The sequence below is a fragment of the Hemibagrus wyckioides genome, linkage group LG27 (assembly GCF_019097595.1).
Source record: "Hemibagrus wyckioides isolate EC202008001 linkage group LG27, SWU_Hwy_1.0, whole genome shotgun sequence".
Taxonomy (NCBI): domain Eukaryota; kingdom Metazoa; phylum Chordata; class Actinopteri; order Siluriformes; family Bagridae; genus Hemibagrus; species Hemibagrus wyckioides.
In genome coordinates, this window is record NC_080736.1 from 7,981,118 (window position 1) to 8,125,296 (window position 144,179).

At 39.3% G+C, this 144,179-nt stretch overlaps 9 protein-coding genes and 1 long non-coding RNA gene across 16 annotated transcripts in view; 4 read left to right on the forward strand and 6 right to left on the reverse strand.

Moving 5' to 3' along the window:
• Positions 1-4,875: 4,875 nt before the first annotated feature.
• Positions 4,876-35,341, reverse strand: smad3a (SMAD family member 3a). Its single transcript, XM_058381897.1, has 9 exons — positions 34,652-35,341; positions 18,086-18,279; positions 17,707-17,841; positions 15,498-15,572; positions 15,227-15,277; positions 14,407-14,619; positions 13,692-13,829; positions 12,647-12,791; positions 4,876-8,906 (listed from the first exon to the last, which is right to left on the reverse strand). The coding sequence occupies exons 1-9, from the start codon at positions 34,852-34,854 to the stop codon at positions 8,783-8,785; spliced, it is 1,278 nt and encodes a 425-aa protein (XP_058237880.1). The 5' UTR covers positions 34,855-35,341; the 3' UTR covers positions 4,876-8,782.
• A 12,895-nt stretch (positions 35,342-48,236) lies between these two features.
• smad6a (SMAD family member 6a) lies at positions 48,237-56,688 on the reverse strand. The gene is made up of 4 exons (XM_058382281.1): positions 55,325-56,688; positions 53,815-53,871; positions 53,554-53,631; positions 48,237-49,246 (listed from the first exon to the last, which is right to left on the reverse strand). Exons 1-4 carry the CDS (start codon positions 56,028-56,030, stop codon positions 48,711-48,713), a joined length of 1,377 nt encoding a protein of 458 aa, XP_058238264.1. The 5' UTR covers positions 56,031-56,688; the 3' UTR covers positions 48,237-48,710.
• A 2,745-nt stretch (positions 56,689-59,433) lies between these two features.
• lctla (lactase-like a) lies at positions 59,434-92,451 on the forward strand. Of its 3 annotated transcripts, XM_058381473.1 has the most exons (16): positions 59,434-59,549; positions 60,902-61,042; positions 86,689-86,855; positions 87,413-87,573; positions 87,758-87,845; positions 87,935-88,044; positions 88,305-88,433; positions 88,675-88,770; positions 88,913-88,967; positions 89,188-89,353; positions 89,960-90,230; positions 90,336-90,462; positions 90,556-90,755; positions 91,376-91,439; positions 91,733-91,806; positions 91,935-92,057. In XM_058381473.1, the coding sequence occupies exons 3-15, from the start codon at positions 86,729-86,731 to the stop codon at positions 91,804-91,806; spliced, it is 1,668 nt and encodes a 555-aa protein (XP_058237456.1). In that variant the 5' UTR covers positions 59,434-59,549; positions 60,902-61,042; positions 86,689-86,728; the 3' UTR covers positions 91,935-92,057. The 3 variants fall into 3 exon arrangements, with proteins under 3 accessions (XP_058237456.1, XP_058237454.1, XP_058237455.1); XM_058381471.1 differs by lacking the exon at positions 91,733-91,806 and having other exon boundaries at positions 91,935-92,451; XM_058381472.1 differs by lacking the exons at positions 60,902-61,042; positions 91,733-91,806 and having other exon boundaries at positions 59,487-59,549; positions 91,935-92,451.
• Positions 81,379-83,353, reverse strand: crybgx (crystallin beta gamma X; the record flags this gene model as incomplete). Its single annotated transcript, XM_058381378.1, has 5 exons — positions 81,379-81,587; positions 81,738-81,877; positions 81,972-82,107; positions 82,842-82,963; positions 83,300-83,353. Coding segments are annotated over 5 exons (585 nt in total), but the record flags the coding sequence as incomplete, so codon positions are not given.
• Positions 92,452-94,211: 1,760 nt separating the features above from the next.
• Positions 94,212-98,047, forward strand: tipin (timeless interacting protein). Its single transcript, XM_058382193.1, has 8 exons — positions 94,212-94,241; positions 94,722-94,914; positions 94,992-95,082; positions 95,176-95,251; positions 95,333-95,455; positions 96,695-96,761; positions 96,843-97,028; positions 97,216-98,047. The coding sequence occupies exons 2-8, from the start codon at positions 94,725-94,727 to the stop codon at positions 97,431-97,433; spliced, it is 951 nt and encodes a 316-aa protein (XP_058238176.1). The 5' UTR covers positions 94,212-94,241; positions 94,722-94,724; the 3' UTR covers positions 97,434-98,047.
• dis3l (DIS3 like exosome 3'-5' exoribonuclease) lies at positions 97,948-107,299 on the reverse strand. Of its 2 annotated transcripts, none has more exons than XM_058382192.1 (17): positions 107,073-107,213; positions 106,148-106,301; positions 105,860-106,020; positions 105,650-105,785; positions 105,082-105,249; positions 104,865-104,943; positions 104,596-104,772; positions 104,296-104,465; positions 104,017-104,178; positions 103,505-103,755; positions 103,203-103,295; positions 102,297-102,821; positions 102,071-102,225; positions 101,113-101,291; positions 100,801-100,946; positions 100,519-100,690; positions 97,948-99,464 (listed from the first exon to the last, which is right to left on the reverse strand). In XM_058382192.1, the coding sequence occupies exons 2-17, from the start codon at positions 106,178-106,180 to the stop codon at positions 99,135-99,137; spliced, it is 2,937 nt and encodes a 978-aa protein (XP_058238175.1). In that variant the 5' UTR covers positions 106,181-106,301; positions 107,073-107,213; the 3' UTR covers positions 97,948-99,134. The 2 variants fall into 2 exon arrangements, with proteins under 2 accessions (XP_058238175.1, XP_058238174.1); XM_058382191.1 differs by having other exon boundaries at positions 97,951-99,464; positions 105,860-105,988; positions 107,073-107,299.
• Positions 107,300-108,803: 1,504 nt separating this feature from the next.
• muc15 (mucin 15, cell surface associated) lies at positions 108,804-112,580 on the reverse strand. Of its 2 annotated transcripts, none has more exons than XM_058382200.1 (4): positions 112,434-112,580; positions 110,527-111,229; positions 109,490-109,657; positions 108,804-108,949 (listed from the first exon to the last, which is right to left on the reverse strand). In XM_058382200.1, exons 2-4 carry the CDS (start codon positions 111,209-111,211, stop codon positions 108,828-108,830), a joined length of 975 nt encoding a protein of 324 aa, XP_058238183.1. In that variant the 5' UTR covers positions 111,212-111,229; positions 112,434-112,580; the 3' UTR covers positions 108,804-108,827. The 2 variants fall into 2 exon arrangements, with proteins under 2 accessions (XP_058238183.1, XP_058238182.1); XM_058382199.1 differs by having other exon boundaries at positions 112,337-112,522.
• Positions 112,581-129,932: 17,352 nt separating this feature from the next.
• fibinb (fin bud initiation factor b) lies at positions 129,933-131,903 on the forward strand. Its single transcript, XM_058381847.1, has one exon. It carries the CDS (start codon positions 130,293-130,295, stop codon positions 130,914-130,916), a length of 624 nt encoding a protein of 207 aa, XP_058237830.1. The 5' UTR covers positions 129,933-130,292; the 3' UTR covers positions 130,917-131,903.
• Positions 131,904-133,836: 1,933 nt separating this feature from the next.
• LOC131347615 (uncharacterized) lies at positions 133,837-141,441 on the reverse strand. Of its 3 annotated transcripts, none has more exons than XR_009203810.1 (4): positions 140,548-141,441; positions 140,324-140,464; positions 135,796-135,884; positions 133,837-135,692 (listed from the first exon to the last, which is right to left on the reverse strand). It is a non-coding gene; the product is annotated as an uncharacterized LOC131347615 (long non-coding RNA). The 3 variants fall into 3 exon arrangements; XR_009203809.1 differs by having other exon boundaries at positions 140,324-140,461; positions 140,548-141,439; XR_009203808.1 differs by having other exon boundaries at positions 140,324-141,433.
• bbox1 (butyrobetaine (gamma), 2-oxoglutarate dioxygenase (gamma-butyrobetaine hydroxylase) 1) overlaps positions 135,563-144,179 on the forward strand; it is a 13,123-nt gene continuing 4,506 nt past the window's right edge. The window contains exons 1-3 of the mRNA XM_058381846.1: positions 135,563-135,922; positions 136,553-136,667; positions 142,525-142,723. Coding sequence (XP_058237829.1) covers positions 135,563-135,922; positions 136,553-136,667; positions 142,525-142,723 — 674 coding nt within the window. The remainder of the gene's footprint in view (positions 135,923-136,552; positions 136,668-142,524; positions 142,724-144,179) is intronic.

Genomic DNA, 144,179 nt, shown 5'->3' on the forward strand with positions numbered 1-144,179 from the left:
GCCTCTCCCACATACTCTACTGTTCATCGGATACAATCAACCCAAAGCAACCCAGAAGATCATCCAGGTCACCGTTTTCCCCTACCGCACACAGGATTGGTAAAGCCTTATAAAGATTATTAACCCTCTGGCCTATTCACTCATAGCCCACGCCACTATCAAACAGCACAATAAACAGTGGTGCTTTTCGCTCAATAGCCTGCTCAAGTGGAAGGTTATTAGCTGTGGGTCACTGCCTGGATTTCTCCGCCGTTCAAAATGGCTGCCTTTCAGCAGGCAGGGAGATGGGCAGCCATTAATCAGAGCTCTGGCAGCTGCTGGAGTCAAAATTGAATTCTCGTGATTTTTTGTTCAGACGACAGAAATGCTGCGAAGGATCAGTTTACACAAGTAAAGGAGACTGGTGAAACCTAAACCAGGTTATTGATGACTTTTTGTACTAGTTATGAAGAACACAGAGGGAAAAAGATTGGCAGAAGTTAAAATGGCATGGCGGATGCAGAGTCTATCCCATGAGTCCGGCATGAGCAGGGCTCCACAAAGACGCACATTTCCAGCTAAGTGCATTTTAGATTCACAAATGCACTGATCTGTGTGTTTTCTGCAAAGGTGGACGAAAACCTCAAGAAGCTGGAGCAAACCCAAAGTGGACATAAATAGGACATGCAGAGACAGTAACCTGATCACAGGATCAAAATAGGAACCCTGCAGATATGCAGTGCTGTAGAAGATTTCCTGTTTTATTCCTATGTGATGTTTAACTCAGAGTGCAGCATAATTCCTTTTGCTTTAAGTTTCCTGAAGAGGCAGGCTGTAAATTCCACTGTGGAACTGAGCAGGTGGATGGAGATATTTTTACTTTTTTACACAGGAGAGAAGACAGAAGCTTCTATCTCTATTGTGAACAGAAGGCCTAAGGCCTAAGGCATGGAGTGTTGGCCAGCAGCATTCACCGGTGGGCAGGTGTCCAGCGAGCGCCAGTTGGAGAATCGAGCACCATTCCGATTGGCATGCACGAGCCGGTAGCGTCTTCTGTCCCAAGACAGCTGTGGCGCAGCAGTGCGCGACGCCGCCATCAGGTGTGTGTTAGTGCTGCAGAATGCTGATAGCTCGGCAAAACTGCAGTCCACTGGCGAGATCTAGGTTGCTGACAGATTTTCCTCCTGAATGGAGATAGGAAGGAGAAGGCGGCACAGCAGGACAAATGGTGACCTTTGGGAAGATTAATTTGTTTACCAACAAAGGCAGGGGCTGTCATCACTGTGTATGGTTGACCTTTATGTTACTATCAGCAGTTTGGGATGGTTTGCAGTTTGAGTCATCTGTTCATCCTGATCATCAGCTCAGGACAGTTGGACAGTCAGTTAACGAAGTGTGTATGGCCAATTTTTAAAAGATGGATAGACCTGAATGGGAGACATCATAAGTAAAATTGTCACTTCCTGGAACAATACAGGCAAAAAGACAGCAATCCTGAAGGTAGATTTATTATTTATTTATTCTTAATATTTTCGAAACACTCATATGGTATTATTTAGAAATAGATTATTGTAAAATGACACGTCTGTAGAAGGTGATTATGAACTTGTGGTGTAATTGAGATCAGAGACGTACAGTTCTGTACATGGCAAGAACATTCATTTAACTTGCTCATAAATGTCTAGCTACAGTAATACAATACACAAGAGCAACATAAGGCATTAATGGCCTACACTGTAGCTCAGCAAGAGGAAAACCAGGTGCTGGTGAACAATAGCCATCAAACAATCAGCTGATGTGTTGAACGACTCACCAGTACCCTTTACCCCTGTGTGTCAGACATGTATGTCTTGACCTGTCTGCCTGCTGGGCTTTCCCTTTTGCAATCAGAAATCTGAGACTCTCTGTAACTGATTTAACAGCAGGCTGTTAGGACCTGCTTTGGCCAACAGAGGTCACCATGAGCTGCTGAAAGAGAAGAGAATTATCACCTAATCTGTTTCCCTGAACACAAGTTTGGACGTATCTTTCGGATAGTGAGACTGTACAGCTGAGAAGTGTGAGATTTTAGAACAAAACACATAGCAGTTAAACATTCCTGTCTGTACGATTGCTGAAGTTTGGGATCAGTTTCAAGAGTGATAGCAGGGGTGTATTTGACCTCTGGCTACTGACTAAATCATCTATCAAGCTTTCTGTATGACCTAATTTTCCATTACAACCAGTTCATTCCAGGTGTATGAGTCCACCATCTTTCTGTCATTAAAAAACTGATATAACATTTCCTTAATCTACTAAAAAGATTCCATCGTTCTTTACCCATGTAAGCAGCAGTGAAACTGATTTCAATGCTATTTGAGTTAATATTGTATTCATTAAAATGAAAAAGATTGTTTTAAAAGCAAGCAAAGGTTTCAGTAAAGGTAAATTACTCTATTGGACAGTTCTTTAGAAATGGACATGTAGTATAGGAACCAACTATTACCTGTCTATTATAAGACTTGTCTCAGTTTTAAATAATGTATCCTTAACTAATCTAAATCAATTTAACTAGTTACACCTTTGTATTCAAACATAAACGAATAAAAATATAAGAATATAGAATATAAGGACAAGGACAAAGGCTTTATTGTCATTTGGACGAAGAAGACATTTAAAAAGCCATCCAATATATCCAGCCCGTCTTTTTTTTTTATAGTGTCAGTGCTTAAACGGTGGACCTAGAGAAAACCATGGAAAGATGTTTAGCTCCTAAAATGAAACCAGATATATAATCCGACATAATTTGGAATCGTAAAAAGATATGATATCTGCAGTGAAATTTTACTAGGAGAAATTTGTATTCCAGATATGCACTAAATTAGGACATTTTAAGGGATCATAATAAACGGCAAAACAGTTTTTACTAGTTCTAACTCCAGCTTGATATACCTGCAACGTCTACTATAATCCATGATGTCTGTAACTAAGCATACTGTGTCGTAAATAAACATTATGATGAATCGTAGTAAAAATTAGAATTATTTAACTTGAGCTAGACAAATAGTTGGAGGCATTTTAAGCTACAAAGACTTGCCTATAATTAACTGTGATGTACACCGATCAGCCACAACATTATGACCACTGAGAGGTGACGTGAATAAGACTGATGATCTCCTCATCATGGCACCTGTTAGCGGGTGGGATATATTAGGCAGCAAGTGAACATTTTGTCCTCAAAGTTGATGTGTTAGAAGCAGGAAAAATGGGCAAGCGTAAGGATTTGAGCGAGTCTGATGAAGGGCCAAATTGGGATGGCCAGACCACTGGATCAGAGCATCTCCAAAACTGCAGCTCTTGTGGGGTGTTCCCGGTCTGCAGTGGTCAGTATCTATCAAAAGTGGTCCAAGCAAAGAACAGTGGTGAACCGGAGACAGGGTCAAGGGCGGCCAAGGCTCATTGATAGATGTGGGGACTGTGTAGTCTAATCCAACAAACGTGGCTACTGTTACTCAAATTGCTGAAGAAGTTAATGCTGGTTCTGATAAAAGGCTGTGAGAATACACAGTGCATGACGGGTCAGGCACACAATATTAGGCGGGTAGTCATAATGTTATGCCTGGTCGGTGAAGTTCGGAACACTCTACCAGCTTGACATTTGACCTCACAGGAACCAGAATTGCTGCCTGTGCCTTTCCTGGGAAAACGTTCTCACGAGTCTTGTCTTTCCTAGCTTTAGGGTATAAATGCTATCTGACAAAATCAACCCAAATCCTATATGCTTTGTGTAACGCTTCAGCGCAGACAGATTAGCGTATTTCAAAGTATGTCTCATGTAGGGACGATTTATCCATTTGAATAAACAAGTTGAGATGTAGTCACATAAGTGGGCGATTAAAGCATGACATGAATCATCTAAGTGCACATCTGTAGTGCTGAGGTGAGAGTGAACACTCAACCTGTGTCCCATTATTATATCACTGGAGTGTGTGAGAGCAATAGATTAGCAGGTTCGTCTCACCCTGCCCCAAGGGTTTCCTGAACAAAGACTCCTGTCATTTTTTTGAATAGAAAGCAGTGTCTATACAGTCTGGTCTTAGGGACGTAGCTATGGGGTTTTCTTACACGTAACCAAGCAATACAGACTACACAGCAGGGGAGCCAGACACCTGAACACACCAAGCTTAATGTTGTCATGGAATTCAACTGCCTGGAATTCGACCATTAGATATTCGAGCTCAGAGTCACAGTGAACCCTGATGAATCATGTGCTACATAAACCCGATATTCCTAGCTTTAGATCTCCCAGGAGTCCCTACCTAACCCTGTCTCTCTTTTTATTTTATAACAAATTTATGAGAGCCATGTCAGTGGAGAATAGCCAGACATGTTCAAGATGCCTCGAGTAATAACTCTCTTTACAAATACGAGCAGGAACGCATAACGTGCTGAACCTTGAAGTGGATGGCCTACAATAGCAGAAGACCACACCGAGTCTATCAGTAAAGAACACGCATCTGAAGCTACACTGAGCACAACGTGACGTTTGTGTCGGTCTCTGCTTTGTACATGATCTTATGTGTTGCATACATTACCGCCACATGATTGGCTGCTTGGATAATCGCATGAATGTGCAGATGCACAGGTGTACCTAACAAAATGTCTGGCGAGTCTATATTCGCTGCGTATGCAACCCTCAGCAACCATAAACCACAATTACACACGACAGAAGATGGAAGTTTCCACATAGCGACCTTTTTTTGTTGTTGCATTCAACGGGTTAAGTATTTCACAGGGTGTCAGACTTTGATCTTAAAGGAATAAGACGTGCTGTCTGTCTCGAGACAAAGGCGTTCTCACGATTCTCTTCACTTCCAGCTAACGAACCATGATCGAAAAAAAATAAAAACCAAACCATTTGATATATATCTTTTTATTAAAAGTACATTGAAAACAAATACAACGACATTTATATCCGACACTTTAAATGCAGGGAGAAATGATAAAGTATATATATATTTATCTTCATAGAAAAAGAAAAAGACATTTAAAGCATAAGCACAGCTAAGCACAATGTCACGAAATCAACATATGACAAGCACAATAATGCATACTACTCAAAGTTAACTCAACAATTTGCTGATGAACTTCAAATAAAAATGGGTATTCTTTTCTCAAGGATAAAAATCTTTTTTACTGAAGTCTGGTAAAAAGGATGGTTAATCCATACTCCATAAATACCAATAGCAGGATCGAACTGCTGTAAATAATCACAAATCATCATCATCATCATCATCATCATAACAACGCATACTATTATTCATTATAGCATAAATGCCTTAAGCATGGAATGAAGTTCAGAGCTTGATTTCTATATCTGTCATTTTAACAATGTTGACTGTTCTGAAATAAAATTTTAAAAAAAATCCTGCAATTAATGCAGTAATGAAATATGATAAAATTTTAATTACTGAATATCTGACAGTACGTGAGTGACACTTGGCATGGCTCCACGTGACAAATTAACGCATTCATGCGGAGGTGTACTACAGGAGTAATAGCAACCTTTCATTTTTCAGGTGACTAGTAACACACTCCCTCTGCCCATCATCATCACCATGCGTTGAAACAGTCTTTACATAAGAGATCGTTCATGCACAGTCCTAGCTTAGATTTCATAGTCCCTCGAAATTCGGCTAGATTTCGTACAGCCTTTGCTTAAAAAGAAAAACAAAAAAAAACCCAACACATCCTCACAAATGTTTCCCTTTTAAAAGCCCTCTCCCCATTTCTGTCTGCAGTATAAAAATACATGACTGTCCAAAAATAAATCTGTCAGCAATTCTTTTTTTAAAACTCTCCCCACCCTTAGCAAAATAGTACTTGGCTAGAACTCTGAAAACAAGCATGCTTCAATCTACAAAGCTACTGAATACTTACAAACTACTGAGGAACCATGAGCTGATTAGTACCAAGAGTAGAAAAAATCCATGCGAAGGCACACTCTGAACGGAGCGGACTGTTTCGGGACGATCTATACGTGCATGCTTGTACATAACTGCTGCTTTTGTGGCAGATCTTTAACAAAGCCACACACTTGGGTTGAAATTATATAAATAAATGTACCTGAATATATACACACATATACCCATAGATACACTTTCATTCAGTTTGCTTCATATCAAATGCAAAAAAAAACAAAAAAAACACCACAAGCACCGCAGAAACCTAATTTAAATATTCCAAAAAATTCCAAATATTATTATTTAAACCAGAAACTAGAACGGAGGTACAGTTGTCCCAAATGTCCAAAAGCAAATGCTTTGTATTTTTTTGGGGTTCAAATGCACCTCGAAAACTGATGTCTATGAAGAAAAATGCGTATGCATTGCTTTGTCACATCAATGTACCAATGGACACTACAGAGGTCAGCGCAGTCTAGTTTAGAGCTTGTCCTGTTAATGCTGCTGTAGTTGTAGTTCCTAATGTTCCATACGTTTACGTTAACTACCGGTGTGGTAGAATAGATACTGACACAACTACTGTTAAAACACTAACACGTGTATATTAGAATTAAGCTTATGGTATGATATACTGCATAACAGCACCTTGTAGGACTATAAATAATTATATACTTGGAGATGAATCAACTCTATCATGAATGTACAAAACAACGAGAACCTATATCTCATGACTGAGGATGACTTTTCTTTCTGTATAAGTGACAAACGAAATGAAATCAGATTCGATCTATGTTGAACGAGAAGCAAGGTGAGCCTCTACGACAAGCTGTCAATTGATATCCGAGATGCTTTTCAACCTAGTCAATGTAATGACCGTTTTATTTGTTGTCTACAAAACACCCTGGGACCTGCTCCGAATTCCTGCTGCAAATATAGAACCCACTCGTACAATGCCAGAGCTTAAGCACGGATATCGCTTACACACACCTTCCACACACAGGAAGGAGGGCTGAGTGTCAACTGTTCCTTGCAGACGAGGATATCTGAACTCACCAGGAGCCTGGCCAGACACATACAGACACACAGCAGAGACAGCTGGCACACAGATTAAACAGCTACCATAAGCACATCTTAAGAGAACACACACATGCACTGTGCGAGACTTGGCACGACTCCATGTAGACAGATTAAAAACACTGATGTGAGGCTCTACCACAGGAGTAATAACAACCTTTCATCCGTCAGTAATCTACAGTGACACCCTTCCCCCTCCGCCCTCCATCGCTGTGTGTGCTTAATGCCGCAAACTATGTGGTGGTGTAAAATGCTTATGGCGATGCCGAGCCTAAATCATTGTACGGCGCTCCAATAACGTTTAAGGGAAACTTTCAGAACCGCACTTGTATCAACTGGAGGTGCAAGCGTATATGAGATTACCACAAAGAATTTCCACACATTCTTCTGAACTGAGGAAAAAAGGACGACTTATAAGGGTCTAATAACCCTGGGAAAACCCTTAATGTGACATTTTCTATGTATATATAATTCTCCTTCTCTTTTACATGCACCTCAACCACAAGCAAAATATATAATCTACGTTTTTCAGCCAATATCTGATATCACAGATAGCTAGTGATGCTTAAACAAAACTTTTTATCACTGTGTTTTGTTACACTGACTTGAAAATTTTATGCTCTGATTAAAGTATTATAATTTCCTAAAGTAGAGGTATCGAATTATGTTAAAAGCAGGAAGATGCTGTTATCCCTCTTTGTGACTATTTGCCAGGGCCAAGAAGGATTTCCCTAGGCTATATTTTGTTTAGAAATATGCAACTATTATGCAAAAAGCCTTAATAAATACTTTATAATGCTTTACAATGTGCAACAATAATACAGTATAATAACTTGTTGCACATTAAGAATGTGGGATGAGACAAACAATACAAGTAACACAAGTCTGGAGCCTTATACCTTATATGCTAAATACCTTCGAGTGAGGAGATTGTGAAACGCACAACCGTTTACTGACACTGAAAACACCTGCCGTTGGACCCGCATCAAAGGTGAGTTTTGAGTAAACAAGGTTTCGGTTTTTTACTCACTTCAGTGAGACGTGCTGAAATTCTCGTCTTGAGAAACCACACCTAAGCTTCAGATGTGGTGAGCAGACATTAGGTTGAAAAAATGCTAGTGCATTCCTTTTACAATTAATGTTCGTTGCAACTCAAGGCACTGAGGAATTATGGCTATAGATGGGGAGGGTTAATGTTTTGAAACGAAATGAATGAATGTGTTCAGTTCTACTTCTCCAAAATAATAGATTAAATCAAATGGCAAGCATGCAGCTGACAAGACGACACCTCTGACAGTTCTCAAAGAGCTCACAATAACACTTATAATATACTACATAATGAGTTTTCCTCTCTTATTTTGTTCAAAGAAATTTAACCAAAATATAGACAACTACAACTTTAACTAAAATGTATAAAAATCCATGAATATTTCACTGTACACAAAAAAACAACAACAACAACGACAACAACAAAGGGAAATCTACAGTACACATGATCAAACCAAATTGATTCAGTTCACCAAAATCCGAGAAGCTAGAAAGGACATCGGCGATAAACAACATGGACAAAGCGGGAACAAAAATTGTTCGGTTTAATACACACTTCCCTCTTTGCGCTGAACGTGCATGAAAGTGCTACTGAAAGTGGGTGGGTTTTTTGTAAGGCTCTAGTTTCCTATTCACTCATGGCTTTAAAGATCTCAGTTCCTACAGGAATATGTATGGGGTTTTTTTTTTTGTTTTTTTTTAGGTTGGCTACTTCCTGTGGTGTTAATAAGAGGATTTTCCTAGGACTCGCTGGAGCAGCGGATCGAGGGAGAGCCCATCTGTGTGAGAACCTTGTCCAGCCACTGCAGGGGTCCGTTCAGGTGCAGCTCTATCCAGCAGGGGGTGCTAGTGACCGTCTGCCGCCTGCAAAACAGAGTGATGGAGGAAAAGAGAGAGAGAGAGAGAGAGAGAGAGAGAAAGAGAGAGAGAGAGAGATGGTTAAGGTTTGAGAAGAAAGAAATAATGTTTAATTTTCTTTAAGAACAGCTCTGAAAGTAGAGCCAGCTGCAAAACAAGTAAGAGTTTTATATTAAAATGCTCAAATTGACAGGTTATTGTTCTATAGCCTACACAGGATATGCCACATAACCAATGAACAAATGAAAAATGTGTGGTTATAAATAAATATAATCGTTGAAGAGATGTTTATTGAATGAGTGTCAGTGCTTTCTAACAGTCAAAGGTTTACGTTTTCCACCATAGGAGGTTTTTCTTAATAACATGAAAAGCTGCAGTTTTTTGCCCACGAGGTAGGTGAACTGTTTATTGCTGCTATAATGTAAGTGATAACAGAAACTTACGTGCATTCACCAACCTTCAACCATATTAAACATAACTATATATGGTTAAAATATACAACATGACGTTCTTTAATAAATAAAACAAATTTTCATGTCGGAAATTTGCCGTGGTGTAAGAAGAATAATGGAAGTGTGGTAATGAGAACGCATCACATCATCCCGTCCTGTTGTGTCCTTTACTAATTACAGCTACTAATCTTTGACGATTTATTTCGTTAATAAATCAGCATGTCGTGACACACAGCTGAGTGGCTGCAGCGACACTAGGGTGTCTGGATTTGAGCTCAAGTCTGTGTGTAAACACTGCTCTACACGACTCCAGCCTCTCACAGGGACCACCATCACTGCCAAACACACTCTCCTAAATTCCACTCTGATTACACAACGGCCCAGTCTCTTTCTCTCCGTTATACACACACACACTCTTCTGTGGTTCTCGGAGACCTTGACTCTACGCTTCACCTTGCTCCATTCTTATTCTGCTCTTCTCCTCAGAGTTACTTTTTCTCTGTCTGGTTCACTCTTTCTCTCACATACTCACTCTCCCAACACACACACACACCAAATCTGTCTAATTGCGGTTTCCGCTCTGTGTTCCTAATTGAGTTTAATAGCTGCTTTGACACTTGAGGAAATGTTGAAACAAAGGGCAGCTCCCTCACTCTTTTCTTCCCTGAGCGTCACTGTTCAGACGCAGGCGCCTATTCTCTGCAGCACACTTTTAACTCCTTCATGTCTCTGAATGACTCTCAGCTTTGAGATTCTGGCAGCTCCTCCACCACTACTGAAAACTGAGTGGGCATCAAAGAGATGGAGAGGAAGTGCGGGGTGGTGTAGGGACAGTAAGAGGATGGAAAAGGGAAAACACGCTGAAAGATTAGTTAAGAGCGGGAGTGACAGACGAGATGAGGCTGTGATTTAAAGGGATTTATTGCCTTAACTTCAGTTTAAGGTTTGCGCTGCTTTAAATTATTCGATTCAACCTGTGAGCAGAATAAATGACTCACTGACTGCACTAATGGAGAGGAACATGCCAGCCCAAGTACTGCTGCAGGCTCCGGGCTGTATGTGGAATTCGGTTTAATATGAGATGAGGGTGAAAAACTGTTCGAAGTATTCCAACATAAATAAGTCATAAATCATATTTCACATACTTATTCTTTTAAAATTAGAAGCTGTATATTTGACTTCCAGAGACTGACAGCTTGTTCTCTGGGAATAATGGCATAGGAGGACAACAGCAACACCGTGCACCTATTCATTGATTTACATATTTAAACACAGAAAATAATGCAAAAGCTTCGGATCATTTTCACGTCAGTACTGCCTAAAAGCTTCAATGGATTTCTTTTGTTTTCTGCAGGATGTATAAACTCTATAGACTACTGTCTGATGAAAATCTCAGGAGAAAAGCAATTTCTGACCTACACAAACCAGGCCTTCTGGCATCAACAACCAGGCCACAGTCAAAGATCACATTTTTCCCCAATTCTGATGGCTGGATTCTTCAAATGTCCCTAAAGCCAAACACATGTGTGTATTTGGTGCCTTGCTTGGCTATTCAGATCACACCTCTGCAAAGGAAAATAAAGTTGAGAGCTACTACCGGGTTCTAATTAGCCTTGAATCAGTTCATAGCTCGTTCCGTTAAGCTGCTCTTATGTAATATTTGGGATTTTCACCCTCTCTGCTGATTTTCCCTTTCCGCCTACAAGAGCTCAAACAGACTGGATCTCCTGATGAGTGTTTCCCAAAAGTAGTATAGGGACTGGGATGTGACTCAAACCAAAGAATGTAATTATCTGCTGCGATCACCGTTGTGTTATGGGAATTAAAAACATTATAGTGACTCTCAGTTACCTATTTATATGAGCAAACCCTTTACTCCTTTAACAAGAGCCTGTCTTTTTGCTATGGCTAAACCGTAGCCAAGCACAGATGTGCTTTTCTGAGATCTCACAGCGCTGTGTATCTCTTCACTGATGCCAGTGAGATCCCAAATGCAGCACAGAGGCTAGTCCGTTAATGCTAGCTAAACACAAGGTCTGATTGAATACATCTGTCTGTTATGGTCTGTTTTTGACTCTGTGTTAGCTACTATGCTACTATTGGCCTCTGCTATGGACTCACTCCCACTCAAAGACGAGGGCAAAGGTACCTCTTTCTGGGGAGTATTTAGTCGGGCACAACGATTCTGGACATATCTGAGCTGGGTGTGCGTCTGGCAGCTCAACGGTTCGGCTGGGAATGGAAAAGAGAAGCAGATTTTCTCTGTTTTCCCGTAATTACTATTGCAGAAGTTCTAGGACGCAGCAGCTCAGGACCATCATGTTATAGACTATTTTTCTTCCCTGACTCAATAATGTTTTTTAAACAAAAAAAAAATCCTAAGCGCTGTAGCTGTGTGTTAAGAAAAGGTACATAGAGTGAAAGAGAGAAAAAGATTAAGGGGAAATGTCTACTTAAATACAGAAAGCTGTTTGAGAAACAGACTTTCTCTATTTTTACTTTCTTCCTTTCTCTTTTTTTTTGTCTCTCATATGTCTTTATGGTGAATTTCCCAGTGGAAATCCTCAACTGGTTTCAATTATGGTCTTGGTTTCTCTCATTCCAACGAAAGATTAGTCACGAGAAAAAGTGAGACACAAAGGCAGAGTAGACAGTGAGAGTGAGAGAGCGAGAGAGAGAGCAAGAGAGAGAGAGAGAGACAGAGAGAGAGACACCAGGAAACTCTGACACTTCTCGGAGCAGTGTGTGTTTTCAGAGCTGTGTGACTTGCTAGCACAGACCTAACACTTTACATAGGTGATATCTGGAGGTTTCAATTTGTTCATCCTGTGGTGATTCTAGTTAGTGAACACCAAAACCACCCCAGGAAAAAAAAAAAAACAGCTCAGACAGACAGGCAGACAGACAGGCAGACAGATCTCTATCCAGCATTTCACCAAGAAACTTCACCAAGAATCGCTGCACTGTATTCAGAATCCCAAATTCAACCACTGGCCACATTTACTGCCTCACTGTGCTTCATCAAAACTAATACCGACTAATGACTTCCACATAAACAGCAGGTTTAATAATAAGGGGATAACATGCAGAAAGGTTCTATAAATAGTCAAACCCTCACCTGCTCTAAAAAATATATATATATAAGTGCTAACAGCTTTCAGAAGTCCTTCTCATGTGGCTCCTGAAAGCACTTCTGACTAAGCATTAACCAGACTTTAGTCATAATGGCATCTCTTATTATAGCACAGTGTTGAAGTAGAAGTCGGTGGTTCAGGTAAGGCAGTTTAGACTCACCTGTACTCGGCTCCCCAGCCCTTGACAAAACTCATGCGGATGGTGCACATGCGGGTCAGCTGATACACAGCCTCGAAGCCTTGGTTCACTGATTGGGCCAAAAGAGCAGCGAACTCTTGATTATTGAAGATCTTCAGGTTACAGCCTGACAAAACACACACACACACAATAATTATTACAGATACAGGACTCTGGGAGATGACACCATACCAATACACCATACACTGACATATCAGTCCCACAATATATTGGAATGTGACATGATTCTGAATAAAGTCAGTATACTGACTAGCTTCTTTATTTCTTTATGGCATTTGTATCACTAAGTTTGCTCACAACAGCAAAAAAAATTATTAATAAAAAAAAAATTATTAATTAATTAATTAAATAAAATATAATAATAAACATTTATGTTAAATGTTTTTCTCATATTTATAACTTTTCATCTATAAAAAAAAAACATAAAAAAGATTAAGAAGCTTCCAGTCAGTTTTTAACTATAACAAAAAAAAATCTAATTAAATTTAATATCAAGATATCCATGATATCACATAAAAATGCATTATAAGTTAATTTATCAGGATACTAAAATGATGCTGATAAGGATATTATTCTGGAGCGCTAATACCGACCAGCTGTAGCAGATTAGATCATTTTATTATTTGTTTCACTTTACCTCATCTTCCTGGACAAATATTTAATAATATAAACCATGCCTGGAGATGTTAGCTGTTCCAAATGTAATATTTATGCATCTACAAATTAACTACTGTGATATATTTTTTGTCAAACTGACCATCCCTAAAGGATGGGAAACAAAAAAGGACACACGAGCTTGATCCTAGGCCAAGAATAAATTAGTATTGCTCTAATCGTTCATACAATTTAAGTTTTTATCCAACTAATGATGCACGAGAACGAAGGACGAGGAATAACTGGACCAGCGTAACCATGACAGGGTACGGCCCCCAATTTTTCTAAATTGTAATATGTGAAGAAGATGGTTTATAATCCAAAAACGTGTGTGTTTAGAGTTGTATCTGACCTGGTGGGATCTTGCAGACGGTGGCTGGGTGCCAGCCGTAGCGCTGGTTGCAGTTGGGACTCTGAACAAAGATAGCGCTGTCACTGAGACACTCAGCAAACACCTCACCTCCTATGTAGTATAAACGCACTCCCCGGCCTAGACACACACACACAAACACATTTCTAATATATTCTAATATTTCAAATATATATCACTAGTATTTCATTTATATAGATGCAGATACTGTTTCAGACTAGGACCCATTTTATACATAAACGTACAGGAAAAAAAAAGAAAAAGTAAACCAGTCAGAAATCATGGGACAACTGGATTTGGATGTGGAAGTGGAGAACTTACTAAAGTTTTCCAGAAAAGTGGTGAATGTAGTTTGATCACTTATACTATCAGACTGAGGCTCGGTGTGTAAGTAAAAAACAATCACTGGTAGAATAAGAGTACAAAAAAATTTTTTTCTAGCTAAATTTGATACCAGGCATTACTCAGCGGGAGCAGTACTTTTATGGTTACAACATGCTCGTCACATGAACCACAGAAAGTGCTCCAGGCACTGCTTTTTCTACACAAAATGCCTGTTCTGATCACAGCCTTGGGGTAAAATGTTGTTTTGATGTCTCCTGTCAAGAGGAGGTGAATCTTGTCAGTTTACTGTTTTAATCTTAACCATTTCTCATTGTTTTCTTTCTTTGACTGAAGTATGGAAGTCAGTGTGTACCAATGTGTCTGCGTGTCAGCTCCACGGCAGCGTTGCGGTTAATATTGGACAGCAGGCCCAGGCAGAAACGCTCCGAGTTGGATGGATCGGTAAAGCCGTCTACTGTGAGAGAAGGCTGGGATGCGTGGAAGATTTCCCCCACCCGCTGATTCAGCTCATAGTAGGATATGGAGCACCAGAACGCTGGCTCACAGTACGTCACAGGTTGCAGGTCTGACGCAGGGAAAAACAGAGTCAAAATACACAGTCAAAATATCAAGAAGGCAAAACAGATTGAAAAAAATAAAAAGAAATGGGTGGAGATCGGAGACACAGTGAGGTTAAAAGCGAGTGCAGATTCCCAGAAACGGGGCAATGGAAACACCAGCATTACTTGGGGAAGAAAATTATTGCCTTACACCGCCAGCTTCATAAACACACCACAATTCCTGTAACTGCTTCAAAAAAATAAAAAAAGGAAAAAAGAAAAATAAATAAATAAAAGAAAGAGCTTTAGGAAATGGGCCGGATGAACAAAACCCCTATGTGCACCATATGGAAGTATGCTATTTATTATTCCAGCAACAAGGGGGAAGACAAGCCCCAGGATCTTCACTTTGGATAATAAGCAACAGGATACTGTCATGCATGTGAAGTGTGTGTGTCGTGTTTGTCCAAGTGCTCATACAGAGATCAGACCAGAGGGAAGACAAAAGGTTCATTCAGCTGTGCCTTCCTCTGGGTCAGTGATCAGAGGGAAGAATTCATAACACAAGTATATAAACACTCACACATACAAATATGAACATACACTAAAGTATAAACACTCTGAAAATCATACCTAAGTTGCTCGGCGGTGGAGATAAAGAATTTGGTGAAAGGCTTGGAGATCCTACAAAAAAAAAAAAAGGAAGCAGATGGTTAGAGATGAAGAGATAAATAAATATGATGGACTGCACTGACAAGTATGTCGAATCACAATCATCTCACACTCTGAGCTCTAAAATATGACCTAATTTATGAGACAGTGTGAAATGCTATACATGTGATGTTTTAAAGACATTTGTCTGGCATTCGGACTTGTCTCTGAGGTGTTGATAATGTTGACTTACCTGTGTCCATGCTAGGGTTCAGGGAGTAGTCGCTGGTCTCCCCATCCTCACTGAGGTAGCCTGGAGGAGGTGTTTCTGAAAAACACAGTCTTGCTTTAGTGTATTTGTGAGACACTTGTTCATTAGTGTAGCTAAAGACTGAACACTAACCCTAGCCTTAACCTGAGTAAACAGGCTCTGTTATTTTTCCTTGGTAAAATGCTTAAATTACTATGGATTTGGTCTCAACACACACACACACACACACACACACAAAACCTAACCCTCTTTTTTTGCTTTAGGACTAAAAGCTGATGTGTTTTAAGTAAAAACAGAAACAGAAAAAACATATTACTTTGCTTCTGGAGACCCCAACATTTGCATTGTGTGCATTTCACACCTAGGCCTTCACCGGTGTCCTTCCTGAATTAATCCACCTCTATATCATCATTAGGACGCCACGGCAATAGATACAACGGGTAAATAGCAAATTAAAAAAGAAATTAGGCTACAGTATTTCACACCTCACAAGGAATAGTCAATTTTATTACAGTCTGCCTTGAAAATGCATTTGTAAGGATGTCTGCGACCAAATTGATTTCTTCTCCTCTGTCAGCCATTGTGAGTTAAAATATATATGTTTTATTTAGTTTGTGCAGTTCACTGCCTCTGACTACTCCAATTATCCAATCAAAGGACGAGAAATTGCTGACGTAATCATATGCGTACTAGATGGCCCCAGTGACGCCAACTCGAAATCTGATTGGTTAATGGAACAATTTCATTACCACTTATTTTAAGCTAAGGGCGCCTGCACTATTGATTCTGAAGGCCTTAAGGCAGACTTCCTTCACCCTGGCAACACATGATGTCAGCTACTGGCTGAAATATGATTGGATAAATACTCTTATCATAAATATACACTACTGGAAGCAGCGCAACCAAGAGAAAAGCTATAACATGTAGAGAGTAGACTATTGGGAATAATTTAATACACATTCATGGAATATTAAATATATTAAAATGCAAGTCAGTGATTCAGATCACTGCTGTATAGGCCAGCAGAGAAGGCCTTGCTGGCCCTGACGGCTCATCACTGTTCTACTGTATATAATACTACATACAATGTGTTACAAGCTCAAGTCCTTTCAAGCACTTCTCAACAAAAAGAGCTGTTTGTCTGAACTTCAACTGAAGTTCAGACAACTGAAGGTATGAACCCTGTCTCTGTCTCACTCACACTCACACACACACACACGGACCTGCTAACAGGTGTAGCACTTGTGACTCATAATATCTTGCCTCAGACTGAACTTCCTGTTTAGAATACATTTATTTGCAATAGCAGCAGAGCAGCATGGCTCTGTCTCGGAAATGGAAACACAAACTTACTGTAACTGACCACTTTTCCAAACCCGGAATTAAATACCATTCTGATGACACACATTCAGGGAACACCCTGAGTTGATGCTGCCAAATGCAGCACAGATTAGATCTTTCCCACATGTACGACACATGGTTGGTACAAGACCGGTAGCTTAGTTTAGAGCCTAGAGCCTGACCCTGCCTTAAACCATTCACACTTAGTCCAATCTGTATATGTGCATGTGCCACCTGGTGAATGAAAGGGTGTATGAACAGGGTGTGAAGATTACAGTAAGATAAAATACTGATTTGTTTCAGTTTTTTAAAAAAAAGTCAAGCAATAATGATGACTGGTGAACAGTAGTTGTGGACTAAATGCAAGAGTGTGTGTGTGTGTGTGATAATTAGAGAGAGAGAGAGAGAGAGACAGAGAGAGAGAAAGAGAGAGAGAAAGTGCCTGCCAGCTTTTCAGACTGTTCCCTGTGGTGGATTCATTGTATGTATGTGTGTGTGTGTGTGTGTGCAGCGTTCCTGGTGCTTGTCCTTGCTGGCCTGCTTGAAGTAGACTCTGCTAAACAGCTTCTTTGTCTGCATTTTCTGTCTCGTCTGTCTCTGCCAGCTCTTGTACTCATTCAGCCTCAAATGTACAGCAATCAGCTCGAGTGCCCAGAGAATACTGTGGTAATACATGATCTTTAACTTCAATTTACTGTAAGTTTTAGCGGTTTACCATTCACAGGTGGTGAGGAGAGGAGGTTTATGCTTTGATGTCGGTTTCTAACACACATGTCTCTAAGGGAAGGGGTACTTAGATATTTTCTGGGAGAAAAACACACGAGATAGATGCTCTTTCTCATACTCTTACCTGCAATATAGTTGCTCGGTGGCTCAATGCCGGCGGGGAAGTTGGTGTTTTCCGGGATGGAGTGACTGTAGTCATCCAGAGGAGGAAACTCACTGGGAATCTCAGTGTGGCGAGGGACCAGAACTGGTGGAAGAACTACAGAGACAGAACAGGGATCCTGGTTATACCTGGACAACCAATCCCATATGACATAACTATTTAAAGGACAGCACAAAAAGCTGACATGAGCATTGTCTAGTTTCCACACTGCTCCCAAACACACATTCACTCTACCTTCTGCGACATATATATATGTATATATATATAAAAAATATGAAGATCAAGGTCCATTTTAATCAAGCGCAGTGCATCTATGAAAACAGAAGGGACTGTCACTTACCTGGCGTCTCTACGCGCTGATAGTGGTAGGGGTTCACACACACCTCGTCCTTCTTCATATGGAAAGCGAACTCACACAGCTCCATGGCTCTCAGCTCGTGGTGGGACTGAAGGTCTGGCCAACGCCACAGCCGGCAGTAGATCACATGAGGGAGACCCTTCCTATGAGACACTTGTAACCTCCCGTCCAGAGACCTGACACACAACACACGCACAAAAAAAAGATATTAAGACAGATGGAAAAAAAACAAGCAGTTAATTTATTTGATTATCAAACACAACACTATCAAGATTACAGCGTAGAAAACCTGAAAATATAAAACACATATATAAATTATATAACAAGAAACAAAATCTAAAACAAGCTTTGAGATCTTTCTTTCTCCCAGTGAAGGCACTATGAACATATAATTTACATTTAAAGTGGTCATATGGCATTTTAAGAGGTCATTTGGTGTTTCCCAGAACCTTTAAACATGGTGTTAAATATCCTCTAGAAATGTAGGTGTGGCTGAAACAAAATTCCCGACTGCATGAGCATCATTCCTTCCCGTAAAAATCACAGAGATGTCTAACCTACCAGGATTAAATTGATCCAGTCTTGCCAAAATACAGAAGATATTTCAGAATGGAATTTTGGAGTGATAAGAACAATGATATTACAGATCCAGACAGGAGGTAAATCACAGAGCTGCACTTGTAAAGGATCAAATTCTCACAGCTCCCCATGTAAAACCGACACTGACCAAATACGGCTTTACTGACAGACGATGCTGATAGAAAGAGGGTGTTTTTTCACCGTTTATAATTGCAAAAAACATTCCCGACAAAAAGTTACGTGATTTCATACCATCGGTATGAAAATATAAAGGAACAGGAAGTGAATACACAGTGAAGAGACTTTACGGGCAGGCGTATGGTGAGTTTCACATAGACAAGTTTTTATTAAGGACAAGGTCCTGAGCAGAGGTTTACATGTCATATAGCTGAATGCTTTTAATTCTGATCAAGCAAAGTCTGCCTTCTTTATTCTCCCCCAGATTAGTTGTAAGCCTCCAGCATCATCCGAATCCACTCAGCCATGGAAACGCTATTGTGTAGAGATATAAGAGACACCCAGAGGCATCGCTCGCTCTTATACATACCGCATATGTTTAAACAAACTTGCACAGACACACATGTGCACATAAACTGAAACACTTTAAGGCACCATAATATCAAAGCCCGAAAGCTCTTTAAAAGATGTCTGTTAGACTGTAGAAGACAAATGCTCTTTCAGTTTTTAAGCCTTGATTTTGCTGCCAATTAGGAAGGGGAAAAAAAATGATGTAAAAAACAGAAAACCAGACATCCTACTGAGAGACAGTAACAGTGAGGGTCTGACACACACACAGAGAGAGAGAGAGAGAGAGAGGTTGGCTAAAAGACAGGAAACTAGAATTAGATCAACAAATCTACCAACTGCAAAGTCTAGCTAGAAATGAATTACATGCTGCAGTGCTTTAATTTATTCAGTGACAACCTAATTTTCAGTAATCTACAGCTTGTATTTCATAAACACAACAACACAATTAAGGCGAGGTCCCTCATTCACCCTTCTACAGACACACAGACACACACACACACACACAAACAAACACAACCCCCGCAGTGTCAGGGTCAGAGGCTGGACTGAAGGAGGAAAGGCAGGGCTATGATTCAAACTGTGCATGTACACAAGCTGTCATTTCTTCTGGTTTACACTTCAGTGGAGAGGGAGAGAGAGAGAGAGAGCGAGAGGATACAAGGAAAGACAAACAATATACCGTGAATAAAGAAAAAGTTATCTAGTCTAACATTAAGCCTATTTCTAGACATATTGATTGAGATAATTTGACTTCTTTCTAGAAATATTCTTGAAGCTTGAAATTAATATAAAAGTAAAAATGATACAAAAATATCTTACAGTAAACTTAATAATTCTATTTTGTTTACCTTGTGTTTATGTTTGGGTCAAATTAACCCTGGATATTATTAGGGTTTTAAATGCACAACAGGAAATAATTAAAAAAATATTTTTAATAATTAATTATTAAAAATAAAAAAATATTTTATACATATTGTCTTCATTTTAATCCGAAACAATATGAAATAGATTGCATAAAAAAAAATCAGGGCAGCACGGGGGCTTAGTGGTTAGCACTGTTGCCTCACAGCAAGAAGGTCCTGGGTTCGAGTCTCCCTGTGCCATGGGTGGGTTTACTCCGGGTACTCCGGTTTCCTCCCACAGCCCAAAAACATGTACATTAGGTTGATTGGTAATGCTCATAGGAGTGAGTGTCAGTGTGATGGACTGGTGACCTGTCCAGGGTGTACCTTTCGCCCAATGTGCGCTGGGATAGGCTCCAGCAGATCCCTGTGACCCTAATTAGGAATAAATTGGGTATAGAAAATGGATGGATGGATGTATACAGAATCTATATAGAATATCGATAAGACATGCTTTCAAATACTAGATCACATTTAACAATAAAAGTGTCATTTGTTTTTGTGATAAAGTTATAATTTGTGTAAAAAAAATATACATAATAATAAAGACCTTGGTATAAATTTATAAATAAAAATTAAATGGGACAATGTTTTAATTACTGTTTATTATTTTGAACTGATTTGTCAAATACAGGTGATGAACAACAATGCAAGCACGGGAAACAAAAGATTATTCCAGTCACTGACTATAAAGTAAAGCTCTTCTAAATGCAACTGTAAATGCGGTTGATTTACAACAAACGTAATATACTTCCATTAAAAACATAAAACAGGTCAGTTTGACCCGAACCGAACAATCTAAAACTGAGTAGTTGATATTGGATTTATTCACAGTGCCAGAGGCACAAAATGTAGCTATAATCCATGGTGTTTAGATATTACACATAAAAATATCACTTGACTATAACTAGTGTCTTTATTTTCTTTCAATAGATTTACCCATGCAGTGACAGAAGTGTCTGTCATCCATGCAGGCTGATTAATCCACTTAGTCACTTAGTACATGTGATTTACCATCAACACTGTGCACCAACTATAACACTCACTATATACAGCATCAGGAGCTTATACTGGACATAGCTTCATACTTTTTACTGGCAATCAGTTTGTTTTTTTGAATAAATGAATAACTAACAGCCTAAACACAAGGAATCCCCCACTCTACTGACTTACCCACCACAAGAGCACATAAATACACTAATCAGGCATAACATTATGACCACCTGCCTAGTATTGTGTTGGTCCCCCTTTTGCTCCCAAAACAGCCCTGACCCATCATGCACTGTGTATTCTGACACTTTTCTATCAGAACCTGCATTAACTTCTTCAGCAATTTGAGCAACAGTAGGTCATCTTTTGGATCGGATCACACGGGCCAGCCTTCGCTCCCCATGTGCATCAATGAGCCTTGGCCACCCATGACCCTGTCTCCGGTTCACCACTGTTCCTTTCTTGGACCACTTTTGATAGATACTGACCACTGCAGACCAGGAACACCCCACAAGAGCTGCAGTTTTGGAGATGCGCTGATCCAGTGGTCTAGCCATCCCAATTTGGCCCTTCATCAAACTCGCTCAAATCCTTACGCTTGTCCATTTTTCTTGCTTCTAACACGTCAACTTTGAGGACAAAATGTTCACTTGCTGCCTAATATATCCCACCCACTAACAGGTGCCATGATGAGGAGATCATCAGTGTTATTCACTTCACCTGTCAGTGCTCATAATGTTATGGCTGACCGGTGTATGTGGTCTAAAAAAAAATCTTTATAGTTTACATACAATCTCATTATACTAAAAAGTAAATAGTTAATAAGCTTAGACTTAAACAAGTTTCTTAATTGCTAGATTTAATGATCATGATTAATTCATGTAGTAGTATTAACATAAACTATTACATTATTAAATCTCATAAGGAAGTCAGCGCTGAAGGGAACTATATCCATAGCACTAAATTTAGGTGAATAAAAACATGTTAGATGAGTGTAGTGGTAATATGTCAGTCGCGACACACCACCATTGTGGGTTTGATTCCCAGCTCAGGTGTGAGTTTGATGTTATTCAGGATTTTGATAATAAACACTCAAATCATGTTGAATGAATGAAAACGAATTGTGTGAGTGTTACTCGATTCAATCAAACTTTTTCTCTCCAAAAAGAACCACCATGTGCTCATGAATGCTTTGTTACTGGCTTTAGAACCCTTTAGGAAATGTGGATATGTAATCAGTGATGGGCTTTATAGCTAATGATACGGCTGATCTTTAATATAAAGAAGATATGATCTCTTTACACTCTTTCCAGAAAGTTCTAAGCTTAAGTAGGTCAAACGCATTGCCCAAATCCAAGACTAATCTAAATGTGAAAATGTAGACAATTTGCTTTTCTTTAAGGCGAAATGAAATGAACTGTTTTAGCCATTATAATCAATGCTACGAATGAAAAAAAGAAAAAAAGAAAAAGCTATACCGATTAATCATGCAGCAGCAGAAATACTTAAAAATACTTGGAATTGTAATGACATGATGAAACTAAATGCACAAAAATCCACATGTTGGGAGTGGGATTGCAGTCCCCTGAAGTTCTGACCCTCTGCTCTTCTCATACATTATGCATGACTATGGCATTATTATGCATTAAATATGCATTAGCACGCTCTTACCCCTCTTACCCTGAGTGATAGAGAGACAGAGACAGACAGAGAGAGAGAGACTAATGAAAAAGGTTATCCTGGTTCAGCAGAGCTCCCCAAGTCCTTTTCAAATCCAAGGCACAGACACCATTCATGTCACAAACACTTAATCATCAGGAGAGTGTGTGTGAGAGAGAAAAGAAATAATAAAAGGAAGGAAGAAAGAAAAAAATAGAGAGCAGCACCCTTTTCATATATTCAACAACTTTGTGGATGAATGATGTTTATGGCAATGGTGAAATGGCTTTGAGATTCTGCTCCAATGTGCAGAAATTCTAAATATGCTAAACTTTGTTTAATAATAGCAGCACAATGTGAAAAGCTTCCTCACATAAATGCTCAGTGTTGCCTTGCATCACTTTTCAGTTCATTTACCTTGGAGTCAGAGCACTCAGACTTTATTGTCAGTGCATACACCGTGGGCGAAACTGACTTGGAAAATGACTGCTGGCTGACTGTTGAGAGGAAAGTTGATTAACAGGACTGTGGACAAACACACACATAGATATCCGGAGGGTAGGTGAGCACCACTGCCCCAGTTCAGGACAGAGGCTGTCACTTCAGTACAGAGAGGGGTGAAATTTAGGAAGAACAGAGCGGGAGGGAGAAAACGAGAGGTAGGAGTGGAATGCAGAAGTGGAACCAGGGGGAAATGAAATGATAGCAATGACCTGACAAGATCTAAAGCTGGCAGGCAGATTTAATCTGTACAGCAGAAACAAGGGGGTTTTCAGATTCTGTAAGTGAGACAGGGCAAACTCCTATGGTGCTTTCACATATACAGTACTGAGTCCATTTCAATGGGATATGTGCGCTTTCCTTTGTGGTGTAGTCCTTTGAGACCGTGATCACACTCAGACCTGCAACAAAATAATCAGGCTGAGCGAAATAGTCTTAATCCATTTCCAAACACAATGGGTTCATTCTACTAAACTTACATCTTGTATCTTACAAGATCAAACTTAGCCAAAAGTTTAGTGCTGCAGGGAATGTGATGTTTTCTGGAAATTTGGTCATACAAATGCTGCATTCAGCCCAAAAACAACTAAAATTCATATATATTATTACCCAATCGTTGAGGCTTTTAGGACTGTGTTCTCTATGCTTTTTGTTGTGGGGCTTTTTCTTCAATTTTGTACGTATCATCAGCGATCCACGTTTCGCTAACACACGTCTACCCACTTACTGCAAATATAGCGCAGAAAGTATCGTGACTGGTTTAGCTGCAGCTATCAGAACATATTACAATGACCAAAATTCTCAGGCTGAAAGTTCTGGGCATAATTACAGCTTTAATCTACTTTTAACGTATGATATAAACATTGCAATCACTTTTTAGCTAAATGCATACCTGCAAATACTAAGCTACATGTTGTTAAAGCAAGATTAGTATTAACACTGATAAGTACGACATTATTACCCATGCAACGACAAAGTGAGAAAATGTGGACACTTTTACGAGTTTTAGAAAGACCTTTGAGATGTTTGTGATGCAAATGTGATGCACAGAAATAGGCTGGGGGAGAATTGGAGACCAGACTGCTTCCAACACACACACATGACCCCTGACCTTGAACCCCAAAATACCGAAACTCCCTCCACAATGCTTGCGGCTGCCCCTCCTCCAACCCCATTCATTAAAATGAAGCCATGAAGGTTACGGTCAAAGTCTGGGCAGCTTCCCAATTCAGCATAATGACAGACAATTTCACTTTAGCCCAAATTCACACCAATCCCTAAAATTCTTCCTCCATCACATCTCCTCTAAAGAAAACTACTAACAATACAACCATAACACAAAAAAAAAACCCCACCAGACCCAGTTTAAACTGCATACTGGGTATCAGAGTTAAATCTAAATAGAGATTATCCACTTAAACTGCAAGTGCAAATGCACCCAAGACACAATAAGTAGATTTAATCTGTTATTTATTTTTTTCTGGCCAGACGTCTCGCTATCGCTAGAGTCTGGAACTTTTTTCATCAATAAACATTAGACCTTAAGTAGTCTAATTTTGACATGCAAAACGTGCAACGTTTCCGGTTCACACAAGAAATAAATTGCTTCTGAGTAATTTGGACAGCTTGATTTGTGGACTGTTGGAGCATTTTCCACACCTCACTCCTGAATTCAGCAGTCTAAACATCCTCCTACTAAAGACTGACCGCCAAAATGAAAGTGCCAGTTCATATTGCCGGTACTGACCAACCCGAAATGATGAAAATACTCTCAATATGCCATTCAGATCTTAGTCCAGCTACCCAGAGACACTGACAAATGACACTGCATGAAAATCATCTGAGGTATAACGAGTATAAGTGTTAAAAATGGGAACTATGGTACATATTTAAGCCCAGCCCAGTCCACAAGGATCCTCTGTTAAGAAAGACGATACAAAAAAATCCTACTGGCACCATTTATGGTCTGAAAAGCTGGACTGGTATGAGACTGAAGGTGCCATATTGACCTGATTGACAGGACATGCACATGAAGACAAGACACTAATTGACCTATCACCTGTGACATTCCACGTTACTTGCAAACTGCCGGTCTGCTCGGATTCTATGAATCAGACTCGTGAGTTATTCTGTCCAATTGCAGAACCATAACACAATTCCTAATACTTGGATTTCCGAAAACCTGCTCAATCCTTTGCTGGCTTTGTTTTTTTCCCTTTCTGTTGAAGCCATTAAGGCCGTCCTTGTGTAAAATAAAGTGAGCTGGAGTCTGATCCACAGGTGATATTCCTGGCGGTACTTACACAAGCCCAAATCTCAGTGGGGGTGTGCAACATGGAAGACTTGAATACAAAAAAAAAAAAAAAAGGCAGACAGACTTCCACTATAGGCCTCATATCAGTCATGCCCTCTGCTGTGGATTTGTTCCACTTGTGCTAAATGAATTGGCACATGCTCAAATTAGCTATATTATCCGGCAGCGTGCACCACAAGGGAAGCATGACATTATAAGAATGAGAGAATAATCACATCCTTTTTTTCCCCACTGACAAGGTGCTGATGACTAATCTTGAACAATCTGGAAGAAATGGTTCTCAATCAGCAAAACTGGTTTGGTTCCAGCACCAAAATACTGCTGGTATGAGAACAGGGGGAGTTATATCTTTTCGTCGCCATAATGACAAACTTTAATTCATTCATGCTTGCCGTTAAAATGAGAAAGCTTCAAGGGGAAAATAGCTGACAAATTGACAACATGAACTAAATATTGAACTATACAATACTAACGTTTAATCCAAAACCTCTCCAGACTACACGGGTAAAAGCTCGGGTATAATTATCGTCCATGATATTATATCAGTTCTGATAGATGCTGGAAAGTTGAGGCTGATTATTTGACATGTGACTGGATGGTCACGTTACTTCTCAGTCTGACGTAAAACTCTGTTATTTTAATGTCATTTATTATTAAACTCCCACATATGGTTATGTGATGGTTCAGCTTCCAAACTGGTCAAAGCCCAGGCTGGTCTTATGGTTTCCTGAACCCACATCAGCTCTGGCACCTTGTCAGTGGAAAAGGGGTCTCAGATGTTCCGTCTGACCAAAGACTACATACAGGGCAAGGCAGCTTAGCTGTACTTAGTCTTCAGAGCAGTCTAGCAGATGCTATTTCTGTCCATATTTGCCTGCTTTACCAATTTTTAAAGATTCAATCTTCTTTAAAGAAATGAAGTAGACATGCTGTATATCCAAACCTTTCGCATCAGATGACAACCTGTCAATGACATATTGACATCATCGTGTCATGTTTATTATGGCGTGATGAAGTCACAAATCTAAAAAGTAATTCCTTAGACCATATACGCTAAAGGACTGGTCCGAGGAATCATTCGAGAAATTTTTCCAGTTCCCCCCTCACAACCTTTACACTTTCTTGGACAAAACTGGATGTGTACTGAGAAAAACAAAGCTTGGACGACAGTGACAGAGATTTGCTGATGCCTCCATAGCTAGTACAGTACATAGCTAGTACACCAACAAACGTGGTGTGTATGAAATCTAGAGCGAGCTCTCTGAGCATCTCGCTCGCTGGTGTGAGAACAACTGATGATGAAATACAACAAAAACAACAGCTGTGCCTGTAAATCATTTAGCTGCTCGCACATTTCACAGTAGCTTATGAAAATGCATGAAATGGGTTCACATTGTGTTCGATTCACACCGCAAACACTGCTATGACAACATGTGGAAATAACATTACTTAAAGCAAACAGCTGTTATATCCGTTGAATGAGAATGGGACGGACGGCTCCAGAGATTACCTGGATTAGTGTATGTACACTTGCTTCAAACTCTAAAGGAAGTTTCCCAAAAAGCTCAGACAAACTTCCAAACATCCCTCAGAGGCTTACACCCTCCCACCCCCCTCGCCTCCCCATCCCCTCCCCTCCCCATGGCAAACACACACCCACACACACTTCAGAAACACTCAACAGCCTTAAAGAAGTGCTATTTTGGCGCGTCAGTTTGGGAGTGGCTGTAGTAGTGTGTGTGTGTGTGTGTGTGTGCACTGGCCCTGATGACAGAGCAGCACAAAGCGGGCTTGTTGTCTGCACTACAGAGCGTATTTAATCCCGGCAGATAGGAAGGCGGCAAGCAGCTTTTTAAAAACCTTCAACCCCAGAAGCAACCGCAAACCGAGCGGCAGCCCACTCCCAACCCTGGGGTACGCACGGCATTCCACAGGGTTGACTAACCCCACCTCACACAGGGTCTGCACACCCACACACAAACACAAGGGTTTCACCCAGTCCACCACACAAATACACACGCAAACGCCACAGACAATAAAAGCTGTTAAGATATTTACGTGAGCAAACGCAAAACGTCAGCATTCTAAATTTAGCTGCCTGACAACTTTTAAACTTTTGGAAATGCCTCTTGTTAGTTTAAAAGAAAAAGACGTGCCATGTGTATACAAACTTGATATTGATTTTTTTTAAAATATGAAAAATATAAATGAAAATTAAATAAGATAAAAACAGAAAATAAAATAAAAATACATCTCTTAAAACTGATATTAGATGAATTTCCAAGAAGATCTTACTGGAGTTGACTGAAACTGCTTTTATATATATATATATATATATATATATATATATATATATATATATATATATATATATATATATATATATATAAATAAATAGTAGACCATATCTGAGTAATACAAATCACTGGCATTTATTCATATTTGTACATTATTATATCTCCCTTCATGATATTCACAGACTAATAAAGCCACATAATGTACTTTCCATATGCATTCATATATGCCGATGTATAGTGCAGCCCTCTATCTTTCCAAGCATCCAGTGGTATGCTTATTAAAAACTATTTTTCAATGGAATTCAATTAGCACTCAAGCAGACACCGACACGACTGCACAAAAGATGTACAGAACGAGCATAGGTATACACGCGAACATGTCTGAATAGCGCAGTCACACATGCCAACAAAGTAGTTATTCAGTCTAACGTGTCCAGACGTAAGTATACACACATCCAAAACGCCTACATGCTAATACTGTACATGCGCATGGCAGTCAAAGTGCGCATCTAATCCTCACCACAACCGCAGCCAGACCTGGCATCTGCACTCAACCTCGTCAATGTGGTCAAACAGGCTGCTGTCAGTGGACCCACAAAAACACACACACACAAACACACACACACACACTTCTACTATTGTGGAACCATAGCACAGACTCACATACTAACATGCTCAGACAACTAACTACACGGGCTTTAAATATCTTTTCAGTACATATAGTGATGCCTAGAAGTATAAGCACATTCTTTTCTTATTTATTAAATAATTTTTTTATTAAATCATTTCTGCCATTGACTTGACATCTTTGAGTATAATCTGATGATGCATGTTAGATTCATTTAACGAGAAAAGACAAAAGACTAACGCAATATCTTGCCTCCTGTACAATGTGTCATCATTGGTCAATCTCACACATCTGCTGAATATTATATAGTGCAGAATCTTGCTTCAAGATGAAAGATATTGAACATTTCCTTTTTTGGTTTGATATTTTTCGAAATTCTTTTTCATTTTCATTTCCGAAAATGACATCCAGACATCCATCGATGTGGCCTGGGACGATCACTGTATTTAGAATATTTTAATAATAATAACAAATGATGTAAGAAAAAAAAGGTTACCAGTTGCTAAAATGATAAAATATTTAATCAATAATAAAAAGGTTCTTGATTTTTTTTTTTTTTTGGCATCTAAAAAGCATTCATTATTCAAACAGAGAGTAAAGAAAAGTCTTACTTTGTACATACAAAAGCTTAATATGTACCATGCAAAAGAATAATGACAAAGAAGTTGAGTGCAATTAGCTGATTCCCATGTTGATTGTTCAACTGATTACTCATCCATCTTCAGTAAGCACTTTATTCTGGTCAGGGTTGAGGTGGATCAGGGCCTACAGGGCCTGATCAAGGTCATGAGATGGGAATACACCCTTGAAGGAACAGCAGTTCATCCCAGGACACCACACACTCATTTACAGCTGTGGCAATTTAGAGTCGCCAAACCCTCCCAATGGCATGTGACCCAAACCCAAACGGACATGGGGAGACCATGCACAGACACTCCACAAAGACAGTAACCTGAGCTCAAGATAGAATGATAGACTTTTGAGCTGTGAGATATTTGTTCGTGTATGCCTTTTACTTAAAAGAAGAAAAAAAATAAATACAGGATCTACCCAGACTACAGGGTCAGACTGATTTTACTGTCTGTCGCCAATGAACAACAATTCTGAGTCATCTTTCATCTACCACAGACGACCTTCGCATTGAAAACGTGGCCCTCCCACACAAAACAGTCGGCAGATCAATTAAAACCCAGAGAAATCGGATCTATTTAATCTGTATCAAAAGAGTCTCCGGTTTCAGGAAGATGAACCTGATGCCAGGCGTCTCTTCGGGGAGCAGACAGATTCAGCCTCGAGGAGAAATAAACGCTAAATGGTCACGACACCAGACATCGCTCGACTGGGTTCACTGATAAACTTTCCTGTTTGCGCAGTCACCTCGACACGCTGAACAATGAGCTTGTGGGCTCTTTCACGGCTTCTACAGACTTTGAACTTTTGCACTGAGTGTGTAACCCACACTGAGAGTGTGGCTTGAGATACAGCAAGTTTCAGAAAGCGCATACAGACAGACGCAAAGTGCAGATATCCTCCGCTGCTGGGTCAGACAGGATGTGAGACTGATGGAGAGCTCAAACAGTCTCTCGTTTTTTTTTTAAAACGTGTTTAGATTAGCTAGGACTAGTTTACAACATTAACAACAAGGTTCCTGACATTTAAAATAAGCTTGGTCATAGAATCAAAAAGTCATGGAGTTCCTGTTGGTAAAGAACAGCAACATTTTTTCCATTTCATTGTCTGTACTGCTTATCTGATCCATCCTCGGGTCACGGGGAGCCTGTGCCAATCTCAGGCGTCTTAGGGCATCAAGGCAGGATACACCCTGGACGGAGTGCCAACCCATCAACAGGGCACACACACATTCATGGCAATTCAGAGACTCCAGTTAGCCTAGAAGCATGTCTTTGGACTGGGGGAGAAAACCCACCAAGCATGGGGAGAACATGCAAACTCTACACACACAATGAGCAGGAGTGAGACTCAAACCCAGGATGCTGGAGGTGTGAGGTGAATGTGCTAACCACTAAGCCACCGTGCCGCCCAAACAGTAAAGTGAAACTTAAAAGGCTGCTTTTTTAAACATATAGATCATTAAATAACAATTCAACCTAATTTTCTTACTTTCTGGACGGTGTATTAATATATTATTCCTCTATCTTTTAGTGTTTTACAACCTGTATCGAAAAGCTGCTAAGGTAGACAAGAGTCTTGAGACGTTTCTCAGCTTGAAAGTTTACTTAGAATGGAAATCTAAAGGAAAAATCTGTGGAATCTGTGTAATTTGTCTGTAAAATTTTGCTTTTGTGAGGAGCACACAAACAACCAGAATATCTATTTACCGTACTGTTGGAAGCTTGGATGAAGACTTTCTCATATCTCTCTCATCCTAAAAACAATACTGTTCATTTCCGATATGCATATTTTATGCTTTTATTGATCGAATTTAACAACATCCTAAGTGATTTATTTTTACCCCTCGTAGCACACATATGCTAAATATTTGTATCGTGGCTAGATGTTGGACCGAAAAAAAATAAATATATGCTTTTAAGTCTTTCCATTGTACAGTGGAGAAGCCATGCTGCGAGGGAGGGGGATTTTGGTAGACTTTAAATAGGGAAGGTTCTGTTTATAATAAAACATAAGAGAGTAAAATGTACAATGAAACGTAGAGAGTGCATTTGAATGGACATAATGAGATAAATGAAATGGTTTGCTTTCTACTGACATGGACGGCATAACAGTTTTCTGGAAAATAAAGAAAAAACTACTTCAGGATATAAAAGGCTATATTCAGATGCCTGTGGCTTCTTTGTTTGTATTGTTATACTTGTATATAGTTAGCATAATGAATACCGCACAGTTTCATGCACACAAGTTCCAGCATTTAACTACGATAATATAACTATATGGAAAATGATACCATGTGCATACACAGACATTAAGACAAAGTCTGCTGTTCTACTTTCCCTTCAGTACTTTATGAGTCCTCATCTCCACCTACTGATATCAAAGCAATCTCTGTGCGTCTCTCTGAGCGGGCCATGACAGATTTTGAGCAGCGTGTACAGACAAGACAGTGCTCTGTAGTACGGCGGTGAACTGCGGCCTTGCTCCGTCTGTAACTTATTGCGTGTGAGGCGAGACGAGGCAGAGACGTGTGAGGAATCCGGCAACTCAAACCCGAGTGGTTAGGAGAAGAGTCAGGGCCAGGAATAAAGGACAGGTCTGAACTCTGTGCTGATTCAGAATACCAAAATGATCAGGGGAAGAAAACCGACATGCAGACGTCTGCAGAAATTAGAAAAAAAGAAGAAAATACACCATATATAACAAGCACCATGAATATATCAACAGAGTAGTGTTGCTTTGAAATAAATGGATAAATAAAGCAGAACAAATCCATCATTTCTATGAATAATTGTCATCAATATTAACAGTGATTATATATCTATTAAATAACAATAATAACAATAGCAGTAATGCTTTATAACAATGACTAATATAATAAGAAATACCAATATAAGAATTTTAATGTATAAGATCGTTATTATTTGAGTCACCACCATGCATCAGTAAAGGCGACTTTATTTAATTCAAGTCACATTTTATAAATCCTAAACATTTATTTCTATAAATAATTTGACTCTAATACTACCTTATTTTTTTGCAGCATTTGGGTTTTTTTTGGATTAAACTACACTGTTTACTCTTAACTTTTTGTTTGTTTTTGTTTTTTTGTTTTAACCCAACGGCTGATGTGTTGAAGGCTACAGTTTCTTTCTCAGCATCGCTTCACCCAGAGACTAGTACAGGGTTAGACCACAAGCCACAGGCTTACTCCTGAGTGACTGAGTCGGCTCAGTGGCTCGGGGCTCTGCTTTCACTTCGCTATCTGTTGAGAAACAACAACCACTCTGCAGGCTAAAACCACCAGAGGCTTGGCCCTCTACAGAAACACACCTTCCACCAACACACACACAGTTCAAAATACATGAGGAGATGTCTATATAAAGAAAAACTGTGAAAATATTATAACAGTTGCGTAGCACTGCTAGAGTGTGTGTGTGTATGTATGTGTGTGTGTGTGTGTGTGTGTGTGTGTATATACTTATAAGACCTTCCAGGCTCCAAAGAACATCATCATGCTCAAAAAAAACCTACTGGAACAATCCCAGCAATATTTTTTAACCCAGTCTAATCTCTATCCAGCACATCTGTATGTATTCGGGGTTGCCATAGAAAGAATATATGTTGTCTGTGATAAGCTGTCTGTGAACTGAAACTTGTTGGGGCAGCTGCTAACTTCCTCTAAACCTGCCCATAGGCTTTCATTTAAACCCATTTTGACTAAACAGGTTTTTCATATAAATCTAAGCACAGGAAAGTGGGTAGAGATTAACACTGGTCAAGTACTGAAATGTCCCTCAAAACTCAACTGAAGAAGTGATTCAACAGTAATGATGTGTACTGCCTGGTACTGTTTGTGGTACTCCTAGCTCTGAGTACATGAAATGTTTAAACGGAGACAAATCATCAGATAACACAAGCTGCTACATGTTGACTGATGGAAAAAGTGAGGCAGACGAGATATTTGCACTGCAAGATGCAAGAGGATGTCTGAGTGCCATAAAACAACTCTGCTCCTTCTACTCTACCACTGACTTGTAACTTTTTTTTAGGGGATAATGGATAGCAGTGACAGTAGATACTGATTGACAACTAACTTCCAGATGTTAAACATCAAGGACTAATCAGTATAAAATGTAGGCTGGTAAATAATCTGGTTGGAACACCCTCACAGCTGCAGGGTCCTTGGTTCGATCCTGTGCTCCAATTACTGTTGGGTTGGAATTTCACATGTTCCTGTGTCCACAGGGGTTTCCTGTGAGTACTCTGGTTTCCTTCCACCTTTCAAAACCATGCTGCTAGGTACATTGGCTATGCTCAAATAAGTATGTGTGTGTGCATGTAAGATGCCCTGTGATAAATCGGGATCCCATCCAAGGTGCTTTCCCTCCTCATGCCCAGTGATCCTGTGACATGCTCTAAATCCACTACAACCTCAACCAGGATAAAACAACAAATCAATGAATCATCAAACGAATACTATGTCCCACAGCACGCAGGTTTAAAACCCTTATATACCTAAGATTTCCACACCCATAGACACACTGCACAGTAGCCAGAAAACTCTGCAGATTAAAGGTTGGTGTTATATAACCTTGTCAGGCAACAGACCAGGGTGAAAGCCCGAGGCAGTGTGGCGCTGTGCTTTCTAAACCACAAGTGCCTCGTACTGTGTAAGTTAAAACACTGGAAACTAACTTGACTGAATGACAATAATGATAATTCAACTTACACAAGTAACAGAGCTGGAATGTGTATAAACATTTTGACCAAATGGCCAAGACTGAGACTGACAAGTCGAGTCCGAGATCTGATACACACTCAAAACAAACAAACAAACCTGCACTTTTCTTGTTACTAAGATAGTATCTTCAAGAGTACACTTCTTTCGAACGCATTTAGTATTATCACTAGGATTATGCATGTAGTTTCGGTTTAAAAACTATCCATCTATTTTCTGTACTGCTTATCCTAGTCATGGGGAGCCTGGAGCCTTGTCCCCCCGGGGGCCTCGGGGGACAAGGCGTGGATCCGACTTGACAGGACGCAATCACACACTACAGACAATTTAGAGATGCCTTTCTGCCTAGGTTTTTTGACCGGGGAAGGAAACTGAAGTACCCAGAGGAAACCCCAGAAGCAGAGAGAGAACAAGCAAACTCCACACACACACACACACACACACAAACCCTGGAGATGTGAAACAAACATGCTGTGGCCCCTGTCTAAAAACTAAACCATAGTTCAGATGCACTATATTCATGAGTCGATGAGAAAGAGATGCAAAAACCAAAACAAGAGGCAAAAATATACTTAAAGTCAGTCTTTATCTGACTTTAATAATGCTGTGATTGTCCTATTGTAGGTCACTCCATCCAAGTAAATCACAGAAGCGCTCCGGCTGTCCAAAAAAGAGCACACCGGTACAGGACACACCAGTGAAACCAGTGAAAAGAGGACCCATAAGAGGACACCCCAGCTTTATCTGTGTTTTGTCGAGGTTTTTACCCTCGGACTCACCTCGGGATGGTGATACACTTGGTGTTGGCGTTCTGGGTGGTGATGGCTTTCTCCAGTTCGTCCAGCTGTCCGGTCTTTTTCAGCTTCTTCACCAGGCTTTTAACCGCCTTCTCGCACCACTTCTCCTCCTGGCTGTTTTGCTCTCCCTTTTTCCACCCCAAAAGTCTTTTCACGATGGGGGGAGTAAAAGGTAAAATAGACATTGTCAACTTCTAAATTCGTTCTCTGTGTCTCTCTGTCTCTAACGCGCACTTTTACACGCGGAATTGAAAGGAGGGGGGGGGGAAGTGCCTTTAAATGTTTACGGTCCAAAGATGTCAACAACAAAAAAATAAATAAAACAGGAAGGATTTTAGTTGACAGAATGATGAGCTAAAAACACGTTTCACGCAGATTATTCAGACTTCAGCAAAACAGACGTGCCTGCGTTTACGATATCTCCGCGTGCACGCTGTAGCACAGGCTCCGTATCCTTCCGCGAAGATATATAGTCCCGCCGTCCCGTCTAAGTACGTATTTCCTTCAGTCAAAAAAAACAAACAAACAAACATGCAAATAAAGCACCAAAAACTGTATGTTGTCTACCATCTATACGCGGCCATACGTGTATGTTCAGGGCCTCTTATTAAACACGCGACTCGTTCTGAAAGTTTGTACAAGTTTAGAGGCTTCCGCTACAAGTGCAGTGATGCGGCTCCCTGACGTCTGCACTGAGTCTGCTTCTAATGCAAATAACCCACTGGCAGCGACAAAATGCCCCCGACTCACATAAGAACAGCCGCTATTATGTTTCCTGTATGTGAAAACAATTATTTTTCCAGAATGTTTGTTCACCCAAACATTAAAGTGTCATACACAGTAACCCAATCCTTTTTTTTTTTTTACGAAGCAAACTCACAGAGGTAGTATTTTTCATCTGACAAGTTTATGAGCGCATCATAGGTTATGGTTTCATCATTCTCGACACTTCAGCCTACCTCAGGACTGGATATGTTATGTCATTATTTTGCTGGAAAAAATCACCATCCTGGGAGAGAAATCCAACCACTTTGACTTTGAAACTGCAGTTTGACCCAATTGTACGTTTTATTACCTCTTTTCAAACCCTTCTCCATTCAGAACACTTCTAAAGCCTGAACAACCACTGCAATTAGACCGGACTGTGAAGCTGAAATGCTCTGAAATTTCTCTAGGAAAGGGTAATTAGCTTCACCGTCCCCCTTTTTTTCTTTCCTGCAAGTCATTTAGTAGTGTGAGGAATCTTTCATTCACTATGAGGGGACTTCAGATGCTGAAATCTATCTGATACCCTACACAGGCAAGGGGGGAATGGACTGCTTTTTTTAGTGAACACAAGAACGGGTGAAGGGTGTCACACCGGGCATGTAGGAAACCTGCCCCAGCTTGCCCCGTCATAACATAGCGCAATCCGCACAGCTCTCTGAACTCATGCAAAGGTCTTGTTTGGGAATGAACAGAAGGCAGAACCCACTTGCTCGTGCCTATAAGTGAGGCTCATATGATGTGTCATGTTATAAGCGAGGATCATAAGACACAAAAGTTCCTTCTTTTAGATTTATATTTAGAGAAACCATTAGTTTCATGTACAGCTGATACTTCAAGATTCACTGCCGAGTCCAGTGAAGAGTTCAGAATGACACCAAGTTCTATATTTCTGTCAATATATCCCATCTCTCAGGGACCCTTGTGTTTGCACATGTGCACACATATAAACACACGGTCCCTCAGAGCATATTGGGACTGGAGGGAAAAGGTCAGAGGGCAGACGAAAGAAGTGTGCAGGAGAAGGCCAGATGTTACTCCCGAAATGCAAATGAACCAACACAATGACAGAATTAAGGCTGTCTGAATTTCCACAAAGGAGATTATTTTTTTCCTCCATTTACTATAATCACATTTTAACTATAATCAGCTTAATCGGTTGATTATGTTTATACAAGTTACAAGTTGCAAAGCTCATGTTTCATTCGTATATATTGAAAATTGTTCACTGGTGATACAAATGCGGTGTCCATGTAATAACTCGGAATCTTTCATTTCGAGTCACATGACACAGTCTAAACACACAATGTCTCTAAAATAATTTTATGCGAATTATGCTTCATAATAGACTTTCTAAATGATCACAATCCACAAAATGCTGTATATATTATCTATATATTGTGATTAAAATGCACTACACAAGTACACTAGTTTAGAAACTGGTCTATTTACGATTATTACAGGCCGGAGTGAGGAAGTGTACAAGCACCTCTGAATAGAGACACACTGTGAAAGCTTCATTCTCTTCCTCTCTTTGATGGTGTGTGTTCCTCTCTTAAAAAAAAGCATGTTAGTGGTGCTAAAAATAAACTGGGCTACCACTCAGCATGGCTGAAGCCCTTCCGCTTGGCTATATTTGTGGACCACCAGTGTATATTTTCACCTCTACTAATGCCTGCTCTTTTTGTCCATTAGAAGCTACGAATAGAAATTTGACCTCATCATAATGACAAGAAACAAGCCAGTTAAATGAATAATTATTCGCTATTAACTTTATAACAGATAATAGTTCACTATTAAGTGAACTATTCATTTACCATAATTAAAAGCATTTTTTCCCCTAATGAATAATCCTGATTCCTAGTCATACTGAAATGTAACTTTGGTTGTTTCTATTAATGTCTTATTACCAAAACATTACATCATGCTCTGTTGAAGCAATCAGTGGAGGAAAACTGAAAAAAAAAGCCCAACAAAAAACCACATATAATTCTTGTAAATATTTCCTTTTAATGTACCGTGTGTGTGTTTTGTTTGTGGTTGGGATGAGGTTATGAGCTCTACCATGTGCTGTCTGACTCCAGAAACTAGCACGAGCTTAGCACCTGTTTATTCCCTCTAGACCTGAGCTCCAGGACAGCTGGTTTGGTGCATGTGTGTATGTATGTGTGTGTGTATGTGTGTGTGTGTGTGTGTGTTTGTGTCACAAGCATGGGAACGTATAGAGGGAGTGGGGCAGATGGGATCCAGCAGAGAGAAATAGGAAGTAGGAAGGGAATGTGGTGTGTGTGTGTGTGTGTGTGTGTGTATGTGTGTGTGTGTGTGTGTGTGTGTGTGAATAATTGCTCAATACAAAAGGCAACGTGAATGGATAATGACCATGTACAAGCTGACTGGTGATAAGTCCATTGTGAATGCCTGGACTCTAAGAAGCATGGGTGGATGGATTGATGATTGGATGGATGGATGGATGGACAGAGGGGTAAATGGAAGGATTTTTTTTTCTCAATTTTATTATGAGAAGTATTTTAAGGAAAGATAAGTAAACTCAGTGGTCTGAGTGGAAAATTTGAATCATTGTGTTTATTTTATAGTCAGTTATTTGCCCAATTTTCTTGAGTCAAGCTGTGTGTGTGTGTGTGTGTGTATTTTTGAGTGCAAGTCAGATATCCACAGCTATTGTGTTATTAAAGTGTTTTTTTTTTTATGGAAAGACTGAGGAAAGTGTGAGGTTTGAGCAGCAGCAAAAAATGTACTTAAAACTTTCCTGGAAATGAAACACACAATAAAGTGAGATGTTCTCCACTCCAAGGCCATCAATCTTGTCAGAGCACAGACAGATTCAATTCTGCTATGGCACGTGTTGTTTTGAGCTCCTCTGCCTATGCACACTTTTCACTTCTGCTTTTGCATAATGACTCTTGACCCTTTTAGCGAAAATCTCAACCGTGAAAGCCAGCTGGTCCGAGGAATATTAAAAACATGGTGTGATATAACCCCCCCCCCCCCCCACACACACACACACACACACACACACCACCACCACCACAAACACACACACACATGTCATGTACCTAAATATGCTTAGCCATTTTTATTGAATGTAAATCTTTCTGGTTACACAAACACTTTACAGAGTATCTCAGTGCTAGGGTCGGTAAAGTGAGCTAAACAACAAACAATTTCTAAAATCATTGATTATTATGCAATAGCAGGAAATGGGAGTCATAAAACTAGATATTTATGTGGTTCCTGTGAAGCAATAAGCAGCCCCGAGTCTGAATGAGTCAACACTATGAGGTAATACTAATGTGAATTCATCTTTTCTACAGAGCACTTAAAAAATCCGTTAGTAATAAATAGTAGTTTCTGAGATTTATGGGGTTCACATGAGGCAATGAGCAGGCGTAGAGCCAAGGTGACTCACGTCATTATTTAGTCCTGACGAGGTGAGCTTTTCAGTATTGTCAAAACCTCACGTCTTTTAACAGACAACCTCATGAATGAATAACTTTAATGTTTATGCTTTTACTAGTCATTGATGGCTTGTGGGCTTGCAGTTTTGCAGCATGCAGCTGGATTGCACAGTATTCCCTATAAGGCTTGGATTGCTGAAGAGGTTGTGTGTGCTATTATTCAGTGTTTGTATTGCTCCTGTTATTCATTCATTCATGTTAAATAAAAAAAAAACATAATAAGAGCCAATTTGAGGTCACAGAGGGCACACCTTGCGTAGTTCCTGGTATAGTTGAACTGTAATAGCAGTGTGGGCTTTCCTACTCCAGGATGATGATTCAGATGTTAATGTGTACACAAGCCTGGACTCAGCCTGCTGAGCTGACTGTTCTATTGTCCTCCACCACGATACACGCTAGCTTTAGCACCAAAGTCAGACTGTAGAGTTTACTGAGTGTGATGGAAACTACAGGTACAGGATTACCAGCTGCTGACTCAAACCTCACAGATACACTGGAGCCATATATGGTCAGTGTCACTGTACTGACTCAAGGTGTTGTCCAAGACATTTGTTACTTATTGACAGCCTGTAGATTACATGCACATTCTCACAGATGAAAAGGTACAGGAAAGAGATGTTACAGAAAGGTAAACGGTGAGAGAAAATGGGCTTTCAATTATGTAGGGCCCCCTTGTGGTGAAAACTCTATAGTTAAAACAGAAAATGAGCAATAAAACTATCGTACAAGAACCAGTTGTAAAGCATTATACTTATTCTATATATTTAGCTATTGTTATGTTTTTTATTTAAATAAAAACATTTAACCTTTAACCTTTGTGTACTCATTGTGACCCATTTGGTACTGTTCCGGTCAAACTGACGAGGACATTAGTGGGGTATAAAGATATTTTCTTTATCTCAATCCCAAACAATATTGATAACATTTGTGATTGGGCCACATGTGAATGTTTGCAATTATTAGATCACATTTAACAATGAAAGTGTCATTTGATTTTGTGATAAAGTTATCATAAAAGGATATCATAAAGACTTTGGTGGCAAATGGAAATGGAACAATGAATGTTTATTATTTTTGAACAAATACAGGTGATAGATAATAATTGAAGCACCAGAAATGAAAGATGATTGCAGTCACTGGTTATTAAATAAAGCAAAATAGTTTTAGTAAAAATATAAAAATGGGTCAATTTGACTCGAACACCACACAAGAGTTAAATAAATAAATTGTAAAAATAAATAAATAAATAAATAAATATAATAAAATAAACAAATAAATGAATAATAATAATAATAATAATAATAATAATAATAATAATAATAATAATAAAATTAGTCCATATTTTTATTAATCCATATTTTTATTAAGCCAACCTGGGCCTTAAAAGGCCATATTCAAGAATTATATCTAAGAGAAAACATACATTTCTGACCAACATATTCTGATCAAAAAAGACCTATTCCACATTTCACTGAATCTCTTGAGGACACCACATATTCCAGGGCCGATGTCCATAGTTGCTCACCGTGAACTCCAATGTGACATGAGCTGGGGTTGTGTGCTTTACACTGTTTGTGTCATGGTGAGTCTCACGCAGATCTCTGAGAGACACACTGCTCTACTGTATTAGTGGGTGGGGGCATAAGCACCAGGGCTCTGAGAAGGGGGGGTCAGAAACAGTCTATATTATCTATAATTAAACACACACACACACACACAACAGCATTGTTAAAGTAAATAACAGAGCATAACAAGAATAAGAACAAGCATGGCATATCATTTACCCACCATCCCCTGCTCAGAGTGGAAGGGTGTTGATTTTAGGTAAATTGCATGTTGCTAAATTACATGATTTGTGACTATAATTATGAGTTAGCCTGATTCAAAATAAAATATCACAAAATGCACAGCTTGTTTTACGATGTTGTGTATAAAGTACATTAAGCATCATGTAGTGCTGAATTGTATTAACGAAATGACTTCTTTTATTAACACTGATTATTATTACCATAAATACCATCAGAAGGAAATAAAGTCATTTACACCTAGGCTGAAGGCTAACGTTTACACAAATACTATGCATTTATAAAAAGGCATCTTAGGAATATTGCGCTTCACAATAAAGCCATGCAGTGAATCTCACCAGTTGTTTCAGGGTTTTGTTTCTGGCCTGGAAATAGACTTCATCCCCAGCCAAAGCATCTATACAGGGCCTCTTTACTGTAAAGACAACTGATGAACAAAAGTAGTAACTGAAAGGGGTGGAAGTTAGTTAAAGGGGAGGGGAAGGCTAGTGTTTTTAGTTGCGATTATAATTCTATTCCTAGGCAACAGACAACTCTAAAATACAATTAAAAAGTCTAAAAGTTTCAACATTTTATATTGTATACATGTAAAAAAAATAATAGGAAACTATGCAGTGCACAGACCTTAGAAATGGTAGCCGTGAGCAATCGATAATGTTTTATTTATTTATTTATTTATTTATTTATTTATTTATTTATTTATTTATTTATTTATTTATTTATTTAATATATGTTTTTTTAATAAAAAAAGATCCTGAATTCAGTCAGTCAGTTCCTCATAGGACCTTGTAATCAGGATCTGGCTCACAACTGTGTACTTGACTTTGGGTTATTTTACTCTGCCTACAATACAAACATTAACTTGAACCTTCGGTAATACCTAGAAATCCTAGAATTATTTGGTACCATATCGAATTTCTCTGCATTTACATGTAATACAAATGAAAGGTTTTTTTTTTTTTTTTAAATCCCTTTTATAGTAAAGGATATACCTTTAACAAGGACACAAATCTCAGAGCAACAAGTCTCAAATTGGGAGCCTCAGTATATTCATCATGATTAGGAAGCGTTTGGATTTGGTGGAAACGTTTGCGGCATCTGCTAGTGTAATTCAGCAGATTAAACAATAGGCCTTCTGCACGGTTATAAATCACCAGTGTATCCCTCAACTATTTAGGCTTCAGTCCAAATCTTCATGACTGGGCGCAGAAAAGGCAAAAGAAAACATATGAGGTGGCTTAGCTCCAGTGAGCATTCAGATCTCATGTTTCTTTCAGGGAAATATTGACTAGTTATGTGGCTGGAAGCCAGATGCTGATGCCAGATATTGTCCTGCTCCTTAGACTAGACGAAGGTCATTATTAGATAAACTGTTCATCAACTTGTCACTAGATGGCAGCATACACTGAAAATGACAAAGAAGCTCTGAGGCTCTGAGTGCAGTGACTTTTGGATGAAACCGTGGCCCAAATATTATGGCTTTCTTAGAAAATGCCAGCAAGTATCATTATATGAAATAAATGGGGCTGTAATATAAATAAGAAAAGTGGTCAAAAGGTTTTCAAGGCAAAAGGCTTAATCTGTTGAAGACAGAAAATACTGCTGTAATAACACAAGTGAAAGGGTGAGAGGTAATGAGAGCCATTGTAAGAGATACCATTACATGCCATATCATTTAATTCATTCTTCCTTGTTATTTTAACGGTGTTAAATAGGCAGCTTAGGTTATGATAGATCCAAAACAATGTATATGACCTGGTGCTATCTCAGGTTAAATGAAGCAAAGACCATTTTTTTTATTCTTCTTTCTATTCTAATCATATTTTGCATTTGGCCTTTTTCAATAAAATATTGCAAAATTACAAAACTGAAGTCTGCTAAATTAATATTGCAGTAAAAGTGGAAGTGAAGAAAGCGATGTATTCCTAACAGGTAATCTGGGAGTTGAGAAAGTGCAAGAATGTGAACCATATGATGGAAAAAACCCTGCCTTTAGTCAACTGTTAGTGTCACTCAGACAAGAAAAATAAAATCATGTGAAAAGTAATTCAATCCCGTCATTATATAATTATCCAGGTAAATACTTTTAGGGCTTAGTAGCTCAGGCAAAGAAAAAGATTCAGATATCTGTAAAAAGAAATATTTTATATTGTATTGCAGCAGCTTAGTATATGCCCTGTATCTGTGAAGGACAAGTTTTAGGCCCTTTTTACAAAATCTGCATTCACAGATGTGTGTATTTATTAGATCCATTCGCAGTAGATGAATTCAAGTGTCACTGAATACTACTGAATAAGTGACACTGAATAGCATTCTTGAATGTTATTGTTAAAGCTTTAAAAAAAAGAAAAAAAAAGAAAAAAAGTCCCATTTTAAACTGGATATTTTGCATTTCATTAACACTTCATACTATAGATCCTATATATATATATATATATATATATATATATATATATATATATATATATATATATATATATATATGTATATATATATAGAGGATTTATATTGATGATATATAGGATATATTACATATATAATTGATATACACTGCCACTGCCCAATCTCCAGATATGAACCCTATTGAAAACCTCTGGAATGTCATCAAGAGGAAGATGGATGGTCACAAACCATCAAGCAAAGCTGAGCTGTTTGCTTTTTTGCTCTTAATGTTATTTAGCCAAAGTATTAACACAATTATTTGCATTTTGTTTTATTTGAGTTATTAAAGCTCTGCAAATACTGCACGATCTTGGGTTATTTTGATGTGTTGTCATTTCCTTTAAATATACACTCTAAATAACAATAGTTATATTTTGAATTTAGGAGAAATATTGTCAGCAGTTCACAAAAAAATGAAACAAAACTGTTCATCTCACCAATACATGTACCTGTAAGAAAAAAAACATAAGAAACTGATTATTTTGCAATGCTCTCTCTTTTTTTCTTTCTTTTTTTTTTTTTTTCCAGAGCTGTATGTAACAACACCAAGCATAACAATAAGTAAATGACTTCCCTTCGGCAGTGGTGCACAAAAGGCTCCACCTTGTGGACAATATTTTGCTTGCTATAGTTGCTGTATGTGTTTGAGAGTGAACCAGCACGAGCGTGTGAGTGTGTAAGTGAGAAAAGCAGTCTAGCACTGCATGCTTGAAATCTAGTACCCTATGCTGTACACCTGCTCGTGCAAAACAGAGAACGTCTTGGGTTTAATAATCTGTGCAGGCATGTACCAAATAATGTGCATATTTGGATATGCTGTACGTATATGTGTGTGTGTGTGTGTGTGTGTATTTATGTAGGTATATATGGTATATATGTACGGATGTATGTGCAAGATTATGTTTGGAATCAACAAGCATGTTCAGTTGAGTCCAGTGAAAGTAAAGCAAATGGGAAAACGTCTGGCTGCATGAAGACACTCGGCGTAATGTGGAGCCAGTCCGTCTGCCGACCAACTGCCCTCCTGAAGACACAGGAACATCCGATCCTGATCCTACTGCAGTGAGAGAGGGAGAGAGGATGCACTCACCTTTTGTCAGCTCCATTCTTTTAATCATGTTCATTATGTGTGATAAAGTGAACCATGCAAATGATTTATAATACAACATGTGCCTCAGAATACCTATCTGCTTTATATAGTTCATGTATATCTTAGGAAGACCCCAGAGGAATACTCCAGGTTGAATAGGGAATGAAGAAAATGCTTTGCATCTAATCTTATTTCCAATTCCAGTTCTTCTTCCTTGGCAAAGGAGATTTTCCCTTGTTCCCACAGCGGAATTCAGAAACCACCATGTGTCCAAGATTTTTGTTAAAGATGTGACAGCAGTCAAACTCAGTATCAACTACTATTGATATTATTTAGCCTTGATAATTATGAGCCACGTTAAGTAGAATTTTATTTGAATGATTTGACATTTAATAGGAAAAGTACATTCCTGTTTAGCACAGTGTAACCATTAAAGGGTTTTTGTAAAAGTCATGGAATAAAACACTGTAGCCAGACTGCAAACATCATAGTCCTAATATTTTAATATTCATGGTAAAATATTAGCTGCTATTATAAATGATTAGGTGAAAAGTTCAAGAATAAATAGAGCGATTAAACATTTAGAAATGCATTTTATGATCTATATACATAATATATTTGCTAGTCTATTTGAGTAATTGGATTATGGTTAGAGAGAGAGAGAGAAAGAGAGAGAGATCAAGCTTAAGCTTGCACCTCCCATAAAACCAAGGTTAAAAAGCATTTGTGACAGTGTATCTGACCGGTGAGGCCATTAGACCTAGCTGGCCCCAGTGACTTTTCTTGACTATCTGATCAATGCCAAAGCAGAGCTGGAGAGCTTTACTGGGTCCAGCAGTCCCCATATTGATCTCCTCGCTGCAGAGGTATTGACAGCATGCACAAAGCAACACTGTGTGCACAGAGGACACCATTCAGACTTCCTCAATTTATATTTATACTTTCCAACCTCAAAAAATCGTATACAATTGCTTGAACTCAAAATCACAGAATGGAATGCAAAAAATATCCTTCTGAGGCAAAAGCTAAGACGTTTACAGAAGAGCTTTTCCAAGGATGGGGGTGGACATAAAGCCAAATGATTTTGGGATGTCCGAAGGAGTGAGAGATAAAGAGCAAGGAGAGAGGAGGGTTGAGCTGAGAGAATAGCACGGGGGAAGAGAAATGTTCTTGGCTGACTTTCAAGAGCAGAGCCTGAGGAGTGCTGTGGTTGAGAGCTGTTGAAAGAGTGGGCTGTCCCGGCCCAGTCTCTCTGTCTCTCTATAATTACCACAGCGGCTGACAGACATAGTGCTTAAAGAAACAAAACAGAGCCTGGATTAAGAATAAACACCAAATGCAAGTATACACAGAGGACGTTTACCATGCAGAAATCTATATATCATACTACAGGGCATATGACATTCTTAGATACACATGAGTTTAAAATGCTATTGGCCAAAGGGTTATATAGACTGGTGAAGGATTTATCTGGATAATAAGACAGAACCAGAAAGATACATTAAGATGCAACACATATCAACAGACCTGAAATTAATGCAGTATATGACAGTAGGTAACTTGCAGAATATGTGGCTATATTCTGAACTCAGGATTAATGGTTGAGGCCCTAACAGTGGCCACTGGTGTAATACACAATTTCACGGCAATTACTGACTTACTGACTGACTGGATTCCAACTGAATGACTTTACTTGCGCTTATAGCTGTGCTATCTCATTCAGTAGTTTCTCTCTGGGACACATTTGGCGTTTGGGCCATACAGGAGTTTGTGTAAAGAAAAATAATGATATCACTAGCTGTAACATGTACAGACTAAAGTTTAATCCTGAAAGGTTTTCACACGGATTACTGCATTGATTCAGAGATTGTAATCCTTGGGATTAATTGATGGGAATATATTCTGATCTGTATAACATATGATAAAATATTCATGACTAGATTGCATTACGTTACATTTTTAAAAAAATTCAGTGCAACCTTACTGCCCCATTATGGCTAGTTTTAATACAATGAGGTTATTATAACTGATGAAATTCATTTTACTAGCCAATCCATAATTATGTATTTGGAACCATTAAAAACCTACCACCAGTAAAACGTAATAGCTAAGTGTTTTCTTCATTTTGTACTTCATTTTCTATTATTTTAAAAACAATGAAGATGTTAACACAGTTTAAACAAATGAAATCTATTTTTAGACTTTATTAGGAATTCTGAACTGTATTTCATAGCAAGGCGCTTCACCCAAGAGGACTTTCGTGAACTTTCCAAAACTGCTGGTTAAGGGAAACCATTTTAAATAAAAACTGCTTGTTTTGTGTCCCCTGTGGTGCAATAGAAAAGGAATTCACACTATTGTTGGGAATTGCGAGTTTGAATCCCAACAATGCCACAGCCATCCCTGGTCAGAAGCCTAGCAAACAAAACTGGCCTCTGGTGCTCTCATTCCTCCGTCAGTCACAGTGATACTAGCCAGTCGTGGGCATCTGTGAGCTCATGTATGTGGAAGAGAGTAGACAGCGTTATCCTCAGAGTGTTTTTACACGGTCCTGTGACGCAGAATAAATGTTGCACAAGTTTGAAAAAATGCAGTTGGTGGGTTAAAGCATGTTAGCATACAATAGGGAAGAGCTGGGAGAGGATGGGAAGTGACAGGTGAGGAAATTGAGGAGAAAATGCAGTACTAGTTTTAAGTGTATACGCTTCATGACTTCTTACTACCATAAGCTTTCAAAAAATGTGAATAAAGGTGCAATAGTCAATTTCTTCCTGACAAATAAAATGAATAAGCAGGAAAGCCATGTCAATAAGATAAAGAATGAAGGTTGAACCTCAGTTGAAATGTATTACATGGCCCTTTTGATAACCGTGTTATGGTCCGGAATGTATGTTTCTGTTTACAAGGCTATACTCTCAGTCATTTTACAGAAACCCCCCCCTCAAACTCCTTGGTCATTCATCATTTATAGTGTTAAGTCATATGAAAAATCATGCTAATGCTAGCTCTAGTTAGCATGCTAATTCTAATTTAACCACCGCTTTGTGTTTATAGAGCTAGCTCAATGAACAAAAAAAAACAATTCAGATTTTATTATAGAGATAGTATAGAGACAAATTGACAAATTTGGAGAAATCTTACCTTGTGCTCCTTTAGGACATTAAACAAACATGTATTTACTGTGTGTCCACATGTCTGACTAGAAATATAGCATATTCTGCACAGGGATCGGCTTTTCATATCCAATAACTGCAATACAGAGCCTGTTATTCAGCACTGTTATTCGGGGATGCCTGTTTTCAGCTGCGGTGTAACTGAATGTGAATTACAAAGGCGTTGACCTAATATGGTTCATTGTGAGGTTACAACGGAATAAAAAGCCAGGAAACAGACCATCATAGTGTATGGAACCTAACATTGAGTGTAATATTTTTTTTTTTTCAGAGGGTTAACTACTGAGCTCCTATATTCGTGGGAAAAATAACAGACAGGGTTGAAATTGAAACTGGCAAACTCTTCCTCTGTTCAAAACAGCAATGTGAATATTAGAGGAAACGGCAGAAAAACATAACTGTCCCTCCCATCCACTGAGATCTTTTTCAGTGTAAGGCACAGACACGAACCGTGTGGACGTGTTAATTTTCCCTGCCTGTCTCCACAGTCATAATATAGCATTCATGGACCTGAAGAATGTGTCTGGAGGCTGGGAGGCCAGGGCATCGTGGCGCATGCATATAATGTGCATGTGGCTTTCTGAGAGCCTTGTTTTAAAAGGGATGAGGTGGGGCCGGCTTGGCTGCTGAATAAGCCAGAGCAGTCGCCTTCCAGAACAAACAGAGGCTTTAAAAGAAAATGTTGCCTTCCCCCGACCCCGGGTGCGAGCCCTTGTACTAGACCTACAGCTTAAAACAAGGTGGATTAGAGTTCAACACAGTGCACAGGAATGCACTTACGACAAATAAGGACAGCTGACACTGAGAATATCTGAGGAATACTTTATTATCAATGTGTCCATGGTACTTAGTTTTTTTTTTTTTTCTGGATATTGATCGTATATGAAAACTATACACCAAAACCAGGAGTTCTGTACACATCCGTTAGTAAAAATGGCAAAGATTCCATATGAGCACACAGAATCCAAAGTGCATCACCTGATCATCTTGTTTTTTTTTTCCTCAAGTCCATATACACATTGCACCATACATAAATAATTACACTGTAAAAAGGACTCATTATTTACAAGTATAATGTCCTTTATATAATATGTATATATAAAATTTTATATTAAATCTAGATAGATTACATTTTGGGATTGGGATTTTGAATGTTTTTGTGTGCCTGTGTGTGTGTGTGTGTGAGAGAGAGAGAGAGAGAGAGAGAGAGAGATAAGTGTGATTAAGTAAATGGGCACAGTTTGTGTTGGTGTATGTGTGAGTGTGTTTGTAGGTGTGGGTGGTTGTGTGCTATCTGTGGTTGTTTAGCAGAATCTCCAGCCAGCAAGGACATGATGTGACAAACTGTCTCGAGTAGCATGGCCCCCAGCCTTTAGCGAAGCTGATCCTCACGCTGTTTGGATCGTACGGCCCCTCCGAGTGCATCGGGTGCCCAATTTGGCATGACTTCTCGTAGTCGAAAACCTTAACCGAGTAGCCTGGCATCACCCTTGTGACGGTGGGGCTGCGGCAGCGGGGGAGCTCCAGGGTGGGTGAGTTGACGAAGATGGGGTGCTGGCTGCGGTTGTAGGCCCACACGCCGTCAGCCTCTCGGCTCAGCAGGATACCGTGGCCGATCTTGGCGCGTGCACGCTGAACTGATGAGTTGGCGCGGCCCGTGTTGGGCAGCAGGCCCAGACACAGGCCGGTGCCCTGAGGTAGGTCATAGAAGATGCTGAGGGAGGAGTCATACACCGGATACAGGCGGCCCACACGCATCCGGTGCTCCCAGTACGCCACATTACACCAATGATTGCGTCCAAGCGAGGAAGGAGACGTGCTGGTATCTGTAATTAAAAAGAAAAGGGATGCAAAAACGTGGAAACAGTGGAAAGTGGAATCAGCACATTGTGTTTTATATAACGAAACATCAACACTAATAAAGATGCAGCGGAAGAGCCAAACTGTACTTGAGATAGCGATTACAACAGAATGCACGTAAAGTTCATCCACATATTTCTAATAGTTCCAGCAAGTAGTCGTATTGTGAAATATTTCTGAAGGGAGTACTGAGTTCAAACATGAACAAACCCACACATCTTAGCCAGGAGGATCCAAAAAACACACATTCACTAGACACTAGGAAAATATCCATATTTACCATTCCGTTAACTAGCAAGCTTACGGAAATGATAGCCTGAAACTGAAGCACCATAGTGTACGTGAACATTTAGACAATAGTCAAAATTTCATAAACATGATTTTGTAGTGAACAGAGACTATGATATACGGACTGATATGATAGCCAGACTATGATATCCAGATTTTCTTGTGGCTCTTCATTTAATCATTTTCCTCGGCTAAAACTGCAGCTCATTGAAACTACCTCCACTAACAAAAAAAAGCATGTATTATAAAATAACTACTATCTTATTATAATCCTAAGCATATGAAGTTGTTGGATACATCCAGTCCAAAATGCTGGGTAAATCTCATGAATAGAATTGATACTGATAATACAGATCTGTTATGACAGTCATATAACAACATTAATCTAAACCATATTCAAACAACATCGTCATTCTTGCATCACACTTCAAATTAAGCATCGGCTATAAGCGATCATTTTTGTAATGGTGCTGCATTTTTTCCTCTAAAGCACTCCCATCAAACAGCACAGACATGCATAATATTGTAAGTATGGTAATTAGCCACACATGTAGTTACAACAACGATTATATACATGCCATAGATTTTTACTACTAGAAAACAAAACCACAGTTTGTGAAACGTGACAAAGCTGCTCTGAAGCATTACGTCAAACCTTCTAGTCACTTTTATGTCAATCCTTTTTTTCTTTTGTTGGGCGGAAGTGCTACCTCATTTCCTTACAGTTATACAGTTCCCTTTTGAGAAGGATTTGGAACTGAAGAGGCACTGGTTCCCACTAAAAGGCCCAAATCTGTCATCTCTACCTCCAACACATACACACACACACCCCTCCCTGCATTCCAGCGGGCCACTCAGGGGCCCTTCTCCCCCTCTGAGGGCCTCCATTCAGCTCCCTGACAACTCGTGACCTCCTGACCCCCCAGCCGCCAGCCTATCAGCTCTGATTAACTGGCACACAGACTGATGGCATTATTTTGCTTCACAGGCTCCATTGAGGGGGAGGATCTAAAGGCCCGGGCCTGTGGCGCCGTTCTGCTCACACTCCTCTCCCTGAAGCAGCCGGAGAAGCGCTGCTAATGAAACGAGACTGGTTTAAGGAAAGTGCAGGAAGGCGCATTGACTCCACTATTGATGATTCTTTATGACTCCAAGTGTAATATGAGAAGGAAATAGTATTGGCCTTAGGTGTAAATATGGACAGTAATTAATATGTGCATGGGAGTGAGTTTGTGTGAGAGAGAAAGAAAAAGGCAGAGCTGTGTGGTAAATCAGGCCATCAATTTCCTGAAGTTTTGTTCTGGTTCGAGCAGGAAAAAGCATCACTCTTTTAAACTTTAGTGAACGTTATAAACAGCATTTTTGGAAAACGTTTACCAGTCCTACACTGAATAATGCTGGCAAATCTACAAAGCTTACGATGCAAAAAAAAAAAAAAATCAATCTATGAACTTTATCGGCGTTTTAAAAAAGCCTCAAAATATCAACAACAGAGATATAATATGTACTAAAAACGCTGCTGCTAATTTTACTCCTTTTTTCTTTACATCTAAATGGTTCACAGAGTGTGTATTACTATTCAAGATGCTCATGGGTGGTGAGGCATGTACGCCCATCAGAAGAGGTCTGAGCACAGCTAAGCCTAAACCAACATCGCCAAACGAGAGGAGGAGGGGAGCGAAGCAGCTCTGTGTCCTGCTGAGCCAAAAATGAGATCTCCCTGCACAGATTAGACTCTTCCAGCATGCTGGGCTTGAGAGAGAGAGAGAGAGAGAGAGAGAGAAAGAGGGATTTCTGAGGAGGGAGCAACATGCAAAAGCCAAAACCAAAAATGCTTGCAACACAACTGCTGGCTTGACAATGCAATGAGAGCTATTTTTGCTATTCTAGACCAAAAAACAAAGTTCATACTGTTGCAGAAGAAGTAAGACAGTGTTCCTTTTGTAACTCGTTTTTTTTTTTTAAAGGTATGATTGTGCTTGGAAAGCTTAAAAGAACCAAATGCCCTCTGTCACTCTGTCAACCCTGCATTTTAGACCAGAGGACAATGTCAGTGGACACAGTCTGAATGGATTTTGCAAGCAGCAGCAATTATATCTCAGCTGGTTGCCCCTTTCTGAACTAAATTTAGCACAGATTTTCTTTTTTATTTAAAGTAAGAAATGATACAATCTTATACATGGCAGATCTTTCTCTAATATAGAAGACGCCTCTGTATTAAGTAAGGTATTATATACTGGAATGGCTTTATTTTTCAAGGTGATATGTGATAGAAGTGAGCAAATAGACTGGATATCGATCCAGGCCTCAAATGAAGAAAACAAGATATGTCAGGATGACAGAAGGCAGACGCTTCACGGTGTCACAACACTCAAATCAGAGAAAAATGCTCAGTCTCTCACACACACACACACACACACACACACACACACAGAAAATCAACACTGCACCCCCTCGTCCTGAACAGAAACACACCCTTAACCGTCTCCTCCACTTTTCCAACAACTGATAGAGTCGTCCCTTGTCGACATCTGTAAAGAATCTCTGCTCAGACTGGCAGGATTTCATTAGTTAAATTGCGTGTTGGCCTGCGCTCAGTCAGGAAGAGGAAAAGCCACAGCGAGCCCTGTAATTTAAACCTTATTTTAAAATGCGACTGGCTGGCTGCGCCGGAGCCTGCGTTGCAAAACTCAGCAGGAAACAACAACATGCAAATAATGGAGCAAGAGCCATGTGTGACACGCCAAAAGAGGATCTCGTTCCTTGTCTTCAGACCACAAAAGGCGCGGTAATTATGCGGTGCTCTGAGACTTCCCACTGCTGCTGGAAGCAGCGAGGCCCGCGCTCACAAAACTGCCCATTGTTGGTCATAATCTAATTTACAAGGAGTTGCGCCTCAAGTCTGGACGCCGGGAAGTGTGCAAATGATGTTGAGGAATCTTTTCACTTCTATGAAGAATTCTTTAAAGAGTTCAACTTGATTAACAACCAGGAAAATGTTTAGCTGTGCGGCTTTTGGAAAGCAAATGGACGCACGGTCCAGGAGTGACAAAACCATGTCAGATGTAAATAATACTGTAAAAAAAATAGACAGAGAGTACATGGTAATAGCATCTTGGCTCTCCTCACAACTCGGTCCTACTCATTACTCATGTTTATTTTAATTCTCTCAGTTTCCTCTAGGGGGTGAGCTTCCCAGCAAAACCACCACAGACTTCACCAAATCTTATTAATACACACATCACTACTAATAATAACATAATAAATAGAGACCTAAGAAGCGTGCAGACAAGCAAGAATGATGTCTTCTTCCTCCTTTAAAGAGCACTCCAGCATGTCACAATGTCATCTCTATCTACCGTATCTGCAGTGTGTTGTGTCATTACTACAGACAAATGTTCCTTGGAAGTTTTAGACAGAGTTTTTACTACTTGTACAAGTACAACAAAATTCAGATTAAACTCTGTTCATAAACTTTTATGTGAAAGGCATATTTCTGTAGAACGCTTTCATGAATTGTAATTTAAGCTCTAAATCAGGATCATTTTTTTTTTGTCCTTTAAGAGAGGAATACTTTTTCCCACAGTGGATGTGCGCTAACCGATGTGATTGTAAAACTTTCAGTACGGAGTAAATAACCAGAATCACTATTTACTATTTTGTTCCAGTGTTATGTTGTTAAGAACCACTTTAGTAAGTTTACCCATGCCATGTCTCATCCAAGACCTTTATAGTCAGAATTTAATGGCTGTAGTTTTCAGTTCATTTGAAACCTTTATTGCTGGAACTGGCAGTAAAGTACAGGTAAACAAATGGAAAGTTTAGTTCAGGATAATCACTCACATGCTCCTGATATGGTGGATAGAGACAGTTAACAGTAGCTCATAAGATATAGCGTGCCATCAGAGTGAAACACAAAAGCAGCAAAAATCTCGTCACAACCCCGGCTGAATGGTATTTCGCTGAAAAAATCAAGAGTACTCACCTGAGTGACCCCCGGATGTACTGCTGGGTGACACGGTCGCCTCAATCTCAGTATAAGGCAACACCGGGTGTATAGGAACTAAAAAAGATCATTAAAGAATTAAAGGCTATGAAGTTATATTACAGCACAGAATATTCTACAAACTCAGTGTCTTGTTTGTGCTTAGTTCTTTGGTTCGAAATGACTCAATATATATCAGAAACTACTCCCTCCCCTCTCTATTATACAGCAATAAAGAGAGTGATGGTGCAGATGACTTACCCAGAGACTCCTGTCCTAGTTTGGGAGAGAGCTGTGAGTAGGGAGGAGGGGGCGAATCTAAAAGGTAAAGAATTTGCATTAGACAGTGCTTTAAAAAAAAAAAAAGCAGGACCTATACATATATATATCCATCATGATTTGTATCACATTCGTGATTTGTTTGCTATTAAAATTGTACCAGGCATAAAACATGGTAAATGAACCATAACACAGCGGCCAGCACGGGGCTGTGGATGTCACCTGGTGTAAAGTTCTTTTCTTCTGAATAGTTCCTTAAAATTTATTTGCACAAATTTCCACAAAATGAGTGGACTTGACCATTAGACTGAAATCAAAAATGCCATTGCAAACGCTGACTGCAATCAAATCACCTCAGGTTTGTTTCATAAAACGAGGCTTCAGTGGAGACACACCTGCATTACAGTGCATTTTCTGTGCTATTATCTATTTTGCATGCAAAAGCTTTACAGAAAATGATTCCCTCATTCCTCTTTTAGTTTGCACACTGCACACACTGTAACGCTGTATTTATTCATCACTTTATCCCTGCCTTATTTTTTAACCTTTTCGTTTTATTTGGTGTTACTGATGAATTTCAGTTCCTTGTAAGTAAATTCCTTCTTGGCCAATCAAACTCTGATTCTTTCTCATTTTACGTCTCTGTTGTCCCGTAAAAGTGTTTTACAGGGAAAAGTTGACAAATTAAGGGAGGAATAAATCTCCAAAGGACAAAACTGCCCTTCAGAATCACTCCCTATTACAATTCTGGCATCCAATCCTTAACAAAAAAAAAAGTCATTTTTATAAACAAACAATCTGCATATTATTGCATTGTTGCAAGAACTGCCTTAATCTTCACTTGATTGTTGGGTAGATGTATGACTCAATGTGAAGGAAAATTTGGTGCGTGCACAAAATTAGGCTTGTCTTTTATAGTCCAAAATATGGAAAACCTCTAAATAACTGATCTCATGAGAACTACTACACCCTGCCTGGGCAGCAGCCCTGAGAGCTGCTCTGTGCGCACTGACTGTGTGTTTTTGTGAATAACAGACTTGAATGAGGAGTAAAAGAACTAAGCGTCCCAGTAGGCTAATGAATTGGGAGTTCCACTTCCTGAATGAGAGAGTGTCACAGGCCAGCTCCCCTCTCTCTCTTTCTCTAATTCCCACCATGCAAGCACAGGATTGTGCAAGATTGTGCAAAATCTTAGATGGACATTTCATACAGCGTTGCATGTCCTCGAACCAATTTTTCCCTGAACAATTTAAGCCTGTCTGCAAATCTGTCACTGTAATTTCAAAGAGAAATGGAGCTGAGGTTTCATCAGACCCCTACATGAGGCTTTACTTTAGATATTTTCGATGCCAATACATTTGACAAAATACTGTACAATAAAATGTATTGGACTAAGTTTATCGCTGAGGCCTTCACTTCTCTCCATAGCGCTCTTAGACATTAGATGACGCCATCATGACCCTGAAGGATCCTTTGCTTCGAGCATCCTCACCTGGTCCACAAAGGCAGCTGTAATGATAGGGGTTGCAGCACGGCGCCTCGCCGCCTGGCGCCCTGAAACTCTGACAGCAGCACAGAGCTTTAAGTGGGGAGGCGAGCTGCAGCTCAGGCCATCGGAAAAACCTACACAGCAGGTATTGAGGAGACACAGCACAACCTCCGATATTCAGCTCGGCCTGAGGAGCTACAACACAACCACCCAACACGGCGCCTTTAGACTCCACAGCTTCCAACAAGACGCCCAAAGGTTTTTCCTTCAACTTTTTCAGGAGTGCATAAGCACACCTCTGAAGTTCTTGCTCCAATAATGTTCTACGAGTTCTAGACTCTGCAGCACTGTGGTCTCTAATCTCCCAGTGGTCAGAAAGGTCACTTTTGCTTCTATGGAGGTCTTTAAACCAACAGCAGGTCACTGTCCCGCCGTCGCTCTCCTCTGATGGAGGGAGTCCACGCCGCTCCTGGACGCACATGTCCACCTGGACGCCTTCTTGCTCTAGAACAAGCTCTGATCCTCCACTTTCCACCAGAGCCAGGGTGTCGCTCGATCCCCCGGAGTTTCCCACAGCCGCAGGCTCCGTTTGGGAGATGTTCTCCGGATCGTCGCCGCTCTTGCTGCCTCCATCGGCCTCCTCTCCGTCCGCGATCAAACGGCTTCTCCAGAGTCGCCGAACCAGAGCGCCGCGTCTCGTCCTGAACATACGACACCTTAACCGCTTCTCATGCGCGTTTTTTTTTGGTGTGTGTGTGTGTCCTACGTCTGTTCCCGATCCCGACGATGCTCGTGCTCGTTGTCCGACATCAAGGCTCCGTGTGTGCCGTGCACTAGCCTAGACGCACAGCCGCGGGCGCATTCCTCCTGACTGGAGCACAACATTAGACTCGGCGATCGTGGCAGTTTTGCAGCAAAGTGGCGGCGCTGTCACGGCGCATTAGTGCCAACAATAAAAAAAGAAAGAAAGAAACGGTGCTGCGTGCAGCGCTAAGTCTGCAAAACATGAACATAAGAAAGTTGATTTATAGTCTTGCTTGAGTCCTATGCATTCATGCACAGCCGTTTGATTCACATCCAAAACGCACTCTTGATAAGCCAGACCTCGATCACCTATATAGCAGTTTTAGATTGGTACAGGCGCGTGGATAGAGCAACTGGGCAAAAATAATCCTTTCACGATGAACATCTCCATCCAAATCCGCCAAAAAAATATTCTTCATGCAACGGAAACATCCATTAAGTCTGCGCCAGGAAGACTTGCCCTTTAAATCCTTTCGCTCCGCGCAGCAGAGATCGAGATGAACGGGATCCTACGATTGTTCCTTACGCTCTCGTGCTCTCTCTCTCTCTCTCTCTTTCTCTCACATGCACGCACGTACACACACACACATACACACACGCACACAAAACACACACACACACACACACAAGCGTGCGCGCGCGATCGCGGGGCCCTCGAAGGAGCGCGGCGGAGTCATTGGCTGTTTCTCATCATGTGCTCGTCTAGACTCGGTGGCGGCTGCGGGGCGCGCGGGGTGCTGCGCAGGCGCGGTGTCGGGTTTCTGCACACTTAAAGGGGCCACTCACAGAGCAGTGGAAAACCTAAAATTGCAGTAAACATATACATACATATACATAAACTTCAACTTTCCGTGATGACTACGCAGAGTTGCAAACATGCATAATTATTTTGTACATGAAATCAAACCAGCAAACAAGCTAAAACTAAATTATTCCCCTAAAATGCATAAGCATTTATGAAAGAAAGAAAGAAAAAAACACAAACAAGCAGTCACATAACAGTAAATAAATCATATCACAAAAATGACAACGTATTATTCATTTTGCATGCACTACGATTGTTATGGTGTTCCTGTTCCTCCCTGCAAAAGATAAACACATTTACATTCATTGCTGCAGTCAGTATTTGCATCAGCTGTAACAGTATGAATAGCACAAACTATTAAACTAAGAGCGATAACAGTAGTCATAGTAATGGTACTATTAATGAAACTGTACCAGCAAACTCCATGAAAGGGTTAATTCTTCCCATGTGGGGTCAGAGAAGAGTAAACACGCCCCATAATACACTGACTTGATCACTGTAACTAAAGTTCTGCAGAAAAGTCATCGATTGATTCTTTTGATATTGAGAAAGTCTTACGTCCACTGAGAAGGTTAGAGTTTAATAGCAATTTGGCCCAACCTTTAAAATACTTCAGGAGGCAAGGCAGACGTGCCCATGTGCTATTAATGGATGAAATCATCAGGCTGTAAATCATGACCTAACTCCTGTAGACCTATGCTTAGGCTATAGCTTTTGATCATCCTGACAGAAACTTTTCTCACACTTTTTACACAGTGTGCACTTGAATCTCCTGCAATCCTGTCTCATCTGGTTCATTTCTGAGTAAACTCGCTTGTTTACGGTCTTACAATCAGATTGACCATTTTTCTTAGTAAATGTGCACAGATGTGGACAGTCAAGATTTTTCTTTCAAAATAATAATAATAAAAAGAATAAAATACCCCAGACTTCAATTACAGTTGTTACAGAAGTCCTCTAATCAACACAGGTCTTTGAGTTGCATGAGTAATTGAACTCATCTTCATTTGGTATTAAGTTCGTGCACGCCATCTTCATTTGAAAGAATCATGCTAGCTGTTATGAAGAAACTATCATCATAAATGTTTCCAAAATGCTTTACGTGTTACAGAACTATGTGAAATCATTTTTCTGTCTCAGTGCCACTTGCTTTGTATCACGCCGCTGAAAACGTGTTTCGGCTACAAACGTAGTAAAGTACTGCATTACGGCCTTCCTCTTCATGACGATTGGTGGGATCCTCATCACAGCTCCCGTCGCTTATCAGTGCCCTGAGTGGACGATAACCGCACTCGCCTGGCGTCAGGTTCATAACTGCTCTGACTCCCATTTAGTCTCCTGTAGATAATCTATCAGCAGAGAGGTTTAGAGCTAAGGAGACAGGGAGTCCGGCACCAAACCACCTCCCAAAATAGCCCTGTGTCCACCCAGGCTCTGGGCAGCCGTGGTGCTGTCGTAAGGGGCCTAGCAAGACCCAGCACAGGAATGCCATGTCATCAGGAGCAGTAATGGGGCTATGGCAAGGTTGCAAAAAGCAGCGAGTGAAGGAAGTCACTCTGAGTCTGTGAAGGCCTGAAGTGGATTGGGGGCAGATAGAGTAGCCTTTGCTGGCTGGAATTGATCTCAGGCTACTGGAGAAAATGGATAATGAGAAATGGATACAGAACAGTGAGATGGTGATTTAAGAGGCTGGTTGAAAGACGCTGTTCTGAAGTACATTTACACTTGTACTGTGCTTGTATTGAGTTTGTAATGCAATAGACAAGAAATCAGACTTTCTGACTCCAATGCGTAGTCAAAGAATGTTCACAGCAAAAACACGTTAAGCACATGGAACATTACGAACTGGATTCCCAGACTATATACAGCGCAAAAGTTGAAGCCAACCTACATTTTCAACGTACTTTTTGTCTTACACTACTGTATTAGTGTGTCAGTGGGGGAAAAAAAAGATTTCCAAGAATTGATTTGTTTTCAGAAGATTCAGTGTTACAGAGAAATTTTATGTTTTGTTTTGCAATGGACCACATGAAGTAACAGAGCACATTTTCAAGGTTGTCTGGGTTTGTACTTGTGCAACTATAGAACTACAGTTCATCAAGAAGTCTAAAAACAGCCTACCAGACAGTTTTCTCAGAACAATGCTCCACAGTATATAGTAGTATTTATGCAATTGTCAACGCAGAAGTAAATTATAGTTTAGAATTTCTTGGTTATATTATTGTTTACTACTAAATACAATCATTTTAATACTATTTGTCAGCAGCATGATGGCACAGTGGGTAGCAGTGCTGCCTCACATATCCAGGTTGCCTGGTTTATTCCTGAGCTGACGGATGGTACTGTCTGTGTGGAGTTTCTGTACATGTTCTCTTCATGTCTGTGTGGGCTTTACCTCCTACAAACAGACAGTAGGTGGATTGGCTAGGATAAATTACTTCTAGGTGTGAATGTGTGTGTGGGTGTCTTGCAGTCCACTGGCATCCCAGCTTGGGTGTATTCCAGCTTCATTCCCAGTGATCCCAGGTTCCCACGACCCTTCAGTAAAGTGGTTACTGAAGATGAGTGTGTGTGTGTGTGTGTTTGAGAGAGAGAAACTTCATTTCGTTATTTCTGAAGGTATGTTTGCTTTACAAAATTTGTGCCTAAGACTGTTAGAAAATATATTAGTATAGTAAAATTTGCTAGATTATTTTTCATTTTGGACAGCAATTATGCAAAAAGAAATGCATTTATTTCTTTTTTAATATGATTGTCTTTCATTTACAAGACAGGAAAGATGTTATGATCTAATATCAAGCATTCACAGTATGTTTGTTTTGGACTTGGTATATATATAATATAGTCTATAATATTTGTTTGAACTCAGTAGACATGTTATTGCGTAAACCAACACATTTTTAGTCATTTTAGCAAATATTAACCGGTGTTTGATAAAGTAGTATGTACAGAATCCCTAATATCAGTGCAGTGCTTGATACACTCGCTCCTGCATGGCAATACAATCCAAATAAAATCTGGTCAGTTCTGGTCCCTTTCCACTGACAGATGGAATAAAATCTGTGCATAGCAACAGATTACAGGCTAGAGTCTGTAATTATATACCTACGAACTGCAGCTTGGATGTTGCCTGATAAAAATGGCTGGTCTACATACACATTAGTTAGGTATACGGTAACAGGATCTCTGGAAGTCAAAAGGTTTGAAGACATAACCTTCTGGTCATTAACTCGTAATCGCTGAGCTATTACTGACAGTATGCTTTATAAAAATATCCATGTAAAATGAAAACTACATGTATCACAATGACCAAAAAAAAAGCTTTTTGCTAATTTTTTGCAACTTCCCTGACAATGAAGTGCACAGTAACAGCAAGACTCAGACAGACATATTCAGTGGAATCTGTCTGGGGAAAATTCTGGCCTTCAAACCAGTGTTTCGGCACGTGGAGCCTCATTTATGGTTAAACGAGGGAGACAGCCAGAGCCCTCAATGAGTATCTGCTGGGAAAACATGGGGTATATTCTTCAACGTGGCACAATCCAGAAAAGTCTGAGGAGAGCTAAATCCACACCAAAACCATCTGATTGGTTACTTCATGGAGATTCAGGAGACACTAGGACCACTGATTAAGTAGCTGAATGTACATGTTGTTGTACTTTACAATAATGTAACACTGTGTCATACAGTATACAAATGTGGCCATGTGTTATGGACGAAATAAAACACAACAGGATATGATGTAATAGGAAAATAATCAATGGTGGCTAGATGGGGCTGTTACCACTCAGAAGTTTATTCTTTTCCAATACTGGACTGTCTTCTAATATTAATTTTACACTGCAACAATATGCCAATGATTACAAGAAACATCCTTAAAACGCTTACATTACTACCAGCTATATACAGCCACTCCGTCACCATTTTTCCCCCCTTATTTGATCACCTGCTAATTCTCTCCCACCATCCAGCTCACCCATGTCATCGGACAACTACGAACTGGGGACTATGAAGCTTAGCATCTTCCTCTGGCAACATGTGAGACAATCCAATTGCATATTTGTTGAACAGCTGCTCATGCTGTATCTCAGGAAAGTGCAACAAACTTAGAGGCAAGTGCTATCCACCCTCTTCCACATACATTAGCTCACATATCCCTGTGATTGGCTAGCATTTCTGTGATTGACAGGAGAGAGACAGAGTATGTCATCCCTCCCACCCAGAAACCATGGCTAATTTTGCTTCTTTGGCTTCCAGCCACAGACAGTGGTGACATTGTTGGGATTCAGGCTCACACTCTCTCAATGATAGGGTGAAAGCTGTTATGTAGAAAGAAATTATATGGTAATATTCTCAATAATCTGCAAAACCCTCCATCCCAAAGAATTTCTTATGTTGGAAAACCCAAAGTTGCAGCTTTACCTCTAATTGTTCCAACATGTGGACACTGAAGACTCCTTCCATAAATGCTAATTAAACTTCCATAAATGCTCACAAAAAACAGCATAACAGCTATTACAGTTTATATGGAGCTTTCACTGTACAAGATTAACCAAACAGTCTGCATGTGTAATCCTATCCCTCTCTTAGGTTGTTTGAGGGGTTTTCTTCTGAGCTGGCTGGGACAAAAGTTTTCATATGTTATTGTGTAAAAAAATAAGAGCTTCTTGTTTCAATTTATCTTCTGTCCTAATAAAAATGCATAGCCGTAAACTAAATCTATCATCACTTCTGTGTATTCAAATCAGTGTGACAGTGTAGATCAAGATCAGTACTGATTTTATACTGTAATTATAAATAAATAAATAAATAAATAAATAAATAAATAGATAGCATTTCCTAAAATCATGTTGGATAGAATTAAAGTCGTCATGCTTCTTTTTGTTTAGAAAGCTTTCCTTGAAAGATCATAAACCTTTAAAGTTCCCAGCAAATCTTGAAGCACATTTTAGTTCACAATAAACTAGAAAGGACCACAAAGTCTGGGGTACTGCTGTTTACATGGAACAATCATAAACAATGTCAGGAATATACAGTGAAGGCCCCGGTCCTGAAAGACTCTCAGAAACACTCTTAACCAACAATTATTTGGCCTGCGTCCAGCTTTTATCATGCTGGACAGAAATACAGTCATATAATATATTTACGTATTAAACAAGGGTAGGGCAACTCCAGACCCAAGGTTATGTGTTCAGCCCCTTTCATTCCTCTGGATGCTTTCTAAACATGTCGTGTTTAGACTGAGAGGGGGAAAGAGAATATCTAAGAAATTGAGGAAGGAAATGAGTTGAAAACAAAGGAAAGGGCAAGAAAGGCAGTGTGGCAGAGGGCTGCGTGGCTACTGATTGCGGCGGAGGCTCCAAAGCGCTCGGCGCCGACTGAACAGGCCACAAAGTTCCAGACAGAGAGATTAGCTTCTGCACTCAAACGGGTGCAAATACTCACTGTCTGCAGCGCTCTGGTGTGCTTATGATGCACTTATGAAGGGCGATGGGATTCTGTCTATATCAACTGAGAAGTTGGTGAATTCCAGTTAAAAGCGCCTACTTGACTTACATCAATAATTGCAAGGTACTACAGAAAAAAAAAATGGTTGGGTATGCATCTAGACTCTTCTCTGTTCTGGCACCTAGGTGGTGGAATGAACTTCCCCTAGATGTCCGAACAGCTGAGCCTTCAAATGACGAGAGAAAACCTATCTCTTCCTACCTACCTTAAACTTATTTTTTCCTATTTGTTTAAAAGAGAGTTTTAGACTGAAGGCATCCTTAGTTTGTGACCTAAGCAAACCAGTATTGATCTACTCATTGATAGAGACTCCAAAGCACTTCTGTACGTGGCTCTGGATAAGGGTGTCTACCAAATGCCGTAAATGTAAGTGTAAAAATATCATGCAGAATTTTTTTGGTTAAAGAAGAATAATGGCTGAGTAAAAAAGAGAGGGACAAAAATGACTAGTTGGCCAACAGATAATTGGAAAAAACTGTGTGCAGCACATTGTCATGGTCTCAGCACGTATCTAAAACTGTCTGCAGAGTACAGAGGGTTTTTTCTTTTTTCAGAAAAGACAGAGGGAGAGATGAAGAATTGATTGTGTACATCACTAACCTTACAAAAGCAGAGGCAGACATGTCCTGTCAACAGCCATGGCCTTTGCGTGCATTTGACCACCAGTGTTTACGTCAGCAGGTACAGAGACCATATCTAATCTCCAAGAGTGAGACGGAGAAGGGGGGCTCAAGTGCCACTACGGGCTGGGGTGCCTGAGGGGTCGACTGCTTTGAGAGAGAGAGAAGGAGAAGGAGAGAGAGAGAGAGAGAATGAAAGCAAAGGGAGGGAGGAGAAAGGGAGAGGCGGGGGAGAGAGAGTAAATCAGCAGAGGAGATTTGAGACAGGAAGAGCATGGCGTCAGTACAGGCTGGAGATAAGGACTTGAGCTCCATACACAAACATGCTTTTTTCCCTGGGCCTGGCAAATACTCTCTCTCATGCACATTTCTTTCTCTCTTTGTCTCTGGCTCCAGTAAAGGAACTGAGCAGGTGCCACTTTGCTGTTGCTCTTCATCCTGACTCATAGGCCTTCTTCTGAGAGAATATTTCAGCAAGTCCTAATAAGCACACATTTATTTAAAGTTTTAAGTATTTTAAGTATGTACACATTGGTAACTCATATACACTATATGGCCAAACATATGTGGACTTAATGATTGGGTCTCTGTTTAATGATTGGGTCCATGTTTTTCACACCCATTGTTAACAGATGCATATAATCATGCAGATAGGATCAATCATGCAATCTCAATACATAAACATCAGCAGTAAAATGGGTCATACAGAAAGAGCTCAGCGACTTTAAACACGACATTGTCATAGCCTTAGCCACCTTTGCCACAAGCAAATTTGTGAAATGTTTGTCATGTTAGATCTACCCCAGTCAACTGTAATTGCTATTAGTGAGAAATGAAAGAGTCTAGAAACAGCAACAGTATAGGTATGTTAAGTAAAACTTTGTATTAATACCCATAGTTTTGAAATGGGATGTCCAACAAGCCCATATAGGTGTGTTGATCAGGTGTCCATATACCTTTGGCCATATAGTATGCATATACTCATATATTTTTGGCTATAAGTAATACATTTCCAACTCTGACCTTTACAATTATGCTTGGCAAGAAAGCAAAAGTAGTAAAAGATACAGCAAAGTATGTGCAAGGCACAAATGGACTCCCATCTCCTCTAGTAAATCTGTCCTAATATACTTCATAGTAACTCGATCCTGCTCTCCTGCATCTTCTTATCTCTATCCTACCTATTAAATCCTGGCAATAATTTGAAACATTTCCCAATAGCTTCCAAAATATCCTTAATGAGAACCAGATCATGAAAAACATAGACTTCATCTTATAGATTGTGACCCAAGTCATGTGGTGAAGATTTCAAACCAATTTACTCAAGTGAAAGACAGAAAGCTCCTACTTTTAAATGTACCCAAGTATTAAAAAAAGTAAATGATTTAATGAAGTTAAGGTGAGGTTCTCATGTTAAAGGTAACTTTTATTACTCATTTGTTTCATCTACCGGAATCGATGCTAGTTGAACCTGACATTATCACTAAGAACAGGCTTAGTTAAATATAGTTAACGTGATCATGAAGTCTGAAAGATTTTTTACCTCAACATGCTTTTTAGAAAAATTGGATGGAGCTCATCTGGAAGGAAAAAGGAGACACCTCTTTGTATAGGAGTCTCTGCTTACTTCACAATAGTGAAACATTTTACCGAGCTAAGGCAGGGGCCCTCATCCCTTGAGGATTCCATACTGCAGTCTTGTGGCTTATCTGACTTCAAAGACACATGGACAACTATAGCTAACTACGTTGTGTAGCACGAGATAGTCATGGCTGATTGGTTACACTGATGAATGTTCATTCAAAATGATTGGATGCAAAACTAAAATGATTGGACGTTATAATATAATATACTATAGATGAATAGGGTACAGTCAATGGCTGAATGAGAGAAGGCACCTTCAAAATGTACACATACTGAGTACTGAGTACAAGTATTCAGTATTCTATTATAACTATTCTAAGTATTAAATTGATATAATACTGAAATATAGTATCTATAGGTAGAGTAACATATTATATACAAATTACTCCAATACTGTGTACCTCTGCATATTAATTATTGTTTAATAACTGAATGGAGAATGGATGAATAAATAATAAGCTATAAGTGTAAGGTGTTAAATATCTTTTGTGGGGGAAAAAGACCCTATTTGGTAGAACTTTTGGAGCTTTTTTTAATCCTCAGAGTCACTTCATATGGCTCTGGATATAACATGAATAAACGATAAAAATATCACGGCTGTCAGGGGTTCAGACTTCTACAAACATTCCCCATTCTCATAACTACAAACCTTTTCTATTCCCTGTAGGAACCGAAGATTTTATAGTTTATGCTTAAGTTTAGGACGTGAATAATGAGACGACGGGTAAATAAATAATACTAAATTGCTGCCTTTTTAATATTAGTATGGCATATTTGGGGTTAAGATCCGTGTTATTTTGAATAATACAATAACATGTTTGCGCTGTGTTATGAACCAAACAGCAACAATGGACTAGCTGAACTCAACTGTTTCTTCCTCAATCCAGCAAAGCACTACCACAAGGAAACACAGCCTCAAGCAAGCAATGTTTTGAGTCTTGGTCCCGCCAGGGGTCAGAGGAACTTTTCCTTAAAGATAAGACAGAGAGTAGGTGGAAAGGAGACATAAAGGAAAACACAGCGTCTCTTGGGGAGTGTGTTTTGCTTTGAGAACGTTGTAATTGTGATGTGAAATTGTTTAAAGAGGAATTGATGTTTTTAAGTGCGTGTGTTTGTGCACTGCCTGTGATAAGGCTGGCACTGTTACACGAAAACACAGCATGCTTAATATTGTCAGAGTAGGATAATTACACCTACTCTACTCCTACTCAACCCCCGTCTCTTGTTCACTCTGCCTCTCTATTATACATTTTCTTTTACTTACACACACACAAAAAAATCCAAGTGTTCAGTTCCACCACTTCCTTCCTCTCTTGCTTGAATGATCAGAAAACAATCCCTAAGCTGTTTTTATAACTCCGCACAATCATTTAGTATTGTTAGCACGACCTTTTCGTATGAAAAAAATTATTACATATCCTATACTTAGTATAGCCATGAATTGAAAATACTTGTAGGTATATCCCTACTTTATTGCCTGTTCATACTCCTTGCCTTACTGTAGAACTGAATACTTGTACTTTTGTACTTAATGACATTCATAACTTGCATTTTATTCACGCATTTGAGTTTTGAAAACTCTTCGTCTCTCATTCGGACACTGACAGGATGCTACACAGCAATCAAATGGGCTCAGTTTAGCATTCACTCACTTCAGTTTAGCATCATATCAAGTTCAACAAAGTAGAAAACAAATATCAAGAATTGTACCGATTCCCCCGCAGTGACTTTCTCATGCTACACAATGTAATACAATGCTACATACACTAGCTAATCGAATCTGAAAAAGCATGTTAAGCATGTTGTCATTCCGCTACTTTGCTAAAATTAACTGTCTATATTTAACTAAGTTAGCCTGTTTTCTTTGCTAATCCCATGTTAGACTTGCACTCATTCCAGCAGCTAGCATTAAATTGTCTGGATTCTAGGTAAATATAGTTAAAAAAACAAACAAATAAATCACAAAAAAATACTATTACTGTATTTATTTACTTCAATATTTTACTTCTGATTAATTTCTTTTGCATAAGTCTAACACACAACGAATGATATTTTCAGACAAAGCAGCATGCTTAAAAATAAAAAATAAAAAAACATCTTCCAGAAGTAATTAAAGTTACATTCATTTAAGCAGATTTTATAGTACAAAGTTCGTTTTTACTTTCTCTTCACTACATGTTTGGCTGGAAACATTCGCTTTTAACTGAGCATTCTTTTTCCCCAACTCTTAATGATAGCTTATATTAATTAGAGGGTAGACTTCATCAGAAACACTCCAGATTAATAGGTATGTGTGTGGTAATTATAAGTAATTTCTGGTACTTTGCATATAACTTCATCCTGATCTCATTAGGTTTGAGCAAGGCCATTGTGGTCTGAATACAAACCCAACCCCAATCTTACTCTTTTTACACAGATTAGTCATGAATGCACACATTCACAAAAAGTTTGGTGGTATTACGTGTACAGACAATACGGTTTGTGGAGCAATTCTTACGGCACAAATAGAGCGATTTATGATTATTTGAAATGATTTGATGTACAAGTAGAAATGTTGCGCAAGTAAGACCAGATTTATAAGCTGCTGCAGTAATGTGGAAAACTACCACACTGGCTTATACTACAAATGAACATAGTACTTAAAAATCATATCTATCACATCTAATCACGGATCATTAGATCAAGTATTCCACGATATCTTACATACTATGTATGGACTCCTTATAAATAATATCCAAATCTAATGGCATGCATTAAGGGCAAATATGATAGTATATGATAGTATTCCATTCAACTGATAAGAGAATCAATTTGTCTTTCAACTAGCAAAAATCATCTAATTTGTAAAATATACAAAAATGTATCACCACGGTGAAAGCTTTAAAAGAAAATAGCACAGAAAGCTAGTATGCATAAATATATTAACAGATATAAATATACCTTAATACTAAATGCAGTCAGCACATTAGTCAAAAAATTTTGAACATCTGTAAATGGATCAATGAGGTTGATGAGGAAGCGAGGCAAATAGAGAGCCTCAAGATCAGTTTCAGAAATACACAGTTAAGCTGATTCACAATATGGTATTGCAACTAGCAGACACCCCCCTCACTGACAACAAGCGGAAGCTTTTCATGAAAGAAAAGGTTCCTGAGAACATCTCCTGAACATTACCACTCCTCATCGAAACTATGACTGGAATCAGATGTTGTGGCCAAATAAAAAAACAAAACAAACCTGAAATATTTGGCCATCAGCATTTTTGGCAAAGAATGGGCAGAACATAAATGAAAAGCCTCCAAAACCACTGTACAATATCGTCACTGAGGCTTCATGGGTTGTTCTGCAGCTAGTGGTCCAGAGGATCCTGTGAAGATTGATAGCGTCAGATATTCTGCCAAGAGCTTACGACTTGGCTATAGAGGAATCTCTTAAGCTCTGCATCCAAATCAACACAGAAATGGTTGCGTGCCATAAAATCAATGTTTTACGATGTCAATCTCTGTCTGCAGACTTAAAAAAATATTGAAAACCTGTGGTCTGAATTGAGAAGAACAAAACCCAAAGAAAAAAATTCTGCATGGAGAAGAGCCCATTAAACTGTACAGAGTGTCCTGAAAGTCTCACAAAATAGGAGACATTAACACTAATTTGAGGAAAATATAACTCTACACGATTTCCAAGTCTTTGTAAACAGATTTCTCTCACAACTTTGGCTCCCAGTTTGGCAACAGTGTTGTGTGTGATGTGCTTGCCATGTTTCCTGTTGAAGTCCGTGTGACAGCTTCCTGATCCAGCCTTGAGAATGATTTCTTCTTTTGTCAAAAACGTTCTTAAAATCTATATATATATATATATATATATATATATATATATATATATATATATATATATATATATACACATGCCTTTCAGACAAAAAGCAATGATTAAACAATGATAACTATGCAATCTGCAGACAATGTACACACCAAAGAAAGTTTAATGTAACCTCATTCTACATAAATCAGACTAACAGAGATCCCAGTATTATATACACTTTACTGTTACAAGAAGAATTGTGAGTGAAAAAGAAGGGAGAGGGAAGCAAATGAGAATGTTTATAGGATTTAGGGGGAAATGGAAAATGAAGAACTAAGTGACCACTCTTTCTTGTCACCACATACCCTGCTGTCTGTGTGTGTGTGTGTGTGTCTGTCTGTGTGTGTGCTCTCTCTGGCTAGGCCCCGGCTTTCGTCTCGTCTCTGATTGTTGCTCTGCGGTAGTGTGAGGAATGCTTTGCATTCTGTCCATCCAGGGGAAGTGAGAGATTTTTCCCTCCCTTACCACACCATATACAGTACAACACACACACACCCACACACCCACACACACACACCCACACACACAAAGACTGAGAAACAAGAAGATATTCCACTAGGATAAAGCCATGTAAGTGCTTACTGTGCAAAAGATATGTTTAAATTTCTCTCCATGCCATCATTTGTCAGTCATGTAAAATATGTTATCCTAAAATGTAAAAAAAATTGTTCAATTTAACCCAGCTTCAAACATGTAGAGATCAGTCTAGCTTTCTTAGCAAGAGTTAGCTTATATGTTTAATGCTAAACATCTCTCATCACGATTGAGCTTTAGCTGAATGATTATGGAATGCACAGATAGATGGTATAAACTCTCATCATTAGCATATTGTCTATGTAGATATTTCCCAGAAGTATAAAGATTCAAGTTGTGGATTCACAGGCGGTTACATGTCACTGCAGCAGTCAGACAAAAGGGCACCTATGCTAACAATAGAGTTTGAAACTGTGCTAATCATCCCCTACAGGCATGCAGGAAGACTTAGAGAACAGGTATAGTGGGGGAAAAGTCGATCTTTCCTTCTTCAAATTAAAACCTACTGTTGTTTAAAGCAGTTTATATGACATTGGCCTGATCTCACACGATTCTTCTCAGAATCCTTGACAAAATTTGTTTCTCAGGGGAAACACTTACAGGTTCTATGTAAAGCCAGAGAGCTGCCATGTCAGAAATGTGTGGGAAGCTATACTGGTAATTAACCAAGCAACCCTTGAAGAACTCCTTTTTGTTCCGAACAGTAAAAAGAACATTATCAGAACCTTACATTACTCAGAATGGCCAGAAAACTCGACAGATTGAGAACCAAGAGGTTATGTTCTCGAAATGTTCCGCTAACCTAAAATTATTCCACCCAGCACTCCTCCTAAGTGTGTTTATATAAAGGGGAAAAACTTCTAGGAAGACTTTAAAGAGGAGGGCCAAGGTTATTATATGGTGTATAGAGTTTACAGAGTTTGTGTGTGTGTGTGTGAGAGAGAGAGAGAGAGAGAGAGAGAGAGGGAGAGAAAGAGAGAGAGAGAGAGAGAGAGAGAGAGAGAGAGAGAGTGGGAGGATGTGCTCAGCATGGGTTGAGCACTCTTGGAGAACGTGCTTTATATCACAAGTAATTGCATGTGATTCTCCTTCTGACTTCAAAGCGTGCAGCATTACAGTTCAGGGGTCGGAGGCCAGACCACTACCAAAGCGTCCCCCAATTTCCTGTCCCTCTCTGGCTTCAAGCAAGACAAGAGGCCCAGCGGTCTAGGAGCAGAGATGAGACATATCTGCACCTTGACCTTTTTGAAGGACAAATCCAAAATGTAAAAAATAGTTAAATGTTAGCCTCAGCAACCAAAAAACAAACCTTTCACTATTTGTTTAATTACTTTCAGTGACCTTTTTTTATAATAATAATAATAATAATAACGATAATAATAATAATAACAATAATAATAATAATAATAATAATGATAATAATAAACATTATGGGACAGTTCACTAGTGCTAACAAGTTATCATTAAGATGCAGCTAATAAGCTAATTCATTATGATACAGTTTCATGACTCATTAAACCTCTTAAACCTCTAGGACATAACCAGACCTTTTCTTATTAGTTTCACTTAAGATTTAATAAATAATTTACTTCAAAACGATGAACTGAATAAAAAGACAAAAGGGTCTCTTATCACATTTTTTTTTTTACTGTTCCTTGATTGAATTTATTTATATAGGATTTAAAATTATTTTAACTTTATTTACACTTACTTTATCTATTGATTTTAAATTACAATATTATCGATTATTATATTAAGTCAAGCTACTTTCTTTTGCATTTTATAGTAAAAATGGATTTGAGGAAAATATAACTAAAGGTTTTTAGAGTCACACTAATTTGCATTTGTTGTATAAACAACTAGGTTTATTTGCTGGCCATACTTTTTTCAATTTGCTGCCAAGATATCATAAATGAAAGAAAACAGACATAGAGAAAAAGATGAATATTACTTTTTGGTTTTTTTTGAATAATATTTCCCAGAAGTGGTTTATCAATATGTTCTAGATATGTCAAGGAACGATAAGGCAAATCTTTGAGCATGGGTTCTGTCGATTGTCATGTCACATCATACAGAACATTATATACGATATCTCAGAGCGTAATTTTCCCGTCATATCTGACAGAGCCAACTAAATCTCCCCATCTTTTACACCCCCCTCCTTCTTTTCCCGACATCTCTCTTTGACATTCCCTCCTTTTTAATCATTTCCCGTTTTCCTGTGCCTCTGTCACGGACACACAGCAACGGTTGTTAATTGTCAGTAAGATAAGAGCATACACAGACATCATATGCCCAAGAGAGGAGACCAATGGATAAAGAAAGGCCTCAAAGGACCAATCAAGGATCAGCTTCTCTCCTCTTGATCTATATGTATGATAAGGTCTGAAAGTCTGCATGCATTACCAAGAAATAGGTTTTATTCCATTTGCTATACTTCCTGACAACCCAAATCCAAACAGTGGACCATATTAATATATAAAACATTAAATAATGTAGTACATGATATACTAAGTAAATAGCCTATTTTGTTTAGATTTGCTAGTTCCCTGGCTCTCTCCTGTCACATGACAGCCATCACCATGGTAGTTACCTTAATGTTAACTAGCTTGCTTGCAAAGGACTCTGCTAATACTGACATTCTTAAAGTAAACAATATAATAAACATTTTAATTCTGTTTGCTGAAACAACTTGACTACTTGAGATTTTATTACAGGGAGCGAAAACACTTTCCACTTATAGACTCTAGCAATACAGAGCTTCCAAAATGATTGCAAGCAAAAATCAGTAGCTAAAGGTTAAAGAGTTAAAGCGTCTATCAGACGCAGACTGTATTCTAGACAGGAAGAGGTTTTAACACTGGGAAGGGGTTGTTCACACTGCCCAGGACATAATGACACGTACATGAGAGCAAGGATACAATGTGCAAGTGCCTGCAGTCACGTCTCTCTTAAGCGTGCATTATCTGTCTGGCATGTACATGCACATATTAACACACACACACACACACACACACACACACACAGACACAGAAATGGGTTACAAATATTGTGAAGCCATGGCACATTTATATGCATTACTTTTACTACAACCTTGTTCGCTTTCTGACAGCATTAATGTGATTATCCTCAATTACTGAAATAACATAAAACAATAAAACAGGATTTTGCTTCCCAAAAACAGCAGCACTGGCAAAGCTCAAATTTACTTTGCCTTAAGGTTGGGTAGTCCCTGCTACTTCGATTAATATTTATACCCATGAACACCCCCCCACTCCCACACACACACACATATATATATACACACAGTGCTGGTGCTCCAGATCATGGCTTCATGGTCCATGTCACAGCTCATAGCATGGATTGACTATGACATGTGAATGTGGAGCAGCCCTAATTTAGGTGGCCATGTTTTTAAGCCCATAATGGCTGCACTATAAGAGCTAAAGGAGCCAGGCAGAGACACTGCAAGCTAGAAACTATTTCCTAGCCTCCATGTAGAATCAAATATGAAAAGCCAATCTGTTCTTTGTGCATAACTGTGTAAACTGTAGTCATAACTTTATTACTACAGTAATGTGTGTCTCAGAGAGGACAGAAATACTATAGATGCTTCTTAATCTAATATGATTCAATTAGACTTGAATTTAAAAAGAGAAAGAACCAGTGAGTAACTGTACTGTACTTCAATAATAATTGAAAAGGTCATAAAATTTGTAGTACAAAAACAGACAAACAGGATGTTTTGGACAAATGACCTTCATCACCCGGAGGTTTTCACCTCTTATGGCCTCAAGAAACACTTTCAGTCAGGGAAGGACTTTTGTACTTAAGCACTTGGGCCACCACAGGGCACTAAAACAGTTTCAATGCACATAGAGAGAGAAATACTGTGCATCTGACAAACTATTCCTTCAGTCAATGTTTTAATGATAGCGGTAGAAAGTGCTGTATAAACATGTCAGGGCAAAATCTTCTATAGGTGTTCAACTAGGCTGAGATCTATTGACTCCAAAGACTATAGCATATGATTTACAGTGTTTTCAGCCTCATTAAACCATTCAGTGAGCGCTCATAGCCTGTGAGGCGAAGGCGGGGTCATTCTGGAAAAGATCCACTCCCGTCGAGATATCTGATGATATTTTTTATACCATAAAATAAAGTTGATCAGTAATTTACACTGCTTTTTCCTCTCTAAGGGGATACACGGATTCAAACCAAAAAACTTTATCCGAAGTGACCTAAAAAGAAGAAAATCTCATTAAAGGAGCTGAGGGTGAAGTTACTAAGTAATTGGAATTAAGTTAGTAAGTAAAAAGCAATGCCATAGAGAGCCACCCTGTAAACTAAACACAACGGTTCCAGGAAGTGGCTGTAATCTGTATTCCGGAAAAGAAAACCTACATAGGACACAGTGTGCAGCAAAAAGTCGAGAAGGTTAAAGTATGATTCAAAAAGTAATAAACATGTCAATCTAATTAAAAGAGGTGGTGTCGAAATTTTCCCAGTCATTTTCTCATTAAGTAGTTCAATAGTATTCATCAGTGTTGGGTTTGGTGTTGAAACACAGGAAAGGTAGCAAATGGAATAGTCACCGTTTATAAAACCGTTCCCGATAATAATAATAATAATAATAATAATAATAATAATAAAATAAACAACAACAACTTATGTAACTTATCTTATATTTTGTCATGTAAAATATGACATCTAATTCTATGGTATTTTTCTCAATTACTGATTATTAGCTTTTTATTTTTGAACTTTTTATAAATAAATAAATAAAAGGAAAAACTTTTTAGACTGAACCGCTTTTAGACAGCTCTAAACGATAAGGAAGTTGGCGTGCACAGGGGCGTCAAAGCTTTCGGAAATCCAAGGCTGAACAGTGGCTGAGAGGAGGGCTGTGGCACGCCTGTGTGTCAGTCAGTAAAGTGCTTTGGCCTGTGTTTGTGTTTGATAGGATCAGTAGCACAGTGGGTGGCAGAGAGTCTGATGACTTCAGGGCTGAGCCTTTTAAAACTGCTCTCTGGTTCACAGGCTGATCCTCACTGCCGTCTCCACATGGCTGCCTGGGCCTGAATATAAACAAGCAAACAAGCTTGTGCTCTTTTAAAGACATGCTTGAAGCTTCCAGGCTTAATTAGAAACAGACTGAATAAAAAAAAACAAAAAAAAAAACCTTCACTCTGAGATTTCACTCATTTTTGTTTTTTGTTTTTTTTTCAAATGCAAATTTCAACACCTCTGTACAGGAGTGGGTATATTACTGAAAGTGTTAATCATTTCTGATATGCTGTTATTTAAGATCTATCTCAGATATGCATTTGTGATTTTAATGTTTGTTTGAAAAAGCATCGAGTGACAATTATATTCAGAAATGTTTTGCACTTTGGCTCGAGGCACAATTGAAATTCTTGATTTCTTTGGGGCTTGGCTGGATGAAGAGGGAAATAAAAGTGTGGTATTGATGATTATACTTGGCATCCAACTCAGTGCACACGCACACGCGCACACACACACACACACTGTTATATTGAAGACCTTCCACTGACAGTTATTAATTCCACTATTTATTGCTATCCTACACCTGAATGTCACAATCACAAACTCACAGATGGCTCCTTTAAAAATAAATAATTAGGTAGTTAAATAAGAAGAAGAAGAAGAAGAAGAAGAAGAACAGCCAGTTTAGTTTAGTAAGTTGGGAGATCAGTTTAAAATCTGTAAACCAGCCAATTGACCCCAGAAGATAAAAACTGCCAGATATTCCTAACATTGTGGAACATTCGGTCCCCATTAACACAGAAACACACACACACAGAAACACACACACACTGAGTGCTGAAGGTCATTATAAAAAAGTGAGAGGGATGAGAGTGAGTCAGTCCTGGCAGTAGCACTAGGTCTGTTAGTTATGGCTGAATGGAAGAGAGCGTACAGGAGGCTTAATTGGTCTAGTGTGTGTGTGTGTGTGTGTGTGTGTGAGTGTTGGTGATAATTGTGGTTCACAGGTGGCCACAGTGGTCGCCTCACACAGTCCAGACTGAGAGTTCACATCAGGGCCTGGGACAAAACACACACACACATTCCAAAGCACAAATCTTCAGCCATGTTGCTCAGTTGCTCATTCACTTTGACTCATTATTACCGTCATTTAGGCTTAAGTTATTTTCGTAATTGCTGCAAAGAAGCTTAATGACTAAACTCATTCTGTCATTTCATCAAACAGGGTGTATAATCAGTGATATGTCTATTCCATTCTACTCTATTCTATTCTAAGCATTTTTTCACAGTGCCAAAATACGTTCAATCTATTTCCTGTTGAGGTTTTTGAAAATGCAAGTTTGGCCTCATCATGGAGCTTGCAGCTTCCCTGAGGCATTTCCTTTCTCTGTTGGCCACAGAGCCGAAAGCATGTCGTAACAAGACGCCACGCCGCATACCGGCTTGTAGCATCAAGATTTTCCTGATAATCATCCTGAAATAGCTTGTCAGACATGCAGGCATGTGCATTTAAGCCCTGCAAGGTATTTTCTCGTGAGATCATCTGTAATTAAATCTCACCGTACCCTAGACGGAGCTGGCTGAGAGAAAGCATGCAAGGGCAGTGAGATCTGCTATACCAGTATCTGGGGATCTACAGCTAGAAAATAGGTATCTGACAGGATGGGTGTGGCAAATGGGGATAAAAACCTAGTGTAATCACTGCACAATGGTGCAAATTGTCAGTATGTGGTGTTTAGGTTTCACAAAGGTGAATTTCAAACATTTCAAATATTTTTTGGAGGGGAATTTTCCTGAACTGAAATATCTTTCCCTTTTGCATGGTTCTCAATGCCAAGTAAAGTTATAAAGTGATTTGAAATGTAAAAATGAGAAAACTGCATTTGAAGAATCTATTTAGATTCCACTGACCTAATCTATTCACAGAAAAAAAAACAACCCCACCAAGATTATGGGTTTTATGGTGGAAAACTTGTAATCACTATGATCATCAGCATCATACACATCAGTCTTCCAAGCCTCATGGTAACATTTTTAAACTTAGTTACCAATCACGATCTATGCATATGCATAAATATTATTATTAATAGTAGCATTAGTATTATTTTAAGTTTAGAAGGTTAATAAAAAAAAAATCTCTGATAGAATTAGTATTTTCAGAATAAATTCATGAATTCTTTAAAATAGATGTACCAAAGTATGTCATCCTGACCTCAGCCTCAGAGACGTCTGATGAGACTTCCCGGAGCTGCCATATCCACCTTATTAGGTGTCCACCTATAGACATGCAATTATCCAATCAACTAATTATGTGACAGCAGGGCATGACCTAAAATCATGCAGATCAAGACCTTCATTAACTAAAGGATTGAAGGTCAAGAGCTATAATTAATTTTCACATCATATATCAGTGACTTTGTCCATCCAGTGAGTGCTGGCTCAGAGGGATCAGAAACATGTTGTGGATAAGAAAAATCAGAGCAGAACGGTCACACTGGTTCGAGGTGACAGGAAAGCTACAGTAACTCAAATAACCACTTCTTTTTACAACTGTAGTAAACAGAAAAGTATCTCAGATAACACAGTGTTTTGTTTTGTTTTTTTGTTAGTGTTGTTGTTTGTAGCACCATTCTTGGTAACCTCTAGAGACTGTTGTTTGTGAAAATCCCAGGTGATTAGCACTTTCTGAAATTTCCTCATTTTGAGGTTTGATGTGAAGATTAACTAAAGCTCTTGACCTGTATCTGCATGATTTTATGCATTACCTTGCTGTCACATGCCGCACGGATGAATGTATGAATGAGCAGGTTGATAGGTGTTCCTAATAAAGTGGTAAGTTTGTTGTTGTGTGTTCTTCTTAGAATCTCGTTCGTCATCAGTTTTGCCTCTGTATTGTATTTAGGACCAGTAGATTTTTACTATAAATAGTGTTTCCCAATATAATTTTCAGGCTGTAAAAATGAGCATAGGATTAAATACGTAATTTCCCAAGCCTGTTCTGCTGATTTATGTTCTTTTCTCTAGTGGTCTGTTTGGGTATAACTTCTATTTTTGTGTCGCTTTCTTGATAACATTTAGCCCCATGCAGTGATTTGTTACCCTTCAGATGAATAAAATGTCAACAGCAATGCCAGTCATTTTACAAGAGCGATCTCTTTCATCGCTTTATGACAGTGGCTGAAACTTAGGCTGTAAACCTCAGTGACATGGAGGTGCTTGTTTCCTCCTCCAGGCGAACCAGAGCTGTTGGAATTTCCCAGTTTAGGTTGAGCTAAAAATTGGACAAGGCGTCAGTGTTTTGTTTGTGCAGTGCTTGAGAGTGTGTGTGTAGGCAGATCAGAGCTCGGGCTTACTGCGACACTCTTCACACACACATGACGAAGCCTGAGGGTTGCACTTGGTCTGTGAGTGTTAGACCTCAGATGGGGAAGCCCTCTGGAGGATTGGTTTTGCCACCGTGCAACTACATTCTTCCATCCTGTGACAAAAACACAAACACAGTGCATTTAAAACATTGTGAAATGCTGTACCACACCGCATTTAGGGGTTTGTTTGAATTGAAGTGTGCGCTTTTGTGTTTGACCCTGGGCATGGACTTCAAGAGTCATTTTGCAACTATGCAGTTATTTGCTATGCATTTAATAATGCAAGCTTCTTAATGAACCACTTAAGCAATTTACCTCTTTGATTAGCATGAGATTAAAGGGAAAAGTGGCTGAGAATTTTCAAGAATTCGACCAGGCAGACTCCATATCAGAGTCGTGTTATTTAGATGCACTGATAACACACATGTATTTCTCAGCCAAGAAGTATAATCAGTGGCCACCCAAAACCATGCCAGCATACACATGCAAACTTAAAGTAAAAAAAAAAGAAGAAGAAGTTAGCACCATTTCTCAGCACTTCCCTAATAGGCTGGACGGAGAAAAATGACTCTTGAGGAATGCTGTACATAAGTGAGTTTGAAATAGGATTAATCCTATGATGTCCAGAATGCAAAATACCAAATAATGTTTAGCTACTCTAAACAATGAACCCTAAACTAGTTATAACGAGGAAACAGGATACTCTCGCTCTCAAGAACACTGAAAATAAACAAAGAATCTAAAACTATACTAAGCAGCGTACTAAACTAAACTAAACATCCTAACAAGCTGGGATATGCAAAGAAAAGAATTTCAGTGTGCTGTATTGTGTATGTGACAAATAATGTATTCATTTACAGAGACTTCAGAGCACTTTTGTACGTTGCTCTGGAAAAAGGGCATCTGCCAAATGCTGTAAACTAAACTAAACTAAAGAAATCTAAACAAAACTACAAAACGTACGAACCGAACCCAAAAGTAATCTAAAAGAAGAGCCCTAAAATATTCTACATTAAGAACCTACATGCTAAGCTAGCAAGTTAGACGTTACAGTGCATTTTTTTTAGGCTGCTGGTAAACAAATCCCAAAGAGACCTAGATGCTAAAATGCCACTAAAGTGTGAGAATGCTAGCTGTCTTACTAGCAGTCAGCTAACTGACTTAGCTAACTTTAGTGATGAGCAAAATATTGGGTGTTGTGGCATGCTTGTACAGGTTTGGCTAATCCTCTAAGAATATTCAGAATTCAGATCTAGACTCTGGTATTAAAAACTCTAAGAGCTAGCTATTCTAACTAGATAAGCTAGATGTGTATTGATGTTGTAGGCCATTATTTGTGTGCTACTAACATTCTGTATAAAGTAATATATTCTATCTAGATTGTTTTCAATCATTTAAAATGCTGTTATTTTGAGAACAACCCAAACATATTAACTCCAACACACCTCATGTTCAATGGGCATGGATTTGTCTTATCTTAGGTTATTTTGTCTTGACCGTTGACAGCTAAATCAAAGCAAAACACAAAAAAGGATGTTGCCTCCCTGTTAATGAATCAAAAAGGGGAAAAGGCCAGTGGGTTGGAATTCCTCTTAAGGTTTGCTGACGTTCGGAGGCTTAAAAAGGGTCTCTCTGGCCAGAATGAACTGCTTGAAGAATATTGACAGTGGCTTATTAACTGAAACCTATTGATCGTGGCTGGCTGATGACAGCTTGTCAGGGAGTGTGTTACTGGTTGAGACATAAATAAGTGACCATCGGTTTTACTGAAGGTCAGCTGAGGTAGAGCAGCACATTTGACCACGTAAACACACTGTGGTGTAGAAGCATCTGGGGGATTGAAGGTTTGATGGATAGCATATGAACTGTGGGCTTTGTGTGTGTGTAAACGTGAAAGAGACAGAGAAGGCGTGTCACGGAAATCATTCATAACTGCGTGTAGGTCAGGAAGAATTCAGCGTACGGGTGGTCACTTAGTTTACAGATTCGACTGTGACCAACTGCCTTACAAAGAAAAACACACAGGATCCCTCCCGTCCATCTAACCACATCATCACCAGAGCTAGTTCTAACAGAAAAATCGTACATGTGTGGGTGTGAGAGAGATAGAGAGGGAGGAAAAGAGGAAAAGACAAAGAGAGAGAGAGAGAGAGAGAAAGAGAGAAAGGAAGCTTTGTGAGGCATTTTTAAACTTAAGACAGCAGATCCACATTTTTTTTTTCTGTTTAAACTAGTTGCCTCAAACATAAAGTATGTGAGTCTAACCACAGCTTTCCACTGCTAATGACTCTCGTGTTCTCTCTTTTCTAGCCATGCTCTTTCCCTGTGGCCTAAACAAAACCCAGAGCTCATCAAAGTTGTGTATAACGAGACATTACAATACTCTTCGTGCATCTTATGCAATGTTCTGCATTACTATAAACCGTGCTTCAGTAGTGTACGAGATCTGAGTTCAGATAGTCGCTCTTTCAACTCTTTTCCCAGTTCTGTTACTCGAAGCTTACTCTCTGTGAGAAACTGCAAAACGGATGTGTGACTAGCGTAAAGTGCTACATTCCTGTCTTCCAGTCCTGCATTAATAGAGGCATCAGCTGGCATTAGCCTGTATCTCAGCACCAGTGCTGAAGACTGGATGAGTGGCGAGAGAGAGACAGAGAGAGAGAGGGAGAGAGAAAGAGATGGATCCTGGTGTCATCAGACCAACAGAAGGAGAGCAACTGTCGCTCCCACGGCTCACAGAAATACCACTTATGTAGCCTACACGGAGCAGGACCTAGCATGTGTGTAGGAGCCAGAAGCCTGCCTTAAACCCATGTGAATTCCTTATCGTATGCTCTCATGTGCACAGAAGTGCCTACAGCTGTGCTTGAAGCGTTTAGGGCATTGAGGACTTAAGCTCTTTAAGCACTGCTCAGGGTCACAGGGTGAGAACAGTGAGTTTATAGCCTACTGCCAGAGGCCCATAACAACTGATGCTATCAAGATTACGGTCAGTAAGATATGCTGATAAACTCAGATATGCCGTCACATGAATTATTAACCCTTATGTGCATGCATGGTCTTCATCGCAGCAGATGGATGATTCATAGGAGTGACGTTATCTTAATAATTGAAAGTGGTTAGAATAGTTTCATATAGCAGTAAAAAGTCGCACTTGTGCAAGGCTTTGTAGACTTGTCTTGAGCTTAAAACTTCTTACATGTTAGGTTCCTGAATTCCTTTCACTCTTCTTCATTAGACACTATATCCTGGTCAGGGTTATGGTGGATCTGGAGCCTATACCAGGAACACTGGGAGCGAGGCAGGAATACACCCTGGACAGGACACCAGACGATTAATACATAAATACATACATCTCCTACATTAATGCATGCATCTCCTAGACTTCAGGGCTAATCCAAGTTGTTTGGATTTAATATGGAGAGGTGTTTTTATGGGGATTTATTCAAACCTGAAAATCAAATCTGAGAATATAATATTTCATAAAGCTGGAAAGGAAATAACTACTTACTCAGGCAGGATCTAGAAATAATCGTTCGTATCTGGAACTGTATCGAGCCTAGACTCCACCTTTCAATAAATAATGAAGCGTCAGAGTTTCAAATATTTGTTAAAAATATAAAGAAGCCTGCAGTAACTAAAGGACTTTGGAATAACCCATTTCTCTTACAATGTAGTCAGTGATGGTTTCAAATTACCAATTTTTTTTTAATACAAATGCAAAACGTCAGAACACACCACAAGGGGGCAGTCAAAAGTGCCTATGCAGGGGTTTCAAACTCCAGTCACTTATTTTCAAACTGCACGTTTCATGTTCAGCAGTCTTTTTGTTCAAAAAAGAACCACAAGATGACCATGTTTGTCTTTTTCATAAGTTTATTACTAAAATAATGTGGATTGTTTGTGGCTTGTATTTTGAGTGTAAAAATGTCAGGGGGAGTTTCGGAGGGATTTAACAGGGTTGGAGTACAGGGTTAGGAGGAGTTCAGCTGAAGTGAATTCTGCGCATGGAGCCCACAGTGCTGTTCTGAGCTCCCCAGTCTGAGTAGTTACTGTAGTCTTTCCTCTCCAGGATATAGTGGGATCCTCTGTAATTGGGCTCCTGGTACACCACCCAGCTACACACACACATTTAAATAAGATGAACTGAGTAATAATGTATATATAGTATACTGAAAAATGATGTGAGATGATTTCTGACTGTTTCACAAAGCAGTAAGGAAGTCTGTATGATGTAAATGATGAATAAATTAGAATTAGACACTCACGCTCCACCCAGCACCCGGATTGAGGAGGCTCTGTTCAGGTTATATCTTGTCATGAGGTTAGGGATGTCGTCCTGAAGCTCGGTCTTTCTCCCGGAGAAACCTTGTCTCTCAAACAGCTGAGCACGTGGAGGGTTTGTATCCTGCATAAGCCACAAACTCATTACAGTCCAGGAAATTTTGTTGACGTAAAGCACGTTTTGAATGTATTCATAAAGGATTAAGTGCGTGTCTCACCTGCTTCACAGAGCGGACAGACGCGATGTGGTCACCTTGACCACACCACCTATCTGTGCAGTTATATTCTCCCCGATCAGACATGTCCCACAAATACTGGCGCCCACGGAAGTGCTCATGCTCATAGCCCACCCAGCTGCTCACAACAAACACACCCACATATTAGCAAAGTTTATAAGCACATCTGTAAATATGGCTATAATGGTTTAGACCACTTCACTAAAGAGGTCTCAAGAATCCAAACATATCTTCAAAAGGACAGTGACAGATTCGATCTGTGCTACATTACAGGCAGTTATCATTAAATATGCACTCGGATGCACTCTTATTAACCATTAGCAAGTGCCACTTCCTTGGATAATTACTGGTTTAACTAGCTTTTACAATATTAATGTGGCTTACTCTAATATATGTGTGACATGATTATTATTTGATTTCAGCCGTAACCAAAGTACTCAAGTCGTGTAAACAGCATGCTACAGAAATCTTTAAACAAATATAATCTTCACAGTTATATTTTAGCCAATTTATCATATTATTCCATGATTTTGTGCCATGCATCTTGTTTTTCATTTATCTGTGTTGCTGCATGTGTGCAAACATAACCTGAGCTGCCCCATAAATAAATAAAGAGATTTAGAACACAACAGAATTTGCTGTTTCATCTCCAGCGGGTTTCGACATAGCCTTGTTGATCATTATCGGATATTTGTCCGAGTTAGTCCAGTAAATGTAGCCTGTTATGATTATGAACCTATGTTGGTTAGTAATAAAAACATTTCAGTAAATACACTTGAGATTCGGAGGTGAAGACCTCCTTTGTGTGTGTGTGTGTGTGTGTGTGTGTGTGTGTGTGCACTGTATACTCACGCTCCACTATCCACCTGCACGGAGTTACATCTTTCAGGGAAGTTCTTGTCGCTCACTTTCTGGCAGTCTGAACTGAGGTCCAATCGCCGTCCGGCAAAGTTCCTCTGCTCAAAAAGGGTCACCTGACACATGGCATGAGTGCACACATTTTCCTTCTATTCAATTCATGCTTTAGAAAACGTTAAACAATGGTCTTTCAATAGACGATATATATATATATATATATATATATATATATATATATATATATATATATATATATATATATATATATATATATATAAAAGACTGGAGTGTTCTGGAGGCACACAGATAAAACCTTCCTGACTAAAAGTGTTGCTCTAGAATCTGCTTGTGCGTTTCTACAATTACACATCTTCTAGTCATAAACTAGGACTAGTGCATTTGACCCTACAACTATTTATTTCATGAAAGTGCAGTGAAAAGAAAAGACTCACCTTCCCACTGGACCCGTAAAATGCACGTTGGAGCACAGACCCCAGCTTGCTACAGCGTTATGAAAGAGGGATAAAATCACAGTCAGCCATGCAGGGACGGATACAAATACATGGGTATATTTAGATTCATATAGGCTACTATACATAGTCACATTGTAGGTGACAAATAAGCAGAGTACATGAGCAAAAATATATCTAGAATATATATATATGTATGGCAGAGAGAGAGAGAACAAGAGGGCGAAAGTGTTCAAGGTGATACTCTAACAATGAACAGTGCAAATGTTTGAGCTGCTATGTTTATAACTTTATTAACAAGTTGCAAAATAGCACAAATTAAAGAGTTAAAATTCAAATATACATTTTGCAGATACACAGTTGAATACCCTGGCTGTATCTGAGTCGATCAATTAGGCAAATTCACACATGAATCCACATCAAATCAAGTGGTATTATTATTTAAATGCATTTGGACGTCAGATCAAATCCCTGCTCACGGCCAGAAGCTAATCCAGAGTTAGCCTGCAACTTTTGGTGTTGCTCCCACTTCTGAGCATAGCACAAACATACCTGGTTTGTTGGGCTATTCCAGGGACTTTAGTAAAGATGTTCATTTCCAGTCATGGAGTGAACAAAAATGCTCCTTAAATACACCGGCATGAGAGAATAAGGAAGTACCAGAATGCTCATTGTGTTTTCATCTGTTTCTCTACAGCTTTTCTGCATTGATATGCTAAACACAGAGTACAACACATACAGGTGACAGCTTGGAAAAATTCACACAGATGTGGGGAGGACCAGAAAACACACACACACACGCACACACACACACTTAATGCATGTGAAATAATACAGTCATATGCTTACGAGAATTGGGACATTTTGTCATAACCTCTTCTACACACACACACACACACACACACAAATAAAAGATTGCAGTGCCAACACTTTTCCACACCAGTTCAGCATGTTTTCTGTACTGCTACAACAACGCTGCTCTCTTACCAAACATTACTAAGCATTAATGATTAATACACAAACTGGGAATTTTTCTTGAATTTGGAGATTTATTAATCTTTTACAACTAAAATAAATGCAATTAGAAAGAATTAAATCAAGAGTATATTTTACAGTCGAGAAAGAGCACAGGCGAGATGCTTTCGTACCACAGGCAAAATGGACCTTTATGCTTTTAATAAACTCAGATCAAATTAAACCAATGTTTAAAATACAGTACTTTTGTACAGTTTATTTTTTATAGTTTTAGTAATTCATGGTTAAACTTTTTATAGTTTCTAAGCGCTTAGTGGTTATGGTGTTGGACTACTGATCAGAAGGTTGTGAGTTTGAATCCCAGGGCCCACTGCCACTGCTGGGCCCTAGAGCAAGGCCCTTAACCCTCAGTTGTATAAAATGAGATAAAATTGTAAGTCGCTCTGGATAAGGGCGTCTGCCAAATGCCAGAAATGGAAATGTGAGTGCAGTATCAAACACGAGTATAGCTCAGATCAATAAAATGTTGCATTAGTTTAATATCAACAGATCATATAGAGCATTAATAAAGCACTGTTAATGATAACAAACTACATTAATATGCAGTACTCCATGTTTTATTAATCTTGTCCAAATGCTCATGCATTATAAAGACTGTTAATATATTTATTAGATATGTAGCTGTAATTAGTGTGTGTAAAATGGATAATTACTGTACTGTAGATACCGTCGCAGAGATACCGTGTGGTAGATTAACGTTCGCAGGTACAAATGGAGGTAAACGATTTTGTCTGGAAAGTAAATGAATACATGAATGAATGCATTATAAATCATTTGGCAGATTGTACAGTATGTTTAAAGCTTTTTTCCTTCTCATCACCTCCAGTGGAACCCTGCCAGCTGCTGGATCATCCTCATTAACATTACTTTGCTTACAGCATCAAATCTGTGTCTCTATTGAAACCTGTTTGCACCAGCACTTTTAGTTTTTCACGCCGCTGAGCGTGAATAGGGGGTATTTGTGTCAGCGTGTGGGTCATGGGGCTCCTGAATAGCATCAGGAGCTGCTGGATGTTTCGCTTCTACTTTGTGGTGGATGAACAGCACCTTTGGAGAACAATGTGAGGATGAAATAGGTCTAGAGATTTGGGTTACATTCTGGCATTTTGGGACAAATGCAAGGAGCAGAGCAGGTATGACTGTATATGTGTGTGTGTGTGTGTGAGAGAGAGAGAGAGAGAGAGAGAGACGAAGGGGATAAGTCCTTACTTTAGCAATAACTACTAAATGAGCACATCTAGATCTTTAACTGAACTTTTGAGATGTCTTTCATATTGACAGCTCTGGATAAATTGACTTACCTCCTCTCTCTGATAGTATTCTGTGTCGGTGTGTTGTATAGCTGGCTGAAATGAACACATGCTCATTTGGTCTAATTTGTGTTTGGAAGATATTTTACACTTATCAGTGACTGCAGGTGAGAAACAGTGTTCTTTAGCATGAATGTTTCACATACCTGCAGGCTCCGAATCTTTCTGAGTAAGTTACGAAACTGAAAAATCGCAAGACGCTTCTTGTGCAAGTGATTTTTGTGTTTTCTTTGTTGTAATAGATTGTAATACATGGATATGTACAGTAGATAAATACACCGATCAGCCATAACATTATGAGCACTGACAGGTGAAGTGAATAAGACTGATGATCTCCTCATCATGGCACCTGTTAGTGGGTGGGATATATTAGGCAGCAAGTCAACATTTTGTCCTCAAAGTTGATGTGTTAGAAGCAGGAAAAATGGACAAGCGTAAGGATTTGAGCGAGTTTGATGAAGGGCCAAATTGTGATGGCTAGACGACTGGATCAGAGCATCTCCAAAACTGCAGCTCTTGTGGGGTGTTCCCGGTCTGCAGTGGTCAGTATCTATCAAAAGTGGTCCAAGGAAGGAACAGTGGTGAATCAGTGACAGGGTCATTGGCAGCCAAGGCTCATTGATGCTCGTGGGGAGTGAAGGCTGGCCTGTGTGATCTGATCCAACAGGTAGCTACTGTTGCTCAGATTGCTGAAGAAGTTAATGCTGGTTCTGATAGAAAGGTGTCAGAATGCATGATGGGTCAGGGCTGTTTTGGCACCAAAAGGGGGACCAACACAATATTAGGCAGGTGGTCATAATGTTATGCCTAGTAAGTTTATGTGGCTTTTATGGTGATAATGAACAGCTTAAGAAGATTCAATCATCATTAAGTGTAATACATGTTACAGATTGTTGGTTTAATAGGCCCTAAATTAAGTGACTGATGATAAATTTACCTGTTTAGTAGATCTAGTGATGAGATTGTATTTCCTAAAGAGGTTTACATACCGAAAAGCTTGTTTTTGTTGTTTTATCTATCTGGTAGGTATAATTATTGAAGGCCTGACACATACCAACAGAACACAATGGCACAGCACACGCTTCTGAGCTTGTGCCATGTTCTCGTGTTGGCATTGCACGTTTCTTCAGCTGAGGATTTTGACTGGACCAAGAATGAGAAGGGATCCTTTCAGTATGGAACGTTCCCTACTGGTAAAACTTCATATTCCAATAAAGGCATAACACAGATTCAACAGTAACGATGTAGTAATTTATTGAGTCATAACAGATGTGAAATAATTAAACATATTTTATTTTTAATTAGTATACGTGGTGAATTCTGATATTATGAGTAACATTTAGATTTTTTTGTCTCCTTTTGAGTAACCTATCATATAGTGATTTCTAAAATCTCATGTAACATGGTCACAGTGATATGGTCAGTAGCACTGGCACCTCACAGCTCCAGGGTTTGATACTGAGCTATCGTTACTGTGTGTGTGTGTGTGTTTTTCCAAGCTCCCAATAACATGCTAATGGATTATTATCCCTAGGTGTGTGTGTGTGTGTGTGTGTGTGTGCACGCATGGTGACATATGTCCCTTTGCACCCAGTGATCTATAACAGTTCTAAAGTTAAATGAATGATGGAGTACCCTATCAGAGATAGTAATCTAATGTTTTTAAACTGGCTCCCTCTAGTGGACGAATTTATTCCTATGCTGTTTTATAAATAAAGTTAATTTGGGTTCATGTCTAATGATATGACAGGATTCTCTTGGGGTGCTGGCAGCTCAGCATATCAGTCTGAGGGAGCCTGGAATAAAGATGGCAAAGGGATGAGCATCTGGGATGTGTTTTCACATAAAAGAGGCAAAATCCACCTGAATGACACTGGAGATTCTTCCTGTGAGAGTTACTACAAACTCAAGGTGATGTACAGCGTACATGTACAGTCTGTATAATGTCTTTATGTATAATATTGCCTGTATAACGTCTGATCTTTAATGTAATATATTAATGCACACATAACGTATCAACATCCTGAAATCGATCCTTTTAGATATAAACCGGTTTGTGCAGAAGAACTGGACACTTGTTTTCCTTTTATTTTAGGATGACATCTTGTTAATGAAAGACATGAAGCTGAATCACTACCGCTTCTCTATTTCCTGGCCAAGGATCCTTCCCACTGGAATTAAATGTAAGACAATAATAAAAACGAATAATAATAATCTGCTTAGATTTCCACTAAATCAGGAGTAATTACAGACAGTTTGTTCTGTTTGATAGCTGACCAAATCAATGAGAAGGGAATCCAGCACTATGACAGTCTCATCAATATGCTCCTGGAGAATCAGATCACACCCATTGTAACGCTTTATCACTGGGATTTGCCTCAGGTGAGTACTAAAAGGCGTTTAGGCGTCTTGTTCTTAAAATTGTGGCATTCTTATCCAGGATAATAACTGCAGTACTCAGATTCTAGAGGACGATTCAGAGTTTATTTCTGTATCCTTTTTCCTGTGCAAATAACCCGTGGTGCAAATGTGCATAGCCGTATTGTCTGGGAATGGAGATAATGATATTTCCACCCAGAGCTCTGATCGAATTTGCTTCCTGTGTGATTCGGAGGGTCAGGAATTCACATGCATATTTTCAGGTTCTTCAGGAGAAATACGGCGGTTGGCAGAACAGCAGCATGGTCACTTTCTTTAATGACTACGCCAACCTGTGCTTTGAGAGATTTGGTAATCGGGTAAAACACTGGATCACCTTTAACAACCCATGGGTAAGCGTTCCTTCTGAACCTGAACATTTTTCCTATTTGAACCATGTCTAAACGTTTTTGTTTTCCATGTACTTTTTGTGTATACAGAAATCACAGGGTCATACATGGAAATTTGCGTCGAAAAAACTTTTACTTCAGGCCAACGTTTACTTTAGGCCTGTCCAAATACCATGAGTTCATATCAGAAACTCATTTTCAAAATGCACCTACTGTACATGACGCAATCTCATTTTCATTACAGTCAATTGCAGTGGAAGGTTATGAGACTGGTGAGCATGCTCCTGGACTGAAACTGAAAGGCACTGGCGCCTACGAGGCTGCCCACAACATCATTAAGGTAAACACGAACCTATAAGTTCTCATTTTTCAAGGCAGGAATACAATCACGCTACATATACTGGAAGACTATTATCATATGGCTGTTGTAACGTTTAAGACTACAAAGTAAAAGCTGAGCTTTTTTCTATTTAAACCTGCAGGCTCATGCTAAAGTTTGGCACACTTATGACATCGAATGGCGAAGCAAACAGAAAGGTAAAAATAAAAATCATCAAAAAAAAAATGAACAATTTATTCTCCAGAAAGGAAAAGTGTGCTGTTAATTTTGCACACAAAACGTCTTTAAAGGTCAGTCGTTACATCAAATGAATCTCAGGGGAAATTTTTCCAGTTTTAGTTGACTAAAATATTTTTTCCAGTCCCTCAGTATAGCAATACACAATGCCTGCATTTAAACTGCTCTGCTTGATTACAGGAATAGTGGGCATCTCTCTGTCCACTGACTGGGGGGAACCGGTGGACATCACGAATCAGAGAGACATTGAAGCAGCTGACAGATACATGCAATTTTACCTGGGCTGGTTTGCTGCACCGCTCTTCAGAGGAGACTATCCTCAAGTGATGAAGGAATACGTAGGCAAGTTCTAGTTTCTAAACACATCTGTCTAATAACTAAGAATAGGAAGGAGCATAGAGATTCAAAATATGTGCCATCTCATTTACCACAGTGCTCTATTACTAGTTTACTTACCTCAGTGTACAAAATGTTGTGGCTTGAATCTTGACATGGATCAGAATAAGGGATTGTATAAATATTAGACGTGTCCTTAAACAGGAGCTTTTCATGCCCTTGGGCCACTTTAACTCAGTGCAATGTTCCATGTATCTACCATTTTGGTCACATAATGTTAGGGAACAAGTTTCTGTTGTTTCAACTATAATCTCGATCTTTCACCCGTCTCCCATTTTTATCTATTGAACAACACAAAGAATCAGAAAGTAATACGACTTAGGAACCCAGAATAAACTCCTCTGTCCTGAACACCTTATTTTACTGACCGATCCAAAGTACTGACACCTGAGACTCCATACATAAATGTTATATAAATGCCTGGCCACAAAAAGCTTCAACTACTAGATGTTGTTCTTATAACATGTTGTAACAAGTTAATATACACTTTATAACATTCTATAACATGTTAATTCTACCATACTTGAATGAGAAGTTTATTTTATTCTCCAGGAAGGAAAAGTGCACAGCAAGGCCTGGGAAGTTCTCGTCTGCCCACGTTCAGCCCACATGAGAAAAGCTATATCAAAGGCACCTGTGACTTCCTGGGAATCGGCCACTTCACCACACGCTACATCACACAGAAGAACTTTCCCTTAAACCATGGAAGTACTTATTTTACCGATCGGGACTTAGCTGAGCTAGTAGACCCGCTCTGGCCCGATCCTGGCTCTGAGTGGCTCTACTCGGTGCCGTGGGGCTTCCGACGGCTGCTTCATTATGTGAAGGTACTGAGCATTTTACTCAGACGCTAACGCCGATGATGTTAGAGACAAATTCAAGACGTGAGATATGCGCAATGACGTAAACCTAGCCTCATTTCCTTTCTTCAGACGCAGTATGGAAACCCTATGATATATGTGACAGAAAACGGCGTCTCAGAGAAGATAATGTGCACTGACCTGTGTGACGAATGGAGGATGCAGTACTTCAGGGATTACATCAATGAAATGCTTAAAGGTCAGTGTGAAACTAGAAGACGCATATTTTACACTCGACTTGTTCCAGCTTCGCTAATTGAGCTAACGATTCCCACGTTCTTAATCCCGTCAGCGGTTAATGATGGGGTAAATGTGAAAGGATACACCGCCTGGTCTCTGCTGGACATGTTCGAATGGGACGAGGGCTACTCCGAGCGATTCGGCCTTTACTATGTGGACTTTGGAAGCAAAAATAAACAACGTTACCCAAAAGCCTCTGTTCAGTTCTACAAACGCATCATCAGCTCCAATGGTTTTCCTAATGAGAGAGAGGTATGATTTTATTATTATTATTATTATTATTATTATTATTATTATTATTATTATTATTTTGGCAACACTTAATGACGCAGTGCTAAAACTAGGATAGGAAATGAAGATGTAGTCACAAAGGGAACATCTGGTTACATTTAAGAGCAGAACAGCTCCAGTTGGCTGCTACTATATTACTTAGACCAGGGATTAAAGCGGAAAGAAATACTCATGACATCCTCATTTTCTGTGCATTTTTTACAAGCCTGTTTTTGTCCAAATATCACATTAGAAGATGTGAAAACAGAACCCCTAAGTAAGTACTTTTATTCAGATTTATCTGTGAAAAGATTATGCTATGACGCTGAAAAGATGCTGTGCGCAAGCTGAACTTTCAGTGACCTCAAACGTGAAGATTTGCAGGGAAATTTCCATAAATTATCTAGTATGAAACACTCCCCATCTACATCAATATTTTTGCAAACATACCTTAGCTTTAAGAAAAAAATGACCTTCATGAGATGGTGACAGAGAAGATGAATCTGTGTTAGACGCCTTAATCTGTCCTTGACATAACAGCTCAAGGGTTTCATTTCTGTCTGTCGTGTTTTAGTGCTATTTTATATTTATGCCCATCACAGATCGAGAGCTGGAAAAGGAAAGCGACAGAAACCTGCACCTCCAGTAACCAGCTCCTAGCAGCAGGTCAGTCCATTTGAGAAAACCTCTTTCTAAAAAAGTATAAGGAAATGTACAGCATCCGGAATCGAACCGAGAACATAACCATTGATGAATTTCTTATCAAATCTAGCTGGGGCAAACAAAAGAAATTTTTGTCTAAACTGTTAAAGAAGGAAGAACTGCTTAATTAATGGACTATGAAAAGCAGCAAGTCACAACTATGGATTTTTTGGCTTAGTGCAAAAAAAAAAAGAAAAATTTAATTAACTTTAAAAAGAACTAAATCTAACAGGAATTTTCTTTTGTTTGTCCTCCAGCTAGAAGAAAATCCAAGGAAAATAAGGGCCATGCAGAAATGCCAAAGGTTTGGCCTGCACATGATGAGGTTTAGGTACTAGAGCAATGCTTTTGGAAATTCATGGGAAAATCTTCTACTCTATATGTTATCTGCTGCAGTGGTGCAAGTAAATCTTGCATTTTTCCCCCCATCAGATTAAACACTGTAATGTTGTGTTTTAGATCCACTGAGCAGCCACATGGAGCTGGTGACGGAGATTGTGGTTCCCACCGTGGGTACGGTCTGTATTCTCCTCACTGCCGTCTTCTTAATGTTCCTCCTGAAAAGTCGGCTCTGAGGTCTTGAATTCTGCGCATGCCAATCCTTCCTGTCTTTCTGAAGCACAATCCCTCCCTTCCTCATCTCCAGACACTGGAGTTATCGAATACCTTCTGTACAACCAATAAAAGACACAGTTCTGACATTACACAGTAACAATATGACAAGAATCCGCTTGGCTGTATGTTTAATACACCGCTGAAAAAGGTCCCAGGGCAAAACTATATATTAATCTCTCAAGGTTTGCTGTTTGATCTGACGTGAAGGGTGAATTTTGGACACTCTATGTGGACACAGAGACATTCTGGGTGATATTGTAATTCCCTGAGAGATCATACTGAAAGTGAGAATGCGGGATTTCACAGTGGAAATGCGATGTGTAACATCTATATCTTAAATAAAGGTCATAACCCTGTTTCATTTTCTCTAAGGTTGTGTATCTGTGAACAATTTCTAAATCCATCGTTCAGTGAAACTAAGCTCAGTTAATCAATATGACTACTATAGTCGTAGTAGAGACTCGTAAAATAAAATAATTCACTACAAATAAATAACATTACACATTAGACAGTATGTTTGGCACAAATTACAAGAAATAATTTGTCTATAAAATGCTTGGTCTGATATCTTGGACTGGGTCACAGTGTTTTCTTCTGGGTTCTCCAGTTTCCTCTACGCTTCCACTATGTGTACCAGCAAACAGTGTGATCAAGTGCTATAGTGTGAATAACAGTTTCTTCCCTGAGGCAATCAGATCACTCAAAAACCTGTTGCTTCCCGGTTCTTACCTGGGTTATTCAAACACTTAGCCCAGTCTGACTCAATACCCCTGGACACCACCCTTTACAAAGATCATCAGCTACTTTATGAAACGTTACACATATTGCTGTTATAGACACACCTATTGAATGAATGAACGAACCAATGAACAAAAAACGAATGAAAGAATGAACGAACGAACAAATGAATGAATGAATGAATGAACGAACAAACAAATGAATGAATGAACGAATGAATGAATAAACGAATGAATGAATGAATGAACGAACAAACATATGAATGAATGAATGAATGAATGGATGGATGAATGGATAAACGAATAAATGAATGAATGAATGAATGAATGAATGAATGAATGAATGAATGAATGAATAAACAAATGAATGAACGAACAAATGAATGAATGAATGAATAAACAAATGATTGAATGAATGAATGAATGAATGAATGAATAAACGAACAAACAAATGAATGAACGAATGAATGAATAAACGAATGAATGAACGAACCAATGAACAAACAAACGAATGAAAGAATGAACGAACGAACAAATGAATGAATGAATGAACGAACAAACAAATGAATGAATGAACGAATGAATGAATAAACGAATGAATGAATGAATGAACAAATGAATGAACGAACAAACATATGAATGAATGAACGAACGAACATATGAATGAATGAACGAACGAACATATGAATGAATGAACGAACGAACGAACGAATGAATGAATGAATGAATGAATGAATGAATGAATGAATGAATGAATGAACGAACCAACGAACAAACAAACGAATGAAAGAATGAACGAACGAACAAATGAATGAATGAATGAACGAACAAACAAATAAATGAATGAACGAATGAATGAATGAATAAACGAATGAATGAATAAACAAATGAATGAATAAATGAATGAATGAATGAACGAACAAACAAATGAATGAATGAATGATCGAACAAATGAATGAATGAACGAACCAACGAACAAACAAACGAATGAAAGAATGAACGAACGAATGAACCACAGGACCCATAGGACACCTCACAGATATCAGAAGAAACTCTTCACAGATCTCAGGATCACCACGGGGCTCTGAAGCTGTGAGGCTTCAAATAAATAAAAATAAAAATCTGTAGCTTAAGCACGTGTTGTTATATAGTCTTGATCTGGAGCACAGTTTAACTCGATCATGACCTGACTGCAGAAATCTTCACTTTCTTTTTGTGTGGCCTTATGTTTAACCAAAACAACAAACCCCAGACCTTCAGCAATGTGTAATTATATGCTCCACTAGAGGACGCCATTAGCCCTGAGACACACCGTGCAGGATAACAGAAGCAGCTCACTGTGACTCTAATTGGCTGAAAGAGAAAAACCCGGCAGAAACAAGGCGAGGCTACACTGACGCGTCCTGTGGCTGAGGTACGTGTGGTTTGTTTTCCTTTATTGAAAGTGTTTATAAAGTTTAAAAAGTTACATGGGGAGATTAGTGTTGCGTTTACTAGTAGTGCTTATCTCACCGGAGTGAAGCGTAAATATCACATAATTCGATACCTAGCAAACTATATATAGAGGAGTAGCTTTTCCTACCCGTATTCAGGAAAACCCCGCCTTCTGCATGTGCGGATCGCGCTCCTATGCGGAAAGCTGATTGGACAGTTAACCTGTTGGCGGGACCGTTCTAGCCAATCTTAGCACAGGGGACAGAATACAGGTGGGAAAACAGTGTAGACTGGTAATAATTGGATGCGAGGAAATTTTAATGAAGGTTATGTTTGTGTTCTGATTTGAACCTGATTAAGATGCAGAATATACTGTTTTAGGTTTTAGCTACAAAGATAATGGTTACCATAATAAAATAAAATTTAAATGCATTTATGGCTGCACTAAAATCAATTCTAGGTGATGAAGATGGTTGATGATGTAATGTGCTCGTCTCTCCAGAGTCCATGTATGATGTATGATCCATCAGAAAACGGTCTGTTCGGCACGTCTGACTACGATCAGATAGAGGACGAGTCCTTTCCCCCTCTCCCACCACCGCTATCCCCTGGAGAGGGCAACTTTGCTGATGAGCATGCGGCCAGTGGCGAGGGTAAGATCTGTACACACTCAGCTTCTCTTTGTTTGGATGCCTGTTTACTGAATTCACCAACTTTACTGTGCTTGCAGGTGAAGAAGGCGAGCTGTCCAAGCTACCTGATGTTCCTGTAGCTAAAAGACGAAGCGTTAAGCGACCCCAGCCTAAACTAGACTCTCAGAGGTGATTATTATTGTGTACATGACCTCCATAAACACTGGATATATCAGATATATTCATCTCCGTCACTTATCACTGTACATTCTTTGTTTATAGGCTGCTGTCTGAACGAGGACTTCCTGCCTTACGTACATTATTCAGTGATGTCAAATTTAAAGGCAAAGGCCATGAGGTGACTTAAAGCATTACTTCGGTTTATATGACAAATCGGGGCATTTATTTATTGTATACCCTCTCCATCTGTCTGCATTAGGCTGAGGATCTTAAGGTTCTAATGAAGAAAATGGAGAACTGGGCTCACAGACTTTATCCCAAACTGCAGTTTGAGGACTTCATCGACAAACTGGAGGTTCTAGGAAGCAAGAAAGATGTACAGGTATGGCTGTCCATTTCTACAAACATATTTACATTAACATTTTTGCCATTTTATCCAGAGAGACTTACAATTTATCTCCTTTTTGTACAACTGTGCAATTGAGGGTTAAGGGCCTTTCTCAGGGGCCCAGCAGTGGCAGCTTGGTGGATCTGGGGTTCAAACTCACAACCTTATGATCAGTAGTCCAACACCATAACCACTAAACTGTGAGATGCCATTTAAACACATAATAGGATATCTTATTGCTTTTTCCCTGAATGAAAAAAAAAGATAAATGATGTAATCACTTTGAACAGAACCTAACCTATATTAAAACACCTGAGAGTTATTGTTATATGACTCTTTTGTTAAATGTCATAATGCAGTGTGGGTATGTACAAAAATTACATTACACCAACAGCATTGGACATATAGGACCTTACAAATATAAATCAGCACAGATAGGCCTGTATTACACAATTCGGTACTTTCTGCAATATCACAAATATATAATGAGAGTAAGTGTGTAGTGTACAATCTATGTTAAAAAATAAAATGTTTTTGTACCATTGCTAAAAATTTCTTTGCTTAGTAACATAATCAGAGCCAAAGAAAGGACAATGTCATTGTTCATCTCCAGTGCATCGACAAGTAAATGGACGAGCATAACATTATGACCACCTGCCTAATATTGTGTTGGTCCCCCTTTTGCTGCCGAACCAGCCCTGACCCGTCATGCACTGTGTATTCTGACACCTTTCTATCATATAGATATCTATATATAACAGCATTAACTTCTTCAGCAATTTGAGCTCGTCTGTTGGATCGGATCACACGGGCCAGCCTTCGCTCCCCACGTTCATCAATGAGCCTTGGCCGCTCATGATCCTGTCACCGGTTCACCACTGTTCCTTCCTTCGACCACTTTTGATAGATACTGACCACTGCAGACCGGGAACACCCCACAAGAGCTGCAGTTTTGGAGATGCGCTGATCCAGTCGTCTAGCCATCACAATTTGGCCCTTGTCAAACTCGCTCAAATCCTTACGCTTGTCCATTTTTCCTGCTTCTAACACGTCAACTCTGAGGACAAAATGTTCACTTGCTGCCTAATATATCCCACTCACTAACCGATGCCAAGATGTTTCCCTAAATATAACATACTTGTTAGTGAAAGCCTTCAACAACCATGTTCTTTTTGAATAACCACAGTTTTGAAATGGTATTATAAACTGACACATGACTTTGTTTTCCTTTAGACATGTCTGAAGCGAATTCGACTGGACATGCCTCTGACCCATGAGGATTTCATGGGAAATGATGGCGGTGAGAAACTCAGTGATTTCTCCTAATGCACATGGGTATCATGCGGTATAATGTAATTATTTATTTTGCGATTTTGTCCAGATGAAGCTGAGGTCCGTTTACAGGAGGACGCAGACCCGTTTGAAGATAGAAGCTTCTCTGAAGATCCGTTTATCCAGTCCACTCCTGCTCCTGCACCAGTGTCTCTTACAGAGGAACAGCAGCAGCGCATCGAGCGCAACAAACAGCTGGCTCTGGAAAGGCGGCTGGCTCGGCAAAAACAGCAAGGTAACGGATCGTGTTATGTTATACATCACGTGACGCAACATCACAGTATTGTTTAGTTGCATTGTATATGACATGGAATACACTCTACATATCAGTACATTGCTAAGGTTAATGTCTTGTTTTGTTCATTGGCTGTACATCACTTATCTTAACTAATGAACAAATTTATCACTCTGTGTCTTCTCAGAGTCGTCGCAGTCTGCTTTTCCGGATGAGCCTGCTGCAAGTCCCTCAGAACATCAGAACGTCAGCCATGACGATCAGCAAGAACTGGATCAAACCACAGGCACTACTGACACACCTTTAAAACAGGATCCTGCAGAGACTCCGAGCTCCCCTCAGCATAACGAAAGTGAGCGTCCAGTTCCAGAGATAACAAATAGCAGAGATGACGAGAGCGATTGATCAGTTTAACTCTTCCTGATTGCGACAGTAAGTTTTCATGATGGACACAAAATGACTGCCACCAGAGTGACAGAAAAACTTTCAGTTGTTAGACCATGATGTATTTACTTCCTCTCGTAATCAAGCCAAATTCTAACAGGCTACTTGTGGTGTTCTTGACATCCTCTGTGAGGATCTATAATGAGTAACAGTCTGGCTTGATTTATGCTTTCCCTATTTCCTGTAATTAAACATAACTATAATTAAAATGCAGAACTATACATAGAAAAAGCTGTTGCCGCTGACCCTTTTATTAGTAATTGGTGTCGAGAGGTTTGTGATATGACTTTCATTCTTAATTATCTGTCTCTATCCACATCATCAATGCTGCATGTGCTCATAAGAAATGGACCTACACACAAGGTTTCAACTAGGTGTTCAGCTTAAGGTGCTTTTATTATTATTATTATATTGTTATTAAAGCATAATTTAATCCAACCATCACTAACAAAAGGTGTTAAAAGGATAGTAGTGTTTGTTTAGGAAGCTGATTAATAATTTGAGTTTGAATATTCTTGTGCAGTTTTATGTCTTGGGTGTTCTTTTTTTCGTATAAATTCTCTTTCATATTCTATTGCGATATTCTAAATAAAGTGTTCCTATCTTGTTTAACGACTGCGTGTTAATGTCTCCATCAAAGTCGGGTACAAATGTAAGTACTTGGTTTTTGCCATGGTACTCCTTTAAATTAACCATTTTACTCTGGTCAGGATCACAACCTTATCTGCAGAGTGGTTGCTGGTTTTCATTCCACTCATGCAGGCTCCACACCTAATACCTGTTTAAGCATTTCTTCTTGGTTTTCCAAAGGCTCACGTGTGACTTGCGTGCATGGTTGGATGAAAACCTGCATCCACACAGGCCCTCTCTGAATAAGACTGGGCACCGCTGATTTCTAATCTGTCCCAGGAACAGTAGGAGTGAGGTTGGAATACACCCTGGATAGGACACTAGTCAATCACAGGGCACCATGCACACACCATGGCATCAATTAATAGATCTTAATGGATGGTGGAAGGAAGCCAGAGAACCGAAAGGAAGCCACACACAGTCATGGGAAGAATCCAGGGTTCAGGATTGGATCAGGAGCACTGGAGCTGAAACACTGCAACGCTACACATTTTATAACCATGTCAACCAGCAAGTAGTTTCTAACTTGGTTATAAAATCTAACTTGGAGTTGCATATTTATAGCACCTAGTAAGCTGTAGGTAGACTTCTAACCTTTCAGGCACTTTGCTGTTCAAAAATCTTGAAATAAAACATTTTGGGTCAGAAGATTATATCTGGCCCAAAGAAACGCAAAAGGTCACTCTATAAAGCTTAGGAAAATATTTTTTAATAAAACACTCAAATTGAAACCTGGAAAATAACAATTTATACATTTGTGTACAAAATATATACTGAACAAAACACCACAGCAAACCATAATGTTAATCTGTTAATCAGTGCAACATTAAAATCACTAAAAATGGATTTAACTAATTAAGGGCCATTGATTATCTCATGAACAAGATCTGAATAAAACCTTGGCCAAAATGCTCCAGTGCTACCGTATAAACCAAACCTGAATAATTAAAAATAATGTTTCATGATATCTATGCAATAAAATCCAATTGTTGGATTTCAGGGTGAACTTTCTCAGTAAACCTAAGGTGAGGTTCAGCATGTTGGTACTTCAGTGTTTTGTATTTGACAGAGAGCTGTATCAAACAGGGCAAGCTCACTGATTTCTTGCAGGACGGAGTAGAGATTTGGCCATTTGCTCTGTCTGAACTCCTTTTCCTCTTTGCTCAGTCTTGGTCTCCTCGTCTTCTCTTCCTCTGCCTGAAGAGACGCCTCTTCCCTGCGCACCACCTCCTCAATCAGCTCAGACTGGACCCGACTGCTCGTCCGGGACTCGGCCACAGCAGACCGATGTGGCTTGTTACTGATGAGTTCCAGATGCAAGTTGTCAGAATGGCAACGGGCAGTTTCCACAGAGATACGCACCTGAAAAGCACACGAGAAAACAAGAAGGTTGTGGGATATCAAAAGCCTTCATGGCATCTAGAATTACACAGTGGTGAGCCGTCAGAGCCAGCAAGGCCTTTTCTGCTGGCCTAAACAGCAGTGATCTGAATCATTGACTTGCATTTTAATATATTTAATATGTTTTTCCATGAATGTGCATTAAATTATTCCCAATAGTCTATTCTCTACATTTTATAGCTTTTCTCTTGGTTGCGCTGCTTCCAGTAGTGTATATTTATGATAAGAGTATTTATCCAATCATATTTCAGCCAGTGGCTGACATCATGTGTTGCCAGGGTGAAAGAAATCTGCGTTAAGGCCTTCAGAATCAATAGTGCAGGCGCCCGAAGCTTAAAATAAGTGGTAATGAAATTGTTCCATTAACCAATCAGATTTCGAGTTGGCGTCACTGGGGCCATCTAGCCGGCATACGATTACGTCAGCAATTTCCCGTCCTTTGATTGGATAATTGGAGTAGTCAGAGGCAGCGAACCGCACAAACTAAATAAAACATATATATTTTAACTCACAATGGCTGACAGAGGAGAAGAAATCGATTTGGTCAGAGACATTCTTACAATTGCATTTTCAAGGCGAATTTTTCAATAAAAGCTAGAGATCATGAAGAAAGGTCGCTGGAGGAGGACATTGTTTCTATATCCGCTGCGTCTCATTTCGGATGCTGCCTCCTACAGAGATTGCAGATTGCTGCATGCTGCATAATGCATGTCTTTTTTGAGAAAAGTAACCGTAATAAAATGGACTATTCCTTGTGAGGTGTGAAATACTGTAGCCTAATTTCTTTTTTACTTTGCTATTTAACGGTTGATTATTATCTATTGCCGTGGCGTCATAATGATGGTAGAGAGGTGGATTAATTCAGGAAGGACACCAGTGAAGGCCTAGGTGTGAAATGCACGGCCCACCACTGGAATTACATACAAGTTTACATGTATAGTATATTCAAGGACTAAAATGCATTATTCTATGTACACAATTTTACATTTAGAGGTACCGGAGTATGTGTACTCACTGTGACATGGTCGAATAGATAAAAGGTGTTTGTCCCTGTGCTGGTGCAGGAGCTGATCCTGTCTGGATACCTCTGCAGTGTCCCCACCTGCCACACACACCCGCCATCATCCCCAACACTCACCACCTGACTCTCCCGATTCTTCAGGTACACCGCACCCTTCAAACCATACCTGGAATCACACACGCATACATAAAGGGCAAATCATAAAGTGTCTTTCTTTCTATCATATCAAGTATTTGGGACAGCTTATTGGGAAACTGGTTTAAATACGTAGCTTACCGTGGTACAAAGACCAGTATGCCATTGGCCCTGATGGAGTAGACAATGGCGTCAGCCACACAGCGCTCATCAGTGAGCGGATCCTTATCTCGGAAGTAGAGGCATTGGAAAAGCTCTGTGGACTGCTTCTGAGCATGCTGAGCTGCCTACAGATTGCAAAGAAATCTGCTGTCACTCAGTGTTATAATAATTAGTAATTAACTAATATGTTAATAGGCTACTCACATTGGATATTATCTATTTAATGGATAGAAAAATAAAGCGTGATTATATAAGATCTGAACCAGTACTTTTCTAAATCTAAACATTTACTCTGTTTTTATTGTTGATTTGATGAGCCATTTCCTCCAAGTCCTTGTTGCTAGTTAAGCTCTTGTGAAAGCACTCCTCTGTCTCCGACTGGACAGCAGCCATGAGAAGGCGGTGCACTATGATGTCAGCATAGCGCCTGATTGGAGAGGTGAAATGGGTGTACCGATCCAGAGCGAGACCTGCCAGTAAGAAACAAACAAAGTAAGCGAGAATCAGATGTTTCACTCTGTGTTTAGTTTATATCAACAGATAGAGTCGTTTCCTGGACAGGGACTGAGTTACAATAGAATCCAAACATTCAAGCCCACTGCCAAGGAGTGTTTTTCATTTAAAAAATAAAATAAAGACATTTTTAAAGATGAAGGACTTCATGCTTTCACTTTTTTAAGATTTCCCTACCTGTATAAGCCATTTATGCGATAAATTTCATTCAGATGGTAACAAACGCACATTTATGACACAAAAACTTTCCGATTAATAAATATGTAATAGACAAATACGTTATTTACAAATAATTAAAAATAATAGCAGCTTTTTAGTCACCAAAGACCTTAAAATTGTAGTTCTATGTTTAGAAATGATTAGAGACCTTTAGTAATCTTATAGAAATTTTAAAGAAATCCCAGAAAACATGCAATAATAACAATTATTGAATAATACTTCCGTAGTTCCTTCATTTCAGGATTAACCTTATATTTTTCTGACCCAGAAATCAGCTCTGGTACATGACCACTTGGCTCCACCCCTTTTCCTTATACACAACTGACAAGGAGTACATACAATAGTTTTATCAGATGGGGTAGAGTGAGAGAAGGAAGCTTTTTGTTCTCAATGCAACCGCAATTTAACCTTCAGACATCAGAAAGCGCTGAACATTCTAGACCACTCCATTAGTAGGTGGGTGAAACCTGATATTTACAGTTCATAAACACTAAAACTGAGTATATAAGGTGTGTACCATAGTGGTAGTACTGATCCTCAGGGCATGCTCCTGTAGAGAAGTACTCGGCGTTAGACATGGCCTGGGTGGCCATCATCCTCAGCAGCCTATTTACCAGAGGGTCCTTTGGATCCACTGCCTGGTCCAGAGAATCAGCCAGAGATTTGTTCGACCTAAATACAAACACGCATGTTAATAACACTCTCCAGTTGCTTTATGTAATTCGTTATGATAAATTCTTTACCTCGTTTCAATGGCAAAGCCACGACTCTTAGCACTGTCAATCAACTGGTTGAAGAACTCCTGTCTTGGTGGCGGATGACGCCTGAGCAGTGCCTGGTGTGGGAAACATTCCTGGATCTTTCGTGCCACCCAGTGATTGGCGTAGATCATGCACTCTGCCACAGTCTCATGCACCTCCAGAGGTTGCTTGGGCACTAGAGCGGTAATGTTTTTGTCCTCGTCCAGCTGTGCCCTGACTTCAACACCCTCCAGCTCCAAAGCGCCACCTTTATCCCTCTGTGACCGCAGATGCCTGGCCACACGTGTCAGCTGCTCCAGGGCCTGCAGGAGCTCAGACAGTTTCTGGACCCGTACAGAGCTCTCCAGCCGAGTCACCTCAGGCACCTCCACATCTTCCCCATTTAACAGGCTCTGGGCCAGCTCATAGTGCAGCTGGTAAGAGGATCTGATGAGTGTGCGGCCGTACCACACGCTACACACTGCCAGAGACTCAGCATCCAGCTCCCATATAACACTCATGGCATATCTATAGGATTACATTAGAGGGTTGTTCAATATACATTAGTAATCTTTATACATTAACTGTATATACTTCAATAATTCCCAAATTTGTTGGTTTTGTTCACAGTAGTAATTCTCCCAGCCTTGAGATTTAAATGTACACATCTCAGTGACCACTGCCTCTGATTTTTATATAAAACAATAGAATAGTGAGATTTTTAATACCAGGAAGTTTCAATTTTATAGATACAGTAAATAGAAATAAAGTTAATGATGTATTATAGGATTCCTAAAGTTCACCCCTAAATTTCCAGCCAATGTTCAACAGTCTCTATTTCTCTACATTCATGTTTCCTTGATAGACCATAGAAATGTCTTACTGATGAAGGTGTAATGTCTGACTCACCTGTCCACTCCCCCCAGCAGTGAGCAAAGGTCAGCACTCAACACCGCCGGCAGCATGTCATACCTTCGGTCAGCCAGGTAATATGTTGTGGCTCTGAATGGACACATAAGAAGAAATTTAAAATCATCAGTCTAATATCTGATGAAAAGTTAACTTGCTTTTATGAAGATAATCAGTGACATCATGCTGTTGAATAAAAATGAATGCTATGTTTAGCTAAAGTCACTCAGAAAGAGGTATGGATGAGCTAGATGTGCTTTATTTGAGATGTAAGAATTGTCACAAAGGTATAACCCCCTCACCTGGAACGAGCCTCCAGATCAGTGAGAGAACCCTCTCTTACAAAGTGTGTGACGTCTGCGATGTGGACTCCCAGTTCCAGGCGCTTTCCTCCTGGCAGGGTGCGCACTGACAGTGTGTCATCTACATCCTCGCAGCCCAGTGGGTCAATACTAAACACCAGGTGTGTGTCACGTAGGTCCCTCCGAGAGTTTATCTCAGCCTGGTCCATCTGCCACGGCTGCTCCTTAGAGTTCACAGGCATCTCTCGCAACTGGAAAAATACGTAAGAAATAACAAAATGTAAAATAACTTTGTTAAATATGCAAATAATTGTTTAGAATTCCATCTGTGCACACATATAAGGCATACGGAGAATGCTCCAGCATAGGACAGCCATTGCTGTGTCTATTTCTATAATGCATATGTTGCTAATAACTAAAATGAATTATAATACACATGCAAGTATTAAAAACACTGCTAAAAACATTTTAATTGCTCAGTCTGTTTTTTTTACAGTCATTGTGCTGCTCACCTGGGCTTCAGAGAACGGAGGCACATGGATACAGTTCTCCACCAGAATGGTCTGAATTTCAGTCTCCACCTCACCAGCCTTGCCCAGAACTCTCACACTGTGACCATTGGGGTAGAGTGAAGTGCTCTCCCATGAGTCCACTCGCACAATCACCCTATGGTCCTTTAACAAAACATTCAAACGCCTTAGTATCACACAGTACCACGTTTACTTCTGTTCACACTGCAAACCGAATCCCAACTGCTCACATCTGAATAGGGCAACAAAGTAGAGACTCACCTGCAGTGCATCAGCCTGCTGGGTGCTGATCCGGACCTTTGGGATCCGACAGTCCCATGGAATAGCCAGAATCTTCTGAGAGTTGCGGGACTGAGACTGGAGCTCCTCTCGAGGAGGAAATGTTACCACATAGTCCCTCCAGTTTCTCTGTATGATACCTACCACTCTACCTGGAAGAGCGTGAGGAGAGAAGCACTAAACATTACTGGAAAAAAGTGACTAGTACTAGTTGTTTGGAAGGTTTTCCATTAAATATTGCTCGACATTCTATTAACTAGATGTACAGGTTTCTGTTATTACCCGTCGGCATAGGCTGACTCTGAATGTCCTCTCCTTTTTCCTCTCCTCGTCCCTCTGTTAATGCCGTACTCCGGCCCTTCCACTCACCACGTGGCAACAACTCCACAGCAACCAAATCACCGTGGATCGCCCGATTACGATGCTTCATTCCATTGATCAGAACATCACTGTTAAGCTCTGGGGACACATGCCAAAAGCAGGGAAACAATAAGTTTGCCAGGTCCAGCTAAAAGTGGTCAACAGGATATTGAGTTTTTAGGTCTGCCTACCTGCATTCTTGCTTCCAGAACCCTCAAAACGCACAAAGGCCTCATGCTGTGCACGGTGCTTATTCACATTCAATGTGCCCTTAAAACCAAAAAAAAAGAGAGGGATGAACTAGCATCAGTGGTAACTTTAGACCAACAACAATTCCAAAACAGTCCTCTTCTTTCATTAACTCTGTGTAGGCAGCACTGATTGGGACAGTGAGTGGGAGGTTCTCACCTGAATGTATCTGCCAGATTTGATCCCTGCCTCCAGAACTTCTGCAGGCAAATGCTCAGAGTACTCCTTCTCTGCTCCTTCACTCTCTCTCTCTTGTAGAGTCTGAGCAATGGAGGCGTAGAGCTCTTGAGCTGCATGCAGGTCTGGCCAGAAACTCTGCAGATATTCCTATGACACCAGCACATGGAAAATATGAATAGGTGTTAATTACTAATTCAAAGTAATTTACAAATATATTCATTTTTACACAAATAACTCCTGCATGCTTACTGACAAAGAGACCAAGAGATTTTTTGTAGTTAAGAGCAGTTTGCTCCGTAATCTCTTATGACCAGGATTTAAATAACACACATAAGTAAACCCTGAATAAAGGATCTGAATGTTAATCAGTTGCATTAACATTAGAGGAAGACTTTGATTAGATTAAATGAAGACTTTATTATAAATTTATAAAATTATCTTACTACAAAGAGACATTATTTACAAGAATAGATTAGTCACTATTATGACACAATGAAATAAAAAGCAGGGCACAGACATAGAGAAAACTAAAATACATTCATCATACCCGAGCTGAGATGACATAAACGCCACTGTTCTGACTCCCAAATTCTTTAATGGCGTCCTGGTCTTCTGTGATCATAACTACTGACATCAGACTAGCCAAGTGGTTATAATACCACACCGCTGCATGATACACACACCTACAACAAGCATTAATGCATGAGATTAGTTAACAGCTCACCAGACAAGCTTACATCACAGCAACATGTCTTACCGTGTCTGCCATTTCTCTTGTGCTTCTCCTTTTTCCCGGGCACAGTAGGAAAACTGCTGAAACTCATTGGCAAACAGGACACAGTCATACCGAGGGTCCTTCAGGAGACCACGCAGCCTGTTACAGTGCCTATACAACAACAGATGACAGCACAGAAACATCTACACTATTATGAAATACATTTAAAATGTAAGAGATCTGTACAAAAGATACATACCGTTCAATTGAGTGCTCTACTTATGAGTGACATTATTATATAAAAAATGCGTACAGTGTTTAGTGGTGTACCTTCGTCCACGTGTGTTTTGTAAAGCCTGACATGCTGTCTGTGTAAACACGACCCCGCGAAACTCCCTGAACTCCAGAACCTCCAGGAAGTCCCTCACCACTCCAGCATCCGGCACCACATAATGAGTTGCGTCTATGGACAACAGCTTGCCATCTGCATGAACATAAAGTGTGTGTACAGTGTCAGAGCAGCATTGATGACCCGTAGCTCAGGGGTCTCCAGTTACATCCTGAGCTCAGGTTACAGCGTGTGAAGGTTTGCATGTTCTCCTCTTGTCCGGGTTTCCTCCTACATCTCAGAAACCTGGCAGTAGATGGACAATGCTAAACTGCCCCAGATGTGATTGTGTGTGCAGGCAGGCCGCCCTGAGATGGACCTGCGTCTCAGTCAGGGTGTGTTACCGCCTCGGCTTTGGATTCAACATGACACTGACCAGGGTAAAGATGTGCTTACACACACACACACACACACACACAGAACCAGACAAGATAGAATGATCATGCATTAAGTGATATGCCTGAAATAAAGAAAAGGAGCAGTGTTTGGAGATATTTCACACCTACAACTAATGATAAAAAAAAAGGCAAAATGTGGCACGTGGCCGAATTTTTAATTCTTCAATACCATAAACCTGATCAAGCTTGAAGTTGCATAACAGGTGTGTTTCAAATTAAATTATTACTTAATTATTTAGTTAGTGTTAAATTAACCCACATTATCGGTGATTAGTTCTTTATTAAATTATAAACAAGACTCAACTGCACACGGAATTAATGTCACTATCTAAGCAAACTTTCACTCTACAAATAGCAATTGCTCTGTTTTATATAGACAAGACGACGTTATATTTATCTGCAATGCCAGATAATGTTTGTTATTGAATATTAAAGTGTCCTCGTGACCTATTATTATTTTGACTCCCACCTCGCGGACACTGCGCCTGACACAGCGCGCTTCCACACGGGACCTGCTCCCTCAGATAGTGCTCTCGGACCACACGGACCTTTCTTCCCCGGGAGCTCTTTAGATGCAGGATTTTTTCTGTTTTAATCATTTCTGAAGTTCAGAAGTTCATTCCCGCGCTTAGGTTACTCAACAACAACAAATAACAACGCACTGTTCCGCATGTCTTCTTCAGTAGGATAAAAAGCAGACCTCGAAGTACAGAACTCGCCTCCTGTAGGCCTGGAGGAAGCACATTCACGAGAAGGAGAGGGAATACACCATCTGATGCATGCAGAGGGGCAGATAGTGGTTACCACCTTTGGAGTTGGGAGTTCTGCCCTGTGTGTGTGGAGTTTGCATGTGCTTCAGGGGGTTTCCTCCGGTTTCCAACCCCCAGTCCAATGACATGCATTTTATTATGATTGGCATCTCTAAACCGTCCATAGTGTGTGTGTGCCCTGTGATCCCTCTTCCCCTGTGGCGTTGTGTTAGAAACACTATATTGCCAAAAGTTTTAGGACACCCCTCGCAGTCTCTGCTCTAATTCATCCCAAAGGTGTTCTATCGGGTTGAGGTCAGGACTCAAGTTCCTCCACACCAAACTCGCTCATCCATGTCTTTATGGACCTTGCTTTGTGCACTGGTGCACAGTCATGTTGGAACAGGAAGGGGTCATCCCCAAACTGTTCCCACAAAGTTGGGAGCATGAAATGTCTCGGTATGTTGAAGCATTAAGAGTTCCTTTCACTGGAACTAAGGGGCCGAGCCCAACCCCTGAAAAACAACACCTGAATTCAATGATTTGGAGGGGTGTCCCAAAACTTTTGGTGTATGTGGTGCAGAAAATGGATGGGTAAGACCTGTTCGTTATGTGGGTCTTCCCCAAACTGTTGACACAAAGTTAGAAGCATTTAACTCCTGGCCTCCATGGTGTAGATACTGTAGATTTTGCAGCACAGATTCACTTAAGGGTTTAGCTATGATTTATTAAGAAGTCATTATAATGGTATTAAAACATCATTAGCCTACATCCACAAGCTACATAGAATTATTTGCATTGTGGTGTGACTTTAAATAAATAAATAAATAAATGTAGATATGTAATGTATATAATGTAAATATAATTTCAGTATATGACCGGTCACCAACAAATGGACATAACCATCCCATAAGCTACAATTTATCCGTTTATAGGAACAGTAAGGACAGCAATAAGATTCTTTGTTGTTGCTTTTTTATTATAGAAATCTTTCCTATTAGATTTTTTTAGAAATGTATAATGTTTATACACATATTTAATCATCTTCATATTTATATATTAATTTTTATTATAACAATATTACAAGTAGCATATAATACATCATATTGCGCTATAAACAGGAATACCTCATTAATTTTATTATCATTTTTAATCATTTCTAATCATTATTACATAGGTTTTATAATATAAGCAGACACAAGGCTGTGCATCATTCCTTATGTAGGAAGTAAAACATCTAATGTATAAAATCATTATACATTCATCGATCTGTTCTGTCCAGCATTTTACCTGACATCTGTCTAAAAGAAAAAGAAAATACCTTAAGCTTTGGATCTTAGCTCATCTAGGATAAAGTTCTTTTGGCAATTTGCTTCTCTTTGTCTTGATCAGGATCCTTTACATACATCAGCAAAATACAGAAGAAATGAAATTTGAGTTTAGGATCTCAGTCTGTTTGGCATGAAACATTTTCTTTAGTTAGTGCGTCCTTGTGGAAAGTTAGTCATTTGGATGTTGTCTCCTTGCAGTCCAGGATTGTAGTAGGCAAATCCATCAAATTTCAAATCCAGAGGCTCACTGTTCTCTAGCCGGAGAACTGTAAATAGGATAAATAAATGAAATAAATAATCATACAGAAATACAGACATCGTCACTGCAACAAGGTGTGATCTGAATCAGGTTTGGACATTAGCACAAGATTAGCTCAAATATTTGCACAGGGAAGACAAAGCAAAGCTGGACAAAGTAATTAAATACAGTATTTAGTGTGTTTGGTTTGACAGATATTCCTTCATGATCGCAAAAATAATGAAAAAGGTCTTCTTTTAGTAAGACGAAAAGATTTCAGTTTCTGCATGTTATATTCTTTAATATTAATTTTCTGGTCCCAAACATTTTTTTCTGGCCAGACTGTTTAGAAAGACAGTCGTGGCAAAATTTCTTTCAAATTGTTGATTTTGCCTTATATTATGGATTGTTGTCTTGTTGCAAGATTTCATTTTTAAGTATAATTTACAATGCGTACAATGTTCATTATCCTGAATAGTTGTTAATTATATTTAACTAAAGCTACCATACTGCACTAATCTGTTTCACAGATCATAATAGATGAGGATGATGTATAGTTAGTTGTTACCTGGTTCAGGTGGCATGTCCTCCACCAGTTTCCTGTGGGAGAAATCTCTGTAGTTCCTTCGTTTCACAATGATATAGACCACCAGGGCAACAATTGCCACTCCAACACCAATACCCAGAATGGCTCCCCATGCCTGATTTTTGCTTTGTTGTTGAATATCTGAAAGACCTGCAAAATAATTAAACATGATTAGATTACGCTAAAAACTAATAGACCAAATGTTGATGAAGATATTCAATAGATGTTGCATTGTTCACATGTTGTAGTGTTAAAACAGAAAAGAAAAGTAGGCCTTTGCAGTAACTGATGGTTTTGGAAAACACCTTGATTCTATCTTTGAGTAGGTGTAATAAAGTTAGCTCAGTGGTTAGGTATTCATAGACTAGTGTGCTCCTGATCTGGGGGCACAACCCCTCCCAGGACTTGATGAGGGAACACAGCACTCATTGTGCTTTAAGGTTAGGTGTCAGTAACCAGAGAGCTCGGCCCAGCAGAAGAGACAAACCAGCCCTGAAACCGAAGCCTACGCATTGAGCCGATGGGAGTTGTATAACTGAAATGAGACACTGAAAATGTGGGGCAGCTTGAGGGTGAAAATGAGGAGATGTGTTGTTTGACTATATTGCACTTTTATTCTTAAAAAAACAAAACAACAATATCAGTGTCTCTGAAAGAATAAAGCATCCTATTTCCAGGATGCTACTGAATTTTTTGGGGCCTTGTTGATCTCATTTCCAATGAATAAGGAACCATTTCTGTATTCAGCGCAAAGAAAATCAAAAAGTCATTACAGTGTATGTGTGTGTGTGTGTGTGTAGGATGTCTACTTTAGAATCAAAGGTGAAAACGAATGTAGTTTTCCAGGAAAAGATTCACTGCCCTCATTTCATATACACTGTTTTTTAAAAGGCACAGTACAAAAGCCCTTACTGAAGCGTGACCTTGTGGCCTTTGCACACACACACACACACACACCACCCTCTCAAGTAATGCTTGGAACTTACAGAAAGCTCTGAGTTCATTTTGTAGGTTCTTACCTTTGTTCATATTTTCTCTAAAATCAAACAATCCTCCAGTTTTGTTAATTTCAGTGGTGGATGCGCTGGTCTCCACGGTAGTTGTTGTAGAGACAGTCGTATTTGTTGAATTTTCACTAGAAGTGAAATCTGTAACTTGTGGTGGACTTGTGGTGGTAGTTGTAAAGTTCCCACTGGCTGATGAAGATGAGTTGTTAGAAGCAGCAGTAGAAGTAACATTAGTTTTTGTAACTGTTGTTGTTGTAGAAGCAGTGGTGGAATTCCCAGGACTTGTGCTTGTGGTGGTGGTTCCTGTGAGGTTTTCTCGGCTGTCGCTGGTGGTTGCAGGTTCCAGGGATGGGTTCGGCGTGACTGGCTTGCTCATATCATTTTCCTGGCTCGAGTGGTTACTGATGGCGTTAAGAGTAGTCTGAGGTAATGGGGTTGTTTTCATGTTTTCGTCATGTTGTTCTGTTACTGTTCTGACAGTCTGGTTGCCAGCCTGAACTTCCCCATCCCCACTATATGTCATGGAGCCTGAAGAAGTACCAGGATCCTCTACAGGTAAGATACCATTTTGTCTGTTCCATTCATCAGGTATCCCATTGACTGGTATAGGAGTTGGTTCTTCATTGTTCGGATAAGATGTTTGAGTGGACACCAGCTGGAGTGTCAGCAGTACAGCAAAGGCAATGCCTAAAGGCATCTTCGTTGCATGCTTTCCCTGATTAAAGAAACAAAACATTATAAAGAGATGTTATAGGTTTGCTTTTGGTTAGATCAAATGTAATCAACATCTTTCACCTCTTCCTTCTGTTTTTAACTTCAGTGTTTTTTTTTTAATTCTCAGCAAAACACGTTAGGGTTGGGCACAGCAACACAGTGATTAAAGAGGAGTTATAAGTCTGTTGCATGTCCTGAGTCATTTCATGTAGAAACCAATAAGCAATTATAAGCAATAAGCAATTATAATAAAAGTTTCAAAATTCCTCACATTACACAACACTTCAACAACACACCCATGATTAGCATTTGCTAATCTCTTGATGCCAGTTAAGGAAATTCAGACATATTCATTCTGCACCAAATCATAACCTAAGTATTTCAGTACACAGTGTACCGTATAGAGATGCACAGGAATCTAGGAATTTCCAGTATGACTTGCATTGCCATGAAGAGACAATAGCCCAGGTCACCAAACTGGTTCTAGACTCAGTTATACTTTATAGTTTGGTTTCTTTTGGAAGGCGGACGGCCATGTTGTGAAACAAACAGTGGTCAATCACTATATATCCACCACAGTTATATAAATATATACAGTACTTAATATTTCACATTCCCTTAAAGATTTGGGGGGTTTGATGCACTAAAACAATAAACTTTTGGACTTGTAATTTGGGATGTTTCATACCTTAAAAGGCCAAATGGAAAAAGTGAAGACTACTAAATGTTTGTCCTGTAAATAGAAGCGGACGTATTCACGGAAGGCAGTGGAAGGGTAAAATTGTACTTGTTTGAATATATGGAAATCTGCGTGATGTGATGGGACCTTTGCTACAACCCTTGCTATTTGAGTTACATTGGCAACATAGAACACTCTAGCCTTTTCATCCCTTTTATAATAATACACCACAACACGACAAAAACCCAACACACAAAACATAACCTTTTTTTTAATCACTGCATCAAATAAATTACCACTAAGTAATAGTTGTAAGCACTCTGTAAATTTTGGAGATATCTATCACCTACTTATCATTATCATTATTTTGTATTATTACTTGAATAGTATAGTCAGAATCCATGCAATGAATAAAGAATGTTGTCCTACCTGCATTTGTTAGTTAGTAAAAACGAGGCGTTTAATGTAAAGAGTTTGTGTAGGTTCTGAAGATGAACTGAAAAGGAACGTCAGCTTTCTGTCTCACCTGAGGTTAACCAGGTACTGACTTTACTTGGTGGCCACACCTCTGTATCCTACCTCACGCAACACGTCACGCTAATGCCCAGAGACGCATGTGAGCAAGAGCTCCAGTTATATAGAGGTCACTCATTTACATACATGCTCCACTGGAAGAACATGTTCAGAGATATTTTGTCACAACCTCCAACAAACAATTCCCATGTGGGAGGAAGCACCTGCCGAACAGGTCTCTAAAGCATTGCAGCCATGCCCTGTCTCCATGGCAGCACCCGGAGCAGGAGGATCCTCTTTCGTCCAACCTCTATCCATTCAGTATATCTTATAACAGCAGTCAGAGGTTTTTTTGTTGTTTTCTTTTTTTACACAGATGATGCTGACGTGCGTCATATGATAATTGTTTCTATTGCAGCGAGGGCAGGGCAATGAGGAACCAAGCCCAGAAAAAAACGTCCAGCCTAACCACACAATGAAGAGAAACAATGAAACAAGAGGGAGAGACTTTTCTAGAGTATTCATGAACCGGTTTATGTGTGCGTGTGTGTGTGCCTAGACTAGGTTGTGTGTATTTAAGTCTTTTATATATATATATATATATATATATATATATATATATATATCTCAATTTGATAAAAGGAAAACAGCTGTTCTCTCTGATAGCAAATGTTTTTCTAGCAAAAAAAAATGTTTTGCTTTGTGTTGTTTCACAAATAAAATGAAATGATCTCACAAAGGCAAAAAGTGTGAAGGGAACCCTTAAAGGATCTAAGGCTCTCTAGACCCTCGCAGTGGTGGTTATCCATCACAGATTATTCCAAATGGAACAAGTTTAGAAAGCTAAGAACTACTACTAAATAATAAACCACTATCAGGCATATATCATTTCTATAATATTTCACCATTATCATGTTTGGTATGTATAAATACAAAGGACCAAATGCAATATATGACTAACTGAAAACTAATAAAACCATTGTATTAAATCTGTATCTATATAAATATTTAACTGTCAACATTAGTGATTAGGACGATCCTTTTAGTTTCTTTAAAATTCCAACCTCTCACGTGATTGTGATAACTGGGGATTAGTTAATGGAGGAGAGAATGAATGAACTAAACAATTTCATGTTGTTCTCTCCGAGTTCCAACAGCAGAGGGCAGAGTTTACTAGTCACAGATTGTTTATCGAGGGTAAGCAGACATTAGCCAATGTTATGGTTAGAGTCAAAGTAAAGGGTCTTGTATAAGACTTTCAGACTAATAAGATGGTTAATATTACTGTGTATTAAGGGTTTATGCTGCATATCAATTGCATATCATTTAGATACTGCAGCAATAATTGACTTGTGCCATAATTTAATTTATAAACTTTATGTGATACATAAGGGTAAAGGTAAACTCAAATAAATATACGATTAGTATACAATAAAATACATATTCTTATACATAAGAGGTCAATATATAATGAGTCCTAGTATAAAATGATGTTTCAAAAGAAACTGATAGCATGTACACATAAAAAAAATAATATATATTAAACATTATTAGCAGCAGGGCTATATAAGGATAAAACTAAATGTCCACCAATACAAGAGTACAATGTGAGGCAATAAAAAAAAATGTTATGCAACAGAGAGTGTATTACTAAGGTTGCTTTCAGCTGGAAATATTCTTTTAAAAGGCCAAGAAACGTCACTTTTTTCACTTCCATGACCCTTTTTTAAGGGCAGCACTGGATAAAGTCTTTCTATCCAACGCTGTATAAAAGCGTTACGAGACCTGTTATTTTTTTCCTCCAGAAGGATTCTGTTATATAAAAACAATTAATCGAATTAAATGTGCAAAATGCTTTTTGAAAATAAATATCTGAAAGCATCCACGGATCTGGTGGCAGCGTTCTATAAAACGTCAGCGGTGCTTGACTACTCGTAAAACACTCAGTTATATAGAGTTGACTAAGGCTGAATGAACTATCAATTACTAGCGGTGAAGCATGACAGCATCTTTTAGGAAAAAGTCAAACAATTAGTTTTCTGTTTCTGCCAGGAGAGCCGTTTTTTTAAGGAAGTCACTCCGAGGCCAGATGTAATACAAATCCCCAGGGCTTCTGTGCACTACACCGGATTATAGCGCTGTGACAGAAAATGGAAGCGAGGCAAAACACTGAAACAATGCAAACCATAAAGCTGGACAATTCAGGCACTTGGCTGAATTAAAGTTGACAGAACAATGTAAGTGAACAACACAAAATATAATCACGAGTTCCTGTGCCATGTGTTGCCGTGAAAGATGAATTAACCTTCTTTCATCAAAAAAAAGTATATCCAGAATGTTCCTTCAATCCACACTGACCCTTGAAGACTTGTAATATTTTGTACTTGTGTTTTTCATTTTCTTCTTCTTTAGTCATAAACAATTCATCACATGTACACAGAGTGTTCCAAGTTTGATTGCTGTTTTCCATAAATCAAGCAGTGGTTTATTCATTTCTTGGCTTCAGGTCACGTTGCATGTTGGTGTCTGAGTGGAGATCTGGCTCGAACAAACTATCCACTAAAACTGCAATTTGTGACTCTGGATCTTATCTGGATCTTAACTGGCTTGAATATCTGCAAGAAGCAATTTATTAAGTGATTTAATAATTGTGTTGTAAACAAACATGTTTCTGAATCTGTTCACGGCTGCAAGACAGTAAAATGCTGGATCCCGAATGTGGGTGCTGTTATTGATTTATCTGCAAAAGTGAACCAATCTATCATTCAGAGGTTTTTTGGAAGCTCCTCCAGTGGTCTGGAATGTAAAAGGAATGACCACCATCTGCAATGTTAATCCCTCTCACATCTAGACACTGATCTATGTTACCAGGAAAGGCATAACACATTTGGTAAAATGCTTAAGCAGGAGTTACAAACAGCAACGTCTTATTCCACATTCCTCTTTGCCCAAAGTTCTCCTCTTCTTCCCTAAGTTAATCATCACAATCGTAGTGATGCCTCCAGGAATGGAAAGAGACACTGTGTTCTCTGACTGTATGACTCAAGAAAACAGAATCAAATTCATTTTTACAAGCATAACAATGCTTTTCTTGCAAAATACATTAGGGTGTGACATAATGGCACAAAGATGTTCGGGCTAGAATGAAAATCATTCAGGCAATCTTGCACAACATGTTTTTTATGGAGAGTAGACATTAGATGATCCACAGTCTGCTAGTCATGCAGCTCTCCTGGCTGTCCATCAAGACTGCAGTCTGCAAGAGCAGAAAGACTTCCCTCATTTCCGAGCACGCTGTCTCTCTCCTTATATATATATATATATATATATATATATATATTTTTTTTTTTTTTTTAAACACAGCAGCTGGTTTTCCATTTATCCCCATATTACATAAAGCCTGGAAAAATGTGGGAGTAAAGAGAAGCTCTCCTGTCAAGCATCATTTGCAAGGAGAGATCAGCCTACAATTTTGGATTTCTGACATCAACCACAAAAATAATATCTCGTTCTGTTGGTGCCCGGATTTCCTCTGTCAGGAATTATTACACGGCTGGTTTTGTCTACTGGATAAAGTACTGTGTAAATTGCAGTGTAGCAGTGTAAGGGTTTTAGATAATGATAATGACAGCAAGTCCATTTAGTGTCATTGCACACTTTTTACTTCATTTTAATTAAACTTAAAATTAAATAACAAAGAAATGGGAAAGATAAAAGCCAAAGAAACTTAAAAAGCCATTCAAAAACAACTAAATGCATTTCTTATGCCCAAAATACAATATATATATATATATATATATATATATATATATATATAAAGAAAAAAACAATTAACAATCCAAATTCTTCACGTGTTTATTAGATTTGCATGCATAAAAAACCCCTTTAAACTGATGCAGAAACTGTTCCAGTGCAGACCAGACACAGACTCCAGCTCTCCTACTGAGGGAAAATGACTCCCTATGCTACATGTGTGCATTTAAACCTACAAAGAAAGAGAAGTGTGATGGGAGACATTGAGAAAAGCACTTCCAGATTTTGAAAATGAGAATTTCCAGATTTTGCCAAAGATGGACAAAGTAAAGGAGCAAAAAAGAAAAAGTGCAAGTTCAGTTTATTGCACTAACGAATGTGGCCAAGAACAGTGGAAAGGGAAATGGACATTTGGAGAAGCTGCTTTAGTTAAAAAATGATAGAAAATGGAGAGAGAAGATTCCACAGTGAAAGACTTGATGATCTAATTCCCTATCCATGAAAACACCCTGACCGTTCAGATCATAAACTGCATCAGCTGAAACAATCCTAGCAGTTTATTCAGAACTGAGAACCAAACTGACCTAAGGCATGTTCACATATGGCTTTATTTATTTTTATCAATATCCTTATTTGTGTTATTGACCCACCTTTCTGCTAATGCTGACACTAAGCTTTGATTTGGTTAATAATGAAGAAAATCCCAGCCAGAACAGCAATATTCAGTTCTGTTTGTTTTTTTGTTTTTTTTACACTTTGGGTGTGTATAAAGAGCTTTGTGATTGGTAATAGGCTGGATGATAATTGGTACAAGAACTGCATTTGACTTATGATCTGTAAAACCCTACGAGTAAGCACATTCATTTGCTTGCGGCGAATGTAATTTTATTAAGGATTTCCTCATTTCATGCTCAATAAATAAAAGGCATTTCTCTGTTCCTTATGGGTCACAAATGAATCCCAAGTTCAGTTTCTCTCAGAATCCAGTTGGTCGGAATCCAGTTCGTCTCTGTCCACAGTGGAAAGTCTTGTAACACAGCTTTTCAGAACTCGCCTGGGCGTGCTCGACTCTTTGAAGTGCTCCAGTAATAATGTGGAAAGACCAAACACATGCTAAATAAAGGCTAGCATACTGTTCTTTTCCCGGACAGAGGCTTTAAACAAATGGCACAGACTATTTTCAGAACACAACACACCCCCCATTAGCTGGAGCCCGTATCGTGTCATGGAGCTCATATCAAGACCTGAAGGAGCTTACATAGACAGTTGCAGGAAAAACCAGAGGGCTTAAGTGGCTTGTTCAGCACCACATTTTCAGTATTAGTATAAAATCCATCCGGATTAATGGTATGATGTACTCATCTGGGCTGGTATGACTCTCGGGAGTAGACTGTGATTGATGTTTATTTTGGTAATATCACAGTAAGTGGGAATATTCTGACTAACAGTCCTGTTTACCAGATTTCATTGAAACCACTTCCAGATGTGACTGCATATCATGCAGTGACGCATTGTTGGTCATCATGAACGGACACACAACCTCATTAACAATGAATTCCCTGTAATCTCATGTTGATGTATACAGCCAGCGATTTCTCCAAACTATTAACGTCGTTTGTCTGGGACTGCAATTATATAAGGACTTTTAAAATGTCTGTCTACTGTCACTTCTTCCATGTCGGTGCCTGTACAATTCTATAAAGTCTGTAGAGTATGAGTATGTGTAGTATAGTGTATGTATAGTCCTATGAAGACTGACATCTGAACCTTCTCTCTGTTTTTAACAGCAACGTTTCTGTAGGACAGTGACGATATCATGGCGTGTTGTGGTGTCTGTAAAGCCGGCACTGTGCTTGGTACAATGAGGGCATTATGGGCTACAGATGACGGAGACAGCTCCAGTCCCACGGCAGCACTGCTGGCAGACGACTTGTGGGTTTGAACTCCACCGCAGGCTGAGCATGCTCCAACCATTAGCGCACCAGTACGGGCACACAAGTCTTAACACTTACTGCATATGGAAGGCATGCAAAGGCCTCCTCCTTCTCTGGCTAAAAAGGAGAAGCCCACTAAACCACTGACTCGAGACGTTCTCAACAGCTTCTTTGTTTGAATACACTTCACACCTGTGGGTTTTTAACACGTAAATAGACACAAATGCAGGCACATACAGGAATAAATATTGCTGAAAGTCAACTATAAACTGTGGGGCTACACATTTGTCCACATTTCAGAGAAATTTAATTTTATCAGCGCATTTTGTTGATTTGTTCCTGATTGTAGCACCATGTCGCATTTTGTATTAGAAAACATCTGTCTATTAATAAAGGAAAAGCTAAGAGCTTTGGATGTTCCGCACACTTCAAACACCAGACATGACGGCATATTTTAGATTTTATCTCTATTGTGACTACTGTAATTAAACAAAAGGTCAACTTGGCTGTGGCTATGTTATTACTCCAGTTTTGATCGATTTAATTTACTTTCATTCAAGATTTCCCCTGAGCAAATTGATTCATATATATATATATATATATATATATATATATATATATATATATATATATATATATATATATATATATGTTTTAAATAGTATGTGATGGCTGTTTATAAATACAATGTCTAGTGATTTCAGACTTGATGTCTAATTGTTTCACACCTAGGAAACAAATTGCGCGATGGGTGAATTAGCGCCACATCATAATTGAGGCAGCCAGTAATGAAAGTACATACAACCTCATATAAAATTTAATATATTACCTTTAGAAGAGGTTATAATACATTTAGATTTCATTTTAGATATAAAGAATTTATGCATTAGATGGGTGGCGGTCTGAGAAAACCAGTCGGATGTCATTTTAGCTAAATTTTGGAACAGAGCCAAAATGATTTATGTTTGTTTCTAATATTGACTTGGCTGCCTTCCCCGAAAAGATCATGCTTGGTAACGCGTCAGTTTCGCTCGTGGACTGTCACGTTATCACAGAAGATCTTACACATTCATACACAAGTTTCACTGTGGTTAAATGACCCAATATAAAGCATTAATAACATAAACAGAGCTCACTGAATGAATCGGCGACTATTTTAACAAACGAGAGACGATGGCCGAGGCTCGTGTTTCAATGTTGTGAGTGACTTCAAGTGACCTCAGGTGATGAGTCAGAGACTGCTGGTTCAGGGTGAAACTCAAGAGTATCTAATTTACCATTGTAAACGTTTATCACTTTAAACTTGTAGTATTATCATAAGTGGATTAGATTATATACTGTATGTAGTGGTACTTCTTCGGTGGACTCTTTAAAGGCAATTTTTTGGGTAAACCGCACTTATTTCAGAAAAACTTCTCATTTTCAGAATTATATAATAAAAAAATGTCAAAATCAGACCATGTGAAGGGTTTTCCCAGGCCTGTGCTCCTGGGGGTAATTTTATATGCCAGCGTTGTAAATCAGATATGCCACTGTACCACTGTTTAACCACCTCCAATGTTAACATAATTTCTGGGTTTCTCGGGGTTCCTCTGGGTTTCTCTGGCTCGCTTGTCTTATTCAGTGGCAGATTGAGATATCTGATTGGAACCAGAGTAAAACATAGTTTAACAATTGGCTTGGCTGACCTGACTACAGGAAACACAATTAAACCACCACGCACATAGGTACTCCTTAAATTTGAACACCATTCACCATTCATCTCTGAAAGCTCAGAAAAGAGCCTCAAGTTACTTTCACGAATCCATGATTGCTCCAAGTCATTGGAGTCGTTATCATGACTTTTTCGAAGCATGACCTACGTGAGATGGCATTTAAGGTGCTGCTGATGTCATAAGGTGACTCTGATGTTATTACTGAGAAATGTTAATCTGTTTGTTTGTTGCTGTTTCTGTCACATGCCAGATCTATCCAGATCCACGTCATTAGGGCTGGCCTAGAGGCACTTGTTCCATGTTTCATGTAAATGTTGAACCAACACAGTATCACAGAGAACAGAAAACAAGAGAAAACAAAGAAAAGAAAAGAAAAGAAAAGAAAAGGAAACTGACTTATCTTTGAAATCCAACCATTTGTTTTGTTATTGTAAAGGAGTTGGAGTGTCATAAATACCCAACTAAACACAACAATTTAAGTGAATTAAATAATGAAAATATTTTACTTTTATACCATACTTGATTATTTATTCATATTTCAATTCATTTTTATTTATTAATTGCCACACCACATAATAATTATTATATTATATTATATTATATTATATTATATTATATTATATTATATTATATTATATTATATTATATTATATTATATTATATTATATTATATTGTATTATAATCATCACATAATAATAAATAATTATTTATTATTTATAGCCAATTATTGATTTTTTTTGTTTGTTTGTTTATTTATTTATTTCATGCAGAACATCAGACCAGACTGTACACACAAATTATAGTGCTCATTACTTGAGATCCTAATATATTACAACCTATATATAAAACACTAATTAAATTTCTGTGTCTTTTGTAACTTCTGTATCCTGATCACAGCCATTATGGATCTGGAGCCTAGCTGGACACACATCTGGGATACCAGTCAATCACAGGGCACTATTCTCACACACATTCACACACTTATTCACAATGAGGGGCAATTTAGTACAGCCACTGGACCTACCTACATATTTTTGGACAGTAGGAGGAAACCGGAGAACCCAGAGCAAACCTTCTGTGCCACCCTCAGTCATTAAAACATACTGATAATCTTACAATCAGAGAAAGAACCTCTCACCATATTTATTACCTCAGGGATAGGTCTTCTCTTCACTTCTTAACATGTCTGTCTCAACATTTGGTTTAGATCTAAAAAAAAATATCTGAGTTTATTGAAACCAGGATGTTTCCTAGTCTTTATAAGGAAACCATCACTTCAGTGCCTGACTCTGGAGAATGACCTAACTAGGCTTCTACTTAATTGCAGCACTTATTTTCTTTGCCATGAATTGGAGCCTCTGATTCTACACCGGAAAAAAATCTGGATGAGGTCTTCTCGGGTCGTCGATCCTCTGAGTTGCTTGCAATCTCCTTCTAGTTAATCTGTCTGATTCTCTCAGACATGACAAGGTCTGGCCAAAGAGAGTGAGAGAGCTAGGAGCTTTTCACTGATAGTAGCAGAGGTGGAAGGCTCATGCATATGAGACACACACAAAAGCAAAAAAGCACAAAGAAGTTTAGGTATGTATTTGTTATGTATAAATATTTTCCCTGAAGGGACACATTTACAACCACAATAATCCAACGGTTTCAAGGGGTTGTGTGGAAAATCTCATTTAGCATTATTCAGGTGGTTCATATAATCCCAACACTGCTAAATTCAGACATGGTATGCACACAGGAATAACATCAGGGTTCAGGATCAGGGAGAATTACTGCAGTCTAAAGTCAACATTTGGAAATTACATTAAAGATCAACATTTTGCTGATTTGGCCTCATTTTTGCCTGAAATACCTCCCCGGAACAACATATGAAATATCTTTCACACATGTGAACACACCACAATGTTGGAAACAGATACTATCAAAACGGGTTGTACGATAAATCTCACTGACAGCGCTTGCTGCCGGTTTGTTGTTATGGTGAGATCATTGCTGTAGCAACATTATTTATGCTTGGCATAAAATCCGGGATAGCCATAATTTAAATAAGAAAAGGAATTTGATGGGCTCTGAATTTTCCTGAAGCTCTGTTGTAATAAAAGAACAAGGCAAAGCTGTTTGGGTTTTTTTTTGTTTTTTTTGGCTAGATTTACTCTTTGACATTTGGTTTGCTTCAAATGAAGCATCCTGTTTACTAATTTACTGAAACAGGATGAATAAATGTTAATAGAATTGCAGCTGAATTAGTCTGCAGTTGTTGAATTATACACAAGAAGTAAACCTTCCCTAGAGAAAAAGGTATGTGAAGCAGACTGGGCTTATAAAAGAAATTGTTCCTCAATTAAATCTTTCTTTTTTTCTTTCTTCCACGTTTCAGAATGACAGATGGGGAACAAAGAGGCCCCTCATATCCTCATGGATGGAAACTAGCACCCTGCCAGAGTGATCACAGTTTGCCCTCGGCTTCTGGGTGCCTGCTGGTTGTTGATTCTTGTCTGTCTATCTTTCTCCACTTCTTTTTTTCTGCCTGTCTCTTCTTTTTTGACATATTCTGGCTTTCATAATAGCATACCTTTGCTTTTATTCAGCCTTTGCATTTCTTCAACTGCAAAAGCTACTAATAACTCTCATGATATAAAATCCGAATAGAAATCTTTTTTAGGGTCCTTTCTAATTATGACAGACAAAAAGGTTTGAGTCCCTAGAATTAAAGCCATGTGTGAGTTCACAACAGAAATGGTGCAGCAGTGCCAACTATCCATTAACCTTACATTGAGGAAAATGGTCAAAATCTAAATGCATGGGAATGTGGGAAAAGTGGTGGGTGGTAGTGTATGTTTTTCGGGAATCCTTTGCTGCATTTGTCAACAGACAAACACACACACACACTTTAGTAGCCAGAGATTGTGCCATTGTCAGAATGTGGGCAGCGAAAATGTTCTCAATTGCTCCATTTCATTGTTGAATGAAACAGAAAATACACTGCAGTTACTGCCCTTTTTTTCAATCCGTGACACAACAAATCCGATTTTTTTGCCATACCACTATTGATGTGTTGCTGGTTTAAAATCACAAACAAGACAAATGCTCTGTTATTTTAACATACCAAAATTTACAGGCTTTTGTTCCACTAGGAGCTAAAAATAAAAGCAGCGAAAATATTCTTTTAAAAACCAGTAATGGAAGTTTATAGAAAAGTAAAGATCTTAGAGGTATATAATTCATTGTTCATTCATAGATTTAATAACCAGGGCAGCATGGTGGCTTAGTGGTTAGCACTGTTGCCTCACATCAAGAAGGTCCTGGGTTTGAATCCTGGGTTCGAACAGGCAGGGACGTTTCTGTGTGGAGTTTGCATGTTCTTCCCATGCCTGTGTGGGTTTACTCCAGGTACTCTGGTTTCCTCTCACAGTCCAAAACCATGCATTAGGTTGACTGTTAATTCTAAATTGCCCATAGTGTGTGTGTGTGTGTGCGATTGTCTGTCTATATGTGGCCCTGTGATGGACTGGCCAGGATGCGTCCAGGGCGAAAGCCCAATGAGTGCTGGGATAGTCTCCAGCAGACCCCTGTGACCCTAATTAGGAAATAAAACAGGTATAGAAAATGGATGGATGGATAAATTTAATAACAAGTATTCCGTCAATAATTAAAGCCAAAGGAATTACACCTTTCAGCATGACTGACACAGTACTGTGATTTTCTGTCAACTGCAGAAAATTCAGATGATCTACTGTATGATCTGACTGACGGTTATGCTAGCTTGTTTAATATAATTGCAGCTGAACTGGATTTATTCAACGTACAACCGAAAGTAAATAAGTAAAGCCATCACTCCAGGTCTAGAAAGTTAAACCTTTCTCCATGTTCCAATACAACAGATTCAAATCAGGTCTGCTGAATCAAGTGTATCTTTAGGAAGAACATTTCTGCATTACTTCAGGATAGCAGGACTGCGACTTTGGATAACTGGAATAAATCATTTTGTGGTACTGAGACAGTACACACCACGTGTTTCGTTAAAGAGACAACTGATTATTACAATAAAAAGAAAGATCATTATTAAAAAAGACTGCATCCAAAAAAAGATTTTTTGTGGTGCCAAGATTTCAAAACAAACATCTGCACAAGATTGAGAAACACACACACACACACACACACACACACGGAAGAATGGATTTCATCTGAGTTTTGACCCCTGTCATGGAAAATTCAAGAGACTCAACAGAGAAATGTGAGAAAGCATCCAGAATTCCTGCTCGCATCTACACGTCCATCGCATTTTTGAAATAATTAGGCTCAACAGCGCTACAGTAGTCCGAGTTAATGCAACATGTCACATTCAAGGTTCTTTTAATTCCAAAAGTCCATCATATTTCATTTCAGAACGTCTCTTTTCGGGTTCTTCAAAGGTTTGTTGGATCATTAAGGGTTCTTGGCTTCCTTGATGGGTTTCCTTGGAACCATATTGTTGACTTTGTGTTTTTAATGAATTCTGATATTGAAACATTATGCATTCTGTCAGAAAGTGACTTCACTGCAGGAATTTAAAGAAACGCTCGTTCATGAGCCACATTTAACGAACGGTTTCCACATTTGCTCCAAAGAAGAACGGTTCTGAACAATAAATAAACGGCTCAGGTTTAAACCCAGAAGATATGGGAGAGTTCCACGGAGTTTGAGTGTGATAAAAAAAAAATACAAATGTATCTGCTCAACGGGAAGTTCGTGCATATAGCACTACATAATTATTTTTACTTGCAAAACTACATTTGCATATCTGTAAATCATAAGTATGTAACTGTGGTTCTGTGGAAACTAGCTGCGGAGAATCGATTGAGGTGGATAAGGGACCTACAAATAGGATGTTACTTAGGAAATGGATGTGGTGTATTTGTATAGTGTCCTTAACCTCATACTCACGCTGGAACACTCTTATGGTATTTTTTCCCCCCTCCAGCCATTTCCATTGTCCTTAAACACTTATTTTTTCCATGCAGTTCAGCAGTGTAGATAGACAGAACTGATGGATGGATGCCTCTGGTCTTTAGCAGCTGGTTTGGCCCCAAACTGCAAAAGCCTCAGTTTTAAAAGGAGGCTGAGTTCATAAAATAAATAAATAAGTGAATGAATGAATGAATGAATGAATGAATGAATGAATGAATGAATAAATAAATAAATAAATAAATAAATAAATAAATAAATAAATAAATAAATATAAACCTTGGATGTGTATAAATAAAATAAAATAAAATCTGTTAATAAAAAAAAGAAGGTTCATTCAGTATTAAAAGAATATAAAATTCAATGGTGGAAGCAGCCGGGGACAGATATGTTATTGGCATTTGACTCACGGATGATACAAGGCTTTGTTAATAATACTTTTGCTTTTTAATACGTACAAGTGCATTTTTATTATAGGTTATTTCCTGGAAATTGAATTTGGAGGATGCTTATTTTGTCTTTGTTTTTAAAAGAACGAATAGGAAATAAAATCTCATTACAAGATTCCCAGATTCCTAGTAACAATTCTACAAAATATCACCCACTTTCATTAACTGCTTTATCAGCTTTATGAGCTTTATTATGACCCGGCCACGGATAGGTCACGGTCATGGTGAATCCAAAGCCTATTACTCTACAAAGGGAGATTTACAAAGAGAATTCACCCGGAAGGGATGCCAGTCACTTGCAGTTCTACAAAATCTAACAATAATACTACACAGAGACATGTTTTGAGTCTGGATGTCTAAGCAGTGTCTCCCGCCAAATGCATTTTATTTGCTTTTATTTTTGCCTCTTATCCTTCGAAATTACGTAATGTCACTGTTGATTGTTTCCTTTCCTTCCCTAAGTTCCATATACACAATTAAGCCATCAAGGGCTAACGAATGTCAAAAGGAAGAGCACTGTAGTGCAACCGCTGTTTCATAAGCCACATGTGTTGGCCATTATGGTTTAACGATGGTGGCTTTCTTCTAGCACAGACATGACTGCAGTCTCTGATCTCATCAATACGGTATCAGCACTGCAATACATTAAAAAATCGCACTCCGGGGAGAGCTGCACGCTAGGAAGCAGTCGGTCTAGAGGACAACTAAATTCGGTGCTCTAGTATGCTTTTAGTCTCTCTCTCTGTCTACAAACATGTCAGAGATCTCAGACAGGAGATCCATTCAGGACTGTAATAATGTCTGTCATGTTTGTCCTGAGGAATTATGTCTGTGATTATCTCCAAGTTCCTCTGAAGTACGAGTAAGGTCTGCTATATTGCATGAACTCTAACTTAGACAAAATAACACCTGTGACCTTATACTGTGCTGCGCTCCTAAAAGTGATCCTGGTGGGTATTGGCTACAGAGTAGGATTAATTCTTTAGTTGATTTAACTTCTTCCTAATAGGCAAAGACCTTCCTAAAACACAGAAAGCTACCACTATATGATTTTTCGCTAAAATATTCTGCTTACATTAGATACGAATTGAAGTGTTAAAAATAACTGCAGATTTTTATATACCCTGGGAGCAGATAACGTACATATTATAGCCCTGAAAAATCAGATTTCATGGCCTGTCTACATTAAAAGCATGTCTTTTAATATTAATACACAACTCAATTAGTTCTATCTTGTTCTGGATTTCATATCTATTTTTTTTTTATAAAAAGCTACAAAGTTGTAGTGGCTGAATGACAATATTTTATCTCACAAAAACATAATTCAATTTTTTCTTTAATATTATGAGGCCCAGGTCTTTTGGAGTCTGTGCTTATGTGCTTGGGAAGAAATGTCTGACTGAATAAATTTGGCTTCAATATGTTTCCATATGAGCAAAAAAAAAGAAAAATGTTTTGAAGACCGACAAACCGTAAGCCAATCCAGGGGCTGGCAGCGAAGCGCTCGACCACAAATCCACTGGAAAAATCTCATGAGCAGTTGAGTATGAGTATGAACAGCTTCAGGATCTCTAGTCTCTCTCCGGCGGTCACTCCCGTATTCCCTCCTCTCTCATTACACTGTATGCCCTTGTGAGCACCGAGACGAGAGCACACCCACGCACATTAAACAGAAACACTACAGATACTTTCTGAGAGGGTTTCATCACATTAGATGTGACTGCTGAGTAAGCTTTGACTCAAGCCACATAGTCTAATAGCAGTATGCTTTGTTTTCTGTAGCAGTAGTGCGCCCCAATGCAAATGCCTTACTCTGGTTAAGAATATAAATATAATATACTTATATAGAATAAGTAATAAAATGTGATATAATTACAATGCTGTCATACATTGGCTCAGTATTTTTATGAATACAATGGCTGATATCTCTTTTCCAGTTGATGTCATTTACTTGAAGCACTAAACTATGTAAATATACTTGTCTGGATTTAGTCCCATAGTCATATTGTGGCTTTAGCTATTGTGTCATAAGGGCGTTTAATTACAGGATAAGTAAAACCAGGTTTATATTTGTGGGCAGCTGAGCTGCTATCTGAAAGCTTGCTCTGAGGTCAACGCTGGCCTGTGTTTAGGGAACATATGTGTGATAAAGTGAAAAACGCCGCTGTGGGACTAAAGCAGTCATTTACTCTCTTGCCTTATCACTGTAGCCCATACTTCACAAGATCTGTGGATCCTTCTGGATTTAATAATGGTGTGTGTCTAATATTCTGCACAGGAATATCCATTTGCTGTTCGGTCTAAATGAAAGTTAAACCGTTACTAAAACACCAGATGCTACAGTAACTTTCTGTAGTGCCTGGTGTTGTAATCTTGCCCATATCTGGATTTTCAGCCACAAGAAAAAGGTCTGTTCAGAGGGCGTGACAATGTAATGATACACAAAAAGCACTGGCTTTGCTTTTTTCCCCCCTTTCATTTCTTTCATTTTATTCCATTTGAGATCCAGTGTCAGTTCATCCATCGGGACAGGCAGGGGCAGAACCTCAAATGGCAGAGCCATGTGAACAATGACGCATCTAAAACAGCTCAAAACGAGCTGCTATACTGTATGCTGGATGACTGTACGCAATTAACTCTCAACTGGGCTTACTTTTAAAATTAACTAGACATCCTGACTTAGATTAGGTTGAGTCTATGTTGTTATTACCTCTGTCCTGTTCCACCAAAAACTTAGTCATGAGCCGCTGCTGGTGAGATCATGCTGTCTGTGTAGCTCACAAGGACTCAAAAGTAGAAAACAATATTGCTGTTCTTGTTTCTGACGGCTCTGTACACAGCACCTGCACCTTTTATTGCGCTCTTACACAAACATTTCAATACCCATGACTGCTTACAAGATGGAAAGAACTGTATGTCCAGGGGGACAGTGTTTTATCGACTTTCTGTAAGGATTAATGATCAATCAAGCACCCTTCCATAAATCCTGCAATTTCATATCCAACCTGGCCCATAGGCTAAGTTCATATGCGGTTCAATGGCATAGTTTCCAGTGCCCATTTTCTTTCCTTGCCAAGTGGATGGCTTGGATTCAGCACAACCTCAAAGGAACTGCACAGATCTGTGATTTACTTAATGTTCCAGCTACAAAATATTGACTTTAAAGACATTAATGCTACATCATCTTGGTGAAGTGTCTGGAAGAAGAACTGAGTTAGAAATAGTATCCTCAGCCTGCAATCTACCATTCCATTTGTTTACACAGTTATGTTTATATGTCAATTACGTGCTCACTGACTCCTGATTGCAACGGCTCATCAGTTCAGCTAAACAGCTAACCAATGGAAACTGGAGACTGTATAACTTGCAGGACTACTGATGGCTAATAAATACTTTCCGTTACCTCAGTTGTTAAAACATTTGATGCTTATAAAGAACTAAAAACACAGACTGAGATGCGTTAAGAAGAGTCTGAAACTGGATTTGACAGTAGAGAGAGAGAGAGCTACTCAGAGTGGATGAGTATGGGAGGAACCTCGGGGGAACCAGGTTTAAAGGGGGTTTGGGATGTCTAGGACAAGGTACTTTAGGTAATTTAGAAGAAGCTCTGAAGAAAAGCAAGGCTGGGAACAAGTGATTCTGACGGAGTGAAAAAGGAAACTAAGTACACACTGACATACACACACACAAACACAATCCATCTGCACCCCTCTCTCTCTCTCGCTCACTCACTCACTCACTCACTCACTCACACACACATACACACACACACAACTCTATTGGTTTTATGCCTTGGAAACACATTTGCTGGGAGTTTTCGGGAGGAAACAGTTTTCGTACTTTCGTGCTTAGCTGTATCAAAGACATCCTTTTTACATATTTATGACTTCTTTCTTCTCCTTTTTTTCCAGCTCTGGACCAGTATATAATAATATTCTATTGTATTATAGTGTGTGCGTGTGTGTGTGTGTGTGCGCATGCTGAAAACGTGCTGAAACACACCTGTCAGAACACCCACCCTCCGGATCTCCCCCAAAAATGATGTCATTGCCTAAGCAGTTTCTGACTTTACAGGGGTCGTAACCTTTCATCATCACTCAGCGGCTCATTCGGTGTAACTGTCATGAGGAACAGCTGGGTGAGAAGAAAGAGTCTGGTGGAAGAGACCTGTCTGTACAAATGTAAACGACTAAGTAAAGAAACTTCTTTTGTTATCACTGCTGTAAAAAGCAATGTGTTCAGTGACACGATCTTCAAGTAATATCTAAACTAAGTATAGTACTAGATGTCTAATGGAATAATGCATTCGGGTGTGGGGTGTTGAAATATATGACAACTGCTGAAGTCAGCTGCTGTGACCAATTTATCTGACCGGGTCAGTGGGTTTTATTGGTTCTCAGTCCAAAATTCAATGTTTTACTGCTACTACTTCTTCTGATACATTTCTTAGTCTCATAACTCCAAAGCTGATCAGTAGTGCAATGAAGAATATGCTTAAAAACTGATTTAGACTTAAAATAGTTGTAAGAAAAAGGTATGCTACCTTCAAGCATGTCTCAACAGAGTTACATAAAGCAGTCACATCTCTACTGTGTATTTTTGTTTAATTCATTAGTACTAAAAGGTCCTAATAGCTTCAGCTACTCTAATAACAAACTCCTGTGTAATATAGTCCTGCTGCCAGCTCTGTGCTGCTTTCTAAGTGTAGCAGTGACGGGTCTGTAATCTGAGAGCAGGAGCAGGGGGATCATTAGTCTAAACCTAGTGCTGTCTCGGAGAACCAGATGTGCAGACACTCAGCGCGAGCAAGGACTGCTCGCGTATCATCTCTCAGCTCTGATGAAATCTCACTGCAGCGTGTAGGCACCCGGTCAAAATCTATTAAGGAGCGATCTACAGAGGAAATACAAGCAGGGGGTTTCTGCACGAGCTTTCAGATCTCGTCTGGATATATGAGCGGCAGAATGTTTGTCATACAGAAGAAAAATCAGGCTGCACGCAAACCCTAAAGGAAACTTTTTCGGAGACCGGTGGACTTTTTTTTTTTTTTTTGCTGAATGAAGAAACTGAATAATGATGCTGTCTCTTAGATTATTCGCGGCGGTTTGTTTGGTTTATCTCCGCCTCGGAGCGGCGTATTTAGGTCCGCTATACCCGGAGATGTCCAACGGTACCTTCCATCACTACTTCGTGCCGGACGGCTACTACGAGGAAAACGACGACCCCGAGCAATGCCAGATGCTCTTCAGGGTGAAAGATGAGACCCGCTGCGTTCTGGAGGAAGACAACGACGCGGTGATCCGCGACGACTTCACCATCCTCAAGCGTCACGTGGAGGACGCGGCGCGCGTCCTCGAGGGCATTGGCCGGAGCGTGGCGCTCGACCTGGACGGCGATGAAAGCTATGGCGAGTTCCTGCGTCGCGAGAGCGTGCAGATCGGCGAGGCCTTCGCCGGCTCCGAGAAGTCGCTGCTCGAGCTCGAGGTGAAGTTCAAACAGAGCCAGGAGCAGGAGCAGCGCGACGAGCACCGCGTCAGCGACGACTTCCTCGCCATGGTTGCCCACGCACGCGACGCGATGCGCAACACGCTGGACGTGGCGCTCGCGCTCAAGGACAAGCACGAGCTGCTGTCGCTCATAATCCGCAGCCACGGCACGCGCTTGAGCCGCCTCAAAAACGAGTACCTGAAGGTGTGAACGCAAGCGCGTGCGATCTGCCCTCAACCGGGGAAATAAAGCGACGTCCAACTACTTGGGCATTTTGGCTAACACAATGCAGCTATTTTGTGCAATAACTAAAGACAGTTTTCATTTAGAGTATAAATGAGCTGATGAGCTGCAGCAGACTGGACAGGATTCAACAAGTCCTTTCTTAATCTATCTTTTAAAGGATCATATGATACTCAGGCATTGTGACAATAAAAAGAACCAGGGTTTAAACACCTGTTCCATCATTTAGATGATGTCCAGGTATTTATATGCAACGATGATAATAATAGTTTGTTTTTCTTTTGCTAGTATTTGTCCAAGTGATTTTTAGTCATTACTTGAATGTGCATATTCTGCAAAAAAAAAGAGCAAATGGTCAACAGATGAAAGGGTGTTTTTCTTATCTAAAAATTCATACTCGTATTTAGTTCCTCAACATGTCCAGCTAAATCCCCAGTGTTGAATTCTCACCTCCAGAGTCCACTCCTCCAGCTGGATGGAGCACATAGTAGGTGTCAGTTTAACACTGAGGACTTTGCTCTGTATTTGCAACAGTTAAACATGCAGACTAACCTCCTGAAATACACACTGCTTAAATATATTATGTAAAATAGCGTTTAATATTATTATTATTATTAAAAAAAAAAAGGGAGGAGAGAATATATTTGTTAAAGCTTTTGTTCCATAGGAAACTTTTTTTCAATGTTAATATGAGCTTTGAAAATGTTATACTGTGAGTGTCTATATTTTTTAATGCAGAAACTGGCTAAGGTATTCGTGGAAGCAGTTCTTGCAGTATGAATATATTTGTGCAATTATTCATTGAATGGAAAAAAACAAGACTGAGATGACGTACCCTCTGACCAACCAAGATAACTGCGGGCAGAAATATTGGACTTCAAAGCTTCTACCATGTGTAGTTGCATTCCTGAGAGGCTGTTTATTCCACTTTGTAATAAAAAAAAAACCTTTAAAGAGGGAGTGTGCGTGCGTTTTAGTGTTGGAATGCTACAAGCTGTCTCTTACACATAACAGTCGGAATAAATGTGGAATCTTGAACCATAAAGTGCTAGGCAGGCAGATAGATTTATAATTGTGTGAAGAAATCTGTTTAATAAAAAGAAAACCCTATAGGCTGTGGACTGTTGGAGGAAGGATTAACTGTAACAGCAGTAAGACTTTCCATTCTGATCATGACGTGTATAAACTACAGATAATTCTCCTAAGCCTGTGGAATTTGTTTCTCTGTGGGCTTTTATGGGATTTAAAAGTGGTCTTGCGGCACACATTTACATTTAATCTTTGTGCCAAGGCAGCATCTGCTAGCAGACCACAGAGATTACAGGCAAAGCCTAAGAACAAGTTTTACAGAAAGACTGAAAGATTTCGGGTTCTCCGTGAAGCCGTACAGGTGCTTGGGGAGCTCACTCAGTCATGCAAACCACATCTGAGGTGCAACCTTTTTGTTTTGCTTTTTTCTCTGTACAGACTGTGTGTTTTTGTTTCCCCCTCATAAAAGTGTTATTTCAGGACAGTCGTAAAGTGGAAAATGTCACTGGTCAGTGTGAAATGTTCATGCTGCAGGGCACGGTGTGTGAGTGTCAGGGAACGCCATTAGGTTATTGCATTTCAGGCAGATGAAATGCCTGAAATCCAAAAATAAAGTTTCCAGAAATATTCCAGTGTTATTACATAAATCACAATTAAGGCCAACAGGTCTTCAGCTTTGGACAAATTCATGATTAAAAATGAGCATGTGTGCTTATCTATTTATCAATCTGAAGTCCAGGAAGTAACTGCTTCCAGAAAAACTAAGATTTTTTTTGGAAATCTATATCAACCAATACATATTACAAATATATTTGCAAAGTAATACACAAATGACCATATAAAATGACTTGTGGACATGCGTATGTACCTTTGAATTGAAATAATTTCTCATCACATTTTTCATTCATCTCACTTTTCATCCTTCATGGATTATTTTTGTGATAATGAGGAAGTCTATGAAGAAAGCATGCTTATAATCATAGAAAAGCAAAACAGTGAAACAAACAAACAAATGAAACAAAGTTGTTCATAAATACGGGAATATTTTTATCTATCTATCTATCTATCTATCTATCTATCTATCTATCTATCTATCTATCTATCTATCTATCTATCTATCGAGATAAAATATCTGATTTAAGATAATCACTCAAGAATAACATTTAAAAGCAGCAAAAGCACCTCAGTGAACTCAAAAACAAAAGCATTCATAACTCAGTGAAACTTATTCCGTTAAAATCTGATAATGTAACTGCATTTGTTTCAGATGTTTCTGCTAAGCGAATCATTCCATGATGATAGAAAGCTGTCTCAAATGTCAAAAAAAAAAAAAAACTACTAATGGAACAACGAAATAAATAAATATGACAGGAAGAATGTAAATTGTACACCAAATGGCCAAAAGTTTGTGGACACCTCACCAACACACCCATATGTACTTGGTAAACATCCCATTCCAGAGGCAGTTAGTTCCCCTTTACTGTTATTATAACCTTCACTCTTCTGGGTAGGATCTCCACTAGATTCTGGAGTGTTTGGGTTTCATCCACATGAGCATTACTGAGGTCAGTTACTGATGATGGGTGAGGAGGCCTGGTGTGCAGTCAGCATTCCAGTTTGTCCCAAAGGTGTTTAGTGGGTTTTGAGGTCAGGGTTCTGTTCAGGACACTTCCACACCAAGTCTTATTGGAGTTTGCTTTATGCACAAGGACACTGTCATGCTTGGACGACTTCATATCAGTGAAGCGACATTATAATGCTACAGTATTCAAAGACACCAACCTCGTGACAACAGTTTGAGGAAGACCCACATATAGGTGTGATGGTCATAAACGTTTGGCCAGATAGTGTTTTTCCCCCCCAACAAACAAACAAACAAACAAAGAACATTCACAAAGAATTTCCTTATATACAACAATCCCTGTCTATTTGTCTTTGGCATTGAAAGCAGTAAGGAATCAGTTATTTGACAGAGAATGAACCTCATAAATATAAATACAAATCATTTCAGGACACAAAGATATCAATTTATCACTTAAACGATCCATATCGTTTATTGGTGCTATTTATAATCTGCACATGAAACCTGAAGCAAAAGGAGTTTCCGTGTAGTGGGTGTGTATTGATTCACAAAGCACAGCGACCTTTCACACACTTCCCGGTGTGCGTCTTCCTGCATTCACACTCACAGAAGCTTCTTTTCCCTTTACACACGGTAAGTTCAGCTTCCCATCTCCTCGTGCATTAGACTGTTTTTCCTCTTTTTCCGTTCACACGTGCTCGCCTTAATTCCGCACGCGCACAGGACATCATAACAAACAACCCTACTCTCACTAACTCACTGGCTTAGCTGCGGCTATTGTTTGTTAGCATGCTCGCGTAGAGACTACTTCTACTAACAAGGCACTTACATGTATTCTGTGTCCGTTCGAGTATAACTACAGCTGTGCGTTAAAGATTGCGTGATTAAAAGCGCCTTCTGCTTACAGATAACATAGCGTCTATCTGGAACCGGTCAGAAAATAACCGGAAACACAGCCGGTGAATTGCGCGACCTTTCACCTACTTCTGCCGCCGGCGAGCGCGTGCGGTGATGAGCTGACGTCATGTGGTGGCCGCTTACGTAACTTTATTATGCAGCGCGTGCTCTATGACCCTTAAACTCACACCGTGTCACTGCACACGTAATGCATGTGATATAGCTTTATGCACGCCGGATCTGTTGTTTATTAGTGTGACTTCTGAGTGGTGTAGCTGGGAATTTCGAATTGATGGTCCTAATTGTTCTTTTGAGGCTACTTTATGTTATTTATTGCAAATCCAAGGTACATTTTTATCACACCAAAGGAACATGGAGACATTTCCAAACAGATATGTTTTCAGTAGTCCGTAGTAATAATACAGGATAAGTGATCTCTGTGTAACTCAGTGTCTTCATGATGTATGCATAGTTGTCATAAAAGAGTGGCCTTCACAGAGCCCTGACCTCAACCCCACCTTTAGGATGGACTGAAACGTCGACCTTCTTGCTAGACATCAGCGTCCGACTAACATCATCGCTGCCTCACTAATGCTCGTGTTCCTCAGATCTGAAAGCCTTCCCAGTATAGTGGAAATTATTATAACATAATGGGCTGCATTCAACAAGCGTTATGGTCTGCTGAACAAATCCTTGGCCATATAGTGCATGTAGGCTTTTACATTTCTAGGAACTACTGTTCCAAAAACCTTTTTACACAGCACATTTTGTGTGTGTAAGATTCGCAATTAGTATGTGTAAGGTTACCGGTCATGGGTGACGTACTTTTTATAGCACTGTTATAATGTTTGGTCATTAACTTTTGGGGAAAATCAATGTAGGTTTTGCGTACCGTTCTAAACGTTTACATCATACCATTGCATACCATGCTCAATTCAGTTTACAGTGAATAAAGAGATTATCATCATGTAATAAAGATGTTGTTAATTTGTGCTGGTATCATAAACAAGGCTGTAAAGCAATTATGTAACCACTTAACCCTTTTTATATGTTTCCATGAAGACAGTCGACATCACACTGCTTACAGGCTGCACCTCGGATCAGGATGTTCTCTAGTCTGGCTCGCTGTGCCTCCAGAGCGGCTCTGCATGTGCTGAAAGGAGCCAATCGTCCATCCAAGCCAGTAAAAGCGCCTTGTTTTGGGTATCAGACGCTGGCAGCGGTCCCACTACCCACTGTTGGAGGGAGTGCAGTGGTTAGACATGCTCAAGTGCTAGACCAAAAAAGGCTGCTGCAGCTGGAGTGGGATGATGGAAGCTATAGTTTTTATCCGTTTACCTGGCTTAGGGATAACTGCCAGTGCCCTCTGTGCATGCTGCAGTCAGCACAAGCACGGAGTCTCCTCCTCACTGAGCTTGATGTGCATACTGGAATGGACCAAGTGCAAATAACTGAGAATAACAAGGTACAGTTTTTATATGTTTCATAGAAGATAAACAAATAGGAGTTTTCTGATTGTATTGTTACATATCTACGTGTGTGGTTTTGGAACAAAAAGTTTATGGAAAACAGCCAGAATGTTTTTAAAAGAAATGTAGCTAAAAGAACTGACTGAATTAATGTGTGGTTTAATTTCCTCGCTGATGTTAGTACTGCAGTGATCAGTTGAGTGAAGAGACAATGGAGGCTTGTGTTTAATTGCCATGAGCGACTTTTAGCTCAGATGAGAAGACAGACTGAGGTGGTAATAAGCATTATATACAGTAAACTTGCAGTGCCTTTTTTAAATAAGTAGATACGGTTATAAATCCAGAGGTTTGTGGGGCATCATTTGGCAGAATTGAAATAAATGGACTTAAATGTCACTTTCCTTTTTTCACTTTTTGGAGTAACTGTACTTCTGGTTGAGATATGTACAAAAAGAAAATGTAGTTCAGTTTAGGAGCCTCTGTGGTTTTCACACCTACAGTAGACCCACTTGGAGTTTTCCCAGGCCTCTACACATATTACAGTATACCCTACGATGTGTACATGACAAATGCTACTCTACATAACGACTAATCTAGCATCTGTTCACACTGTTTTGTGTCTGCAGGTCTCTATCACATGGCCAGACCGACACAGCAGTGAGTTTGAGCCTGACTGGTTAAAGAAAAGATGCTTCTCAACCGAGGCAAGACAAGCACGGCAGGAGGAACTTTTTCTAAATGGTGAGTTACAGTTTTGGTGATTCTCGTGTCTTACAGTTAGTCTGCTGTGTCTTATGCATCTGGAGAGTTACTTCATTCATAGCATGTCATACATCCAGACCATTTCCAACTTAGTTTTCTAAGCACTTCTGAGCTGAATTGACTGGCCAACACAGTTATATTGCCAAAAGTTTTGGGACACCCCTCCAAATCACTGAATTCAGGTGTTGTTTTTCAGGGGTTGGGCTTGGCCCCTTAGTTCCAGTGAAAGAAACTCTTAATGCTTCAGCATACCAAGACATTTTGGACAATTTCATGCTCCCAACTTTGTGAAGACAGTTTGGGGATGACCCCTTCCTGTTCCAACATGACTGCACACCAGTGCACAAAGCAAGGTCCATAAAGACATGGATGAACAAGTTTGGTGTAGAGGAACTTGACTGGCCTGCACAGAGTCCTGACCTCAACCCCATAGAACACCTTTGGGATAAATCATCCCATTGCTCATCCATGTCTTTATGGACCTTGCTTTGTGCACAGTCATGTTGGAACTGGAAGTGGCAATCCCCAAACTGTTCCCACAAAGTTGGGAGCATGAAAAACAACACCTAAATTCAATGATTTGGAAGGGTGTCCAAATACTTTTGGCAATATAGTGTAGTATAGTAGTAAAATTTGAATTAAATAGTACTGCATGTATAGAAAATAGTAGTAGTTAGTTGGAGATGGATCTCTATGGAGCTTGCACCTCACTCATGCACACTTCACTCAGTCAGTGCCTGAATAAACCTTCGGTTAAAATGAATACGTTTAGTTCAGAACACGTCTATTTTTACAGCGTCATAACTGCTCAGACAATAGACATCATTATGGTATCAGTCTTGCTTTTCAGTAAATGTTAACTACAGACAGGTGAGAAAGTTAAGGAAGTCGAGGGTCCCGTGAAAGAGAAGACTCACTGCAGTTCAGTGTGAAGAATTCTCGGCTGCATAGAAATAAACAGTGATTTTAGTTGGAGCTGCTGTGTTTCCTGAACTCCCACTTTGCTTTAGATTTTTGTGGACATTTTGTGCAACTAATTTAGGCTTGGGCTACCTCCAAGCTTCTCTGGGAATATGTTGAGTGCAAAATATATAATTTTGTGAATAATTTAATGTCATTTTCCATGCTTTCTTCCAGTTAAGATTTAGAACCATTGCTGAACTCTGTAACGAAGCCTTTGTTGTGCATGTGTGAAAACAGTAAGTTATTTATGAACCTTTTTTAAATAAATATGTCTCAACTGATTGCGAGACGATAACTCGGTGTGTGATATCAGTCTAGTAGTTTCAAGTGTGGTGTGTGGAACAGCCAGCCTTAAGCCTGAAGCATTTGTCTGAGGAGACACATCCAAAGGATCACCCTTGAGTAGAAATCTTTTCCCACTTCCTGCCATATGGAATCGTGATCTAAGCAACTCGAGAAGAAGGCTGCGACGTGCTCCAAACAAACCCGAGTGTGTCTAGCTTGAAGACTAATGGCTCCTTGACTTGACTTGGTCAGGCCACAGCTGGATTGTTGGCGTTCTGTGGCTCCGAGTTAAGAAACCAGACGCAGTTAAGTGTGAATGAGATGATCAGGGTACACCTGGGTACAGTTTGGAGAGGCTCTAGGCTTAAAGAGCATATATCTGTGTTTCATGAACTGAATCAAAAAGCTGCCAGTCTCTAGATGGACCACTGCTGGAGGTTGTAAATGCCTTAACTCTATAGTACTTTTCCTCATGAGTGGTGTAATTTACAGCATGGCTCATTTAAACTTCCTGAAGGTCTAACCAACTCTCTAGGATGACCTAAAGCCTTAAAAAAAGTCTCTTATATGTGTGTACAACTCAAATTCTTCTTGGATGCTGATGAAAGAATACAGCAAAAACTCTTCCTGCCCTAGGCTATGCCTTAAACACAGCTCCCTTTAATTCTCACTGAATCCAGCAGAGCACCTAAACTACCACTTAACCCAAAGGTCCTTACTCCTCGTAAAACCCTCTGAAGCTTCCGGGGTCGGCCCTGCAGCCTGTAATGCGTCTGTTGCTAAAGGCAAAGTGCCATTAGTCCTTTCCGCCTTTACGCTGTCTTTCATGTGTAGTAGTTATGCAAGACACTGGTGTTTGTTTTTTCACGTTTGCTCAGAGTAAAGCCACAGGAGGTTCTACATCCTAAACTGCATCTCCAACTGTTCTGAGCTAATTTTAAATCCCCGAAAGAACTAAGCTCTGTGGGATGGAGACATTAAAGGGACCTCTCTCTGAAGGTGTTGCTTGTTTAGCTTGCATATCAAATGTAATAGAAATGTCTCTTGGGTCCCACTGATTGAGTTGAGTAACACTGGAGCACCGTGTTTGGCTTTCCTGGAGTTTATTTCAGAGTGCTAATTTAATGCAGAAAGACATAGGGAGGTTTGTTTGCTGAAGATTAGATGACTACATCTTATTGCATCAAATAAGCCAGTAGTTTTTCCTCCCTCTGTGAAGTGAGCAGCCAAGAAAGAGCTCATTATCCACATTGGTAATTGGTTCAAGAGCTTTCTGAATGTCTTTAATTCCGCATTGTGCTACTTACAATGGGAATGTTCTGTATGCTCAGCCACGTCCGTGTTTATTGGCTCTAACTGGGTTTTACTTTATTTATTTATTTATTTTTTACAAATGCAGGTTCTCAAGTGCAGGGTGTGTCATAAATATAGCAGGCTCTGTCACACACACATACAGTTTCACACAAGTATACAAAAGGGTGTGAGCCTTTTTTTTGAAAGGAACATTTGATTTATTATCCATGTAGATAAAATAGTCAGCTGGATCTTTCAACCATTTATGATCTAAACCATCTAGCTCAAGGCCAGTAATACCTTGTCTTGTATGGAAAACCCTTATGCTAGGGTTCCAATCATCAACAGCTGGTTTCGGACAGAAATCACACAATTCTTTTAAGATTACTACTTGTATGAAATGATCTCAGTAACAGATTAGCCAAATACTGTAATGGAATGTGCGATAATGAATAATGTGTTCCTCTTGATAGCTTTTACAAACGAAGATCCTCTAATGATAGACTTACGATTAACGACTGTTTTTCTTACATTATCAATCATCGTTCGTGGTCTTCAACGTGAGCTTGAGGAAACAAGGATCTTTTTTTTTTCTTGCCCTTAGCATATTTGCTTCATGTTTTGCCATTGCCATTAAAGTATTTGGAGCTATTGGTCCCGGGAGTTTTACGTAATCGTATACTGTCCTCCTGTTGGTTGCTTTCAGAGAAGTGTTGTAACAGCATCACAGAAAATTTCTTGACCTTGCCAAAACTTTGTTGTCATCCAACTTTGGTCTCAACTGGCATTGAATCAGCTGCTCTTGAGCGTCACTGTGTTCTAAAAGCACTGATCTCAACTAACAACCAAAGAAAGTATAAATACACCTTTAATTTGACTGTTAAAATGAATGCATCTCCAATTTCCACTGGCTTTCATTCATAATGTGAATATATTGATTCAGATTAATCTTGTGGGAAATCACGTGTTGAAGTTCTAAAAGATGCAACTACTACAAGGACGTGTATAAAACGCAACGCCATCCTACATGTTACATTTCCACACTGTGAATTCACGTTACTCACATTAGACAGACTTGCAGTTCACATACTCACCATACTAAACTTTCAGAAGGAAACGAATGTCAGCAAATGAGTCTTGGGTTTTTTCCACGTCTTTCTGTTCCATGTGCTTTTGATCTGTTTGACAAAGTTGACAAGGCCAGCTACAGAGCCAGATTAGTGCTGCTGCTGCTGCTGTAAAAATCTCTCTGTTAGGAACAATGCACAGATGTGTAACACAGACACGCATCAGTAGAGGAACAGGGATTAAAGTTTACCTTGCTTGTGAGTTTGCTAGAGAGTGCAAGAGCAGTGGAGCTCCTCTGAGATATAGTGATGTATTATTGCTCTGAAGCCCGACTGGAAACTATGCGAAAGTGAGACTAATCTCTGATTGGCTCTGAGACTGGAGTGAGTCCTGCCAGGATATCCTAGCAGCGAATGTGTGTCGTTATGAGAGGGAATGCTGAGCACCGTTGCATGGTAGAGTGCACCATGTGAACCTTCTCACCCTGGGCCAACTGCCCAGTTCCCTCGTTCCCTCCCTCTCTCTCTCTCTTTCCTCCTCCTCCTCCTTATCCTTCTACTCTAATCCCAATATTCTGTTTTTTTCTTTCATCTCTTATTTTCCGTGCGCCACTCAGCTCTCTTAATTGTAGCACAACATGGAGCCCCACAGTACACTTTCCCTTTTTTAACTACTTTATTCAGTGCTACTCAAGTTTATTATTTGAAATAATAATTAGCTGCTTAAATAAAATAAAAAAAAAAAAACCCCAACAGATTACTGGAATGGCAAGCAACTGCTAACATGTGTGTATGTTCACATTAGAGCTGTCAGATTTGATGATGTGAAGGGGCAGTGAGTTTTTAGCCAATCCAAATACACACATGCATTCCTTGACCTTAACACAGTCCCCCCCCCTTTTCTTTTTAATTTAAGCCTCACCAGAGCACACAGTTTAGTAGAATCCCTAACTGAATATATTGACATGATATATTGACATAATAAAACCTTACATAGTGCAAAAAAACAGCCAAGAGAACATTTGCAAGAGGAATCATCACTCGCTAAACTGAATAAATGTACTTTGTTGATACTTCTCAAAATATGGTAAAAGAAAGAAAAAAAGATGCTTTAAATACAACACGTTTATTTCGAGCCTTTATTCTACATCAAACGACAAAGGCCATTTCGCCAAAAACGTTAAAATTTAATGGACTTACATTAAAAATAGATCAACATTTAATTGTGGATTATTTCCCTCTTCAAAAACATAAACAATGTGAAAGTATTGGTCCAACAGCCCTATTCCACATAATCCCTGAAAGTATGTGTTTCATATGGAGTAGATTAATCCTGTGTTTGTCCAGGCCGCAGATTGTTTACTCACTGGAGTGTTTACCTGCCCTAAAGTCTGTTTTTTTTGTGTGCTCTGTTTTATTACCATTTCTAATTAATGTGGCAGCTATATGTATATTTGTGTGTGTGTGTGTGTGTGCGCGTATGTACACACACACATCGACAGCTTGTCAGCTTATATAAAAGACCAAACGATGAAATAAATACAGATAATACAGACATAAATATATAAATGCAGACATGATGTTGTGGCTGTTGTTCCACTCACACTGAGTCCATGTCTAACCGCCATGTGCTGGCTCTGGTCTTGAAAACGCAAACACACTATTCCAATTAAATTACAAAAAAAAATATCTGCCAGCTAACTGGGATGGATCTAAATTTCCATTATCTGGATGTAATGATTGCCATGTGGATTTGGTGCTCACCTCTACCCTGCCAGACACAGGAAAGAGAAAAAAAAATAATCAGGGATAAGTGATGTACTACTTCTGATGATTAAGGATAATATACTGTACATTGAGGATTACATCTACGGGATTTCCAGACTGCAGATGTTTTACTAAACTGTTGACGTAGAGCTGTAGAATACATAACAAGCGCTGGTCATTTGCTTTTAGGTGCATATTCATTCTCGATGTCTTGCATCATGGGTTTTCTCCGAACATATGGTGATATTTAGTAGAAGGGTTCATAGGAATTTAACAGCTGATCCATTTCCAATGGTTTCCCAATACAAAACATGTTTTCTTCATTGTTCATAGTCTATCTAGAGTGATAATGATATCTACAGATATTGGGATCTCATTTCTTGAGAGTGTGTAATGTGTTTTTTGACACATAAAAAAATATGATTTTTTTTAGTTGGGTAAATGTGTCTGGGTTGTTTCAGAGCGTGAATTCTGGGACTCTGCTCTGCAGATCCCCATGGCAGACTTTGAGGAGGTTCTGAGTGATGATAAGGCCGCTCTGGCCTGGCTTACGGCCCTCAGGCGCGTCGGGATCGTGTATCTGAAGGGGGCGCCATCTGAGCAGGGGCAGTTGGCTAGACTCGCTCGGAGAATTGGATACCTCAGACTCACATTCTATGGGTAAGGACTCACACACACACAGGATTTTACAGTATAATTGAAAAGATTACTAGAAGTGTATTTTCCTTACTTACATCACGAATTGTTCATGCCTTGTTAGTGTATGCTCCATAGCTGTAAAATTTGACCTCAATTTAGCATGAAGAAACCCATAAAAATTGCACTTCTGCAGAATCCCTCTTTTTATTTTTTATTTTTTTTTCCAAAGGATTCACTCTGCTGTAAAAGATTAGAAGTTCAACATGAGTCATTGGCAAACTGCGATCAACTTGATGAAAGCATTTCCTGAGCTGAATCGAGGCCAAATCAAACATCTTTTTTTTTTTTTTTTCTCCTCTTAAATGAGTTCCATCGCCACTGACCTTCACATAAACTGCAGAGCAGTGAATCGGTAGTTCATTATTTAACACTTACAGCCTATCCATCTCATTAATGAGGTATTTTTAATGTTTTGAAAGTCATCCTTCATGAATTACAAATGAAGACAGCCCTCTCCGGGTCGCTTATATACTTAAGGAGAATAATTAAGAGTTCTCCATTTAGATAAAGCTTTAAATAAAGTGAAGGGGGAAAAAAAAAAGAAGACAGGAAAGGGGATACAGAAGGAAAACAGTGTCTCAGATTAGCCAGTGAGGGAGAATAGTGGAGACAGATAGTACAGGAACACACTGGAGTGTTCTGTCGGCTTGAGTTGGAGCCAGTGTTGATATACTCCAGAGCTGCACTGCGACTTTAACTCTGATGTCCAGGGACAGCGTATGTGAAGTCAGACGCCAGCTGGACCCAGTTTTACCTGATCACAGCCCACACACACTCAAACAAAAGATCCGATCATGAGCTGAGTGTGTCCAAAGCTACTGCAAAGGAGGGAGAGAGAGAGAGAGAGAGAGAGAGTAAATGGAAAACAATCCAGCCGAGCTGGACTTTCTCAGTAATGACATCATGCTGCACTCCGCAGTTCCATGTGTCTCCTGTGACAGCAGGTCTTCCCTCTCCTCTGTTTAGACAGAAAGTCTGGAGATGTTGTTTCACAGTATGTTTCCCATCCCTAAAACACTGTAGTTTATGTTTAAATGATTCACATTTGTTGTCATAACACTTGATCACAACATTCTTAACTGATGTAAGTCTAAAAATGTTTGCGCTTATTGACTAAAGCTGCAGGGCCGTATTCAACAAATATCAGGTGCCGGCTTCTCCGGTTTCCTTCAACTCCTAAAAACATGCCAGTATGTGGATCGGCTACATTACATTTCCCCATAGGCATGAATGCGTGTGCATGTTGCCCTGTGATGGAATGGTGTCTTATCCAGCGTATTTTCCTGTATCAAGTCAAGTCAAGAGGCTTTCATTGTCATTTCGACTATATATAACTGATGCAGTACACAGTGACCTGAGATAACATTCCTCCAGGACCCTGGTGCTATATAAAGACATAAGCACATAAGACAACACA

Bases quoted from the DNA above. Each gene is read 5' to 3' on its own strand.
- tipin (XM_058382193.1), top strand. From the start codon at position 94,725: ATGAAGATGGTTGATGATGTAATGTGCTCGTCTCTCCAGAGTCCATGT. The intron at 96,762-96,842 runs GTGAGAAACTCA...GATTTTGTCCAG, and splicing joins TTTCATGGGAAATGATGGCG to ATGAAGCTGAGGTCCGTTTA. The intron at 97,029-97,215 runs GTAACGGATCGT...GTGTCTTCTCAG, and splicing joins GGCTCGGCAAAAACAGCAAG to AGTCGTCGCAGTCTGCTTTT.
- smad3a (XM_058381897.1), bottom strand. From the start codon at position 34,854: ATGTCTATTTTACCTTTTACTCCCCCCATCGTGAAAAGACTTTTGGGG. The intron at 18,280-34,651 runs GTGAGTCCGAGG...GTTGTGTGTCAG, and splicing joins AAGTGTATCACCATCCCGAG to GTCTCTGGACGGGAGGTTAC. The intron at 8,907-12,646 runs GTGAGTCTAAAC...TCTGTTTTGCAG, and splicing joins GGCTGGGGAGCCGAGTACAG to GCGGCAGACGGTCACTAGCA.
- smad6a (XM_058382281.1), bottom strand. From the start codon at position 56,030: ATGTTCAGGACGAGACGCGGCGCTCTGGTTCGGCGACTCTGGAGAAGC. The intron at 53,632-53,814 runs GTAAGTCATCTG...GATCTTTTTTAG, and splicing joins ACTAGGACAGGAGTCTCTGG to TTCCTATACACCCGGTGTTG. The intron at 49,247-53,553 runs GTGAGTACTCTT...TTTTAATTACAG, and splicing joins TACATCCGGGGGTCACTCAG to ATACCAGCACGTCTCCTTCC.
- dis3l (XM_058382191.1), bottom strand. From the start codon at position 107,202: ATGATTAAAACAGAAAAAATCCTGCATCTAAAGAGCTCCCGGGGAAGA. The intron at 104,773-104,864 runs GTAGGCAGACCT...ATGTGTCCCCAG, and splicing joins TTCTGGAAGCAAGAATGCAG to AGCTTAACAGTGATGTTCTG. The intron at 102,822-103,202 runs GTGAGTCAGACA...GTAATCCTATAG, and splicing joins CTGCTGGGGGGAGTGGACAG to ATATGCCATGAGTGTTATAT.
- muc15 (XM_058382199.1), bottom strand. The intron at 109,658-110,526 runs GTAAGAACCTAC...ATTATTTTGCAG, and splicing joins TAGAGAAAATATGAACAAAG to GTCTTTCAGATATTCAACAA. The intron at 108,950-109,489 runs GTAACAACTAAC...TCCTATTTACAG, and splicing joins GGACATGCCACCTGAACCAG to TTCTCCGGCTAGAGAACAGT.
- fibinb (XM_058381847.1), top strand. From the start codon at position 130,293: ATGATGCTGTCTCTTAGATTATTCGCGGCGGTTTGTTTGGTTTATCTC.
- lctla (XM_058381471.1), top strand. From the start codon at position 86,729: ATGGCACAGCACACGCTTCTGAGCTTGTGCCATGTTCTCGTGTTGGCA. The intron at 88,045-88,304 runs GTGAGTACTAAA...GCATATTTTCAG, and splicing joins ATCACTGGGATTTGCCTCAG to GTTCTTCAGGAGAAATACGG. The intron at 89,354-89,959 runs GTTCTAGTTTCT...TTCTCCAGGAAG, and splicing joins ATGAAGGAATACGTAGGCAA to GAAAAGTGCACAGCAAGGCC.